Below are 144179 nucleotides of genomic sequence, written 5' to 3'. Positions count from 1 at the left end.
TAGGACAGGCGAAATAACCAATAACCCAATCAGGATAATCGCAGGGATGATTATAGAAGAAATAATCTCAATAGACAAAGTGCGAGGGTAAATAGCTCGAAAACCGGGCATTTAAACTCGCAGGATGTTCGACGCGATCCGCAATCGTCTGGCATAACAAAGCAATAAATGAAGAAATTTATGAGAGGAAGTTAGGAGTATTAGAGGAGGGTATGGATAATGACAAGCATAAGGTATCGGAGATTTATGCCACGACGTGTAAAAATTCTAAGGCTGAAGAAACAGATAAGCAGCAGCTATCTCGCACAGTGAAAATAAATTCATGGAAAATAGGATACACACCACCCACAGTAATTCTAAAAATCCCTTATATAAACGAAGGTGCGACATTTTATGCCGATACGGGCGCGGAAATTTCAATAATTAAAGAGTATTGTCTCGATTTTGGAGTAGCGGTAAATGGTAGGAAAAAACTAAAAATAAAAGGCGTAACGTACGGAGCTCGCCAAACTTTGTGATCTATAAGATTACCCCTACAAAACTTTATGTGTACCCTACACGTAGTCACCCATGACTTTCCCATAGAGGTGGAAGGAATCATAGGATGGGATATTTTTAAGTTGTATAACGGTCAGATAAATGCCGAAGACAAAACACTCAAGTTGAATGGAAGGAGAATTCCGCTACGAGAATCAGAAAGTTTTGAAATTGTGCCGAAAACGAGGCAAGTTATATATGCGAATATAAAAGAGTCACACAAGAAAATTAAAGTGGGGTGGGTTCCACTACAAAGGCTTACAGAGGGTATTTTGTTCGGTAATTTTATCGCAACGAACTATAATGGTAGGGTGTATGCCGAATGTCTAAATATATCAAATGAAATAATAAATGTACCAGTCCCAGTGTTGGACTTTTTAGAGTGTGAGACGACGAAGAAAGCTGACTCATCGGACGTCAATCGGGATGACGTAGAAGCATTAGAAAGAGCCTTTGTACGGATGTTTAGAGAAACTGAAAACCCTGAAGAGAATCAAAAACTAGGCAATGAGATAAAAAACGACGCCAGCTGCACGAGTTAGTCGACATATCGGGGTGCAACGAAGAAGAGAAAAAATATGTGCGAAGGCTTATAGAGGTTGACCCGTACGTTTTTGGACTCGACGGGGAACAACTGAAAGCGACAAATCTTTTAAAACATAAAATAAACACGACTACGGATAGACCGATAGTAACGAAGCAGTATAGATATCCGCCAGCTGTGAGAGAGCAAATGAAAGTTGAAATTAAGAAATTACTCGAACAAGGCATAATAAAACCTTCAGAGTCGCCGTACAGCTCAAACATGTGGATCGTACTAAAAAACGCCGGACCAGACGGCGAAAAGCGCTGGTGGGTAGTAACGGATTTCAGGCAACTCAACGAGATAACAGTGGGCAGTTGTCACCCACTTCCCTTCCAGAGTGATATACTGGAACATCTGGCGACGGCACGCTGTATTACAGTGGTAGACTTAAAGCAGGGATTTTTTCAAGTCGAAATACATGAAAATGATGCTCATAAAACAGCATTTTCGGGACCAGAGGGGCATTACCAGTACAAAAGAATGCCAATGGGTTGCATGGACTCTCCGAACACGTTTTTAAGAGCAATAACGCTTGCACTGGCAGGGCTGCAGGGCCATGAGGTAGAGGTATATTTAGACGATATAATGGTGTTCGCGTCGAATCTTAAAGAACATCGCAAACGCTTTATAAGATTGTTAGAGCGATTGTCGAGGGCAAATCTTAAAATTGAGCCAAAGAAGTGCCAATTCCTAAAACTTGAAGCAAAAGTGTTAGACCATATTGTAGGAAATGGTGAAATAAAAATGGATCCAAAGAAAATCGAGGCTGCAAGAAAATATCCAAGGCCTACAAATGCAAAGAAAATCAAACAATTTCTTGGATTTGTTGGATATTATAGGAGATTTATTATAGTACACGCAAAAATTGCTCAACCGCTGTCAAAGCTTCTGAAGAAAGGTACAGAGTTTAAATGGGAAGAGCAGCATGAACAAGCATTCAAAACGCTCGTAGATGCACTTTGCAGCGAGCCTACACTTAAAGCACCCGATCTAGAAAAACGATTTGTGGTGACAACGGATGCATCTACTATGCCATTGGGGCAATACTGAGTCAGGGAGAAATAGGAAAAGACTATCCGTGCGAGTATGCCTCTAGATGCCTAAAGGGCAGCGAAATTCGATACCCTACATACGATAAAGAATTGCTCGCAATAGTATATGCAAAAGAGCAGTTTCGACCCTATCTATTTGGCAGAAAGTTTACAGTGGTTACGGACCATTAGCCTCTTAAACATTTTCACTCATCAAAGAAGCCAGATATAAGATTTAATAGGCTTAAATCTGAATTAAGGGGCTATGAATTTGACGTTGTTTATAGATCAGGAATAGCCAATAAGGCACCGAACGCACTGTCCCGAAATCCGATTATAGAGGATGGAGAGAAAAATCCTGAACTACACAGAGAGTTGGTTTCCTGTAAGTATACAGTGAACGAAATTCGTACACCTACAGATGGCGTGCCGTCCTCACGAAATAGAGTGAATGTCCAGCGTACACTGAGATTTCTCGTGCATGCGCCCTACTACTGCGCGCTCGTCTGTGTTCACTGAGATTCCTCATGCATGCACCCTATACTACTGGGCTCTCGTCTGTGTTCACTCGAATTTTTCGTGCCAACGACTGTGTTCACTGAGATTTCTCGCACACGCAATGACGTAGTTAGTGAAGTAGTGAGCCCGAATAGTTATTCATGAGTTTAGTCGATTACAAAACAGAAAGATTATATATGAATTTTTTTGTTCAAGTATATGTTCAAGTTAACGTATAATTTTGTATTTTTAAATAAATTTTTGTGATTGAATTTTTATGAATTTTATTCGTAACAATAGCCCATAATTTTTTTATATTTTATAGTGCAAACGAATGAAAATACGAGATACGTAAGATTCACAAAAAACGATGATACGTGCCAACAGTATTTCACAGCGTTTACGAGAAATCTCAGTGAACACAGTCGTTGGCACGAAAAATCCGAGTGAACACAGACGAGAGCCCAGTAGTATAGGGTGCATGCATGAGGAATCTCAGTGAACACAGACGAGCGCGCAGTAGTAGGGCGCATGCACGAGAAATCTCAGTGTACGCTGGACATTCACTCTATTTCGTGAGGACGGCACGCCATCTGTAGGTGTACGAATTTCGTTCACTGTATACTTACAGGAAACCAACTCTCTGTGTACCGCGACGAGAGTTATATGAACTTGCTGAAGAGCAGGAGAGGGATGGTCATGGTGACATAAATGCGCCACTCGCACGAATATTCAAAATGCGGACAAGAAGAGAGAGAAACATAATAAGAAAGGATAAGAAATGGCAGATAGAAATATCCGATTCAGACGAGTCGAACAAAAAGGTAGAAAGGAAAAAGCCTCGCAAGACGAATAACTCAGATAAATTGACGGTCAATAAACACAGCGACGCAGATTCAGAATCAGAGTGGCCGGTGGCGAGTGAAAATATAGAGAGTAAAGGAACAGAACCACGTAAGAAACAAACGAAAAGAGGCAGGCCGCGTAAACAGATAGTACAGATCGCAAAAGAGAATAAGGGAAAAAATATTCAAATTGGATCCTCAAACAATGGTGAAGAACAAATCCTATCACAGGGTCCAACTGAGGAAAAATTAGCTTACATGTGCAAAGAAGAAAATTTGAAAAAAGGGGTGGAAATAACAAGCACACCGTATTTAGAACAAGAAATACAACCGAAGATGCAACGAAAAAATCGCAAAAGACAACTAGATACGTTGCATAGGCACCCACCAAATTTTTCAGTAACACCGCAAATAGAAACTGTGTCGAAGGAGATTATCATAGCGAACTGTGACTCACCGGTGGCTTTAAAAGGAAAATCCGAGCCGGTAAAACATTGAGGATTCCAACTAGCCACAGCTAGCCTAGCGAATGAGGAAGGTAAAGAGGAAGAAAAAACTTTAGGTACAGAGATCATAGTCATAAATGCGAATAATGATAAGCACGGGGGACACCAGCAGGCACAGGCAGGCCAGGTTACAGAGTTGATCGGAAAGAGAGAAAGAATGCTTGACCCTCTAGATACCATAGAGATGATGAGTTCGGACGCAGGTATGTCAAGCAGAAATGCGAATAAAGGAGAGAAGGAGAATGACCGATGGGCCCAAGCTCACGCGCAAAATGTGTTCCAAGAGAGTAACAAGCAGCAACAGAAAATACCGAATACGGTCGAAGGGGACCGACGAACGCCGAAGGAAGGGGCACAAAGCAGGCCGTCTAGTGAGAGTGTAAGCGAGAAGCAAATAAATGAATCACGACGGGGTACACGGACAAAAGAAAGTCCAGAAAAAGGGACGAAAGTAAACAAAAAGATCGGAGCGTTACTTAATGACTCAATAGATAACTTCCAAGCGAAAGTTAGACTAGATGTTAAGCGCCGAGACTTTAAAGGCAAGTCGGGAATCAGAATAGATGCTTGGGAATCCGATACTATCACCGATTCGACTTCTGAGCGATCCGACGGGAAGTACAGATAATGATACACACATATCTCAACAGCCCTCGAAGGAGAGAACGGGCTCAGGGGATAGAGAGAAATTCTTTATCGAGGAAGATACCCGACGTGAATCATCACAGATAAATGAAAATCCATCGGGGAATGAAAGAATAAGAGGGGTAACGGACGATTATACCGATGAAGGTAATAAGCTTGAAAGTAAAACAGGAGGCGGAAATGTAGCCAAATGGAAATTAGAACATAACTGCATGGAATCGAATAAAAATTTAAAACTTATCGAAGAACTTCCGGTAGAAATACGAGGTAATTGCTTATTCGACTCTCTTTTTTCCTGTGACTTGCAATTGACGGCGCGAGAACTCCGGGATGTACTACAATGTTCGAAGTGGAAAAATATATGTGTTGACCCGGAGGAGGTAGAAAAAATCCTGCAGTCCAATACAGAATACGGTAATGATGATTGCATATTTTTGTTCGCACAAGAGTTCAGGAAGAATATTTGTATACATCTACAGGGCACTAAAAGGGGAAAAAAGTGTGAAATTTTCGAAAGTTTCGCGATTAAGTCCAATGAGTAATATGTACACTTGCATCTCCTCAACAACCAATTCAGGCTATTCGTTGCCGCAACCAGGCATAGCGAGAGGCTCCATGAATGAGTACGTTTATGAAGATAGGGACACGCCTCCACCTGATCCACAACCACCCCCCGATTCTTCAAGTAGCTCAGACTTACTAAACAATGAGAGTGAAGAGGAGGCTGGTTCAAACAAGGTCAGACTGGAGTCGGAAAGCGAACCAGAGGAAGCAGACCTTCAAAAAAAGGTATTATCAAACCTTCCACAGCTAAAAAAAGTACAAAGTACGCAGGACACGGTTACCACATGAAAAACCACCGTGGCTACTGGGAAAAGAAACAGACATACAGCCATTCCAAAGAATGCATCGGGCAAAGGATCACCTATTTCATTATCTATATAACCTAGTATTCGCGACGGTAACAGAAAGCGTACCTGATACGGAAACAATAGACGCCCTATATGAGCGCGAATACACAGATCCAATAGCCTTAAATAATAATAAAAAAAGATGCTTGGTGACGTCATGAGATCAAATGTGAGAAAGGTCGCGGTAATGCGAATGTATATTAAATCGCATTTTGAAGATACGGCGCTAAAATCGGACATCAAGAAATGCATTACGACACTCAAGGCATTAGTAATGATAAATAAAATAAAGCCTATAGGCGTGATACGTGACTTGGCAATACTCAACATGAGCCAATGGATCTACTTCGTGGAACAATTTGAGGAAACTTTCAAGAACTTCAAGGTCACAGCGACCTTTTACATGAACACCTTAGTTATACCACCAGTGGATCAAAGATATAAGGTTATTAAGGAGTGTCACGAATCAACAATTGGGGGTCATAAAGGAATGAATAAAACCTACAATAAGATAGCAAGGGACTATTATTGGAGGAACATGAGGGCCGATGTAAGGCAATTTATACTTGGATGCAGGTCATATCAGACTAAGAAACTAGTGCGTGTAAAAACGAAGCAAGCTATGCTCGTTACAGATACGCCCAACAGACCGTTTGAAAAAATCTCGATTGACTATTACGGGCCAATTAATAAGCCTTCAACAAACGGCTATACATATATCCTGTCAATACAGGATTGGCTAACCAAGTTTATTGTATTAATACCGGTACAAAGAGCAACAGCTGAAGAAACGGTAAGAGCCTTAACGAAAAAATTTTTAGCATACTTTGGAGCGCCAGAAAAATTATTATCAGACCGAGGAACACATTTTATAAATAAAACGGACCAGGATGACGCCGATGATTGACCAGGATGGTGCCGTGGTAGCTACAGCCAACGGCTAGAGAATGGGAAGCCCCCTCTGCCAAGGTGTGGCAATGCAGCCACAACACCTTCCCAGTGAAGCTGGGGACGGGCGTCCTCTCCTCCTCTCACACAATCACGAGGAACGGAGACCCCGAAGGGCAACGCACCTCGCAGGACCCTAGCCCTCCTCGATAGGGGTAGTGCAACGTTGGCAGCGGCAACGCGCCGAAAGGTCACCCCGGTAACAGCAAAGGAACCGGAACACCGAAGAAGGCGTAAGGGTCGACTATTAGTCGCATCCCAAGCTAAATAAAAAAAAAAAAAAAAACTGTATTAGAAAGAATAAAGAGGTTATGTAAATACAGTGTAAACAAAGGGTACTTACTGGACCATGTTGCCCGCAATATATAGGCGCAAGCGCTGTCAGCCCACCGAGCACCACGATGCTCTACCTAGGAGGCCGTCCTGCAGCGGGGACTTGCTGACACGCATACAGCCACGTAATCTATAACCCAGAACCCGATTAACAAAAAAAGAAAAAGAAAAAAAAATTTTTTTTGTTACCCTTACGTTCTGGCAATCCGGTACGGCACACGCTATCTCCTCGTGGAGAACAGCAACCAACAGCAGCCCACATGCACTACCATCAGCGAGACGGAATCCCATGGGTCGCGAGCCGTCTAAGGGCAAGCGGACAAACCCAATGAGGCGATCCAAAAACTCGTTGAAACCAGCTATAGCTAACGATTATTTGGAGAGACCGTGCACGTAAGGAAGCGCAGAATATACTGATTTAGCAGCAACGTTGAGGAAAAGTAAACCCAAATTTGTACACCTACGTCTTTTCCCGCTCTAGGTGAGTCACTTGAAAGAAGGGGAAATAAGAAAGAAATAAGGAAATAACGTAGCATACGTCGTAGGGATACAGAGTTAACTGAATAAGTGAATGCGTGAAGCATAGCCTGGTATAAGCGAAGCTGTAATACATAAGAACGAAAAGGCATAAGAAAAAAAAAAAAAAAAAGATACAAAAATTGAGCATCATCTAAAGTCCTAAGCATATACATGAGTGGGCGCGTCAGTACGTATATATACTCACCAATGTGTAATAACCTTCTCCCTTAAATACCCTTCTTTCCTTTCGTTGAACAGAAATTAAGTTAACATATAAAAACGCATAGGAGAATTCACATGTAAGGGGAAAACCACACTCGCAGCTCACAGCAATAAGGCAAACGCGAATCATGAGAAAATCACCTAGGTGTATAGGCGCGTACGTAATGCAAAAAATGTATATACAGAGAAAGAACGTAAGAATCACGAAGAAAAGTATCCATTTTTGTTTTTGTTTTAGGGCGGAGGTCACACAGGGACATAAGCAACTAGGGGAGGTAGAGTTAATCAAGAAAAATCTGGGGATAATAGTAGAAAACCTGGGCCCAATCCAGTCAGCCACATCAACGTGGAAAGTTGTGTGGTATTTAGATTGGAGACAACTAACTAAAAAATCGAGACAGTTTTTACGGGCGCAGACGTAAGCAAGCTGGAAGTGCACAGTAACATTAAAAAAGAAAAGAGAATGCATGAGACGTATAAATCGAGCCACGCACGAGGTTCTATAAACGAAAGAAAAAGTGCAAGAGGCACACAGAGCAGTAGTGGGCCAGAAAATTCTTAGTCAAACTGCAGCCGCGCAAGTAATTCAAGGACAAATAACAGTAGCGGAAACGGAAAAAGTATTAGAATTGATAGTGTCAAAACCAACTACCACGATCGATACAAACAAATATTTAACGGAACAGATAACAGAAATAACGTTCGGGAATCACGAAAAAGAACTTAAAAATATTGAGAGATTTGAAGAAAAAGTGCGAAAGATAACGGAAGAAGGATTAAAAATATTTGCAGACTTAATAACAGGAGAAGACAGGGTATCAAATATGATAAAAGAATTTGAACAATGGCCAACGAACTCTCAACAAAATTAAGGAGAGCAGCAGATATAATATATCTAGCAAGTCGGAGCGTGACGCACCTACCTGAGGAAGCGTTAATATCCATTTCGGAAGCCAAAATCTTAGCAGGACAGCTAAGGCCAGATCTCAAATTCCCAGGAGAGAATAGTGCAACAACAGGGGAAGATATCGGGGAAATGTCGGATATAGCGACCGTAGCATTCAACGGTAAAATCATATACTATATAGAGATACCTCTGGTAACAAGGGAGGATTTTGATCTTCTTAGACTATCACCATTACCGGTAGAATTGGAAGGGTTTAATACAACGAACATCGTGGCATACCTACAGCCAACATACAAATACGTGACAGTCAGCACTAGCGCGAAGAGTTTTGCGCCAGTATCACAACAAACAGTTGAAAAATGCAAAAAAAATAGGACGAAGGCGCATTTGTACACTGATGGAACCGGCACATGAGATAGAAGAAGACAGTCCTTGCGAAATAAAATTAATCCTGGGGTATACAATAAAAAACCCAAAGGAATTCCCGATAATACTAGCCAAATTAAAAGGCACTTACTGGACGCGCTTGTACGCAAGAAACCAGCATTCTTTCAGTACCGCAGTGGAGGAGAAAGTACATATACAATGCGAGGATACAGAGCACGAAACAGTCAAAGTCATAGATGCAGGAGTAGTAAATTTAATAAAATATTGCACAGCACAAGCGTCAGAAACAAGATTGAGTCCGGGATTAGGGGAGGGCAAGAGTCAAATACTTAAATTCAAAGATTCAAACTTGAACGTGGAAAAAATAATACAGAGCATAAAAGGGATAAAAACGGACAAGTTACGGGAACTAATAAATATAATAATAAATAGGGACGGGTTCCAGAAACTCGGTAGTCAAGAGCACGGGCCTGAAGAAAACTTAAAAACAGGCACAAAGCTAATGGACCTAATCCAACGCGTGCGCGAACTCCTGCAAACACAGGGAGAATTATCCGATTGGAAAGAATACGCGTGGGTTGCAGCAGAAATATCTCTAGGCTTGGCAGCGGGATCGTTGGGTTTCCTAAAATGGGGGAGGGGCCCTTGATATTAAATCTGGCTATATTGTGAGGATAATAAGAACAATAATCATAATATTATGAAAAAGAGGATGAGCACCAGGAGTCGCTCGACTGTATCGGAGGGCGTAGTCCGTAGGACGAGACTAAAGAAAGAATTTTTTTTTCTTTTCAATACTGATGATAAGAAATTTTTACGAAATTTTTTTTGATAAATAACCACATGAGAAAGTTAAAATGGAAACCATATTGTAAAATGACTCTTAATGTAAAGTAGTCTTAAGCAGATGCCCACCCCGCGGCAATCTCGTATATAATTGTAATATAAGGCAAAGCACATACACAAACAATATTGTTATGCACTCGACACGAGATGAGAGAAACTAAATGATTAGAAAAGCGAAAATATTCATGTAAAAAGAACGGCGGGTCTTTACAGTTGAATGGAAGGATGAGTGTGAAAGATTAAGCTACATAAACAACACAAACAACAGAATACAATATATATACACACACGCACACACACACACACACACACACACACACACACACACATAAAGTTGCAAACAAGTATACAGACTCAGCGTCGTCGAGGTCAACGACGTCGCGGCCTCGGACGTGTAACGTACGGAAGTATAGGTGAGACTCTAAGCTCCGTCTCCTTAAATCTCGTGACAAGGGGCCCTAGAGCCAAGAGAAGGGAAGCGCGAGGGAGGAGAGAGTCTATCGGGGGAGTACACGACTAGCCTTCGAGGGGAACACACGCGCTACTTGCCTATGATCACGGTAACTTGAATAAAGGTCTTCGAAATAACAGTTGTTGGTCATTCTCGTGTCGCACCTCCTTACCAACATCTTCCCTACGTAACGATACAAAATTTACTGATTATAAGTCATAATTAACTTGTTTAACAAAAAAGTGCACGTGGTTAAATTCAATGTCGATTAGTCGTAGATTTTGCCAACCTCTACGAGTTGTCATACGTTAAGAAATAGACCTATTAATAATACAAAATACTAATTGCCTGAATTTGTACTCGAGAATAGAAAGTGACTGTCTCATTTGATGTATTTTTCACACTATTCGACGGAAAATGCATTAACACGATTGTAGGCAACAGAGTGACGAACAGATGTCTTTTTTGTATACACACAACTTCCCAGTTCAATAAGAAGTCAGTATCGAACTTCACCCTTATTAATGATGCTTTTCTTGAATTAGGACTATCCTTTTTACATGCCAAAATAAAAGTGTTTAAGTACCTACTTTATTTGTCTTACAAACAAACTTAAAAAATGGATATTAAAAGCCAAAATACAAGGTGTTTTTTATGTAAGTCTTCTTTGAATTTGCAATTTTTGTTTCACTATTTTTACATAAATGTGTTAAAACATTGTAATTATTATTAATAAAGCTACAATTTGTGTATTATTAATCAATAATTCATCACTAAAACATAAGCATATTTATATTCACGGGTCTCGCAGTACTAAGTAGACTATTGTTTAATAAGTATATACTCTATTACACCGTACAGTCACCTTACCTTTATCGTTCTATGTCATTCGAATCCAGTTATAGTCAGTCTTTAAGAATTACTGTGATATTTCATTATACTTTTACAAATTCTGTAATGATAACTGTACTACCTACACAGAGTTCAATTAAGTATTACCATAGTACATGTTGTTTTTACTGCTTATGCGACGAGAACAAGGTACTGCGTTTCATTACTTGATTCAGAAATTCTACTTTTGATATACGTTGTTGCTAACACAATATATATTATACTTGTATTGTTTACGTACTAGATTTAACACCCTAAAGTGTTTTATGAATGTCGACGAACACTATGTGCAATTTCTACAGTAATTTTAACCAACAAGGTAATGTTTATATCGACTGTTTCATAATAAAGACAATTTTGTAAACTTTGTTGTGTATGTATTTTATACTCAATAAATTATTTCAGACGCCTGATGAAGGTGGCAAACAGCCACCAAAACGTTGCGTATAGTTAATTATCAAAAACTATTGACTTGTATTATTGACTACCATTACACAATTACACATATACAAGTGATCACAACAACATTATTTTATGTAAAGTTAAAAAAATTCCAATAACTAACATGGTTTTTATTGTCCATCGATATTTGGGGTGGTTTTGAAGATATCAAGAAGATACATTGATAATGATTAGCAAATTTTTTATGACTCTATGTATTATCAGACGTTAATAATTTGTACATCTGGTATGTAGTTTTCGGTGTTTCAACACGAAATCGAGGTCCTATTACCACTGCTTTGTTTTTCAGGAAGTTTGTTGTAATATTTTGTGATTCAATTTGTGTAAAAAAGGAATTTGCAAATTATTCGTGAATCACTTCAATTCAAAAAGAAATAGATAATTCGAACTAGGAAAGATAGTGCTTTTTCTGTAGACATAATAACACTATTTCTGGTACATGTTTAGATTCATGTTGACAGGCTAGAAATTCATACAAAAAGTTTTTCAAAGTAATTGATGTAGAAAAAATACGATGAATAAAAGAGAAATAATTATTGTAGAAGTATTACGTACGATATGTTGGGTTGGGAGTTAAGAGAGTTGGTAGGTAGCCAGCAAGAGAGTCGGTAGGTAATTTAATCTTTCCTCACCAATATAAGTAACAAAGGATTGCTGAATATAAAATATTCTTGTTATGTTGCCTGCACTCAAGCCGCCGTTTCCCCACGTAACAGTTTGGTACTAAGTGTGGGGTTGGCTTTTGCCAGGAAAATAAAAATTTTTTATACGCATATAATATTACTTTAATGTTCAGAAATTAAAAGCGACTATCAGGAAGCACACATAGTGCAGTGCCGCAAGCATGTATATAACATTGGATACATTGGAAAAGAGTAAACAAGGGATAACCATTTCCACAAAATTACCGACACACTGGGGACAGGTCAAGTAGACGAAGAGAGGCCTATACAGATCACTTGGAGCTTACTGCGTTATCGGAACAAAGGCATACAGCTACCTAAAGGGGACTCACTATCACGAGTATGCAGATCATCATCGTAATAATGCTGTTTGTTTTATCTCTCGGTATAAAGTAAGTGTTTTAATTAGTATCCGGTTATATGTTTATCTATCCCAGTGGGTTTTTATTTCTTTTATAGAAAAGGTACACTTCAGCCAATATTATTTAGATGAATACCGATAAATTAGGGTATTATTTTAATAGCATTATTTTATTTTATATAATGAAAAAAGAATAATCTAACCGTTTTACACACCACAATAATTGATTTTGCTAGCACACTTCCCGAAACTTGATAAGAGTCCAAGCCAATGGCAATTTTTTTATAGCACGATCCCGAATCACATGCACTTTGAGAAAAAACAAATGAAGGAAACTCCCCCTATACGCATTGACTGCCAGCGGAAAGCCTATCCTTTTTAGGGACGAATTTTTATATTTTAACGTATCTGAACAATACCGTGAGTGGTGTACCACTGTATAATGGAGACCCTGTGCAGTTTTCTTCGTTCGAGTGAATGATTTGAATTATAAAATCAACAATACCTGCCTAATATGAGAAATATTTTATAGGCCTTTTAAGGAATAAATTATGATGGCACATGAGGCAAACCCGTAGTGGACATAGGCCGAGAAAGATGCGTCAAAAAAAAATCAGATGGCGAAGCAGTGAGGCAGTTCTTGTATGGCTTAAAGGCTCCATATAACTGTAATGTTGCAGGATTCAAGCCAAAGACATTAGGTGAGGCTATTGAAATATGTGAAATAACAATTTTGCAAAACCCTTTAACGACGATAACGGAAAAAAAGAACAAACATCAATTAACTGTCATGCCGTCTATATCTAGACCATTACATTCTAGATTAGAAAATAAACTACCACGATCAAAACATGTGACAAAGAGGAAGAAACACCTATTCTTTACTTCGTATGAGGAAAACCTAGAAATAAGAAAATCAATGTCCTAATAAAGAAATCCTTCAATGCTAGTTATCTGACAGAGATCTTCAAATACCCGTACAGTATTCAAGATAATTATTTATCTTATTATATAGCCTCAAGATAAGCAAGATACTCTACCTATTCATATTGAAGATAGCACGGAAGATGAAGCCAAAATAATGCGTGAGGTTATGCATTGCATATCAACACAACAAAAAAGGCAAAACACCAACACCACCACAACTACTACTACAACGAACGTGCCACGAGTTGTAGACACTTCAAGCGGTACGACCGGTAAAGTGCTAAGAACGTGAGCAACAGCATGAGCCTCCCCACCAAGTTGAGAACGCTTGCGCTGAGCAAAATATTGCCAACGAAGTATTGCCCGCCAGCACTAAAACACCTGGCAAGGGGGAGCAAGCAAAGAACGTCGGCAGTAAGGGGGATACCTGTTCTACAATCGGCGCCGGTTCTAGAACAGCCATTCCAAGAACGCCAGAGGGGAGAGGCTAGCTGTGCCAAAATCGGCGCCGGAACAGGAACAGCTGTTCCAGAACCGGCATAGCCTATCTACTAATACCAACTATATTGTTGAATTTTTCCAACATAAGTATCCAATGAAGGATTTTTATTTTTCAATTAAACGAAAAACACGGGAAGATGTTATTCCTGTTCATATAACATATAAAACTGATGAGCGGGTGGAAGACATACGCCGCACAATAGTATATTGTATAACCCAGCAGCCAAAAGATGTGAAAATTAAAAATACGGAAAACAAAAACACAACCGATGAAGAAAATGCTTATAAAGATCAAGACCCACTTCGATAGAAAGTAGTCTAAACTACTACCCGCTAGGTGCCATGCGCGATGATGGACGACAATTGTGTTTAAGTTTCGCTACTTAGTGTAACGAAGAATCGACAGCAAGAGTTCTCGAAGAACTTAAAATGTATGGGGAAAAATATTCATGTAAGGATAGTAAAAAAAAACTGTGACACAGTAACACATTCACCGTGTGGAAATTTAATAAACAAAAGTGGCCTCGAAGTGCAGAATTTTTTGTGCAAAACGCAAATAAATCTAAAAAAGACTTGCTTATCATGCCAAAAAGATATCAGCCTAGTAAAATACGACTGGCACTACAAGCTATGCTTTGAGACAGGCGTTATAGCAAACCTTGATGCCCTTAACAGATTAATCATTGAAAAAAAAAAAAAAAAAATCGAAGAACCAAGGAGAAAATAAAAGACATTAACCATAACTGATCATAATAAGTCCTATTATCCTTCCAATTTGCGTATTCCAAAACAAGTGTAATAACTCTGTAGAATAATTACCACTTACTTTAGTGTATAACGATATGTTTTTTTTTTCTCAGCAATAATTTGAAAAAAAAAAAAAAAAAAATAGAAAGAAGAAATATATATTTACTGTAATATTTTTTTTTTTTTATAATGCTAATACGTATATTTGAGAATATTGCGAAAAAATTTTTACTTAAACGTGGAAATTAAAAAAAAAAAATTTTTTTCAAGTATTCAGTTTACCACAATCCACTTCTTACCTTAATTCAGATTGCTTTAATATATTCACTGAGGACGGTGATAGTTTCAAGGAGAGGCCTTTAAGTGACGACTTGCTTACATAAATAAATTTTTTATTCTATTTTATACAATGTTTATTTCCTTTCTCAATGATAAAATTTGAAGACTCTTAATAGAGTCATACATAATGAAAGTCGTCACCTAACAAAGCTGACTGTGTATTTCATGGCTCTCGGAAGTGTCAAATGACAACGAAGTGAACCGCTAAGCCGAAGCACATGAAGTCAGCAAGTACCTGTCTCATAGCATGTAAGTTGAAGAAGTTTTAACCAAAGCTCCGCGCAAGGTGCATTTCTACGCACGGAGTTTTAGTTAGTAGCTTTCTACCACTCATAGAGTGTGGACCAATTGTTAATTAATTTTTTTCAGAGGTGCCACTAGCCAGTTCATTATACATGGCCTAATAGCATTTTCAATTATATCGATAAGTGTAATAAAATCTGAATAAATATATGTGTATAAAAAAGAAAGTTTAAATTTAATTAAATCATAACAGGATATAGTAACAATCTCATAACGAGAGATTAAAAAGGTACATAATCTCCACGGAAGAAAAAATAAGGTATGTCGATTTAACATTCCCAAAACCTCCACACATTGTTTCTCTTTCTCTCTCTTATATCTTCCTTAAATGCTAAATAAACAAATACTTGGACAGTCTTCTGGTCTCGAAGCCTGTGGAGGAGTGTAAGACTGCAATCCACAATCTTCAGTTTTAAATTGAAGGTAAGATTAAATGCCAGTAATAGTTATTCAACAAGATGGACATACTGCTAGCCCCACGTCCTCTCAGGGAGCGTAAAACCCAAGTGCACCAACATCCAGTTTTTACTAGACAATCAAAATAGTTAGTTATTATTAATCATTCAACAAAACGTATGAAAAGTCACGCTCCTTTAAATATAAATGTGCAAAAGATGAATGGAACGACCGGTATAGGGATTACAAACAGGAGTAATGAAGGTTAGCAAAAGTAAAGCGCTAATTATAAAGATAAATACTTGAAATTATTAATTTTTCTCTCAACAACTCAAGAATACATTCCATGATAAAAATTATTAGAGAAATTTCTCGCAAAATGATTAACTCAGTAGCCATTACCATACTTGATTTTCCTGAAAAATATCCAAGGATAAATTATTCAAAAAAGCTATTTGTCATACTTCAAAACAATGACATTGACTATAAGAAATTTGGGTATTTTTCGAGGCTCACAGTTTATAACCTCGTGTGTGGCTGTTGCTATTTCAGCAAGTTTTAGAAGAACATTTATAGTATATTAGAATATTGTAAAGAAAACTATCTTCAGTGAAAAACTAGGCAATTGAAATTTAAGTAAAATGCGGATATAATGAGGAAACAAAAGAATAATTCACCGTTGGATCTGCGAACGAGGTACGTGTTCAGAATCTTAAAGCAGCAGTGTTTATTTAAATTATGCGCACTTTTCCACGGTATATGTGATAACAGCACTGCACGGCTCACGATTTACAACCGTGATTAGCTTTCAATAATTTCTCGTTGGGCACCCTTTCCAGCCTTGCTGGTTTATTTGATTGGTAGGGTTTTTGATGTTCGCCTCTAGAACTCAGCAGTTAATGCTCAAGCCTTGTGGTAGCTAGCCCTCAAATAGATACTACTAAAACTTACTTTAGTATTTATTCAAGATAATTGATTATCAAGCACGGTTTTCTCTAGTTAAACTCAGTAGAGTAAATTCTTAGTTGTCTATATCAGTCCAGTATCATTAATATACTGTTTAAGTTAACATCATCTTGGAGTAAGTTTCATACAAGAGCTACTCATGAAACACACGTGTTGTAAGGTTAATACAACCTAGCAATCATATAAGAACTCATCATACGGAGGATAAGGCTCACTGCAAACAGTTGTATTTTATTTGTGCTTTGTCGCAACAGTGTTGTAATCAAGTGTTATATTGTGCTTGTAGTTTATTTTCAATGAAACTTTTTTCATAACAATGCCTATTTCAAACTCTCTCAAACAGATACACTCTCTACAGGGAGAAACACAGGCAATCAAGTGCACACAGAAACTTTCAATTGTATGTCTGCTCAAATGCACATAGACATACTCAGAGCTTATAAACTCAATAGTGTTACTCAGTGACAATAGACCTTTTTTTAAACTTTAAGTTCATTCAATCTTATTATTTCATGTAAGTTTAAATATTATTCATTACGTTATTATTTTGTGAAAAAGCTCACTGTAAGAATTGTATATACATATCAAGACTCTTAGCGATTTTATGACTTCATTAATAATTCAAGATTATTACCATATGATCGTTTTATTATTCATGTGTTTTTGCATGCTCAAACAAAATTCATCTCAAACCTAAAAAGTGCATAAACATCAGCACTTAATATAAAACGGTTCATGTTCAAACATTTTTAAAGTGGAATAAGAAGAGAGAATAATTCGTTAAGGAGATTTTTGTGCTGAATGCTTACACATCACTAAATTATCAGCTTAGTGTTTAATATACATCAAAATTAAACAGTAATTAATTGTTTTGATTAAACGTACATAAGTTCAGTGCCCTTCATTTCCTTACCGTCAGTTGTCTCTTGCTTTTCATAGGAGATGCTTGCTAATATGCGAAGTAGGCCAAACCAATCATGGAACACAACTCTCTAAGACAGTATCCCATTAGCTATACCACGGAAATACATTTCGTAGTAAAAATTGTTAAGGAAATTTCATACAAAATGATTGACTTAGAGGCTACTACCATACATGATATTTCTTTGAAATATAAAAAAAATTTTAAATTATACAAAAAAGCTGTTTGTAAATATCTGGAACGCTCGCATTCACTTGAAAAAATTTTAATACTTTTCAAGAGATCACAATACCTCACCCCATGTGTGGCTATTATTATTCCAGCAAATTATTACGGTACATATTTACAATGTATGCTAGCATCCTATAGAAACATATTTTTACTCTAACTAAGAAAAATATGGAAATGATAAAAAAATCAAGGAATGGTATGCCGTTGCATCTACAACCGAGGTACGAGAGCTGAGATTTAAAGAGTGAAGTATAAGGACAGTATTAACCATCGGAAAAATCCGATTTAAGTTCAAAAATGAAAACATCTAACAAGTGCCTTTATTACAATGAATGAAAAGGTAATAAGTAAGTTGAAAGAAATCCATCAGCTTATATCACAGAAACACATTTCGTAGTACTAGTTGTTAGGAAAATTTCTCGCGAGATAATTTATTCAGTGACTGTTACTATACACGATCATTCTATCTTTCTGCATAATGTCCAAAGATAAATTATTAAAAACAGCTTTTGTCGTATTCCAAAACACTGACATTAACTTTGAGAAGTTAAAGTTTTCTTCAAGGAATCACGACTCATCTCCCTATGTGTGGCTGTTGCTATTTTAGCAAGTTTTTAATGATCGGATTCATAAGGTTTGCCGATGCCCTAAAAAAACTATTTTCAGTTAAACTAGGCAAGTGAAGTCTTAATCAAATGTGGAAATAATATAAGAATTAAAGAATGTTTCACCGTTGGATCTCCAAACAACGTACAAGTTCAAAAATTTTTAGAGTGGGGTAAAAAGAGAGGACTAATCGTTAAGAAAATTTTTGTGCTTAATGTCTTACACGTTATAAAATTATCAGCCTAGTGTTAAACATACATCATAATTAAACAGTAATTAATTGTTTGGATTAAACAATTACTGAACGTACTTAAGTTCAGTGCCCTTCATTTCCTTACTGTCAGTTGTCTCTTGCTTTTCATAGGACGTGCTTGCCAATATGCGAAGTAGGCCAAACCTATCATGGAACACAATTCTCTAAGACAGTATCCCATTAGCTTATACCACGGAAATACATTTCGGCGTCAAAATTGTTAAGGAAATTTCATACAAAATGATTGACTTAGAGGCTACTACCATACATGATTTTTCTTTGGAATATAAAAAAAATTTTAAATAATACAGAAAAGCTGTTTGTGAATATCTGGAACGCTCGCATTCACTTGAAAAAATTTTGACACTTTTCGAAAGATCACAATACCTCACCTCATGTGTGGCTATTATTATTCCAGCCAACTATTACGGTACATATTAACAATGTTTGTTAGCATCCTATAGAAACATATAATTACTCTAAGTAGGTAGAATATGGAAATAATAAAAAAATTAAGGAATGGTACACCGTTGCGTCTACAACCGAGGTACAAGATCTAAGATTTTAAGAGTGAAGTATAAGGACAGTAATAACCATTGAAAAAATCCGATTTTATGTCAGAAATGGAAACATCTAACTAGTGCCTTTATTATAACGAATGAAAAGGTAATAAGTAAGTTGAAAGTAATCCATCAGCTTATATCACATAAACACATTCCGTAGTACTAGTTGTTAGGGAAATTTCTCGCAAGATAATTTATTCAGTAACTGTTACTATACACGATCATTCTATCTTTCTGCATAATGTCTAAAGATAGATTACTAAAAACAGGTTTTGTCGTGTTCCAAAACACTGACATTAACTTTGAGAAGTTAAAGTATTCTTCGAGGAATCATGACTCTCCCTATGTGTGGCTGTTGCTATTTTAGCAAGTTTTTAATGGACGGATTCCTAAGGTTTGCCGATACCCTAAAAAAAAACTATCTTCAGTTAAACTAGGCAAGTGAAGTCTTGATCAAATGTGAAAATAATATAAAAATTGAAGAATGGTTCACCGTTGGATCTCCGAACAACGTACAAGGTCAAAAATTTTTAGAGTGAAGTGAGAAGAGAGGACTAATCGTTAAGAAAATTTTTGTGTTTAATGTCTTACACGTTATAAAATTATCAGCCTAGTGTTTAACATACATCATAATTAAACAGTAAATGATTGTTTGGATTAATAAATTACTGAACGTACTTAAGTTCAGTGCCCTTCATTTCCTTACTGTCAGTTGTCTCTTGCTTTTCATAGGACGGGCTTGCTAATATGCGAAGTAGGCCAAACCAATCATGGAACACAACTCTCTAAGACGGTATCCCATTAGCTTATACCACGGAAATACATTTCGTAGTAACAATTGTTAAGGAAATTTCATACAAAATGATTGACTTAGAGGCTACTACCATACATGATATTTCTTTGAAATATAAAAAAAATTTTAAATTATACAAAAAAGCTGTTTGTAAATATCTGGAACGCTCGCATTCACTTGAAAAAATTTTGGTACTTTTCAAGAGATCACAATACCTCACCCCATGTGTGGCTATTATTATTCCAGCCAATTATTATGGTACATATTTACAATGTATGCTAGCATCCTATAGAAACATATTTTTACTCTAACTAAGAAAAATATGGAAATGATAAAAAAATCAAGGAATGGTATGCCGTTGCATCTACAACCGAGGTACGAGAGCTGAGATTTTAAGAGTGAAGTATAAGGACAGTATTAACCATCGGAAAAATCCGATTTAAGTTCAAAAATGAAAACATCTAACAAGTGCCTTTATTACAATGAATAAAAAGGTAATAAGTAAATTGAAAGTAATCCATCAGCTTATATCACATAAACACATTCCGTAGTACTAGTTGTTAGGAAAATTTCTCGCAAGATAATTTATTCAGTGACTGCAACTATACACGATCATTCTATCTTTCTGCATAATGTCCAAAGATAAATTATTAAAAACAGCTTTTGTCGTATTCCAAAACACTGACATTAACTTTGAGAAGTTAAAGTTTTCTTCGAGGAATCACGACTCATCTCTCTATGTGTGGCTGTTGCTATTTTAGCAAGTTTTTAATGATCGGATTCATAAGGTTTGCCGATGCCCTAAAAAAAACTATTTTCAGTTAAACTAGGCAAGTGAAGTCTTAATCAAATGTGGAAATAATATAAGAATTAAAGAATGTTTCACCGTTGGATCTCCGAACAACGTACAAGTTCAAAAATTTTTAGAGTGGGGTAAAAAGAGAGGACTAATCGTTAGGAAAATTTTTGTGCTTAATGTCTTACACGTTATAAAATTATCAGCCTAGTGTTTAACGTACATCATAATTAAACAGTAATTGATTGTTTGGATTAAACAATTACTGAACGGACTTAAGTTCAGTGCCCTTCATTTCCTTACTGTCAGTTGTCTCTTGCTTTTCATAGGACGTGCTTGCTAATATGCAAAGTAGGCCAAACCTATCATGGAACACAATTCTCTAAGACAGTATCCCATTAGCTTATACCACGGAAATACATTTCGTAGTAAAAATTGTTAAGGAAATTTCATACAAAATGATTGACTTAGAGGCTACTACCATACATGATTTTTCTTTGAAATATAAAAAAAATTTTAAATTATACAAAAAAGCTGTTTGTGAATATCTGGAACGCTCGCATTCACTTGAAAAAATTTTGACACTTTTCGAAAGATCACAATACCTCACCTCATGTGTGGCTATTATTATTCCAGCCAACTATTACGGTACATATCAACAATGTTTGTTAGCATCCTATAGAAACATATTATTACTCTAAGTAGGTAAAATATGGAAATGATAAAAAAATCAAGGAAAGGTACACCGTTGCATCTACAACCGAGGTACAAGATCTGAGATTTTAAGAGTGAAGTATAAGGACAGTAATAACCATTAAAAAAATCCGATTTTATGTCAGAAATGGAAACATCTAACTAGTGCCTTTATTATAATGAATGAAAAAGTAATAAGTAAGTTGAAAGTAATCCATCAGCTTATATCACATAGACACATTCCGTAGTACTAGTTGTTAGGGAAATTTCTCGCAAGATAATTCATTCAGTAACTGTTACTATACACGATCAGTCTATCTTTCTGCATAATGTCTAAAGATAGATTACTGAAAACAGGTTTTGTCGTGTTCCAAAACACTGACATTAACTTTGAGAAGTTAAAGTATTCTTCGAGGAATCATGACTCTCCCTATGTGTGGCTGTTGCTATTTTAGCAAGTTTTTGATGGACGGATTCATAAGGTTTGCCGATACCCTAAAAAAAAACTATCTTCAGTTAAACTAGGCAAGTGAAGTCTTGATCAAGTTGAAAATAATATAAAAATTGAAGAATGTTTCACCGTTGGATCTCAGAACAACGTACAAATTCAAAAATTTTTAGAGTGAAGTGAGAAGAGAGGACTAATCGTTAAGAAAATTTTTGTGCTTAATGTCTTACACGTTATAAAATTATCAGCCTAGTGTTTAACATACATCATAATTAAACAGTAATTGATTGTTTGGATTAATAAATTACTGAACGTACTTAAGTTCAGTGCCCTTCATTTCCTTACTGTCAGTTGTCTCTTGCTTTTCATAAGACGGGCTTGCTAATATGCAAAGTAGGCCAAACCAATCATGGAACACAACTCTCTAAGACAGTATCCCATTAGCTTATACCACGGAAATACATTTCGTAGTAAAAATTGTTAAGGAAATTTCATACAAAATGAATGACTTAGAGGCTACTACCATACATGATTTTTCTTTGAAATATAAAAAAAAATTTAAATTATACAAGAAAGATGTTTGTGAATATCTGGAACGCTCGCATTCACTTGAAAAAATTTTGGTACTTTTCGAAAGATCACAATACCTCACCTCATGTGTGGCTATTATTATTCCAGCCGACTATTACGGTACATATTTACAATGTATAATAGCATCCTATAGAAACATATTATTACTCTAAGTAGGTAAAATATGGAAATGATAAAAAAATCAAGGAATGGTACATCGTTGCATCTACAACCGAGGTACAAGATCTGAGATTTTAAGAGTGAAGTATAAGGACAGTATTAACCATTGAAAAAATCCGATTTTAGTTCAGAAATGGAAACATCTAACTAGTGTCTTTATTACAATGAATGAAAAGGTAATAGGTAAGTTGAAAGCAATCCATCAGCTTATATCACAGAAACACTTTTCGTAGTACTAGTTGTTAGGAAAATTTCTCGCAAGATAATTTATTCAGTGACTGGTACTATACACGATTATTCTATCTTTCTGCATAATGTCCAAAGATAAATTATTAAAAACAGCTTTTGTCATATTCCAAAACACTGACATTAACTTTGAGAAGTTAAAGTTTTCTTCGAGGAATCACGACTCATCTTCCTATGTGTGGCTGTCCTATTTTAGCAAGTTTTTAATGGACGGATTCATAAGGTTTGCCGATACCCTAAAAAAAAACTATCTTCAGTTAAACTAGGCAAGTAAAGTCTTGATCAAATGTGAAAATAATATAAAAATTGAAGAATGGTTCACCGTTGGATCTCCGAACAACGTACAAGTTCAAAAATTTTTAGAGTGAAGTGAGAAGAGAGGACTAATCGTTAAGAAAATTTTTGTGTTTAATGTCTTACACGTTATAAAATTATCAGCCTAGTGTTCAACATACATCATAATTAAACAGTAATTGATTGTTTGGATTAATAAATTACTGAACGTACTTAAGTTCAGTGCCCTTCATTTCCTTACTGTCAGTTGTCTCTTGCTTTTCATAGGACGGGCTTGCTAATATGCGAAGTAGGCCAAACCAATCATGGAACACAACTCTCTAAGACGGTATCCCATTAGCTTATACCACGGTAATACATTTCGTAGTAACAACTGTTAAGGAAATTTCATACGATATGATTGACTTAGAGGCTACTACCATACATGATTTTTCTTTGGAATATAAAAAAAATTTTAAATTATACAGAAAAGCTGTTTGTGAATATCTGGAACGCTCGCATTCACTTCAAAAAATTTTGGTACTTCTCAAGAGATCACAATACCTCACCTCATGTGTGGCTATTATTATTCCAGCCAACTATTACGGTACATATTTACAATGTATGCTAGCATCCTATAGAAACATATTTTTACTCTAACTAAGAGAAATATAGTAATGATAAAAAAATCAAGGAATAGTATGCCGTTGCATCTACAACCGAGGAACGAGATCTGAGATTTTAAGAGTGAAGTATAAAGACAGTATTAACCATTGAAAAAATCCGATTTTAGTTCAGAAATGAAAACATCTAACTAGTGCCTTTATTATAATGAATAAAAAGGTAATAAGTAAGTTGAAAGTAATCCATCAGCTTATATCACAGAAACACATTCCGTAGTACTAGTTGTTAGGGAAATTTCTCGCAAGATAATTTATTCAGTGACTGTTACTATACACGATCATTCTATCTTTCTGCATAATGTCCAAAGATAATTTATTAAAAACAGCTTTTGTCGTATTCCAAAACACTGACATTAATTTTGAGAAGTTAAAGTTTACTTCGAGGAATCACGACTCATCTTCCTATGTGCGGCTGTTGCTATTTTAGCAAGTTTTTAATGGACGGATTCATAAGGTTTGCCGATACCCTAAAAAAAAACTATCTTCAGTTGAACTAGGCAAGTGAAATTTTAATCAAATGTTAAAATAATATAAGAATTAAAGAATGTTTCACCGTTGGATCTCCGAACAACGTAAAAGTTCAAAAATTTTTAGAGTGAAGTTAGAAGAGAGGACTAATCGTTAAGAAAATTTTTGTACTTAATGTCTTACACGTTATAAAATTATCAGCCTAGTGTTTAACATACATCATAATTAAAAAGTAATTGATTGTTTGAATTAAACAATTACTGAACGTACTTAAGTTCAGTTCCCTTGATTTCCTTACTGTCAGTTGTCTCTTGCTTTTCATAGGACGTGCTTGCTAATATGCGAAGTAGGCCAAACCAATCATGGAACACAATTCTCTAAGACAGTATCCCATTAGCTTATACCACGGAAATACATTTTGGAGTCAAAATTGTTAAGAAAATTTCATACAAAGTGATTGACTTAGAGGCTACTACCATACATGATATTTCTTTGAAATATAAAAAAAATTTTAAATTATACAAAAAAGATGTTTGTGAATATCTGGAACGCTCGCATTCACTTGAAAAAATTTTGGTACTTTTCGAAAGATCACAATACCTCACCTCATGTGTGGCTATTATTATTCCAGCCGACTATTACGGTACATATTTACAATGTATGTTAGCATCCTATAGAAACATATTATTACTCTAAGTAGGTAAAATATGGAAATGATAAAAAAATCAAGGAATGGTACACCGTTGCATCTACAACCGAGGTACAAGATCTGAGATTTTAAGAGTGAAGTATAAGGACAGTATTAACCATTAAAAAAATCCAATTCTAGTTCAGAGAAGGAAACATCTAACTAGTGCCTTTATTATAATGAATGAAAAGGTAATAAGTAAGTTGAAAGTAATCCATCAGCTTATATCACAGAAACACTATCCGTAGTTCTAGTTGTTAAGGAAATTTCTCGCAAAATAATTTATTTAGTGACTGTTACTATACACGATCATTCTATCTTTCTGCATTATGTCCAAAGATAAATTATTAAAAACAGCTTTTGTCGTATTCCAAAACACTGACATTAACTTTGAGAAGTTAAAGTATTCTTCGAGGAATTATGACTCTCCCTATGTGTGGCTGTTGCTATTTTAGCAAGTTTTTAATGGACGGATTCATAAGGTTTGCCGATACCCTAAAAAAAAACTATCTTCAGTTAAACTAGGCAAGTGAAGTCTTGATCAAATGTGAAAATAATATAAAAATTGAAGAATGGTTCACCGTTGGATCTCCGAACAACGTACAAGTTCAAAAATTTTTAGAGTGAAGTGAGAAGAGAGGACTAATCGTTAAGAAAATTTTTGTGTTTAATGTCTTACACGTTATAAAATTATCAGCCTAGTGTTTAACATACATCATAATTAAACAGTAATTGATTGTTTGGATTAATAAATTACTGAACGTACTTAAGTTCAGTGCCCTTCATTTCCTTACTGTCAGTTGTCTCTTGCTTTTCATAGGACGGGCTTGCTAATATGCGAAGTAGGCCAAACCAATCATGGAACACAACTCTCTAAGACGGTATCCCATTAGCTTATACCACGGTAATACATTTCGTAGTAACAACTGTTAAGGAAATTTCATACGATATGATTGACTTAGAGGCTACTACCATACATGATTTTTCTTTGGAATATGAAAAAAATTTTAAATTATACAGAAAAGCTGTTTGTGAATATCTGGAACGCTCGCATTCACTTGAAAAAATTTTGGTACTTCTCAAGAGATCACAATACCTCACCTCATGTGTGGCTATTATTATTCCAGCCAACTATTACGGTACATATTTACAATGTATGTTAGCATCCTATATAAACATATTTTTACTCTAAGTAGGTAAAATATGGAAATGATAAAAAAATCAAGGAATGGTACACCGTTGCATCTACAACCGAGGAACGAGATCTGAGATTTTAAGAGTGAAGTATAAAGACAGTATTAACCATTGAAAAAATCCGATTTTAGTTCAGAAATGGAAACATCTAACTAGTGCCTTTATTATAATGAATAAAAAGGTAATAAGTAAGTTGAAAGTAATCCATCAGCTTATATCACAGAAAGCAATTACGTAGTACTAGTTGTTAGGGAAATTTCTCGCAAGATAATTTATTCAGTGACTGTTACTATACACGATCATTCTATCTTTCTGCATAATGTCCAAAGATAATTTATTAAATACAGCTTTTGTCGTATTCCAAAACACTGACATTAACTTTGAGAAGTTAAAGTTTACTTCGAGGAATCACGACTCATCTTCCTATGTGCGGCTGTTGCTATTTTAGCAAGTTTTTAATGGACGGATTCATAAGGTTTGCCGATACCCTAAAAAAAAACTATCTTCAGTTGAACTAGGCAAGTGAAATTTTAATCAAATGTTAAAATAATATAAGAATTAAAGAATGTTTCACCGTTGGATCTCCGAACAACGTAAAAGTTCAAAAATTTTTAGAGTGAAGTGAAAAGAGAGGACTAATCGTTAAGAAAATTTTTGTACTTAATGTCTTACACGTTATAAAATTATCAGCCTAGTGTTTAACATACATCATAATTAAACAGTAAATGATTGTTTGGATTAATAAATTACTGAACGTACTTAAGTCCTGTGCCCTTCATTTCCTTACTGTCAGTTGTCTCTTGCTTTTTATAGGACGGGCTTGCTAATATGCGAAGTAGGCCAAACCAATCATGGAACACAACTCTCTAAGACGGTATCCCATTAGCTTATACCACGATAATACATTTCGTAGTAACAACTGTTAAGGAAATTTCATACGATATGATTGACTAAGAGGCTACTACCATACATGATTTTTCTTTGGAATATAAAAAAAATTTTAAATTATACAGAAAAGCTGTTTGTGAATATCTGGAACGCTCGCATTCACTTGAAAAAATTTTGGTACTTTTCAAGAGATCACAATACCTCACCTTATGTGTGGCTATTACTATTCCAGCCAACTATTACGGTACATATTTACAATGTATGTTAGCATCCTATAGAAACATATTTTTACTCTAAGTAGGTAAAATATGGAAATGATAAAAAAATCAAGGAATGGTACATCGTTGCATCTACAACCGAGGTACAAGATCTGAGATTTAAAAAGTGAAGTATAAGAACAGCATTAACCATTGAAAAAATCCGATTATAGTTCAGAAATGGAAACATCTAACTAGTGCCTTTATTATAATGAATGAAAAGGTAATAAGTAAGTTGAAAGTAATCCATCAGCTTATATCACATAAACACATTCCGTAGTACTAGTTGTTAGGGAAATTTCTCGCAAGATAATTTGTTCAGTGACTGTTACTATACACGATTATTCTATCTTTCTGCATAATGTCTAAAGATAAATTATTAAAAACAGCTTTTGTCGTATTCCAAAACACTGACATTAACTTTGAAAAGTTAAAGTTTTCATCGAGGAATCACAACTCATCTCCCTATGTGTGGCTGTTGCTATTTTAGCAAGTTTTTAATGATCGGATTCATAAGGTTTGCCGATGCCCTAAGAAAAACTATCTTCAGTTTAACTAGGCAAGTGAAGTCTTAATCAAATGTGAAAATAATATAAGAATTAAAGAATGTTTCACCGTTGGATCTCTGAACAACCCACAAGTTCAAAAATTTTTAGAGTGGAGTGAGAAAGGAGGACTAATCGTTAAGAAAATTTTTGTACTTAATGTCTTACACGTTATAAAATTACCAGCCTAGTGTTTAACATACAACATAATTGAACAGTAATTGATTGTTTGGATTAAACAATTACTAAACGTACTTAAGTTAAGTGCCCTTGATTTTCTTACTGTCAGTTGTCTCTTGCTTTTCATAGGACGTGCTTGCTAATATGCGAAGTAGGCCAAACCAATCATGGAACACAATTCTCTAAGACAGTATCCCATTAGCTTATACCACGGAAATACATTTCAGAGTCAAAATTCTTAAGAAAATTTCATACAAAGTGATTGACTTAGAGGCTACTACCATACATGATATTTCTTTGAAATATAAAAAAAATTTTAAATTATACAAAAAAGATGTTTGTGAATATCTGGAACGCTCGCATTCACTTGAAAAAATTTTGGTACTTTTCGAAAGATCACAATACCTCACCTCATGTGTGGCTATTATTATTCCAGCCGACTATTACGGTACATATTTACAATGTATGTTAGCATCCTATAGAAACATATTATTACTCTAAGTAGGTAAAATATGGAAATGATAAAAAAATCAAGGAATGGTACATCGTTGCATCTACAACCGAGGTACAAGATCTGAGATTTTAAGAGTGAAGTATAAAGACAGTATTAACCATTGAAAAAATCCGATTTTAGTTCAGAAATGGAAACATCTAACTAGTGCCTTTATTATAATGAATAAAAAGGTAATAAGTAAGTTGAAAGTAATCCATCAGCTTATATCACAGAAACACTATCCGTAGTTGTAGTTGTTAAGGAAATTTCTCGCAAAATAATTTATTTAGTGACTGTTACTATACACGATCATTCTATCTTTCTGCATTATGTCCAAAGATAAATTATTAAAAACAGCTTTTGTTGTATTCCAAAACACTGACATTAACTTTGAGAAGTTAAAGTATTTTTCGAGGAATTATGACTCTCCCTATGTGTGGCTGTTGCTATTTTAGCAAGTTTTTAATGGACGGATTCCTAAGGTTTGCCGATACCCTAAAAAAAAACTATCTTCAGTTCAACTAGGCAAGTGAAGTCTTGATCAAATGTGAAAATAATATAAAAATTGAAGAATGGTTCACCGTTGGATCTCCGAACAACGTACAAGTTCAAAAATTTTTAGAGTGAAGTGAGAAGAGAGGACTAATCGTTAAGAAAATTTTTGTGTTTAATGTCTTACACGTTATAAAATTATCAGCCTAGTGTTTAACATACATCATAATTAAACAGTAAATGATTGTTTGGATTAATAAATTACTGAACGTACTTAAGTTCAGTGCTTTTCATTTCCTTACTGTCAGTTGTCTCTTGCTTTTCATAGGACGGGCTTGCTAATATGCGAAGTAGGCCAAACCAATCATGGAACACAACTCTTTAAGACGGTATCCCATTAGCTTATACCACGATAATACATTTCGTAGTAACAACTGTTAAGGAAATTTCATACGATATGATTGACTTAGAGGCTACTACCATACATGATTTTTCTTTGGAATATAAAAAAAATTTTAAATTATACAGAAAAGCTGTTTGTGAATATCTGGAACGCTCGCATTCACTTGAAAAAATTTTGGTACTTTTCAAGAGATCACAATACCTCACCTTATGTGTGGCTATTACTATTCCAGCCAACTATTACGGTACATATTTACAATGTATGTTAGCATCCTATAGAAACATATTTTTACTCTAAGTAGGTAAAATATGGAAATGATAAAAAAATCAAGGAATGGTATACCGTTGCATCTACAACCGAGGTACAAGATCTGAGATTTAAAAAGTGAAGTATAAGAACAGCATTAACCATTGAAAAAATCCGATTTTAGTTCAGAAATGGAAACATCTAACTAGTGTCTTTATTACAATGAATGAAAAGGTAATAGGTAAGTTGAAAGCAATCCATCAGCTTATATCACAGAAACACTTTTCGTAGTACTAGTTGTTAGGAAAATTTCTCGCAAGATAATTTATTCAGTGACTGTTACTATACACGATTATTCTATCTTTCTGCATAATGTCCAAAGATAAATTATTAAAAACAGCTTTTGTCATATTCCAAAACACTGACATTAACTTTGAGAAGTTAAAGTTTTCTTCGAGGAATCACGACTCATCTTCCTATGTGTGGCTGTTGCTATTTTAGCAAGTTTTTAATGGACGGATTCATAAGGTTTGCAGATACCCTAAAAAAAAACTATCTTCAGTTAAACTAGGCAAGTGAAGTCTTGATCAAATGTGAAAATAATATAAAAATTGAAGAATGGTTCACCGTTGGATCTCCGAACAACGTACAAGTTCAAAAATTTTTAGAGTGAAGTGAGAAGAGAGGACTAATCGTTAAGAAAATTTTTGTGTTTAATGTCTTACACGTTATAAAATTATCAGCCTAGTGTTTAACATACATCATAATTAAAAAGTAATTGATTGTTTGAATTAAACAATTACTGAACGTACTTAAGTTCAGTTCCCTTGATTTCCTTACTGTCAGTTGTCTCTTGCTTTTCATAGGACGTGCTTGCTAATATGCGAAGTAGGCCAAACCAATCATGGAACACAATTCTCTAAGACAGTATCCCATTAGCTTATACCACGGAAATACATTTCGGAGTCAAAATTGTTAAGAAAATTTCATACAAAGTGATTGACTTAGAGGCTACTACCATACATGATATTTCTTTGAAATATAAAAAAAATTTTAAATTATACAAAAAAGATGTTTGTGAATATCTGGAACGCTCGCATTCACTTGAAAAAATTTTGGTACTTTTCGAAAGATCACAATACCTCACCTCATGTGTGGCTATTATTATTCCAGCCGACTATTACGGTACATATTTACAATGTATGTTAGCATCCTATAGAAACATATTATTACTCTAAGTAGGTAAAATATGGAAATGATAAAAAAATCAAGGAATGGTACACCGTTGCATCTACAACCGAGGTACAAGATCTGAGATTTTAAGAGTGAAGTATAAGGACAGTATTAACCATTGAAAAATTCAATTCTAGTTCAGAGAAGGAAACATCTAACTAGTGCCTTTATTATAATGAATGAAAAGGTAATAAGTAAGTTGAAAGTAATCCATCAGCTTATATCACAGAAACACTATCCGTAGTTCTAGTTGTTAAGGAAATTTCTCGCAAAATAATTTATTTAGTGACTGTTACTATACACGATCATTCTATCTTTCCGCATTATGTCCAAAGATAAATTATTAAAAACAGCTTTTGTCGTATTCCAAAACACTGACATTAACTTTGAGAAGTTAAAGTATTCTTCGAGGAATTATGACTCTCCCTATGTGTGGCTGTTGCTATTTTAGCAAGTTTTTAATGGACGGATTCATAAGGTTTGCCGATACCCTAAAAAAAAACTATCTTCAGTTAAACTAGGCAAGTGAAGTCTTGATCAAATGTGAAAATAATATAAAAATTGAAGAATGGTTCACCGTTGGATCTCCGAACAACGTACAAGTTCAAAAATTTTTAGAGTGAAGTGAGAAGAGAGGACTAATCGTTAAGAAAATTTTTGTGTTTAATGTCTTACACGTTATAAAATTATCAGCCTAGTGTTCAACATACATCATAATTAAACAGTAATTGATTGTTTGGATTAATAAATTACTGAACGTACTTAAGTTCAGTGCCCTTCATTTCCTTACTGTCAGTTGTCTCTTGCTTTTCATAGGACGGGCTTGCTAATATGCGAAGTAGGCCAAACCAATCATGGAACACAACTCTCTAAGACGGTATCCCATTAGCTTATACTACGGTAATACATTTCGTAGTAACAACTGTTAAGGAAATTTCATACGATATGATTGACTTAGAGGCTACTACCATACATGATTTTTCTTTGGAATATAAAAAAAATTTTAAATTATACAGAAAAGCTGTTTGTGAATATCTGGAACGCTCGCATTCACTTGAAAAAATTTTGGTACTTCTCAAGAGATCACAATACCTCACCTCATGTGTGGCTATTATTATTCCAGCCAACTATTACGGTACATATTTACAATGTATGTTAGCATCCTATATAAACATATTTTTACTCTAAGTAGGTAAAATATGGAAATGATAAAAAAATCAAGGAATGGTACACCGTTGCATCTACAACCGAGGAACGAGATCTGAGATTTTAAGAGTGAAGTATAAAGACAGTATTAACTATTGAAAAAATCCGATTTTAGTTCAGAAATGGAAACATCTAACTAGTGCCTTTATTATAATGAATAAAAAGGTAATAAGTAAGTTGAAAGTAATCCATCAGCTTATATCACAGAAAGCAATTACGTAGTACTAGTTGTTAGGGAAATTTCTCGCAAGATAATTTATTCAGTGACTGTTACTATACACGATCATTCTATCTTTCTGCATAATGTCCAAAGATAATTTATTAAAAACAGCTTTTGTCGTATTCCAAAACACTGACATTAACTTTGAGAAGTTAAAGTTTACTTCGAGGAATCACGACTCATCTTCCTATGTGCGGCTGTTGCTATTTTAGCAAGTTTTTAATGGACGGATTCATAAGGTTTGCCGATACCCTAAAAAAAAACTATCTTCAGTTGAACTAGGCAAGTGAAATTTTAATCAAATGTTAAAATAATATAAGAATTAAAGAATGTTTCACCGTTGGATCTCCGAACAACGTAAAAGTTCAAAAATTTTTAGAGTGAAGTGAGAAGAGAGGACTAATCGTTAAGAAAATTTTTGTACTTAATGTCTTACACGTTATAAAATTATCAGCCTAGTGTTTAACATACATCATAATTAAAAAGTAATTGATTGTTTGAATTAAACAATTACTGAACGTACTTAAGTTCAGTTCCCTTGATTTCCTTACTGTCAGTTGTCTCTTGCTTTTCATAGGACGTGCTTGCTAATATGCGAAGTAGGCCAAACCAATCATGGAACACAATTCTCTAAGACAGTATCCCATTAGCTTATACCACGGAGATACATTTCGTAGTAACAATTGTTAAAGAAATTTCATACAAAATGATTGACTTAGAGGCTACTACCATACATGATTTTCCTTTGAAATATAAAAAAAATTTTAAATTATACAAAAAAGCTGTTTGTGAATATCTGGAACGCTCGCATTCACTTGAAAAAATTTTGGTACTTTTCAAGAGATCACAATACCTCACCTTATGTGTGGCTATTACTATTCCAGCCAACTATTACGGTACATATTTACAATGTATGTTAGCATCCTATAGAAACATATTATTACTCTAAGTAGGTAAAATATGGAAATGATAAAAAAATCAAGGAATGGTATACCGTTGCATCTACAACCGAGGTACGAGATCTGAGATTTAAAAAGTGAAGTATAAGAACAGCATTAACCATTGAAAAAATCCGATTTTAGTTCAGAGAAGGAAACATCTAACTAGTGCCTTTATTATAATGAATGAAAAGGTAATAAGTAAGTTGAAAGTAATCCATCAGCTTATATCACAGAAACACTATCCGTAGTTCTAGTTGTTAAGGAAATTTCTTGCAAAATAATTTATTTAGTGACTGTTACTATACACGATCATTCTATCTTTCTGCATTATGTCCAAAGATAAATGATTAAAAACAGCTTTTGTCGTATTCCAAAACACTGACATTAACTTTGAGAAGTTAAAGTTTTCTTCGAGGAATCACGACTCATCTCCCTATGTGTGGCTGTTGCTGTTTCAGCCTATTGGCCTACAATATACTTTATCTTCGGAATGAGAAATCTTTTTTCGCACAAATACATGAACGGTGTGTTTATGATAGGGCTTACAGATTGGACCTAGTATCATAAATTTGTATTTAGTGCAAGTAGAATTTTTGCAACTCGCCTTAGCTTGAAAGTATATATTATTGGACTTAAAATTATTACTACATTTATGCCAATGATATTTCAGCACGCATAGAGGGTATTTTTTCTTTATTCAGAGTTAAAGTCGTCTTTTCACAATTTTTTTAATTTTTGTCGCTCTCTCTCTAATTTCTTTCAAAAAAGCTGGCAGGAAGAGTAAAATTTTCACCGATCAATGTATATTTATTTTCTGGCAATATTTTCAATTTATTTTTTAGCGGGAAGTCGTCTGGTTTTTTCTCATTAGGTTTATCAATGTGATCAAAATTTTCAGCTTCACAAATACTTGTACCATTCCATATCGGAGTCTCGCAATTATTACTTAAAATATGACTACAGTTGTCAGTCTTATTAGCTGCAGCATCATCATTACAAAATGCAAAGTTACAATCTTCGTCTACTGTTTCTGATCCATTATTACTTCTTTTCAAGTCAGTGCGTTTGATTATGCATCTTACTTTGTCGATATTGTAGACAAAATTATTTTTACACCTCTTTTGTTGCACTAAAAGTGACCGCGTATCTGATATATTTAATATATAACTGCAAATTTTGTACCAAGAATTGTGACTGTGCGATACAGTGGCTAGCCAGTTAATGTATTCATTCACATCTTTGGAAAATGGTCTATATGTACTGAGTATTGCTTCACAAAGATGATTTGGTGCTTAACCATTTTGTGGATAATTTATTATAGCACAATTTTCTCACTAAAGTAATTTTTTTTTCATATCTTGTTTTTCTAATGACATCTTGACGTTCATACTAAAACAATAATATTAATACAAATATTTTATTCGAAAATAAAAATACAGTAGAAGTATAAAATAATGAATAACAAATGTGATTGCGTACGGATTGAGCACAAAATTTTTGAATCGGGAGCTCCCTAACACCGAACATCTTTCCGTCATCATGAAGTAGCAAGGTCAGTAATAACATGGTCAAATAAATCTTGAAAATCAGTTTCCTTCCCAAGTAACCTTTGGAGATATCACTGCCATAATAATTTGTAATGTTACTTGTTGATGTTTTATAAGTAATATTTATTGTAAGTAGTACTCGCATGGAGAGAAGAATAACTAGAATTTCCTTTGGCCGCAGGTGCTTCACCCAAACCTGCATCATCGTTGTCTAGGGTGCAAATAAGCTGAAACTAGCCCCACGCCGAAGTAGCCTCACCACGGACAAATCGGGCCTGAGGGCCCGGGGTTTTAGGTTTTTTTTTTTATTGGCTTATACTTATCATATTTATTAAATATTATAGATTTTATTAATTTTCCGTCGATAAATATATTGATACGTACATGCGCGTAAACATAAAAATCGAAATAAATTTATAACTTGTATGTATAATAAGTATTTGCGTATTGGAGGAGAGAGAGTCCGCACTCTTGCCCCCAACACGGGTAACGGAATTCCCGATTCCCCAGGGCACCCTGAGCCAACTTCCTCTCCTACGACAAGCAGAGAAAACCATAGTTGACAAAATGCTACTAACATTTCGAAATACATTTACAACTAACAACGAATGGAAACTATCGGTAAACCTAAGTAAGTTAACAATATAATAGTTCACTAATAAAAAAACAATAATGTTTTAACCAATACACACACAATAGTGTTTTAACCACAGAAACCGCTGTTGTTAATTAATCAGTCACAATTATTTATTAATCCGTTCAATGCTCACATGTACAGGTGTAACTATCGGAAAATCTAGCAATTATTATAGTTATTAATATCTAAAGTTAACTTCTACTAAGACTATTATTAATACCACGAGATACTGAACATCTATTCAACCAAGCCTAAATATTAAGCGATTTTTACCGCTCTTTTTGCATTGGGCTCGATTGAATGGATGAACAATGTTTACTATTCGTTAATAATGATAATACCACATCTTAACGTTAATATTAAGTTATGATAAAATCTTGTAACTTTTGGATGTAAAAGAGAAAGGAAGGTGTTCGGTTTTGAGTTCACTGAATACTAAAATTTATTTATTTTGAATGTACTTAAAATATATGTATTCTGAACATGTAGTATACTATAGCTTACGTATCAGTATGCATCCTTATGTATTTAACGTTATATATAAGTAGGCGAATGCAGGAGAGAAAGAGATGGTATGTATGCTTGTACAGTTAGCTTTTTGTGTTATAGGAGTCGCTGGCGCGCGACTATAGATGCGTGTCTCGTGTGTAGTGAGCTGCTATAGCAGTTCTCCTTCAACTCTCGCAACGAGCTGGCCGTACTCTACTTACCAGTCTTGTTGCTTTCTTTTACTATGGAACTTTTCTTTTGTCGTAATATTACGAATTGTTAAACTTAAGTTCAACCCTTTTTTTCAGCTAATTAAACGACGTTGTAACCATTTACGATTAAGTCTCATTAACGAGCGATTTATCGTTAATTAACTTCAGTATTTAAGACTATATCTATGTTTCTCGATTTTTCGATGGTATCAAGTGTATCGTTACGAACAAAATAAATCTTTATATTTTGTTGATTAATAATTAAAAGTGCTGTGTAAAACCAAGTCTTTTCATAAAGCCCGTATCATTTCCAAAGGGCTAAGTGATTCACCCTTTCAGATTTCGTTCCTTCCTCAAGGTAGAGTGTCCCAAAAATAATTATCTCCAGATCTCTCGGGCTCATATGCAGTCCTTTATTTAAGATCAATTCAGAAGGGCATGAGTAAGTGAATCACCTTCCCTTCTCTTGACGCATAGAGGAGAACAAGCCGGATGTGGGATATGCCAACTTCTGAGTGGCTAAACTAAAGCAGTTCTAGCCAATTAGATTTTCGGCTATTGTCTTTTTAGACTCGGCTCGACGATAGCCCTTCAAAGTAGACTGAGTAGTAAGAGTCCACCTCTGCTACAACCCAGTCTACTGCGAAGCGAGGTACAGTCATAGTTTAATTTTCACCCTCGAACGGTTGACTTAGTAGCTAGAGTCCGCCTCTGCTATCTCACAGTCCTCCACAAGTGCGGTTTTCAATCTTCGATCTCGGACACCCCACGCTGGTTCGCTCCGCTGTATACTTCAAACCAGAAATAAAAGTAAGTCAAATTGTAATACTAAAGTGAAAGTTTTTTTTTCCTTTTTCTCTCGATTTCACATGCGAACGTGTTTCTGTTAGAGTTTGAAATTCGGTATCGGTAAATATCACGTTACGAAATTAAATAGACGAATTACTCCTCACGTAAAGTCTAGAGCAATCACATTTACTCCGAATGGTACAGGTGGATCATAAACCGGTCGCGAACTTAAACGATTTTACCCCCTTGCGTAACCTCTAGAGTGTAACTACCTTTGCTCGTTACGGTACTGGTAACCTCTAGATCGCGAACGGGATACGTATCGACACATCACACCAGGCATGCTCGATAAATCCAAGGCACGCCACGAACGAGTGCATCGCATTATTGCTCGACAACCGCGTCGATTTAATCAAAACGGTCGTCCTGGCCCCCTTTCAAATACTCAGACAAGAAAAATAACTACTCTTTAGCCCCGCGTCTCAACTATGCGCTCAGTGCGAGTCCCGAGTTATTAAGCGAAAGCTCCTCAAGAACAAGCCGGACGAGGGCAAGTACAACTTTCTTAAAGCAGCTTTGTTGAAACGATTGGCCGAGTCAAAGAAGGTTGCGCTCAAGCGTCTCCTAACGAACCTCGAGCTCAGAGACAGCACGCCCTCGCAGCTCTGGAGGAGGATGAAGACCCTGGCCAAGGGGGCTGATGAGGCGCTGGTGAAGGCGCTGTGGCTTTCCAAGCTGCCATGCCACGCGCAGACACTGCTGCAGGCCTTCAAATCGTCGACCACTCCCATGGAGGAACTGATGGAAGCCACGGACAGCCTGCTTGTTAGAATAAGAGTTTGTATAAAGCGCCATCTCTGCTAGTATATGTGTACTATGCATACGCGAGCCCCGATGCTGCGCATCAGGCCAGTTCAGTTGATCGCTAGTCCCTAGCCAGTAAAGACTTGATTGTAACAATAGCTTGTAAAGACGGTATTACGACAGTTTATTTTAAATAATAATAATTCTGATTTCTCTGCAAAGTGTTTAGTGCTTTCCCCTTCTTATTATCCTTCCTGGCTTTTTCCCGAATCCTGAGAGCCTCGCGCAGTGGACTTAAAAGTCAACACTGCTCAACTCCACCATGCACGTCAGTGCCGTCATGCCCAACGATGCCATCATTCGCCAGCTGGTGGAAAATAACACCCTGATGGCCCAGATGCTGTCGACCTTCAAGGCTTGCATAGGGGTTCGGCAGGACAAGAGCAACAGCAGAGGTGCCCAGCGGCGCAGCCGCTCTCGCAGCAAGAGCCGCCAGCGAGGCAATTCTTCGGCACCCAACCAGAAACTCTGCTGGTATCACAACAGGTTTGGAAACAAGGCGCGCAGCTGTCAGCCGCCCTGCACTTTCTCGCAGAAAAACTAGCGGCGCCGACCTCGATGCAGGCGTCCGAGATCGATGACAGCCTGCCAGAACGCCACCTGCACATGATGGACTCTCGCTCAAGGACTCGTTTCCTCATCGACACGGGCTCAGTCGTCTCACTAGTACCCAAGGCTCACGCTAAAGGTAAGCTAGTGCAGCAAATACTCACTCTGTCTGCTGCCAACTAGACAGAAATCAACACCTACGGCTCACGGTAAATGGTGCTGAACCTTGACCTGCGTCGGGACCTTCCCTGCATCATCATCATCGCGGTCGTGCCTTACGCCATCCTCGGAGCCGACTTTTTGGCCAGATACGGACTCCTACCGGACCTTAAGAACAGCTGCCTCATCGACCAAGTCACGGGCCTGTCGGCACGCGGCCACCTAGCCAAGGCGGAGGTGTTCTCGGTCTCCACCATCCTACCGGCCTGAGGGAAGGACAGCCCATTTGCCCAGCAGTATGCAGAGCTGCTCAAGGAATACCAGGACGTGTTTGAGCCTGGCTCCACGTCCATCTACGTGCCTGACCTACCTGTCAGTCACACCATCAACACCAAGGGACCATCCGTCTGGGAGCGCCCGCGCAGACTGGCAGGCGACAAGCTGGCTGCCGCGAAGCAGGCCTTTGCGGAGCTCTTGAAGAGGGGCATCATACGACCCTACAGCAGTCAGTGGGCAAGCCCGCTGCACATGGTGCCCAAAAAGGACGGCTCATGGCGCGTCACGGGGGATTATAGGCGACTCAATGCCTGCACCATCCTGGACCGCTACCCACTGCCCATGATCGAGGATCTGCTGCAGGAGAGTCGGGGTAACGTCTTCTCGGCGATTAACCTCCAGAAAGCCTTCTACCAGATCCCTATTGCTCCTGAGGACGTTGAGAAGACAGCCGTTACGACACCCTTTGGTCTGTATGAATTTTTAGGCACCTCACTGGGTCTCCGAAACGCCACGCAGTCGGCACAGCGCACTATCAACCACATCTTGCGTGACCTGCCGTTCGTCAAGGCCTATGTGGATAATCTGCTGATCGTCTCTCAGAGCCACGAGGAACATCTGAGGCACCTGCAGAAACTGCTGGACACTGCGCGCTGCCAAGCTCAGGGTCAACGCAACCAAGAATGCCATCGGCCAACGCCAGGTGCTCTTCCTGGGCTACCTGGTCTATGGGAACGGTTTCCAACCTCCACCAGCGAAGGTCGAGGCGATCAAAAATTTCGCCAGGCCCAACACAGCCACGGAGTTGCGCCGTTTCCTAGAGATGGCGAACTACTACCGGCGATGCATGCCGCATGCAGCTGAAGCCCAGGCCCCACTGCACGAGCTTCTAAAGGGTCTTCCCAAGAGAGCACAGCTCGTCTGGACCCTTGAAGCGGAACAGGACTTCCGGCGATGTCGAAACAGCATTGCGGAGGCGGCATGCACAGTCTTCCTGCGTCCGGGTGCACCGTTGGCCCTCAGAGCCGACGCCTCGGACTATGCCATCGGAGCGACGCTGGAGCAGCAGCGCCAGGACGGATTTTGGGAACCGCTGGGTTTCTTCTCCCAGAAGCTAACAGACACCCAACGTAAGTACAGCACTTATGACAGAGAGCTGCTATCCATCCATGAAGCCATCTATGACGGAGTCATTTTTCTCTTACCTATAGCATTAAGCGCCGAAACGCGTCATCAAGGTGGAATCTATTTTCATTTATAAGAAGCTAATAAAGGTTCGGGTCTGTGTGTTTCATGTTCTACGTGAGAGTAATCGGGTACAAGGAGTAGCGCCAAGGAGAGAAGAGAAGACATAGCGCCGAAGAAAAGCCCAAGAATGTGTAGTTCTGCATATTATAGAATATTTGTAATTACTGCGCCATTGTGCTAATCCAGTACTGCTTTATCGACGAAGATTGTATGTATACCTATGTATCCGTATTAAGAGTATGTACTGTAAATTGCGTCGCGTTCGAGTGCGTGTGAATAATGTCCTGGCGGTAAGATTCAGAAGTATGTATGTAGATATAGTGCGGTAATGCGCGAGGCTGCACTAATTGGTGGGCCTAACGCGACACTCTTGTAGTAGCATCCAAGCGAACCAGAGCTTCCAGGTTTTTCGCATTTTTCGGGAGGAATCGAGAGAATCGAGAGAGAAAGAGACGAGCGGAATCAGCTTTTCAAGCCAACCGGGAACGACCTTGCGACCGACGACTGAGGAGACGAGAACTACCGCCACCCCCAGCTGCCATCTGCGAGACCAGGTCATCGGTGGGCCCGATAGTTGATTCGACCCAGAACATGGTGAACCCAGAGGTAAGGGTAAAGTAGAGTGTGCGAGCGTGTGTGTATTTATGTGTGTGTCGGGGGATCGGGTAGTGCGGGACGCCCCCAGGAAGCGTGGAGTGCGAGAACGGGAGAGTCCGGGGGAAAGCGTGATTGTCACGGATTGTTACGATTGCGCCAAGATTCGGGCCTAAAAACCCACGTGTAAAAGTTCACCAAAAATAAAGTGGAGTGTTCTTAAAATCATCAACTCGTCTATTGTCGTGCGTGTGTTTTTCCTCCCTTCCAAATTTACAGGTCACACCTCGTTTCTCCTTGGGAGAGTAGTCTGATCCCGACGGACTACCGCCGGCAGGACCTCCTCAGAGACGAGTCTCCTGGGCCAAGCAGTGGACATCGTGAGCGTGGGGACAGGGGTTGTTTTTCGCGTTTCAGGATACGGCGGACTTTGGCGAGAGGATCTGCGATAGTGTCTTTGGAAGTTGTCTCGGGACCGCCCTGGCTGTGACACCCTATAGTGTCTCAGGGCGCGAAAGTGCAACGTCACACATCAAGCACTTCGAGCGCATGCTTGTAGGACGGACATTCACCATCTTCACCGACTACAAGCCGCTCATTTACGCGGCTCAGCAGCGATCGGACAGGGCGTCACCTCGGCAGGCGCAGCAGCTGGAATTCATCCTGCGTTTCAATGCAAAATTTCAGCACACGCGGGGCCAGGACAACTAGGTCGCTGATGCCCTTTCCAGAGCGCCCTGCGGCGAAACATCCATGGAGCCTATGCCAGCCGGCGCGGACTCCTCCACCAGCTCAACAGACCAGCACACCACCGGGACGATGAAGGCGCACACCACGGGCATGCAGAGCAGTGCAGCAGTTGACGCACCCAAGGTCGACACTGCCACCATCACGATGCCTTCCATCTTGGACACTCAGGCAATCGCGGAGGCTCAGGCTGCTGACGAGCAGTTACAGCAACTCCTCGAGAACCAGGGTTCACTACAGCTTGTCCAGTTGGAGGTATCCGGACACTCCATCTACTGTGACATCTCTACGGGAGAGATCCAACCCTACCTGCCGGCCTCTCTACGTCGACAGGCTTTCGATGTCGTTCACGGTGTTGCTCATCCCGGCGCCAAGGCCACAGCCAGGGCGCTCACCAGGCAGTACACATGGCCAGGAGCTCGCAGGGATGCAACGCTCTGGGCCAAGCATTGTGAGGCCTGCGCTCCAAGGTGTCGCGCCACAACAGGGACGCTCTGGGGCGTTTCAAGGAGCCGGACAACCGTTTTGAGCACATTCACGTGGACTTGATCAAGATGACATTGGTTCGGAGCATGCAATACTGCTTGACGATCATTGATCGTTTCTCCCGCTGGCCCATGGCAGTCCCACTTCCAAACATCCAGGCTTTGACGGTTGCCAGGGCGCTATACGACAACTGGGTCAGCCTCTTCGGCACGCCGCTGCTGATCACTTCAGACAGAGGTGCCCAGTTTGAGTCGGCCTTGTTCGTTGAGCTGGTGCGCACCCTTGGAGCCAAACACTGTCACACAACATCATACCACCCCCTGGCAAATGGCATGGTAAAGAAGCTTCATCGCACCCTCAAGGCGGCGCTCACATGCTGCCCACAGGCTTGGATCAATGCCCTGCCCATGGTGCTGCTGGGGCTGCGCTTTGCTGTGAAGCAGGATCTAGAGGCATCGCCCGCGGAGATGGTGTTCGGTACCACGCTCCATCTTCCGGGCCAATTCTTCGTCACATCCTCTCAACAGGCGGACCACATCAACTTCAAAAATTCCGCCGAGATACACACATAGTGCAGTGCCACGAAAATCGAACTTGAGTGCCAGAACGGACCCAAACAGGACAAAGGTAAACGGGTACACTGAGAAAGATTTGGTGCTGCAGTTGTCCCTCCCCCTACAGCAGCTATACCAAATCACTATTAGTCTGCTGTCTCTGACTACTGGGATAGCAGGTATCCCAGTCGGAACAGCGTACGTACGAGTCCAAGTATAGTAGCGTTACCTATAGTGTGGTTCGACGTATGTATCATAGGTTAGGTGCATCGCATATACAGGTCTTGTGCAGCTCTCGTCTCAACTGGCTAATGCAATAAACTTCCGAACTAGCACTGTACTACCGATGGTACTCTAACGGCGCCAAATCTTTCTCAGTGTAGCTGTTCATACGAGCGATTCTCCACATCAACGATCGGGAAGTCTACAAACAGAAGGTCAAAGCAACTTCGGGAAAGACCAGCAAGAAGGTAGCAGTTTATTGCAGTCACATCCGTAATCCTAACGCTCAACGCCAAAAAGGGGAGTTGTAACCAGGGAAGGATGATATACAGCACAATCATTCTGGCAGTGGGGGTACTGTTGACTTGGTAAGTGAGTTGTTTAAATTTTTATATCGTTTTTATTTTCCCTGACCCCGGGACAAAATATATAAAACTTTGCATAACAAACATAAAACAAACGGATCTTATTAGTGGGCTTGCACAGATATAGGAAATATTCGAAAATAATTATATAATAATAATAACCCACACCTATATAGATCACTAATTTCATTACTATAATTTTTATTAACAAAAACAGACTACAGATATTCCCAGAAAAATATTTCGTCCTATTTATCACTAAACAAAGAAAGAGCACAAAATTAAAAGAAACCGAGTAAAAGACACACGCCACTCCTTTGCTTTTTTGTCTCGCCTCTTACTATTCTTTTCGCACGATTATTATTAAGCCACTCTATACTTAATTTAACGTCGCCCCGTAATTAGGAAAATACATAAGCTTTGTAATAATCAAAAAAAAAATACGTTTCGCGACACGTACACTCAAAAAGGAGGGAAAAAGTAGGAAAAAAAATGATTCATCTTGGCGGCATTACCCGTGAGTCAGAAAGCGAGAACGAAGGCCTAGATAACACGATAATCGACACGTGCAAGCAAAACCCTAGTAATAAAAAGCAAAAGAAAAATATGGCGGAACAGATGTTAGAATTAGAACTCGAACCAAAAGGGTGCGAGAAACTAGACGCCCTCGATGAAAGAACGAAGGCAATAGTAATGGGCCTGTTTTCAAAAATTAGTGCAAAGCTAAAGAAGACAGAGGAAGTGGGCGTGCCATTCACAGCGACCGCAAGGTCCATCCGAAATTTGTCACCGGCAAATAGGGACTTCGACTACATACAACGCGACGTAGGAGTAAGCATAGGACCCGCAAACAAAGAAGTGAGTCTTATCTCCGGCGAACGGACCATTGGGGGAAATATAAGAGGGGCCGAAGAAAAACGCGGAGCCCGAACGGATAGAGTAGACACCCTACCGATACAATGGGGCTTGCCGGGGAAACCAGAATTGCCGATTTCCGGTGCATCACAGTACAAAAGCGATGAGTCGAGAAAAATCGGGGCAAGCGACTTACACAACCAACAGCTATGGAATAGAATAAAGGATACGAGCGAAGAACTCGAAAAAATGATGAAAGCCGCGTTTATGGCAACGGCACCACCACCAACTAATTATCATACAGATCGGGTCGATTTTAACGCGAATAAGCATAGACGACGGAGTGATATAATACCGACCATGACCCCATATATAGAAAAGGAACAAGAGACACGCAATTACGACCACCTACGCAGACCGCAGTATGCGCAACACAACATTATGCCCATGCTCAGCAATATGACAAACAACATCCCGTTTTTCGATGGTGACCCGATCAACCTACCGCTGTTCGAAATAATGGTGCGTATGGTTGCACGTACAATAGGCCCGGAAAACGAACAATTTTTTTGGCCACCCTCGCAAATAGGCTAAAAGGGAAAGCAGCAGAGCATTTTGCCCCGAGACTGACGCAGTTTACTACAGTCGAAGAGTTCATCGAAGAGCTCTCAAACAGATACTGCAGTATTAATAATGCAGACTCGCTCATGGCAAAATTGAAAATAATAACCCAGCAAGAAAGGGAAGCAATAGATGACTACGGGGGACGAGTACAACAATTATACAATAGATTAACAATGTTGTACGATTCAAACCCATACTTTCCCCCAATTCAAAAACAGGCAATGAAGGCAAACCTAGAATCCGAGGCGGTAAAACAGTTTATTTACGGATTACTTCCAACTTTTAGTTGGAGGATGGCAAGGTCCAACCCAAAAACTCTAGGGGAAGCAATAATACAGGCGTTGAAAATTGGAAATGACCTTAGTTAACGGCATGCAATACCGGTAAGCGCACTGCCCACATGCAATAAGACAACAACAGAGTGGGGACCACTCGTAAACCTAGCAAGAAAAGAAGACAAAACAGCAGAAAACACTAAGGGATTACAAGGAACAGCAGCAGTAAAAGAAAAACGCTGTATATACTGCGACGGCCGAACCGGGCATTCAGTTGAGGAATGCCGAAAGCTACTAGCGGTGATAAGTGATAGAAAAGCTTCGAAAGAAAACAGAAGGGAACTAAGGGGAAATTGTAATTATTGTCAAAAACCGAGACACTATGCGAGAGACTGCCGCTCGCGCAAACAAGATAGGGAGGAAGAGGAGAGGCAGCGTAACGAGAGGCGTAACCAACCCGCAAATAATACTCCTACTGACAGGAATGCCTATAGCTACAGGGGTAGGAATGATAACTATAATAATAATAATTATAATAATTACGACAGGGGTAATAACGGTGGCCCAACGGAGCCATACAATAGTAACAACAATCACAATTACAGGTATAATGATTACAACTCCAGAGGTTATAATTATTACGACAACCGTGGCAACGGTGACGCGTACAATAATTATAGCAGGGGCACATTCAACCGCTATGGTAACGGCTACAGAAATCAGGATAGCAGGGATGGCTATAATAGGGATCTAGTTAGGCATGGGCCGCCACAGGAGAGGGGCCCACAGCAGCGAGAAAGCGGCGTATACGCTCCGGATAACAGGAGAGACCCTCTCGTAGATTTAAACTCGCAAGATGTTTGGCGTGATCCCCAAGCGTCGAGCATCAACTACAGAAAGAGATAGAGAAAAGTGTGTCCGGTGAGGAAGAATGTATGAGAGAGAGGCCGCAAAAGGCGGAGAAAAAGATAGTAGAGAAGAAGACGCACAACAACAGTCCGAGTACTTACACAGTGCAAGAAAAAATAGAAAGTAATACGGCAGAGCAGGATGACACTCCGATACAACGGAGCGGTAAACGCACAAGAAAAGGCAGGAGAGCCCGCAAGAAGAGTAATCAGACAAAGGCGCTGGACACACATGTAGATAATGATGAACCCAAGCTTTCAGAGCACGACGAAAAAAAAAGCAGCTTCCCAAGATAACTATAAAACTCGCGAGAACAGGGCATATGCCACCATCGGTCCAGTTACAGGGACCACAGTTACAGAATGGGAAGGACGATTGAATATGAAAATGTACAGAGAACGGCGGTTTTCTAAAAGAATGAAAGGATGAGTGAACCACCGTATATATGAGAAAAACAATACAAACAACATAACACACGCATCACACACACAATCATAGGTACAACGGCCACCAGACACAATTCAGCGTCGTCGAGGACGAACGACGTCGCGGCCTCGGACGTGTTACGTACGATATGCTGGGCATATCATACTGACTCACCCTAGTAACGACAAGCCTACGCTAGTAAAGGACACCAATAGGGGGAACGGGCTTATATAAGGCCCTGCAAGACACGAATCGGGGCACTCGAGCGTCTTTTAGGCAAGAGACCGAACGATAAGTAGAAAACACCGCGAGAAACACACACACGCCTCTGCCTTCAAGAAGCTAATAAATAATTGACCAACGATTGAGTTCTTTTCGTGACGCACCTCCTTACCAGCTTCTTAATCCTACGTAACATTATCTTGCGTGCAGTGGTACTATCAGAACACCAAGTAATAATCGGATTAACGCGAGCAAGTGCATCAGGATATTGCTTAGTAGACGCTTCAAAATGTGTTAAAACAGTCGTAGCTCTTTGGAACTACCGTATTTAGATTAAACTGTCCTTTAACCCCGCGTTCTATCTACACACCCAGCGTGTGTTCCGAGTCATTAAGTGAAAGCTTAGGCTCAAATAAATCATCGCACCGACGTAGCACTATCTTAAAAATAACCAGCCACAATCAGTCAGTTATGAAAAGAATTTGCAAATGTTTACAAATATCTTTGCTAAAAATAACAGAAAATGAACAGCTTATGAGAAAGAAAAAGAAGCATTTACAGGGATAAAGTACTTCAAGTTTTTAATGAACAGATTTTTAATATATGCTAACACCCTCATAAAAACGATTGTCGCTTAAACAAGGCAAGTAAAGTTTTAATAAAATGTTAATATAATAAGGAAATTCAAGAATGGTTTGCCGTTGCATCTCCGAACAACGTACAAGTTCAAAAATTTTTAGAGTGGAGTAAGAAGAGAGGATTAATCGTTAAGAAGATTTTTGTGCTAAATGTCTTACACATCACTAAATTATCAGCTTAGCGTTTAACATACATCATAATTAAACAGTAATTAATTGTTTAGGATTAAACAATTATTGAACGTACTTAAATTTAGTGCCCTAAATTTTTTTGCTGTCAGTAGTCTCTTGTTTTTTATAGACAGCACTTGCTAATAGACGAAGTAAACCAAACCAATCATGGAACACAACTCTCTAAGACAGTATCCCATTAGCTTATACCACTTCGTAGTAATACATTTCGTAGTAAAAATTGTTAGGGAAATTTCTCACAAAATGATTGACTTAGAGGCCACAACCATACATGATTTTTCTTTGACATATAGAAAAAATTTTAAATTTTACGAAAACGCTGTTAATGATTTTCTGGAACACTGACATTCGATTGAAAAAATTCTCGTACTTCTCAAGAGATCACAATATATTACCCCATGTGTGGCTATTGCTACTTCAGCCAGTTATTACGGTATATATTTACAATGTATGCTAGTATCCTATAGAAACACGCTGTTAATGATTTTCTGGAACACTGACATTCGATTGAAAAAATTCTCGCACTTCTCAAGAGATCACAATATATTACCCCATGTGTGGCTATTGCTACTTCAGCCAGTTATTACGGTATATATTTACAATGTATGCTAGTATCCTATAGAAACACGCTGTTAATGATTTTCTGGAACACTGACATTCGATTGAAAAAATTCTCGCACTTCTCAAGAGATCACAATATATTACCCCATGTGTGGCTATTGCTACTTCAGCCAGTTATTACGGTATATATTTACAATGTATGCTAGTATCCTATAGAAACACGCTGTTAATGATTTTCTGGAACACTGACATTCGATTGAAAAAATTCTCGCACTTCTCAAGCGATCACAATATATTACCCCATGTGTGGCTATTGCTACTTCAGCCAGTTTTTACGGTATATATTTACAATGTATGCAAGTATCCTATAGAAACACGCTGTTAATGATTTTCTGGAACACTGACATTCGATTGAAAAAATTCTCGCACTTCTCAAGAGATCACAATATATTACCCCATGTGTGGCTATTGCTACTTCAGCCAGTTATTACGGTATATATTTACAATGTATGCTAGTATCCTATAGAAACATATTTTTACTTTAACTAAGAAAAATATGGAAATGATAAAGAAATTAAGGAATGGTATGCCGTTGCATCTACAACCGAGGTACAAGATCCGAAATGTTAAGACTGGAGTATAAAGACAGGATTAACCATCAAAAAATCCAATTTTAGTTTAAAAATGAAAGCATCTAACTAGTGCCTTCATTACAATGAATAAAAAGGTAATAAGTATGTTGAAAGTAATCCGTCAGCTTATATCACAGAAATTTATTCCGTAGTACTAATTGTTAGATAAATTTCTCGCAAGATAATTTACTCAGTGACTGTGACTATACCTGATCTTTTTATCTTCCTGCAAAATGTCCAAAGATAAATTATTAAAAAGCTTTTTGTCGTATTCCAAAACACTGACATTGACTTTAAAAAGTTATCTTCAGTTAAACTAGGCAAGTGAAGTTTTAGTAAAATGTGGATACAATAAGAAAATTAAAGAATGGTTTGCTGTTGGATCTCTGAACGAGGTACAAGTTTAGAAATTTCTAGAGGGGAGTGAAAAAATCAATCCTGAAAGATAATCCAGTTTAATAAGGTCCAACAATTTCCTTGTTTGGGAATTATAAATTTCAAGTGTTATGTCGCAAAAATGACTGAAAAATACGGAAATTTGGGGAAAGTTCATAATCACAGGCTTGCACGCCACTGATAATGCCTCAACTTATAGTGATATTATTAGTTACATATAAGAGTAATAAGTTCCAACAATTTTCGTTTTCCGGAATTATTAATTTCAAGTGTTATGTCGCAAAAATGACCGAAAAACATGGAAATTTGGGGTAAATCTATTATCACTGGATATACGCCACTGATTGTGTATAGATATTGATTAATATTACTGAAGTAATATCATAGTAATAACTTCTATTAATTTTCGTCTTCCGGAATTCTTTGTTCTAATTGTTACATGGCGAAAATGACCGAAAAATCCGGATATTCAGGGCAAACTTATTACAAGCCGCACGCTATTGATAATTCCTACACAATTATTTTTATTTTTTAGTTTATACAGTAGGAATAAGTTCTAACAACTGTCATTTTTCGGAATTTCGAATTTTGAGTGTTAAATTGCAAAAATTACCGAAAAATACTTAATTGATTATTCAATACGTATTCCTCAAAAAATTTTGTTTACCAAGTGTTATCTGACACGGTTGACGTATGGGGGTATATTTTACGCCTTATTGACTTCGGTACTAAAGGTTGAGCTAAATTTCTTTTGAATTAAGTCTTTACTATGACACTTTTTAATCCTTCCTCTAGGTTGTGGGTGACCTAAAGCGTTGACCTTTCGGCGCTGATTAAATTCTTACTCAAGTTTTTACTAGCATGAAACGTACTAAAAACATTTCTAATCTTAACGAATCTGTGAGTTATTTGAATCATGGCAGAGTTTTGGCTGATTTCGATTTTTGGTCCCGCTTAACGTTGCTGTACATGGGAGACTTCAGGTTGGAGGCTGATGTCCATGTGTGGCGTCCCAGCCTTGCGCACAAGCAGCGCGTTCGAGGCGCAAACAGACGCTTGTCATGCGCGCTGTGTTTTAACCGCGAGCTCTGCTGATTTCGTCCAATCAGCGAGCCTTGCGCCCCTTTCGAGCCTACCAATCCACGAGCTGCCAGAGCTGTAGCGGGACGACAAGGAGAAGAAGCTAGAGTCTCTTAAGTACTGCCGAGTCAGGCAGTTATGTTTTGCCTCTTGTAATTAATAAAACTAAAATGTGCAGTTCATGCGTTGAGCATCATTTCTCGCTCCCGTGCTCCGTGTCCTTGTCCTGTCGTTGAGGCGCTTTGTTGTTTCGCCGAGCCTCACCCTCGCGATCCCCAAAGTGGTGACCCCGAACTAAAAATTTTGTAGGGACGTGAACAAACAGTAAGCACACGGTAAGCACGTGGTGCAGTACACAGCACTCACGCTAACGGCCATCTTGGGCCGGACATGTTCAACTGGCAAAAGACAAGCCGAGGTCGCTCAACGTCGAGAAGTGACGAACATCGGAGACAATCTGAAAGGCTCCAAGGTATACCCGGGCGCTCTTTCGAGGACAGTGCAGCCATTCTCGCAGCAGCTTCATCTCTGCAACATCCCTTCTCTGCACCTACATAGAACGTCGGTTTCTTCACGCCGACATCAACATCGTCCTCTGGCTTTTCTCTCGACTCAGAGCAGCCCGAACATAACAACACAACCTCGCCGGACGACTCCGACCTCGAGGCCGACAAAACAATCGTGAGTACAAACCACGACACTTCTATCGACACATCTGCCCCACCTACAAGCATGAACAACACACAATGCGATTTGCCGCGTTTTTGGTGAAATGCAGCCAAAGCGTGGTTCACTCAGGCAGAGTGTCTAATGGCAACGAGCAACCTCGCCGACGACAATGCAAAATTCAACGTGCTTGTCAGCGCGCTCGATCAAACGACGGCCATGGAGGTGATGGACGTCATCGACCCGCCTCCTGCTAACGATAAATATAAAACGCTTAAGGAAGCCATTTTGAGTCGCACTACAGACTCAACGGAGAAAATGCTACATACGCTGCTTACAGGTATTTCTCTTGGAGACGACAAACCGTCGACCTTATGGCGTAGAATGAAGGCTCTAGCAGGCAATCAAGTCACTGAGGACGCACTCAAGGTCAAGTGGCTCGATACCTTACCCCAAGCCGCGGCAATGTTTTTAAGCATCCTAAAAACAGCCTCCATGAACGAGCTCACCGAGGCAGCCGACAAGCTTGTCGAAACAAGCGGCTCAGTGATGGCTGTTTCCAAGCCGTACACCCCTCCGCCTGCAGCCGTGCATCAGGATCTCGTCCAAGAGTTGGCAGCTCTCAGAGCAGCCATAACCCAGCTCACGACGCAGCAACCACCAGCCGCTCAAAATCAACAAAGAGGCCGCAGCCGAGGGCGCGGCAGAGCCAACAACCGCCAGCGCAGCCGCTCAGCCACCCCTACCGCCCCAGGCATCTGCTGGTATCATAGGAAATACGGCGCTGAAGCTGAGCACTGCACATCCCCGTGCAATTTCGTCCCACAACAACAGGGAAACCGCTAACCCCCCCTCTGGAGCAGGCGCCAGAGGCCCGGCTGGGTTTGGATGCACGCCTGCATATTTACGATACGCGCTCCCGTATCAAATTTTTAATTGACTCTGGTTCCTCAGTCTCTTTGCTGCCCAAGGCCAACTCCACGGAGCCGCTCACGCTGCATGCCGCAAACCACGCTCCTATCGCCACCTTCGGCAAACGCCAGATGACCCTCAACCTCGGACTTCGTCGGGACCTACCATGCGACTTCATCCTGGCTGAAGTACCTCTCGCCATCCTAGGCGCCGATTTTCTCGCACGGCACGGACTCCTTCCCGACTGCAGGCACCATCGAATCATCGACTCGCTTACCGGCCTATCCTCCAATGGTTTCAAGGAGAAGGCGCTGCTGCACTCGGTGTCCACCCTATCGCCTCTGCAGATCCCAGGCCTGCCAGTGAGGCACAGCATAATAACCACTGGCCCACCAGTCGCAAAACGCCCTCGAAGGTTAACCGGCGATCGCCTTGCAGCAGCTAAACAAGCATTTGATGACCTCCTAGACAAGGGCATCATTCGACCGTCCAACAGTCAGTGGGCAAGCCCTTTGCATCTTGTGCCCAAGAAGGACGGCGCTTGGAGAGTCACAGGGGATTACAGGCGACTAAACGCATGCACTACGCCCGATATGTATCCCTTACCGCTCATCGAAGATTTGTTACAGGAGAGCCCAGGCAATGTTTTCTCAACTGTAGATCTACAAAAGGCCTTTTATCAAATTCCTGTGGCGAAAAAAGACGTCGAAAAAACGGCAGTCACTACTCCTTTTGGTCTCTTTGAGTTTCTTGGCACATCTTTAGGACTCAGAAACTCAGCCCAATCAATGCAACGAACGATGAACCACCTACTTCGAAAACTTCCGTTTGCCAAGGCAAATATAGACGACATTTTCGTCGCTTCATCGAACCATGAAGAACATCTGGCACACTTAAGGCAACTTTTCTCAACCCTCAGAAAAGCCAACCTCAAAATCAACAGGAAAAAGTGCACCTTTGGTAAACCGCAGGTCCTATATTTAGGCTACGAAGTTTCTAGCGAAGGTTTTAGGCCTCCAGAAACCAAAAGCACCGCTATTAAAGAGTTTCCAACGCCGACCAACGTCACGGAATTACGCCGTTTCCTCGGCATGCTAAACTACTACCGGCCCTGCATTCCGCGAGCAGCTGACATCCAGGCGCCGCTTCACGAGTTGCTTCGAGGCCAACCAAAGAAAAAGAAAAAACTCGTCTGGACGCCAACGGCCAACGAAACTTTCCAACGCTGCAAAAACTTAATCATCGAAGCAGTCAGTGCCACCTTCCTCAAGCCAAACGCTCCACTTGCGCTTCGAACAGACGCATCGAACGAGGCCATTGGCGCGGCTTTAGAGCAACAGGAACCGGACGGCACCTGGCGCCCGCTAGGTTTTTTCTCACAAAAGCTCAGCCTTACCCAACGTCGCTACAGCACGTACGACCGAGAGCTCTTGGCCATTAGCTCTGCAATCAAGCACTTTCAAAGGATCCTAGAGGGGCGCAGCTTCACAACGTACACAGATCATCGCCCGCTCATTTTCGCCTCACGTCAACGATCGGATAAAGCCTCTCCTAGGCAAGTCCGCTGCCTGGAGTTCATGGCTCGTTTCAACACGACACTCAAGCATTCCCGAGGCAAGAAAAACGTCGTCGCTGACGCCCTCTCGCGCACGGACACTAAAGATGAGGACCTTCCAGAGCCCAACACGCAAAACGATGCCACACCAGCTCACAATGACCTTTCTTCTCCAGACGTGTCCACAATCACGATGCCATGTAAGCTCAATGCAGCTGCAATCGCCGCAGCGCAAACACTTGACGAACAGCTACCGGATGTACTCAACCACCCAAGCCTCGATCTACAACACCTAGTGCTCGACGGCCATGCAATTTGGTGTGACGTGTCACACAACGTCGTGCGGCCATACCTTCCGGCACAGCTGCGCAGAACAGCCTTCGAAGCAGCACACAATCTGTCGCACCCAAGCATCAAAACGACCACTCGCTCAGTCGCCCAAAAATACGTCTGGCCCGGTATGCGAAAGGAAGTCGCCTCTTGGTCCAAGTGCTGCGCACCGTGCCAAACAGCAAAGGTCAGCAGGCACAACAGGTCAGCTCTCGGTCGTTTCACCGAACCTGACAACAGATTCGAGCACATACACATCGATCTCATCAAACTACCACTTGTACAAGGGACTTGATCAAGATGACATTGGTTCGGAGCATGCAATACTGCCTCACAATCATCGACCGTTTCTCTCGCTGGCCAATGGCAGTCCCTTTACCCAACATACAAGCCAACACAGTCGCCAAGGCGATGCTTCACTGGATCAGCGCTCATGGCACTCCAATTTTCATCACTTCAGACAGAGGTGCACAGTTCGAATCTGCACTGTTTCAAGAACTGGCTAAGATGTTCGGAGTGACCCACGTCAAAACTACGTCGTACCACCCGCAATCTAACGGTATGGTCGAACGCCTCCACCGAACGCTAAAAGCCGCACTCAAGTGCACTCCTCAGCCTTGGGTAGACGCTTTGCCCTCAGTCTTACTTGGACTCAGGACAACTTTTAAGGACGACCTCAAAGCTTCACCAGCCGAAATGGTATACGGCACCACACTCGGTATCCCAGGAAAATTCTTCACGTCGTCAACGCCTGTAGCCGACAAATCGACCTTCATCAGAAGCCTCCGTCACCTGTTCAAAGCTCTTCAATCAGTGCCAGCCTCCCGTCATACCACGCAACGACCTTTCGTTTTCAAGGATCTGTCAACATGCACACATGTTTTCAAGCGGGTAGACAGCATCAAAAAACCGCTGGAACCTCCTTACACGGGACCACACCGAGTGCTCAACAGGAACGACCCAAGGACCTTCACAATCGAAGTCGAAGGAGAAGCAAAAGTTGTTTCAACCGATGAACTAAAACCAGCACACCTGGAGGAATTGGAGACGGTCCAGGAATTTTCCCAGCAACTATCTTCCAGGGCACCTCCAACCAAATCCGATTCAGCAACTCCTCCTCGAGCTCAACCAACGCCTCCACCGGTAAGCCGAGCTCGCCACGTCACGTTCGCAGATTCCCCCAAGCTGCTCACTGGCGGGGGAGTGGATGTGGCGTCCCAGCCTTGCGCACAAGCAGCGCGTTCGAGGCGCAAACAGACGCTTGTCATGCGCGCTGTGTTTTAACCGCGAGCTCTGCTGATTTCGTCCAATCAGCGAGCCTTGCGCCCCTTTCGAGCCTACCAATCCACGAGCTGCCAGAGCTGTAGCGGGACGACAAGGAGAAGAAGCTAGAGTCTCTTAAGTACTGCCGAGTCAGGCAGTTATGTTTTGCCTCTTGTAATTAATAAAACTAAAATGTACAGTTCATGCGTTGAGCATCATTTCTCGCTCCCGTGCCCCGTGTCCTTGTCCTGTCGTTGAGGCGCCTTGTTGTTTCGCCGAGCCTCACCCTCGCGATCCCTAAACATGTGCCTAAGCGAGTGGGAAAGAGAGACCATATATTATTGCATTTCGCTAGCATTTGCAAACGCTCAGGTTATCTGTCTTGAAACTATACGTGCAAGTCTTTTATATACAGGCTTGCGTTATGTTTCCTTAGTATTTGGATGATCTAGCTTTGGTATGTAAACCAAGAGCTGAGGCCCGAGTGTGTATGTAAATCGAAGCCAGCAGAAACTCTTACGAGAATTAGGAATTTTTATTATTTGTGGATCGCCGAAATACTTCTTCTTGTCATATTTTATACTAGTGAGTTATTTGATTCTCGACGTAGTGCAATGCGGTCGATTCAATCAACTAGCCGCAACTTAGTCCACCAGACAATAAATAAAAGTTGTCATTTGCAATCGCTATTTTAAAGTTGTCAATTTTAACAGTCCCATTGATATGATAAGCATTAGATTAGCGGTGCGGAAAAGTAATTTTACCCTCTTTGTTCAGTTTTGAGTTCACTGAATACTAAAATGTATTTATTTTGAATGTACTTAAAATATATGTATTCTGAACATGTAGTATACTATAGCTTACGTATCAGTATGCATCCTTATGTATTTGACGTTATATATTAGTAGGCGAATTCAGGAGAGAAAGAGATGGTATGTATGCTTGTACAGTTAGCTTTTTGTGTTATAGGAGTCGCTGGCGCACGACTGTAGATGCGTGTCTTGTGTGTAGTGAGCTGCTATAGCCAGTTCTCCTTCAACTCTCGTAACGAGCTGGTCGTACTCTACTTACCAGTCTCGTTGCTTTCTTTTACTATTGAACTTTCCTTTTGTCGTAATATTACGAATTGTTAAACTTAAGTTCAATCTTTTTGTTCAGCTAATTAAACGACGTTGTAACCATTTACGATTTAGTCTCATTAACGAGCGATTTATCGTCAATTAACTTAAGTATTTAAGACTACATCTATATTTCTCGATTTTTCGATAGTATTAAGTGTATCGTTACGAAGAAAATAAATCTTTGTATTTTGTTGATTAATAATTAAAAGTGCTGTGTGAAATCAAGTCTTTTCATAAAGCCCGTATCATTCCCAAAGGGCTAAGTGATTCACCCTTTCCGGTTTTGTTCCTTCCTCAAGGTAGAGTGTCCCAAAAATAATTATCCCTAAATCTCTCGGGCTCATATACAGTCCTTTATTTAAAATCAATTCACTCATTAATGAATCTTAAAATGGCCACAACTTTGATTTTGTATACTATTTATTCTTAAAAAAAACAACTGGCTAAGTTGTGGTTTGGTTTTGCTTCTGCGAGGGATACATTTTTTTGAAGGTCCCTTTTTTTAGTAGAAGCTAAATTTTTATCCAGCCCCAAATGACATTACGGTTGACAACTTGATATTTAAAACTGTTGGTTGTACCTAGTTGCGGCTGGTTCATAGAATCAAATATAAGGCACAATTTTAATGATTACATGGCCCTTCTTTAGAATAAAAACTATCTTTAAAATATTTAGGACTTATGTGATTTATGAGGTTGTTCTATGTTTGTGCGAGGCGCTGCTGGTTTACATTTTCAACCTCTTCAACCTCCCGGGTGACAGTTCTTGGTCTTGTACGTTTACTGTTTTACCGACATAATACCCCACAACGCTTAAGTCCACGCAAGTTGCATATCGATTCTTTCCTAATCGACTTGACATGGTAGCGAAGTATCGCTCAGTAATCAATGACAAATTACCGCACGGGCTTGCTTGCCAACAGTGCCGACAAGCGGAGTATCTGCATATCCTGATAATTCTCGCCTGAAGCCGTAGTAGCTTTAGGTTATATTGTTTCTGTCAGTCATGTCTGGTGAGTGATTTTTTTTATTTTAATTGTTGTTTTACATTATTTATATTTATATTTTCTCCACCATGCAGTTGTAATAGGCACAGAAAAACTTACTTGTATTTACTTTATTCGCTGCATATTGAGACATGAGTTATTACAGTGATGAAATCACGTAGTTTGGTTTTATTTTTATAGAAATGGAGGATTTGACGATGGAGGTAAACCGTTTGAACACTCAACTCAACATCAGTTTGTCAAACATTGTCACGCAAAGTTTGAACAAAGTTAAGAAGCCTTTTTATAATCGAGTATACAGCAATAGTTCAAGTGATGATAACAATTCCAATACCTCTCAGTGTCGCGCTAAGGTGGTAAAAAATATTAATTCTCTTGAAGCTGACAACAAAATCATTAGAGTCAATAAATCATTAAAAGTACTTAACACGACTAATACAAATAGTGATCGCGCTAATAAACTCCTCACACGTAGGAACGATACATGTTCTGATATTGAGGACGTATCAGATATTGAGTCTGACCCCAGTATAAACAATGTTATCACGAGAAGCTTACGAAAAATAAAGAGGCCATTTAAATTTTACAATGAAATGTACAGTGATAGTTCAAATGACAGTGAGGATTCAAATAGCTCTGAGTACCGCCCTAAGCTAAAAAAAATGATGATTCCCTTACAACAGATGATAAAGTAAAAAAATTGCAAGAAGCAGTTAACCCATCTCCCAGGAAAAAAAGAGTGGATAAATTTTGTGTTGACTTAGGAGAAGTGGTATTTCCATCGCATTGGTTGAGAGAAGCTATTGGATTCACAAGGAAAGATAAAATACGTACAGTAGTGAAAAATTTAATGCGGAAGAAAGTGGAGTGTGCTTGTTTTTTAAGTTTGTATAGAACAGTTTGTGAACACAGGCGAAACGATAACGTACTGTATGCCAGATGCTCACGCCAGTCATTACATAAACAAGATATAAATGATATAAATTCAAGCTTAGAGGTGAATGTTATCACAGATGAATTAACTGTCACTCATGAAGTTATACAGCATGAACCATTGAGAGGACAAAAACGCGATATATATGCAGAAAAATTGAAAAATCATGATGTTCAAGATTTCCTCGATCAACGAATTCTAAATGCTGATTCTGAAAAGATTGCTGACATACACGCGCAAGATTTACGAAGAGCAACAGTTCTTTACAAGGTCAAGTCTGAAAAGAACACGTCTAGACGTTTAAAATTAGATTCCAATGACTTATCAGAACTTTTTGAGTTATGCGTGCAAGATTAGAAGGAAAAGGATCATTTTTTGCGGTTCACGGGATTTCCGCTAGAGGCAATCATGTTCTCACAATAGGCCCTTGAAACGGCAGTCAGCTAAAAAATGTTATTATACATATCGATGCTACGGGGTCAATCGTTCGTAAGCCAAAACATATTACATGTAAAAAAAATTTGGTATACATGGGGGTAGTTAGACATTATGAAGTTATTTTACCATTAATCCTGTGACGTGGCAAATTGGATATACATCCTAACACGTCACGGAATTCTTGTCACCGACAATAAATGGTGAGAGTCTCATAGGTAGCTCTTTCTCTCCTGCATGTGGCTTGCTGTAGCGTATGAAATTCCAGTATCAGACCAGTATGCCGTAGCATTAGGAGTAACTATAGAGCTCGGTCTGACTCTCCTTCCGTTCGCCCTATACCCGTACCTTGGAGATGTGTGTGTGCATTACTAAAGGAATGAATCTGTGAATGGCAGCTATCGGTGTATTGGTGTTCCGGGAGCAGGAATGTAGTAGGGGTGGCCAATGTGTGGTGCTCTGTTGGCTGATAGTGTGTGCTGGGCCGCATAGCATACGGTGCGCCTGCGCGGCGAGACAAGGACAGACACTTGAGCTCGTTGCGAGGCTAGCACCGGAGCAGCACGGCACGACATCAGCAAACTCTCGCCTGCCGAATTGCCGTAACGTTGCGAAGCCAAGACCTCAGTGCCACATACACACACACACACACACACGAGAGCCAGCCCTCACACGGTCACCCAGGTTCCCCGGTGCCCTCGACGCTCGTAGCATCGCCAGGAGCATCACCAAGTACTCTACTGGAGCAGTAGCCTAGTAGGTAAACGTATATAGTGTTGGTGTTGTGTATTGCGTGCGTGAAAGTAGTCATCCCTAGTTACCCTTCCCTTATGTCATATAGAGTCAGCCCGAATCCCCTATCGCTAGTTACTAGGTGAACGAAACCTCGATATACTAATTAGTGGCAACAGCAAGCCACAACACAGAAATCGTCACCGTTGTGGTGTGCCGTGCCATAAGTGTAATCTCAATGACCGTTATTACTTAACATCAATAAATAAGCAGTTAACTATTAAGTGTGTCTTGTTGTCGTGTCTCGTCTTGAGCAGCGCCAAGTGCAGCTGTGACAGAGTGGTGCCTCAGTGTTCGGTTAGTAAGTGCTTCCGAATAAAGGAAAAGGCTATTCAATTGCGATTGCTGCACGTCGCTACCTGTTGCTGCAAACGGTGCTGCATAATACTGGTGGTACCCAGTCCTTTCCCAATTCCTTTAACAGAAAAGTTGCAGCGCATAGCATAAGTCAAAATATTAAAGGTAAAGTTTCAAGTATACACACACGTTAGTCGGAATCCCCGGCTAACGTGTTACAACCTATATGATTACATCTGAGCACAATATACTATCTATATCAGCATGGTGGTCGGAATACAAAAACTTAACCTTTCGTTTAGATATAAAGTGGCCAATAGCTCAAGCTGTAGTAATTGATTGATCTTGGGCAACTCTTCACGCAGTATTGCAGGTGCGGAACGTAGTCACTATTAAAGCTTATTTGCATAATATGTACAAGTATTGCGAAAAAATACCACGCCACCAACAGGGATGGTTATATTAAAGCTATGCCTTACCCATGTTATGAAAATGGTTTCCAGATCTATAGAAAATAATTTTTCAGATTATGTACCAACCATTATAGAAACAAAAAAATCACGGGAAGAAATAAAAAAATTTCTTTTGGAGTGCATGGGCCGGTTGTTACTATGTCGAACGACGAAAGAGCTTGATGAAGTTTTTAGGCATATTTGTAATATTTTATTTAAAAAATCTGAAAAAAGTTCCAACGATAGTATGCTTGTAATGGGATCTCATTTTACGAAACATGCTGAAAAGTTAAACAATTTATCAAACGAAGTCAAATTGCGGGAAGAAAACGAAGATGAATATGATCACAATTAATTTAAAATAATGTCGAAAAAAGAAAATGAACCTATCTATAAAACGTCTAAATTTTACTTGAGGTATAATGAAATACTGACATTGATTACACTGAGACTAAAAGATATCAATGAAAATGTACGAGAAGAAGATGAAAATCTATTTTATGCTCCAGGATTCGTACAGTATGTGTTATATTCTTTGATGCTATACGTTGTTATGTGGAGTGCGTTGGATTTAAATCTCGTAGATCCAAAGATATCACGATTAAGCAATGCCTAAATTGAATGTCACCAAAAAACGTGAAGCATAGACTATTTAAAAACAAGCGCAATTCTTCTATCGCAGATGCAGTACGAAAATTTGATAAAGACAGTAAATAGCTGTCGGTATTATAAACATGGGTGTACTTGTCAAAGGTTCTAAAAGTAAGGATAAACCATTGTACCCTGAAACTATCGCTACTCCAACATTAGTAGAAGAGTGGAACAAAAAAGGAAAAAGCAAAAAGAGGAAAGGGCACTTTGACGTGCCATTAACGCGACATAAAATTAAAAAATTGCAAGATAGTACATATGAAAATTGTGAGGAAACGGTAACTGACAGGGGAAAAAAACACATTGATGATGGAAAAAAACCTGATCATACGAAAAAGGATACTAATCAAGTGGCAAGTAGTAATATCGATGTTGAATTGACGAGACTAAAAAAATCATGCAAATGTCATTGACTCAAACAAAAGTACTGAAAAAATAGATGTAAAAAAATTGGTAAACATCAGTAATTGTTCTATCGATAACGAAACTGACAAAATTTTAAGCGACGTTACTAAAGACGAAATCATGATAACAGACAAAATTTAAAAAATGGATATTGACACAGTAACAGATAACGTGGAAATTAACATTTTATTAAACGAGAAAGATAGCATTGCAGAACCATCGAAGTATTTTAAAAAATTATTTAATGGGCTAATGAAAGATCCAAATTATTATTATTTGTCACAATATTCTTATGTTGCGGTTGGGATTTATCGATCGGAAAATTGCGTGACTGGAAAAACATATGAATCAACAGCTAGACAGTTTTGCACATTAAAAGATGCCGTATGGACTAATGGACTTGTTTTAGATGCATATGTAGCTGCATTTATTAATCAATGGAAGGATGTGACTTATATCTCCACAGATGATAGTTAATTTATAGTAGGCGAGTGGAGCAGTAAACGAATGAGTAAAGATCGAAAAATTCACACAATCAACTGTAATATAAGAAAAAATATATTCATACCATATTCTTACGCTGGTCATTGGCGGCTTTTGATACTAAATACAGAAACACAAATAATAATAATTATAGATCCATAAGGATGTGAAGAAGATAAAGAACGAGCTCTGGAGGCACTCGCACGTTTCCTTGAGTTTACGGAATCATCGTTCAAAATATTACGGACTATGAAGAAGTGGGAATGTGTGGATCCATCTTCAAGACCCACTCAAGCACTTGTAGATGGGCATAGCTGTAGAGCTTTCCTACTCTTATACATGGATGTGTTAGCGTCAAAGAAATTTTTCCAAATGAGTTTTGATCCAATCGGATATCGTAGGTATGTTGCACAAACTTACCAATCGGATATCGTAGGCATGTCGCACAAACCATCAGCGCCACCGCCGGCCGAGCTGTGAACTATCGCTAATTTATACATATTTATATACGTATGGTATATATATATATATATATATATATATATATAAACTAGTGAAGCTGACGCTTCCCTGCGCGCTCCGCGCGCCAACCCCCCACTAACAGATTGAGTAGACAAAATAACGACATTAATCGTGTATTTTTCAATGCAGGCTAATAATTAGTTCACAACAGCAGAATACGTCACTCAAAAAGGAGTTGATAAAACATATGATAGCATAAATATTAATTTTCCAATAGAGTTTTTAAATGATATCAGAGGTCTTCCACCACACGAATTAAAATTAAAAATAAATGCTATAGTAATGTTAATGAGAACTTTAAGTATATCAGACGGTCTCTGTAGAGGCACAAGATTAAAAATAACAAAATTATTTACGTATAATATAGAAGCAGAAATAATAACAGGAGAAAAAAAAAAAGCAAAGTTTATATTCCTAGAATAACATTGAATACTGGCACCTCATTATCATCACCTTTTTTCTTACATAAAAAACAGTCTTCCTTTGTATCAGCATTTTCTATGACTATCAACAAATCATAAGGACAGAGTTTTGATTCCTTAGAATTGTATGTTAAAAAACTTTTATTCTCTCACGGACAATTATACGTTGCTTTATCAAGATGTAAGAATCCAAAAAGAATTTTTACTCAAATTGATTCCAAGGATAAATCAGAAATTGAAAATATTGTTGAGCAAGAAATTTTTTAGTAATTCAAAAATATGTAATTTTGAATATCGGAAATGGGGAAAACTAAGGGCATTTTTTATTTTAAGAATTATTACAGTCACACTAATAATAAACCATGGTTCTATAATATGCTACTCCCAAGAAGAATCGTCGCGACAATAAATAGACTTAGAAGCAATCACACATCATCAAAGAGTTTCCTGTATCGACAAAAGATAGTTGATTCACCAAATTGTACATGTGGTAGGGACATTGAAACAGCTGATTACATTTTCTGGCAGTGTACCAATTATTCAAAGGAAAGAAAAATACTTATAGCAAAATTAAACAAACTTAAGCTGTTCGGTCCATACACCATTTTTTCTTTGATTCTTAAACCAAATATCGATGTACTTTATATTATAAGCGAATTCTTAGAGGCAGCTAAAATAAACATGTAGCAGTATAAAATAATCAAGTATATAAAATTGTATACCATTATGTACGTTATCAAATGTTAAATGTTAAACAATACAATATTTTATAAGTATGCTCTATACCAGGTGATATGTTAAAAAGGAGGGAGGAGGAATGAAAGGAAGAAAGGGAGAGGAGGGAAAAAGAAAGGAAAAAGACAAAGGCCAAAAAGTTTGAATGGAGCTATTCACATAGATATTTTTTGCTTATTTCATTGTGAACGTTCATATTGAAAAGGGGGTTCCACTGTTCCGCTAAACTCAAAGTGAGTGAACAGACTGAACAGACCTATACCTCTTTTTCCATCAGGCAACAAAGCCTATGGTCGCAACTATGTTGACTGACAGAGAACACGGTATAGGTATGTTCAGTCTGTTCACTCACTTTGAGTTTAGCGGAACAATGGAACCCCCTTTTCAATATGAACGTTCACAATGAAATAAGCAAAAAATATCTATGTGAATAGCTCTAATTACACTGATAAGAAATCTGTATGTGTGCGAAATGGAATGAAAGGGAATGCGAGTTTAAATGCGGAACAGCCGGTACGATAATAGGCCGAGAACATATGATTGTAGCTTGGAGATTACTGGATGAGTGGGAATGCGAGGTTGAATCGTGGGCGCCGTTATAATACGCAGTGCAATCATACAATATGGGGTGTAAATAACCAAATTTTGTATTTTAATAATGTAAACTATAATTTATGTTATCAAATGTTGAAAGAAGTGATATTTTATATGCCTTGTACATGGCGATATGTTAAAATTACAAAAGCCAATAAAATATATTTAAACTAATTAAACCTGTAGTTGGGAGAGTCCCGACTGGGCTTTGGTCGGAGTATGATTGTGCTCCTGCAAATTGTTTGCTAATTGTGTGGTTCTCTGTTCTGCTCGAGATCCTTTTTTGCCAAGTAGTGGGAGTGCCGCATTTCCAACATATACTGCTTTCTACTAGTGCGTGAGTGCGTGCTCTATTTGATCTCTGGGACCCTTCCAGGGTCAGGCTCCCGCCTTGCGGGCAGCCCCTCTGCTCAAACATGGCCTTGGACCAGGCTGGCGAGAATGTCAAAAAGAAAGTACTCCAAGAAAGTGAACCCATGGACTACATAGAAAATAGTAACAAAAGAGTGATAAAAAGCCTCGAAGTCTCTGAAGAATCTAACAACGAACTAGACACTGAATGGGAATTGTCTGACTTTGCCTTCCAAGAGATTGTACACCAGTTCGGCCAACCTGATATAGATCTGTTCGCTTCCAGAATCAACGCTAAGTGCCCCAGGTACTGTGCCTGGGATAGGGACCCCGAAGCATGGGCCATTAACGCTTTTACAATCCCTTGGTCAGCCCTTTATTGGTACGCCTTCCCCCCCTTTTTATGTATCACTCGGTTCCTCAAAAAGGTAAGGGAGAAAGGATCATCCGGAATTTTAGTGGTCCCTCTCAAGCCTTTGCAACCGTGGTTTCCTGAGTTCAAACGCCTCCTAGTTGAGGAGGCCATCATCTGGAAACCTAATGACAACATCCTTTTATCTTCTTGCAGGAAACTCGTCCACCCGCTGGCCTCGTCACTTTCCCTGGTGGCAGGGCGTTTATCAGGCAGGCCTTGCTGCGGCGAGGTCTAAGTGCAGACACGGTGGACCTTATGGTCACTTCAGTGGCGGAGAATACACTCAAACAGTATAGCTCAGCGCTCAAGGTGTGGTGGAATTTCTGCAGAGACCATTCAGCGGACCCTTATTTGCCCAAGATCCAAACACTGTTGGACTGTCTCACCAAAAAATTCAAAGAAAGAGCGGCTTATAGTACCCTCTCTTCCATGAGGACAGCGGTTGCTCTTATAATGCCTCCAGACCCCCAGGGCGCGGACCTTTTAAATAGATTTTTTAAGGGCGTCTTTAGAAATAGGCCTACGACCCCAAAATACAATACAACTTGGGATGTAGACATAGTATTGGCAAAACTTGAGGCCTGGTATCCTCTCGAATCCTTAGATCTGCGCACCCTGACCCTGAAATTAACAATGTTGTTAGCATTGGGTTCGGTCTTCAGAGTTCAGTCTCTGTCCCTTATTAAGCTGGAAGGAATTAAGTCTAGGGAGGACTCAGTAGAAATTAGAATCCCTGACTTAATCAAGACATCCAAACCGGGAGTAAAGCAGCCTTTCGCGTGTTTCTTACCGTTCGACAAAAAGGCGCTTTGCATAGCTTCCACCATTATTTTTTATATAGAAAAGACCAGTCTTATTCGCGGTTCATCCAGCCAGCTGCTGATTTCTTTCCACCCCCCCTATAAACCGACATCCACAAATACAATTAGTCGATGGTTGAAGACGGTACTTAAGGATGCAGGAGTAGATAAATCTTTCTCTGCTCACTCCACTAGACATGCTTCTACCTCAAAGGCTGGTGCCAAGGGGATTAGCATTGAGATTATCAAACAGGATGCGGGATGGTCGGACAATTCAAATACCTTTAATAGATTTTATAACAGACCTCTAGATTTGACACGAGGAGTTTTTGCTACGTCGGTTTTAGACAATCACACTAGAACTCGATCTACTTAAGAATGTGTTCCTTCTTTTTTACGTTTGCTCTCTAAGGCTTTATCTAGACTTTAAATACTTGATAATGAATCAAAGAAATTGGAAAAGATTGTCGAAAAAAAAAAAAAAAAAAAATTTATTAAAGTCTATAACTTAGACATTCATAGTCATTACATAATAATACTAAAGTTTTTTGTCGAAGATGGACCACAAAGTGGTTCCTGTTATTACCAAATAAAAATATATTTTTATAATTAAATATGGTGTTTTTTGATTTACATACTCTTAACATCTACACATTTTATATTCTCGAACAAGACAATGAAGTATAATGGATGATTAAACGAACTTCAGTGAAGTTCAATCATTATTATAGGATGTCTTTTTCGAGAATATATTCCCACCCTCAAGCTTCCTATGCTTTTCTTTCTTTTCCTTTACCTACCCTCTTATACATCTTATCTAAACGAAATAAAGTAAATAGGGGCGGGGAGAGTGCCGAGGGCTGCCCAGGCAGCCCTCTCGATTTTTGCGCTCTACTATCTGTAGGGACCCCACCGTATGCGAGCGGAGTGGGGAGAGCGAAGAGTAAAGGCGCTGCGGAGAGCAGTCGAGCAGCAGTCGTCCCGCTAGAGTTGAGCTATCAGCCACGCTATTATATCAAGAACTATACTTACTGAATAAAGGCATTGTTATCGTTTTACTTAAATAGTTCTCTTCTGTTCTTAGCCACTCTCTACCCCGCCTGTTCCTACATTGGAGACCCCGACGAACAGCTGCACCGGAGGGAAGTGTGCAGCCCAGCAGCAATTGTTCACCACCGACATTGTTTTCAGCCCGAGCAGCGGGAAGTTTTGCGGTGCTGAGGCGGATCATCGTCGACGCTTAAACTGGAGCAGTATTCAACGCAGTCCTCGGAAACGTTTCTGCTGCCGTCGACGACGCATCATCATCGCCATCGCCACTGTTGCCGTGCTGCCGGGAAGTCGAGGTGACTACAGGTACAGTCAAGGACTCCCTTCTTACCAGGTTCGCTGCTGGTGTTTTTGTTTTATGTCGGATAAAAATTTTAAGGGGAGAGAGCGTGTTAGCGTAAACGGCGACCTATTTTTTTTTTTTTTTTTTAAGGAAAAAGAAACACCACGCTAATTATATTCATTGCAGCGCGCCAAAATATATTTTCCTTTCTCCACTTATTAACAAGGAAGTACGTAAACGCGCGTTAGCTAGCTGCAACCTTTTTGACCTTGCCGTCATAGGCATCATTTCGGCTTGTTCAGCCGACACCTTATAGCGTGGTTTGTTTGTTTATTTTCTGCGCCCCAGAACTTTCTAATACATGTAATTCTTGGAGCGACAACTAAACCTTTATGTTTGTATCGCATCACCTTGTATTGCGCACATTTCTCGGAATTACAACCTCTGTATTTACACTGTTAGCTTAGCCGTTTTATTATTGTGAAGGAAACACGCAACATTATTTCCTACACGCATTTTCCCTTGTGTATTATCCGTAGCTACATTATAATACTTACGAAAATACTATTTCATTTTATTTTTGATTTTAAAGGTTTTAAACTACCACTTCCATTTGCACATTCAATAGAATCATCGCACGTTTTGGCCCACATATTTTTAATTGTTGCGTGTTTTCTAATTGGATTTTGCGGCGTTGCGGCGATTGTTTCCCGAGCGGTATTCCGGAGCTTTTTGGAGTTACTGAGCTTTTGAACGCTGCCTGCTTGGCCGCTCCCGAACCCTCCGTCAGTTTCTACCTGGCAAGTTATAAGCAATGTCCGAGACGGACGAACTCGCGACACTTCGGGAGAGTGTCTCTCAACTATCAACTCAACTGCGAGAACTTTGCGCTGAACGAGATGTAAACCCCGCACCGGTTTCGGCATTTTACAAAGTCTCGAAAATACCGAATTTTTTCCGTGAAGATCTGCAAACTTGGGAAGTCTTTTCAACCCTCGACCTCAGTCGCGCATACCATCAAATACCCGTCGCCCCGGAAGACGTGCCCAAAACCGCGGTAACCACCCCGTTTGGGTTATTCGAATATATCGGCATGCCGTTCGGTTTGAGGAACGCCTGCCAAACCTTCCAAAGATATATTAATCGCGCTCTCTCTGGTCTTCATTTTGTGTATGTTTACCTGGATGATATTCTTATTTTTTCACATGGACACGAAGAGCACCAAGAGCACTTGAGGCTGGTTTTCGACAGGCTCAAACGTTATAGTTTGTACCTCAATTTAAAAAAATGTAGATTCGCAAAACAGGAAATCGTCTTCCTTGGGTACATTATTAACAAGAATGGCTCCCAGCCTTCGCTTGGCGCGGTAAAATCAGTTACCGAGTATCCTAAACCGTCCACGGTATCGCAAATGCGCCGTTTTCTCGGCCTCATCAATACGTACCGCCGAAGCATCCCGCGTGCCGCTGAAACCCTGGCCCCGTTGAACGCATTTATCTCCGGGGTGGTCAAAAAGAATGACACGAGAGTAATCAAGTGGACTCCACAAGCAGAAGTTGCTTTCGCCAAAGCTAAGCAAGACCTTGCCAGCGTTTCGTTACTTTGCCACCCGGATAACGATGCTGAAACTCGTCTTGTGACTGACGCTTCAGATTTCGCCATTGGGGCCGTGGTAGAGCAGTACCAAGAAGGTTCATGGAAACCCCTAGCTTTCTTTTCACGTAAGTTTACCCCAACCCAGGCAAAGTACAGCGCGTACGACCGCGAGCTAACGGCAATTTTCGAGTCGATACGGCACTTCCGCCACCTTCTGGAAGGCCGCGATTTTCACGTGTTGACGGACCAAAAACCCCTTGTTTATGCCTTCACACAACGTTCCGACAAGGCATCACCTAGGCAATGCAGGCAGCTCACTTTCATTTCGCAATTTACTACATCAATTCGCCATGTCTCTGGCAAAAATAATCAAGTCGCCGACGCCTTATCTCGAATTGACCTCATTCGCTTGCCCGTAGAGTTTAATCTGCTGGAGCTCTCTCAACTTCAAAAAGACGATGAGGAGCTCCAGTATTTGCTTGACCATCCCGACAAGCACTCCTTATGCTTGAAGGGCGTCGAGTGGGGCCAGGAGCATCGTCGGGTGCACTGCGACCTTTCGGGCAAAATTCTACGACCATACGTGCCCAAGCTACTCCGCCGCCGGGTTTTCGAACTGTTCCATTTGCCGGCGCACCCTGGAGCCCGCGTCACCGATTCAATCATCAGGCAGCGCTACGTATGGCCCCGCATGCATGTCGACATCAAATTATGGTGCAGGAGTTGCCTCGCATGCCAAGCATCCAAGATCTCACGCCACGTTAAAAACGCGCCCAATGAGATAGTAGCCCCAGAGTCCAGATTCGACCACGTCCACATGGACATCGTTGGACCCCTGCCAACATGCGATGGGTACTCATACCTACTCACAATGATTGACCGATTTTCTCGTTGGCCCGAGGCTATTCCGCTCAGAGACATCTCCGCTGATTCCGTCGTTCGCGCATTTATACATCACTGGGTTTCCCGCTTCGGAACACCCTCGCTTATAACAACAGACCAAGGGTCACAATTCGAGTCCCAGGTTTTCGCCGCGCTCCTTAAAAGTCTCGGCACACAGCGCATTCGAACCGCGGCCTACCACCCAGCGGCCAACGGTCTTATAGAGAGGTGGTACCGCGACCTAAAAAATGCACTCAGATGCCACGATGGCTCTAATTGGCTTCATCAACTGCCGATCGTGCTTCTGGGTTTGCGAACCGCTGTGCGTTCGGAAACCGGTGGCTCTCCTGCCGAATTTCTTTACGGCACGGTTTTACGTGTCCCAGGCGAGTTCTGTCTACCTAACAACTTCGAGTCCGAACCACAGTTCTTTCTTGAAGAATTTCGCGAGCAAATGAGGCAGGTCGGTCCGGTACCCGTGGCGCAGAAGTACAAGAAGCGTGCTTTCTTCTTCAAAGACCTATATTCATGCGAATATGTATTCTTGCGAGCGCCGCCCAATAAAAAATCCCTTGACAGGCCATACTCCGGCCCACACAAGATTCTCGAGCGCGTTTCTAATCTTAATTACAAAATTGACGTAAACGGAGTGCCGAAAATTGTATCTACTGAACTGCTCAAGCCGGCGCATTTTGTGCCGCCGAATGAGGGAGCCCCGCAACTGTCGGAAACTATTTGTAAGAAAAAAAGCGACCCCATTGTACGGCCGATACTAAAAACCTACTCAGGGAAATGTCCTGCGAGGTTTAAAAAAAACGTGGCCTTCGCCAAACAATTACCTCTTAAGAGTTGATTGTTTTAATTTCCAACTCGTGCCATAAGCACCTATGTATATATTTTCGTAATTAAGCGATGATCAGGTCCTGCGGCGACCACTCGATTTCACATGATCTCATATGTTCAAATTTTTTCGCGATTAAGCGATGTTTAGCCTGCGTCGACTGCTCTATTTCATGTAAATGTTTTCGCAATAAAGCATTCTCATTACGTCGATCAACTGCTCTGATCACGGTTGTCATGTTCGTCTAGTCTTTTTAAACAAAAAAGGAGGAAAGAGAAAGAAAAACGCGTTATTAAAAATTGTAACGTTTTAAAAAATACGCATTTGTGTAAAGGATCACCTGAAGTTTTTCGTTTCTCTCTTAGTCATTTTAAATGTCGCCAATCCTAAAATTAAACAGCGACGGTCATACGTTCAGTTGACTATTTTTATTGGAGTTAAACGCATTTATGTTAGCGATTAACAGGTTCATTTGTCAATAATGGGCGCCGTGATATACTTTAAAAGCAACCCCCTGCGTATTTCAAGCAATCAATCGAAATTGTTTTTTTTTTTTTTTTTTTTTTTTTTTTTTTTTTGTGTACATGTAATTGTTGTAAGTTTTAACAGAATTAAAACTTGAGGGGAGTAGTGTAGGGACCCCACCGTATGTGAGCGGAGTGGGGAGAGCGAAGAGTAAAGGCGCTGCGGAGAGCAGTCGAGCAGCAGTCGTCCCGCTAGAGCTGAGCTATCAGCCACGCTATTATATCAAGAACTATACTTACTGAATAAAGGCATTGTTATCGTTTTACTTAAATAGTTCTCTTCTGTTCTTAGCCACTCTCTACCCCGCCTGTTCCTACATATCTCTGAACGGTGGCGTCATCTGGCGGTGAGGAGGGGTACTACACATTTTATATTCTCGAACAAGACACTCGTATAATAATGATTGAACTTCACTGAAGTTCGTTTAATCATCCAATATTGCACTTGAAAGTCTGAAATTTTAACTGTACTTTATTATTCTGGAGTCTTAGGGTGAGATTACTGGCAGACTAACTTCCATTACAGCATTACTCGAGTGAGAGAGTCCGATCACGTGACCACATACAACTCTCTCAGCTTCGGACCTCTCGGTCACGTGATCGGACCTCTCTCTCACTCTAGTAGGCTGTAATGAATTTTTTTTTTTAATACGAAAAATAAAGCTTTATTAAGATCTTAAGGGGCTTTTGTAGCTGTAGGCTGTAATGGAAGAGAGTCTGCAGACTGCCAGACTTCATGTAATCTCTCCCTTATGGTCTAATAAATTGGGTAATAAATCTAACCATGGTGCTACAAAAATTGTAATCGTGCCAAGAAAAAATAGAAAATTATTTTTTGATATCACACATAGATGCTGGTTTTTCTTTCGCTGTAAGCAAATAAATGTGTCCTATTCTGAATAATATGACTACGAGATTTTGCTTTGATTTTACCTTAAAATATTTAATCATACCGTCACATGATTTTCAAGTAAACTAAAATAATTTTTTTAATCTAATACTTTCATATACAAATGCAATTTTATACTTTTCTCCCAAAGGCTACAAATAAATGTTTATAACTGCATTCATTTAGGGACCCTAAAAAAGTACAATAATCTAAAACTTTATTATTCCCTACTAAAATTTCTCAGGTGATTTCTCATCTCAAAATCTCACCTGAGTAATAAAATTTCATGCTTCGATTTTTTCACATTATCAACATACTGAGATTTTGAGATGAGAAATCACATGAGATCTCACCTGAGAAATTTTAGTATAAGGTTAGCATTAGATTCATTATTAATGCCATTTGTTAATTATTTAAGCAAATCTATAGTTGAGAGTAGTCTTCAAGTTTGATTTGAATTGAATCTTTTTTAGAGCTTCATCAAAAAACTTCATCTTAAAACTTATAACTAATATTATTCTAAGTAGTTAATACTATACTAAGCTGAGTATCCTTTAGTTGTAGTGTGTACTTGGTATTTGTAAATTATAAAATTAACTTAATAATCAAATTTAAGTTACTTGGAGTTAAACATCAATGTAATAGTAGTTAAGAACTTCATGTCCACAAGAACATTTGCTGTGTACTTGTAGAAGTTCTCAGCCAACTTCCAAAAAATTCAAAATCTGCTAACAGCTTGGTGTAGACTGAACTATTTACTACATTCATAAGTAATCTTTTGTATGCATGCCTGGCTGAGGATGGGTGATATTTCCAACAGAATTTTGTATTTTCTGCAATTTATGAATAAAAATTATGAATTATGAATTTTAAGTTAACACAAAATTATTTTGTGAGCACTAAGATTACCTGTCATCAATGCACTACAACATTTTTTAATATTGCGATCAACAATAAATATTGTATATTTAATACTTTGTTGTTCAATAACATCATCTTCAGTGAGTTGTGGCATAAAGTGCAAATTTAGCCCATTTGGAAGTAATAGTGGGATTTACATTAAGCAATCGTATACCTTGGAAGTAATTTGTGATGATCTGACAACATGATAAATTAATTACGTGACTGTTACTCTGCAGAAAGATGGAATTTTATTAGGTTTTGTGAATTTAAGAAATATATCTTTTTAAGCCCAGAAAAAAATATTATGGACTTAAAAAGTTATTTTTCAAATTTAAAAATTTCTTTGACTTAAAATATGAACTAAAATAGTCGCTGTTACTTACTTTCACTTTTTCACTAATATTATCAATCGTTTCCTCTTCTGCCACCAGGTCTCATTAATTTATTTATTAATTAATTTGCATCCCAACGTTCAAAAAGGAACTTAGAATTAAATTTATTGCTTCAAGCAAAGATGATTTACTGAAGTGGTTTTCCTGCTCTGGTACATGTTACAATAGTTTTTCTTGAAATCTCTTTAACATGCTGTTTCGATACAAATTTTGTTTTGGACATTGTAAAAACTTGTATTACGTTGAATTAACCTTTGAGAAAATTGTTGTTTACCTAGAATTACATATTCTTTTAAACTTAAGTATACAAGTGTAAAAGTACAAAGCTGAGCAAAAGTTTGTGCAGTCATGTACTCACGGTTAATCAGGTTGTAATTCCGATCGCATCTCCATTATTTTGATTATGTGAAAAAAACTGTTACAAAGCTTCTCAGCACAAAAAGAAGCACACATTTTCTGCATTCACAGTTATTTGGATAGCTGTTTTTATTGCTTTTAGGTGTGCTTTGGTTAATAAACTCAAAATTTTTTAATACCGCTGCAAAAACACAATTACACCCAAACTTCAATTGGTGGGCAGAATACTGTAGAATCTAGGATCACAAATATGTAACAACCGGTAACAACACTCAAGTATATCGTATGTATAGATCCCGAATAAAAAGATCTTAAATGATTTTGATGGTTACTTAGACCCAGAATAAATTTATTTTAGTACATGCATCCAGCCTGAATCCATTATGTTCGTACGTTCACTGTTTTGGATCCATAATTCTCAAGCGACACGTGACTTTCGTACAATGCCATGCCACCAAGCCTGCACACACGCCAACGGCCGACTGACGGTTTACCTACTTCAGTACTACCGCTGCTCATATAAAACGCCACGCGCCACGTCACAGCTTGACCCGACTTGACGCGTGACCGGTGACGTGGTCTCACGCACGTGTACTTACCAACGTGTACCTTTGGTATTGACTATTTTGCTGCTTGCTGCTCACGGACAGTTCTGTATTTTCGATTTGTATCGTCGGTTTTCATAATGTAAATACTTGGTAATGCATCGCCCCTTACTTACTCTCTCTTTTCTTTAATTAATTATTTAAATCTTTTTCTGCAATTAATTGTTATTAACGAATTATACAAACAAACAGAAACATTTTACAATTTTGGAAAAAAAAAAATTTATTCTGTCCGCACTTTCTGAGCAAAAAATCAATTAGGATGTATAAACCTTAACCCCACAGATTTTTAGGAAAAAATTCCTCTAGTTTGAGAAAACGCGTTGTTGTTTACGATTTTCGAACTCGTGTTACTCAGCCGTCACTGCATTGCTTTCAATTCACTTGGGCTGAAATTTTACCTTAAGATGTGCACTTCGAGATAAAAAAAAAATGTATAACAATTTGTAGCTTGCCAACCGTGATATAGTTTATTAACGCCGAGTAATGCGTAGTCGAAAATCGCAAAAAACACATTTTCTCAAACTTGAGGAATTTTTTACTAAGAATCTGTGGAGTTTACAAAACCGTATTCATTTTTTGTTCAAAATGTGTCAAAGAATCAAGATAAAATTTTTTTTTTCATCAAAATTATAAAAACTTTCTCTTTGTTTATATACATAATTCATTAATAACAATTAATTGCAGAAAAATAAAGACAAATTAACCCCATGCTTTATCGTTTTCAGAAGGTCAAAATACATCGAATACATAAAAAAATTCCGTGGACTCGAATCTTTCACTTATCAGCAAAACCTAACTACCTATTTTGGAGTTATTATCCGAATGGTAACACTAATTGTTGACAATAAATAACGCATGAATTACTGCCATAAATGACTGCAGTAAAGACAGTATTATTCTGCTGTTATTTCGAGATGAAACATTTTTTTTATTTTTCCAATATGTAGTTCTATGTGTTTTTCCAAATGGAATTACGTACGGCATCAAACCAAAAATCTTTATGTAATGCCATATGGCTTTCCTGAAATTATTACAGAAGAATTTCCGCATAGAATTCCGTCATCCTTTTTTAGGTAGGATACCTCATGGGTTATCTGGTGATAGGCGCCTTGCGTTAATAATCGATTTTTTATTAGTTAATGAAGTAACCAGTAAGCGCCATGAAATAACTGACGATAGAGGTGCTTGTGTTATTAATCAATGTTTTATTAGTTAATAAAGTGACGGCCAGTAAGTGTCCCAGGTTATCTGGTGATACTCGCTTGTCTTCATAATTAATCATTTTTTAGTCGTTTTTTATAATTATTTATTTGATAGAGTGGCCAGTAAGCGCCCTGGGTCATCGGGTGATAGGCGCTTGTGTTATTTATTAATAATTATTTATTTGATAGAGTGTCCACTAAGCGCTCCGGGTCATTGGGTGATAGGCGCTTGTGTTATTAATAATTATTTATTTAACAGAGTGGCCAGTAAGCGCCCCGGGTTATCGGGTGATAGGCGCTTGTGTTATTAATAATTATTTATTTAACAGAGTGGCCAGTAAGCACCCCAAGTCACTGAGTTATAGGTGCTTGTGTTATTTATTAATAATTATTTATTTAACAGAGCGGCCAGTAAGCGCCCTGGGTCATCGGGTGATAGGCGCTTGTGTTATTTATTAATAATTATTTATTTGATAGAGTGGCCACTAAGCGCTCCGGGTCATTGGGTGATAGGCGCTTGTGTTATTAATAATTATTTATTTAACAGAGTGGCCAGTAAGCACCCCAAGTCACTGAGTTATAGGTGCTTGTGTTATTTATCAATAATTATTTATTTAACAGAGCGGCCAGTAAGCGCCCTGGGTCATCGGGTGATAGGCGCTTGTGTTATTTATTAATAATTATTTATTTGATAGAGTGGCCACTAAGCGCTCCAGGTCATTGGGTGATAGGCGCTTGTGTTATTTACTAATAATTATTTATTTAACATAGTGGCCAGTAAGCACCCCGGATCATCGGGTGATAGGTGCTTGTATTATTAGACCTTATTTGAATTTCGCGCCTCATGTTTGGTACTATTTTTTCGCTGAGTCGCTGATCTAGTGACTTCCTACGTCATAGAGGTTGGGTCCTAGAGAATTTCCAAGTCTGGCCGTAACTCATGTATCCCAACGCTGCATATTAAGTACCTACATTAAATTGTTGTGAACATTTTGTCACTTCCGCTTTCTCGCACCAGGTGTCACATAGGAACCGAACACCGAGCAGACATAGTAGAAAAACTGTACATAGTGGTGTTCGCCAACACTATTGTATAACTTTATATGGTGGTATTCACTAACACTAGTAATATAACTACATATGGTATTTGACTCTCATTTGTCATCTGCTGGAACTTGAATGAAACAGCACAAATATTTCACAAATATTATGCCTACATGGGTCCTATATTGCCTAATACAATAAATTTTTGTGAACATTTTTTGTCTCTTCCAGTTTCTTGCACCAGGCGTTTCATGGGAAACGAACACCGAGCAGACGCAGTAGTGTAACTATATACGGTGGCATTCGCTAACACTGTATACCAGTGACTGGTATAATCGTATGATATATAACTACATATACTGTCCTCGTTTCCCATTTCGCCATCTGCTGGATCTTTAATAAAACAGTACAAATATTTCACAAAAAATACGCCTACATGGGACGATGGGACCACCTGTATATCTCTTACATCGTGACGTTACATTAATACAATCATGATGTAAAAATAAATAAATAAATAAAAATACAAGGTGTGGCATTGCGCATCCCTTTTGATTGACCAATCAGGAACGCTTCCATCATGTCGCCATGTCTGTCTGCGAATTTCGAAAGCTTTTAAAATACCAAGCGTATTAACATCAAGAAACTCGTGAAACAATATATATTTTTTATTTCAATATTTTCATTCCAGTTGTTTTAGTGACCAAACGCACAATTCATGAATATGTACACAGACAAAACCGACTAATTAGGTAAACATTCATCAATTGACGTAGGTATGTGTATATATATATGTATATATATATATATTTCACTTTGAGGTGGTTGCGGGGGATAGGTCTTAGTTTCAACTTTGGCCACTTTATTTCATTGTATAGGCACTTCAGCGCTGTAGTAGTTACATCTTCCTCAAATATGGCGTCGCGATGGAAGATGCAGAACGGCACGAAAATGAGACCTCGGAACGCCAGATAGTGTCTATTCGGACACGTTCCGTGTATATTCCGTGCGTTCCGTGTATACTCCGTAAAATAGTCCGTATACACTCCGTGTAGACAACATCTAGATGGCGTGCCTTTCCGTTATCTTCCGTAATCTTTCCGTAAAAATCGTTGTCTACAATACCTCACGTAGTTTCTAGTGGAAACAAAACTCCGTATACTTCCGTGAGGAAAAAAAAAGTTGTCCCTATCAATCCGTGAAGGCAATACCAAGTCCGTAACGATCCGTAAGAGAAAAAACAAAGTTCGTAACGGTCCGTGAGGACAAAGCCAAGTTCGTAATGGTCCGTGAGGACAAAGGCAAGTCCGTAACGGACCGTTACGTACTTAATTTTATACTCACGGACCATTACGTACTTGGCTTTGTCCTCACGGACCACTACGAACTTTGTTTTTTCTCTCACGGACCATTACGGACTTGGCTTTGTCCTCACGGACCACTACGAACTTTGTTTTTTCTCTCACGGACCATTACGGACTTGGCTTTGTCCTCACGGACCACTACGAACTTTGTTTTTTTTTTTTTTTTTTTTTTTTTTTTTTGAGCGCGCGGTGGCTCGGTCGGCTAGGTCGTGGATTGGCACGCGGGAGACCGTGGTTCAATTCCCGGCCAGTGCGACTTTTACGGGCAAAGTACCTCTGTGTCTTTCACATGTGCTTTTTCACCACGCAATGCTCCTCGAGGAGGGTTTAGGCGACCTTCTCGCAGCAAATTTGCCTAATTCCCCCTACCCCCCTCCCAGTGATGGGAGGCCTCCCATCCCTTTCCTTGTCCCTTTCCCAAGTGCTAAGTGCCCATAGTAGTGCCCTTATTAAAAAGGAGCCGGACGTAGAGCACTATAATATAAAAAAAAAAAAAAAAAAAAAAAAACTTTGTTTTTTCTCTCACGGACCGTTACGAACTTGGCTTTGTCTTCACGGACCGTTACGTACTTAGCTTTGTCCTCACGGACCGTTACGAACTTTGTTTTTTCTCTTACGGATCGTTACGGACTTGGTATTGCCTTCACGGATTGATAGGGACAACTTTTTTTTTCCTCACGGAAGTATACGGAGCTTTGTTTCCACTAGAAACTACGTGAGGTATTGTAGACAACGATTTTTACGGAAAGATTACGGAAGATAACGGAAAGGCACGCCATCTAGATGTTGTCTACACGGAGTGTACACGAACTATTTCACGGAATATACACGGAACGTGTCCGAATAGACACTGTCCGGAACGCCACACCTTGTATATTTTTTCATCATGAATACAATTACAGTCGGAGCTGTCGGCCTAATATCTTCAAAAAAGTATAGTACATCAATGCGTTATTCCTACTGTTGTTCCTCTTTTTTCCGTTTGCTTCCTCATTCCTGTTGTTTCCTTATCCCTCTCTCTTATCGCATTTGCGTGCAAAGGCCCTTAGAGAAGCAGCTGCTGCTGCCACCGCCGCTGATGTCGTGATGCGCGCTGTCCGCTGTCGCCGCCGCCGCCGCCAATTGCTATGTACGTACCTAACTACAATCATACGTCTATGGATAGTGAGAAACTGTGCACTTGTGCAGTCTGCAGCAGTAGTATATGATCTGATCTGTGTATGACTGTATGTGGGACGGGTATATGCAATCGACCATGTACCCAAGTGTAGTATTGTAGTCTGTTGTGCGTGGAGTCCGTGAACGGAGCTCTTCGCGGTACGCGTCTTCTTGTCTGCCGTCAGTCTGACCTGAAGGACCCTGGAATGTAAAAGAGCCGCATTGGTGCAGGTTAAGAACTCTACGGTTCTCAGGAATCGCGAGAAACCGGCGAACCAAGAGAGAGAGAGAAAGAGAGAGAAAGATTGCCGAGTGGAGTGCGTCCCCATCTTCAACGGTTGTCCTCACCCAGAGGAGTGCGAGTTCTGGAATTCCTACGCGTATTTAATGTAATCCTGGTATCGTTTTTGAGAAGAATGAGCGGAGTAACTTCGGCCTACGTTATACTAATAAGGTACCTGTACTCCTGTACCAAGCAACATGCGCGCGCCAGAGCCTTGCTGATGTCTCGCTGAGTCGAGCAAATTGATAGCACGGCACTCACGATAGCCACGATAGCTGCAGTGATAGCCCAACACAACCACTTATACGGCACTTACCCAGTTACCCACTACTACTCTACACGCACACACATATGCCTATATATATATATTAGCAATCAGCATTCTATCTCGGAACTCGGAACACACACAAAAATGGCGGTGTCGCTGCGCTGCCGCCGCCAGCGCGCCGACTCCGCTTCTGCTGCTGTTGCAATTGCTGCCGACGTCGCCGTCACCACAAAGTGAGTGCTTCGGTTTTTGAACAACTCGAGTACATTAGGCTATTTTTCGGTACTCATATCAGTGGTTGGAGTCGCCGGAGTGCATTTTAGTGCGTGAGTGTGTGCGTGTGAGCTACTCCTGTTGGTGCATTTTAGCAAGAGAACGCCGCTTCCGTAGTGAGAAAACGAAAGAGAGGGAGAAAAAGTGTCCAGAGGGTTGCTGCTGCCGGCAATAACGCGCTGTGAAAGGGTAGTGAGGGACGCGCAGACGAGGATGAGTTTCGGTGATCGAGCAACGACGCCGGGAGCACGTGCTGCTGCCGCATTGGACAAGAGTAATCCGGGCAAAGAGGCAGCGCGCGAATACCTCCACCAGCCTCGGTTCCTTCACTGCCATCAGGTGAATTTATCTTTTTTTTGGTTCTTGGTTGTTGTGCAATTTTTTTTTTTTTTTACTATTATGGGTGGCGTTCGCTTAGGTATAGCGAACAGCTGCGGTCAGGTCAGTATCCTGTGTTCTATTACACACACGCTCACACATGTTCACATACAGATATACACTGTCTAGCACGTTTTTGGAGCAATCGCAATGTGCATGCTAAACCATTCAAGTTATTGGTTAGGTTTGTTGTGTTGCTTTTATTTTATTTCATTACACTTAAAGCACCGTGAGCATACAGTGTATTTATTGTTTATGATTACATTGCAAACAATAATGTGATAATTTAACCAAAATGAACAATGCATCGGAAACGTTTTTTAAGTCATGAAACATACAATTATTAAAAACAAACACATCGATTAAATTATTTTCAATAAAACATCTTAAACTTGTATCGTAATTATTTAAAATAACAAATTGATTTTTAAATATCACTATTAGTGTACGTAATTATTTTACACCATCAATTTTTGTTATACTAGTTGTAACCCACATTCTCTCTATTTTGTGTTTCAGACTCAATAGTACGCTTAAATTGGTCAACCTAGCTTACTAGTAAGAGGGTTTGAAAACTAATGCTTACTCTAGTTTGTCCTGTAAACTTTGAAAGACTGCTGATAATCAAAAAGCACTGCGATGTCAAAAAGTAATATTTTAATGGAAGTCAATTTAATAGGCTGTGTTGAGAGTATTTAGACTTTCAACCGAAACCAAATATAAGAAGAAAAGCTTAGTTGTATTTTGTACTGTGTACATGTGAAAAAAAATCCAAAAGGCTCATTTTCCTTAATGCCGATGCCGGCCGAATACCACGAAAACGCCAACTTTGCTCTGGGGGCCTATCAGGACACCAGCAACATGACGGCCAATATGTATAGGGTAGGAGGTAAGTTCACACACATATTTTCATATTAAATACACTTAAGCAAATAGAATATGATAAAAACACCAAAACATATTGCACATATTTCTCTATGATATTTATACTAATTCAAACCATGTTAAGAACTCTGATGCTCTTGATTTTAACACGTACCTGTTGATTATTAGTTCAGACAATGAGTGACGGGTTCATGTTATACACGATATACACTATAAAAACTTGATGAATTAAGTTACGTACACTCTTGTCATCTTCAAAAGTTTGCACAAGCATTATTTATTAATTCAGTATAGAATAGAGAAGTAAAGAATTTTAAAAACCAGCCCAAAGCTTTGGACATCCTCCATTCATACCAAATATACCTTGAAACTGTTTGTCTAAGAACAAAAAAAATAAACAAAATACAAATCATCAGATTGTATGTACATAAAAGAGGTTTGAGGCATCAGTTGGGCATCGGGATGACTAGCAAAGAGTGGTGTGTTCACAGGTTTAAACAAAAAGCATCACCATGATTATCTAGCCATCGTTTCGCTCCGCTTCATCTTCGTCCTTGCGTGTCTCGTATATATAATATACATTATACTATATAACAACACGCATGGGTAATGTGTACGTGAATCGTAACATTCGTAACGCCGTTACTGCTCGGCTGTCTGAGCCCTGAGCTAGCCCAGCAGCATGAGTGTATATATCTCACCTCCCCCCGTTCCATTAGCCGGGCGCGCTTGCATTCCCTCCTTTTCCTCCTTTTCATCTGTTATACATTTTCCCTCTCTTTCTCGCTCCATATAGCTGGACGACCCTATACTGCTGCTCCTCCCTGCGATCCCCCGTTGCCGGTGTGGTGATGCTGCTCTTCCCCCTCGATCGCCGCGCACCCCGACTCGACGAGCAAATGAAAGGTATGAGCCAGCCAACCAGGCGACCATCCGTCCATCCGCTTGCTCTATGCTCTTTCGCCGGTCCGTATGTCCGCACACCGCGTTCTTTCTCTCTCTCTCTCTCTCTCTTTTGCTTCCTTGCTATCTTTCTCTCTGTATACACCTTGTGCCAATGCCGCTGCTACCGCTGCTGTAGCTTTCGCTACTGCTCCTCTTCCTCCTCCTTCTTTATACTCAACGGCCGGTGTTGCAGTTGCACACCTTAAGTATATACTTACTTACCTGGCTTATATTTATGTACTTCTCTCTCTCTCTCTCTCTCAGTGATGTGCATACACTGCACCATAAGTTGTACTTACCGTTGACTTGCCCCGATTCCGCGTGGGTGTATGGATGATGTGCGTGAATTTGTACTCGAGCGTTCATTATTTCAAAAATCGAGCTTTACCAACTCCCACCCCTGCAAGTAAAATTCTTGCATTAGTCACGTCATCTTCAAATTTGACAAATGTCTCAACAAAAGTAGTGAAAAATATAAAGTTGCAGCAAAGGTACAATCAATCCAAAAATTATAGTAAAGAAGGAAATTCAAAATTATTCGAAATTGTAATAGAGAAGTAGCCAAGTGTAATTGAAACTTCTAAAAATATGTTTAGTAGCTATATCGATATTATGTTTATCCCCAAAATAAAGAACATTAGACTGTAAATCAACTGTTGAAATCCGTTAAGTTCAAAAAGCAAACAAAAATTGTTGTTATACCTACTCAAACGCAAAAAACAAAAAGTAAATTTTGTCTTATAGCTTTAATCAAACTAATAATAAAAAAACTAAGTCATGTACCTAGAACATTCTAAAAAAAATTTTATGATATGAATCTCTCAACGTAGAAAAAATTTTAGTGAATTTACAATTTAACTTCACTCGCGGCTCTTCATTGAAACATTTAAGATAAATGAGTATAATATTATACGTATTCTGCTGCTGGTTGTACTTAATAGCTTGTATTAATAAGCGGCAGAGGATGAATTTTCTTAAAATCATGTGCAGAAATCAATGTACCTATAATTATGTATAATTATGATTTCGAATTTGATATGACCCTTTATACTTAACTATCCACCATTAAAATTCTTATACTTTCAAAAATTCATAACAAATTGTAATCGAAAGACACATTAATGTTCACTCGAATATTTTTTATCTCGAAAGGAAAAAAGTATTTACACTATATTTGAATATTACAATAAAACACTCTGTTCCATACTATACTTTCAAAGTTAATTTTGCTATTGATTTTTTCGGAGCATATAATTTCAACGAGTACTGCCAAGCTGAATACGAACGCACTTTTCGGAATTGAGAAATCGAACATTTTCATGGTATCTCTATATATATTCTTTGACCATCAGCCCTCACAGGCGCCTCATCAATGTTTTTAAAGCTGCAAATAATTACCCAAAATTTGAAACATCACTAACCGTTTTCCACATGCTCTGCATTTATTATCCACAAAGTTTTGATACACATGTATTTTTGGATAATCTAATATGTATGCACTGTGGAGTTCTTGGTGAAGTTGTAAGTTCTTATCCAGAGCCAAAGTTGGCAGGAATGACTTAAAGATCTGACTAGGATCGAACTGACGATTCCTTGAGCAGCGATGTTTCCGAGGCTATAGTACTCTGAGCCAACGACTGCTCCATATGTATGATTAATCATACTTATGTTGGTCGAATATATAGATGTACTGATAATACGCTCAGGCCAGGGGCGATGGAGCAGCATTCGCTTGAGTGGTGGTCTGGAAATCCAGTAAGACGCCGTGTTAAAAAGAACATATCAAAAACGCCCAGCCATTTCTGTTACGAAAAATGTAGTTGTATTCGACGTGATAGTTTTTATAGTGGACGCGCAAAATTATAGCAGTTTTGACTATTAAACGCCTTCTTATTGATACGTTTAATATCCCACATCAACAAAAAATGTTGTATATCTCATTATAATTACCCTACTTCTTCAAGGATTTTTGATTACCTATACATAAATTCAACGACTGTCCAGAGTACTCAATTTTTTTATCCTTAGTTGGCAACTCAATTAGATTTTCGTATGTCTCCCCGGTCCTCGCCCCCCCTGTCCCCCCGCTGATATTATCGAACATTCTCAAAGTAGCTAGTTTTTATAGACAATAATAACTTGGAAACATGGTATCAGATGAAACGTTACCTTATGAAAAAAAATTTTTCATTGAAAAAAGTGTTTTATAAATTTTCAAAAACGTAAAGATTGTTTGTACTGCATTAGAGTTCCGGATTTTGAGGAAAGCTGTGCCGAATTCAGATTATGGTTTTCAGTTAAACAAGCTTTAGATGCGATTTTGTAGGAAAGTTTCGCACCGCGTGAAAGAGAGGTAACACTCGCTGCCGTGCATTCAGCATAAGAGCGTCTTGCGACTTTGTTTACGTTCGACTTGATATTTTTTTTTATACGATTATCTTCTTCGCGAGTTAAGTTGAGCTATCGAAATGGATGTTTTTTGTTTTTTTTTTGTCTTGAAGCATATTTCCATCACACAATACTGACCATTGAAGAATGTAAAATTATCTCTCCCGTAAATGAATAATACGATTTCAGAAATATTTTTCTCGAAAGTTCGCCTACAAAGTTCATGTACACGTGTTATGTGCTCAAGAACACGATGTAATTTTTAGAAATTAGTAACACATTTCAGACACAATTACCCAAACTCCTAAATGTCATTATATCAAATGTAATGTGATCATTATATAACTGATGAATAGCAATAACTTTTTAAAAATCTAATGAATATGAAATGTGAGGACTGAAGGCAGTCTTAAAGTCATCTGTATAAAAATGTATAATGAAAATTCAGGGACCTGAATTTAGACTTATATAATACCGCGCTACTTGATCTAGTAGTCGAAATTTTTTATCAATACATGAAAAAATGTCTACTGCGCCGGGGAAATTTTGATGGTGCATAATGAATTTCTTCTCGAACTTCTTCTCATAATTATGTGTTTGAAATCCTAAAATCCTAACTATTGGTGCATTTATTGAAAATATATCGCAAATTACTTAAAAGTGGATTGTTTCTGAGATAATAAATTATAAAAATACATTTTGACACTTTACTACCGGTTCTTAGCAAGCATGATGGAACGTGTATTGTCGACTTTAAAATTTTACATGTTCAACATAAAGTTGTTGACGACATTACATTTGAATTTTACGTAGTCCATGATTAACGAATTCTGTAGGTCATTGTCCATTTATATCAATTAGGTAGCCGTATTATGTAAAAATTTACTTATAAATACTTTTGTATGAATATTATTTCATTGAGAAAATATAGGGCATGGTCATGTCCTCGCGTAAAATTTAGAATACTTGTGTATTCCACTAATAAGATAGTTAAACTCGTTATCTTATAAAATTAAAGCGAAAAATTAAATATTGAGATTTCGAAACCAGTGGCTATTTGTACGATACAGAAAATTTTTATCTAAAAGAGGAGTAGATTTATTTTTAGTAAGTCCATTTTTATGAAATGCTTGAAGCCAATAGTTTCCGTCGTCCATGATGACGAGCATGGTGACGCGATGCCAAAACAACAGCTGTCAGATACTGGAACTTGCTTCCAACGTCCATTTCCGAAAGTATCCCGGTTTTGCTCCTATGGATCCATGGCTGATTGAAGTTTGTAGATGCACCTTTTTTGTTTGATACATTTTGATTCCTGATGACAATAGACAAAGGTGTTTCTTGAATCGTTTGTCAATCACTTTTGTTAATAACAGTTTTATTCAATATTGCGTTGATGTTTTTTTTTGGCTGAAAACAGATTCCATGCCATTCTTTGGCAGATTTTGGACAAAAAAACAAAACTGCATGCACCCTTTAGTTTTGAAATAAAACATTCCTAAAAGTTACTGTATTTTTTTACGGATTTCGCCAGTGTTTTACTCAGTTGTCACCCCATTATTTTCAACCCACCAGGACTCAAATTTTATCTTACAGTGTGTAGGTACTTTTAGATAGAAAAAAAAAAAATAATTATGATCACTCATTGCCGGAAGACTACAGGTGCGGTCGACAATTACCATTCGTCACCTGGATTGTTCATTCCAAAATAGTAAAAAAAATTTACTGGTTATGGATCGGGTAGTAAGTTGTTTCCATAACCCATCAAACCTTTTGTATACATTTTTGGAACGAACGATCCAGGTAACAAACAGTAATCTTCGAACGCGCCCTACGATATTGTTGATTAACGCATGATCGTTTTTACACCTACTAGTTATATTTACTGTACAAAAAGTTAATAAAAATTACTACCTACCTGTTGATTAAAAGTAGTGTAGTTGTTGCTCGGGATGCAATGAACGATCATTAATTTTTTTTTTTTTTTTTTTTTCATTGTTCTAAAATATACACTCTAGTGAAATTTGAGATTTAGTGGATTAAAAATAATAACTGACAACTGACAAAAACTCTATAAAAATTGGTAAAATACATATTTCTTTAAACTTCAGGAATTTTTTTTACCAGAGAGCAATTATTTTAATGTGATAGTCGTGGAAGGTAGAAGTTACCTTTCAACATTCCATAGAAATATTGATCTTCAGTAACAAATTTGTAAAAAATCGTAAAAATAAGACGTGTATCAGTATTAAACTATTATGTATACAAGTTTTAGAAAGATAAACAAGATTAATAAAAAACATCAAATTTTCGTCTACTCTCCAGCATGACGTGCTGTAAAAATCTTCTTTCCAAAAAAACGGTGTAGGGAAAAACGGGTAAAAAGGGTACTATTATCTGTGATGCGTTTTTTACCGTTATTTTAAATCTTAACAGTAATTAGCCGTCTAAACGCAACACTGACTCGATACAGTAGATAATGGAACTCCTAATCGCCATAATCGCAAAAGGGGAAGAATATAGATATACATTTACTATGGCGAACCTGAGCCTGTAGATTCAACTCAACCGCAATCACTCCGCAAATCGTATAATTGTATCCCGAATAGAATCTAGCGAATCGTACCACTACTACTACACTTGAATATATAAAATTAATATCTCTTCTTCCAATATATTATGCGCGAGCACAAATATCGGTAATACACTTACCCGTGTAGCTTTTTTTATATTAATAGTAGTGTGTTGACCACCATCTAGGGTATTTTTGCACTCTACTTACAGCTATTAAAGTACGTATGAGTGTATACAAAAAAAATTCAGTAAATATATTTCGATTTTGGATTCACTACTTTTTAGAAATCCGATGAAAAGAGGGCAATACTTTCTCTTACATTCTTTGTTAAAAAAACAAGAAACTCGTCACGAAAAATGACCTACACCGTTAATAAAAAAAAACTTAGACGTAACAGAGGCTTAAAAAAAATACCAGTAAAAACTTGAATATTCAGTAGTCTATTAAGGTAGCTCCCTTGTCTACTGCTCTAGTCAAGTAGGAGAGTTTCACTTGTATATGTATACGTATATACGTACATCAGTGTTGATATTCTGCTACCGTTTGTCATTTTTAACCATAAAGCTGATTTTCACGTCTTTCTTGGGAAATATCTTTGGAAAATGCCCCATTACCAGGATTTTACATGACAGTATTGAGAAGATGAAGCTAAAACTAGCAGACAAATTGCAGCAGTGATACCGTCAAATAACAAATTCTACCACGAGGACCCTTGAAACTATGACAGGTACTCCTTTATTATACTAAATTAGGAAAGTACGTAGTCTAGTTTTAAGGGTATCCAAGTAGAATTTGTTATTTGACGGTATCGCTGCTGAAATTTGTCTGCTAGTTTCAGCTTCATATTGAGAAGAACAGAGATTTTTCTACAAGTACATCATAATATGTCTGCTAAGGTTTTTTATCGTGAGTTGGGAAATGCCTGTGAAGCTGATATTTTGATGCTCTGCCATTTGAGCTCGTGTTAAACAATTCAACTTTGAGCTGAGATATCCCGAGATTTTGCTCCACTTGGGGTATAAACAAAGACACCGTTAGATTCAGTAGATCAAAATCTATTGAATGAAACATATTTCATTCCGTAGGTTTTCGCAAGGGAGCTACATTCAATTACCATTTTTTTTATCTACCAGTGATAGACGTACTTATATTTTTCGACGGAATTTGAAACCACAAAACTTTAACTTTTTTTGTTTGATTAACCAATTATTGAATGTTCTCAAGTTATTTCAAAGTATCTCACTTTTGTTACTTTTAGTTTTAAAAAAACGTTCTATTTTAAAAAAACTTTTTTAAATATTCATACAATCAGGGGACCAAGTTACCCTCAAAGTTAGCCGGGTGACTACATTATATTAAGTATAAGCGCACACACTCCTATACGTATGTCCCATGCGTCTACCAGCGTCTACCGTGTAGGGAAACTAGTTCATTTTTTGGCCATTTCTTTGTTATTTATTTCGGCTTTGTTTTGTTGATTTTTTTTGTTATTTATTTATTTTTCATTGTTCTTATACCGTATTTCTCCTCTACCTTGATGTTTTTCTGCTTTCATGTGTATAACCTAAATACGTGTATATACGTATACCTTTTATATGCGCATTTTTAAATGCAATGATCGCGATCCTGCTGTTTTTGCAAATTCGTGATCGGTACATTGCTCCTTCCACGTCTTTAACATTTTATTGCTCTCTCACGTCGACGTCGACGTCCACCTCTTCTTTACCCCCCCCCCTTTTTTTTTGTTCACTGCACCATTTGCGCTTCTTCGTTTCCTTTTTCTTCTCCCCAAACGGTTGCCTCTCTCTCTCTCTCTCTCTCTCGTTTGCGCGTTCATTTGTACTGCTGCTCCCTGCCTATTTCTCCAAAGTCTGTGCGCACAAAATATCCGTTAGATGCGCAGTACCACGCGCAGTACCATATCTCAACATATATAGCCATGGAACAGGCGACGAACATGCTCGCACAGACTGTATATGTGTATACTTGATAAACACTCTTATTGTATATTTATTTTCTCTCGCACCACAAGTACTTTTTTCTCTTGATCCTTTTTGCTTTCTTGATTCATGTGCTTTAGTAGCCAAACATTTGCAATTCTCTCAATCTAAGAATGTCCTAAAAACGGTATGATTAAAACGATCCAAAGTTGAGTAAGCAGGGCAGAGACCCCGTTTGAGCTCGTTCTAAAGAGCAAGTCCTGGTGAAGTAAGATGATTAAGTCTATTTCGCAAAATTTCGCGTCTTGAAAAATTAAAGCATAATGTGTCGTAACTAACAATTGATTGTTAAATGATGCTGAGTAGTTTTATAGTACGTTGAAAGTTGTATCATTTATTTTTTTCATTTTGGAGAGACTTAACAAGCACATAAACATAAACTGTATGGTAATGATTTCGTAGTCACGTGACTTTGTCACTTATTTAAATTTGCGTGTCCAAACGACGCCGTGGAATACCATTCAACACAGGCACCTGCAGAGAGTCAAGCGTGTCTATAGAATGTATACTATGGTTCCCCCCTTTGCACAGCCTTTTGTACCCTTGGGACAACCTAACCTCTATCCCTACACAGCTGTCGGTTAGCGGTGTCCAACGTGCCCTTTTAACGCTACATATGTCTCTATGTCAATTTTTCTTTACAAATTTTCATGTTACTGCAAAATCATAGTGTTGTGACATAATATACAATCTGTCTTTGTATGGCCTTACAGGCCCAATTTATAATAGCGTGTTTTGCAAAATATGGTACCGTTTTAGATATTATAAATTTCAACCCACAATTTCACTGTCTCGATTACAAAATGTAAAACGAAATATTTCTAACAGGTTGATTTCATTCAAAAATATGTTTGATCATACCATAACCAAATATGGTAAATGAAAATTTTTCACGAATACTATTGTAAGATGGCCTTAAACCGGAATATTATGCGTGTTCGAGTGCATGTTTATGTATAGATGCGGGTATGTGATTTTCAAACAAAAGAAGATATTCTTAATCGTTTTCAATATCCCCAAAGACCATAATACATAGACGAAAAATTCCTTTCTACGTATACAATACGTTATATATATCATACTCGCCAAGTATCTGCATTTTGAGGAAGAAAAGATTAAGAATAAAAAGACATACACATATATACACTTGCGCACTGAATCAGTTGAGCTCGGACACTCTTTGCTATCTCTCTTTTATTACGTTCATTCGGTTTCAATGTATCCTCTTTTTTTATCTCTCTGCCACTGCCGTATGCGTGCACGTACGGCGCGACGCTATTTCGATTTTCCTTTTCCAACCTTTTATCAGCTACATAACCATGAGTAGGACATTTTTATCAAAAATGCTACGTTCTCGTTTCAAAGTTTATTTTTACTCGTTGACGAATTTTCAAAAGTATTAAAAACGATTAATTCACTTCTCACCAAAACGTAATATCGATACTGCGTGGTCAGGCAATGACAAAGCTACAGTAAAAAAAAGGTACCGCCGGAAATGTTATTAAGTACTATAGGGAATGGCGTTGACTTAGTAGGTATCGTGCTGGTCACAGAGGAAACACTGCCCTAATGGTCAAGGTTGTTAGTGAATGCATTTTCGGATTTTTTTTTTTTTTTTTAACCTGCTTATTCAACTAAAAGAGTATCCTGGATATACCAAAAGTTTTGTAAATGGTTTTTTCCCGGAATTGTCGTTCAGCGTAGTTAGAAGCTAATCCCTGAAGGGGACTAAGTAAAGCCAACCGTAGTCAACATTGACCTGATGCTTACTTCTGCTAGAGTCAAAAGTACGGGTCGTTTCCAAATATTCCTTTTTTAGCCGAATTCGATTTTTTTAATCGTCAAAGAATATTCATTTACTTCTTTGTAATCTTCCACCACTCAAACTTCTCTCGCGAATCTACAATAGCAGTCGATAATAGTTGATAATAATTTTATCGCCTGAAGTCATTACTTTGCGTGCGAGCGTTCGCCTTTTGATGCACAAGCAAGCATCAGAAGTTGATATTTTACAGATGATTGTCCAAAAATAGCCTATGCATGGCTTTCGTGTGTTATTTCACTCTTGATGTGATGATTATCATCCGAGCGAGACGAGATTATTTCACTGGCTTCACGCATTCGTTTCATAGTAATGAAATAGTATCTCGCATTTCAGCGCACTAGTCTATCTGATTGTTTTATATACCTTATATTTTTATTAATTTCGATGCGGAGTCCTGTAATCGATTCAGAAAAAGTTTTGTATTCAACAAACATAATTCGAAAAAAGAGTACCACCACACCTGCATACTATACTTCCCTCTCGAGCGTATAAGCCACAGTGTGTTGTACTTATTGTCAGTGGGAGAGAGTGGTCAAGTATCGTAAGTGTAGCGTATCACGTCGCATATATATATATATATATATAGAAACTGTACCCAGCACTCGGCTACCTCAGATCCTACAGTCCTACTACACCCGCCTGCTCTCTAAAGCACACACGTACCGTACCACTCATACACGTCATCAGTTGCCACCGCCACTACTGTTACATACAGCACACTTGGCTGCTTCCGCCTTCACAATTACGCTAAATGCGTGTATGGATATATTATGTCATATTATTTACCGACTTTCGATTTTCTATTTTGTAAAAAAAATGCTATGGTTATTTATTTAAATTCATTAATCTTAATACTCTTCAAAAAATTTAAAGAAGGAACTTTGTATATTTATTAAATATAAATGAATTTTGTTAATAAAGAAGCAGACACCTTTGATACTTGTATAGGTTATTGTCGTTTTTTTGCAAATAAACAAAAATTTCGTGAAGTGTAGAATTTTTATCAATACCGAAAAAAGTGTCCCTGACTACTTACTTGTCAGAATCCTGTCTCTTCAAGACAACTAACCAAGTTTTTCAATGGTTTCTGGAACTATGATCTCATATACTTACTATGCCTCTATCAGATACAAACACGAATTTTCGGTTTTTTGGCATAACTCTAAATGGTGACCACTTGCTAGGCCCAAAATTTTCAGCATAACTGTTCAGGATTACATCCATCGAAAAACTGAACCAGCAGACGGTTTCATAAACCATCTCTCATTGTATTTCAAAAACATTATGTCCCAGAAATTTGTTTTATCTCTATGGGGTGATTGTAAATAAAAAATGTCTCGGAATATTTCTCTGAAATTTTAAGTTTCTGATAAATATATCATTTTTTAATTCGAAAAACTTATAAAATGGAAGGTTTCAATCCTGGAAAACCATATGAAAAACGAACAATTTAAATATTACCAAATTTCTTGAATATTCTTCAAACATCCGTTAACAAAGTTACTTAGCGGTTTAGGTTATTATTCTATTCCAACCCCCCCCCCTCTATTTATCAAACCTCATTCTAGGCATTCTGAGGCTACTGAAATGTATTTACGAGAACCACGGATAGATGTCGTGTATTGCAGACTTACACAACGCTCATCGAACTGTTGGCAGAGCTTTATTTATTGTGTAAAAATATAACAACTGATATTTTTATATGCACTAATGCTCTGCAACTATGACAACACTATTCAATTCATTGAAGCGCATTCATAGGAAGAAGGTAGTACAAAATGATCACTGCAGATTCAGCGATTCTACCAACTTTATAGAGTTAAAAGTGCATGCAATATATAGAAATCACTGGAGTTTAGTGCTGACAGTAACAACTAACTGTTTTTGTTCTCGCAGAAATATTGATTTTGGCCAACAAAAATAGCATATATATTATATATGCATATATGTATATGTAAAGTAGTTACACGCACAATTCTATAGAATAGCTGTAAAATAAAAAAAAAAATTATAGTTGGATGCGTGTTGCTTAAGGTTAAATTGTTATAAAAATGTATATAAATACAATCGGAAAAAAATTATCTTTAGTGGCTTGTACTGAATAATTCATGGTCGTTTTGCCCCATCATATTTTTTGAACTTTTGTGACATATTTTTGAAGTTCAAACAAAAAACAGAACACCAGAGTTGTTTATTTCTTAATTTGTTTATTTATCTATAAAACATGCAAAAGTAATTACATCTAGTCGTTATAGTAAAAAATTCGCTAATAAAAATTAAGATAAGAGTTTCTTTAACATACATTATTATTGGGAAACGAAATTCATTTTTCATATGATTTTTTTCGTTCTGTTACAGACTATGTCTATTTTGAGACATCCTCGTCGTCTCCGTACCAAATACGAAGGATAGAGGAACTAAACAAGGTATGTTAATATTAAAATTTATACAATAAATTGGAATATCGTTTAAATGGAGTAACCAAAGTGCTTTAGGGGAGGGGATCTTTGGTTCCATAGTTAACGTAATAGACACGAAAACAAGTTTGAATGCTGGACATCACTTCGAGTTCAACTATCAAATTCATTTTTTTATCGTCACCCCTTAAACCTAATGTAAACTCTCGTTAGTAATAAATAAGAAAAACAGACTTGATGATTCATGTGCTGAAACAAAGTCACACGTTTGGACATTAATAACGTTTAGTCCAGAATTATACTTTACATCATGAAATACTTCATAGTTTAAATAAACTTTAAACGAATCCAACTCATAAAGCTTCGAGGTCGTTTGCAGTAATTAGATCTGGGCTTTAATATGAAAACCTTATGGGAAATATCCGTGTAGTAATTGGGTGTGTAGTAACTAATGCTGATTTCATAAATATGCGCAGTAATAAAATCAAATAATATCAACACTAAAATGATTATTTGAAGTAAAAAAATAAGTAATATGACAGAAAAATATTATTTGTTTTTATAGCACAAGATGCTGCATTTAATAATAAAATTAAGCTACTTCGATTTATATCGAAAAACAGAAAAATAAACAATTTAGCACAGTCGAAAATTTCAAGTAATTGGGTGAATTATCCCTATCAGTGAGAATTAGAAGAATAGCTTGATATGTACTGTTCTTTTTTAAAAATATCAGTTGGACATGCCTGACATCCCGACTGATGTTTTCAAAAAATTGTATCGTAAGGTAAATGTCCCTACCACGGAACGAATTTTGGTATCGATTTACCTTTATTACAGATAAAAAATTTTTTTTAACGTTTAATCATAAAATTTCGATCAATAATGGTGGGTTATCTGTTTTTGAACGTAGGTTGCTTTTTTGTATCAAAATTTAAGCAGAATTAAAAAATTTATGTGATAAATAAGAAGGTGATCAAAATGTACATTAAACGGAACGTCTGCAGTAGTTAGGCAGCACTGTTCCGCAGTCATTGTCCCCATCACGGAACATGATTTGAAATGAATATATATAGAACTTTCAAATTATTTATGTATAATTTAAGGGTAATAATAACTGAGAGGGGGTCAGCCAAGGTGAAATATATATAATTTACTTTTTATTTTATAAATTTCGTATTTATTTCATTTTATTACTTAAAATTATTGTTTATTCTTATTTCCTTTTCATATTAGTTAAATTTTTTTTTTATCAAAATATTTCTAGTTTGAGTACATTTCAATATAAAATCTTAGATTCAAATAAATTATAATAAACTATCTACAGTTTTTCTTGTTTGATATTTAATAAAATAGCTTTAATTTGCAAGTCTAACTCGTTCTTTGTATCATTCTAAGACTTTTTTTCTTCTTGCAATTTTTTTTTCCATCACCTGTTTTTTTTAATATTTTGATTTCGATCTCCTTGATTTCTATATCTGTTTTTTTTAACAACTAAATCATTCTTCTTTTCTTGCATCTTTTTTATTCAGCTTCCTTATCTTCCTTTTGTTTATAGATGTTATACCATGGATCAAATTTGCATGCAGCGACAAATTTTACTTTTCCTTTAATTTTTTCCTTTTTTTTTGGCAAACACTTTTCAGGCAGTGTAAAAATGTTGTTAAGCATTTCCAAAGATTTATTGCTTTCGTGTATGTTGGATTATTTTGAAGTGTTTGAAACAAAGTAAGAGAAAAAGAGAGAAAGATATTTTTTGAAATTCTTGTGTGATTATTTAAAATAATTTGTAGGGGTCTAAAATACCAAGTTAAGGTGCAATATTACATTGACGCTTTGCACGAAGATCAGTACAGTTCAGATTTTCCCGTTTAAAATAACATTGCAAAATCTAAACTGTGCTGGTCTTCGTACGAAGCGTCGAAATGCAACTGTATCTCACGAGAGTTTTAATTTAAAGGCTCTGCTAATTTTTTTTTTGTTTTTTTGGCACCCATGTTTGCCATTTTTGTATATTTGAATCTAAAATAAATAAGTGATACTTTATGTTGAATAGAGTTTTAAGGTTAAGTTTTATGTTTTCAAGTTATTGTGATTTAACATTACTTACCAATTAATTTAAGATGAGCAATGACAAATCTGATCTTATTAAACAAACAAATAGTACTTTTAACACTGCAAAATTGTTCAATACGTTATAATAACGACCAGTAAAGTGTGCTTCACGATGGGGACAAGATGTCTTGTTCACGCAGGTAATGAGGAACGCGTTATTTTGGCTGTTCCTTTTAATGTACATTTCGACCGACAATGAACATGGAACGGAACATGCGAAAATTAATAAAAATATTTAGTTTTTCATCAAACTATACATATAAATCGAAAGTATAGCTTCCATACATGCAAAAAAATTTAACTCCGAGCTCATATAATGCTTTATAATTATTACAGCATGGGTAAAGAAATCCTCTCTCTTCATAGTAGGGGAGACCAGGGTAATCGTGGCAGTCTGGGTCTGCGTGGCATTTAAATAAAAAGAAAACTAATGATAATTTTCAGGTTTTTTTTTTTTTTGAACACCTATACTGATGTCCCTTGAATTCCCTTAAATATTTTTAGGCATTATAATAAGTATTTATTCATTTAAAAAAAAGTTTTATATTTGTAGTATTTACATTGATCGGATGATCATTTTCAACGGCTGTTTAAATATAGCCTATTACAGCAACATTTTTACAATTGGGCTTAATTGAAAGCTGGACTCGTTAGCTACAATTTCCTTTTTTTAATTTTTTTAGAAAATAAGTAACAACAAAATTATAACAAAAACAAGCAAGCGTGTCATATGGGGCACAGCGTAGCATCTGGCTGGGGCAGAGCGTAGCCTGGCCGCGGCAGTGCGAGCGCTGGCGCGAGCGTTACACAGCTGATTTTTAGGTTAAGTTTTTTGTAGAACAATGTAAACATTAGGTAGTTTACCTGTTAAGACTACAAAAAACACGCGAAGAAATTGACTGAAAGCTTTAAATATTAACAAAATAGTACAATTAAATGAACATCAGAGTGCGAATTCTACTATTTGCAATCGGAATAATATATCGATTCTAGACTGCCCAATCCTTTTTGCTACTGATTTTCCAGAGGAACAGAATTTATTTAATAATTTACTTTGATTTAATGCAGTGAATAACATATTCAAAAGCCAAAAAATTTTATTACAGAAATTTAATGTGTTCATGATTTAGTGTTATGAGTTCACTTACAATGTAAAGAAAGATTCGAAAATAAATAAATAAATTACCTAACTTTTTTTTCTATAGCACACACCTTTTAACTATTATGTATCCTTCACGCTACGAATGCCCCAGCCCGTACCACACCGTACCCCACCCCTGGGGCATAGTAGAGCTTTTTGAGAACGAGCAATTTTTTTTATTTTAAATTTTAAATGTTGTACAATAATTTTTTAACTTGTAGGCTAGGTCCACAAGTATCATACTTTTACAACACAATTTTTTAGCTACTTTAATCCTCATTCCTTTAAGAAATACAGCTCAATAAAGTTAGAGTGCTCTGCGTGCCCTGGTCTCCCCTAAGTGTCACTTATCCTCATAAATTTTAGATGCAGAAAGTGCACATTCTTAAATTATTTTTTATTTACTTCTCATATCGGTGAATTCAGATAAAATTTTTAAAAAAGTTTTAAAGATATTTTAAGCTATTTATTGTAATTTTTGTAAACTTATAAATAAGCAATAAAAATTTTGGTACAAAAAATAAGAAATCGTTCCGCCATAGGGACAATATTCCTTGATAGGGACATTTACCTTAACATTATTCTGCTTATTCCTACGACGGCTGATATTCCTTCCATTCTGTTGTTTACTTATTCTTTACTCTTATCGCAGTTATCGCATTTGAGTGTGTAACGTTCGATATCTTACCTTTGAACGCACACACTAGGATTATTAAACAAAAAGGGGCATGAGAGGACAACACCGAGGAATGGTGAAGGTCGCTGGTCACTATTAACTCGATTTAACAGATCAAGCGAACCCGGAAGGGTGAAGAAACAACCCAAATAATTATAAATCGAAATTGGGGATAAAAAAAGACCATTGAGTTATACGTTTAATTTATATATTATCATTAAACTCGTTTTCTAAAGACCATAACAGTAATCCAAATTGAACGTCGGTTATACAAAATTACTCCGTTTTGCCAATAAGGACGCTAAAGGATTATAATTATGACAAACAATTTCTTTATGAAACATTTTCGTTTCAAGTATTTCCGAAGATTATGAAATAGTTAATAATGATATTAATCAACGCATGAATTAAAAGGAAGAAAGAGATTTATACAAAGTGTTGTAAGGCGCGCAACAAATGACTGCTAACAAAAACTCGATTGGAAAGAGAGGCCTCGTAGCCTTCCAAGCAAGGGAGTCAAAGTTAGAGTGTCAGGTCTCTCTTCTAGCTGCAACATGAGACCTCGGTTTTAGGGCGGCATATGAATCTTCGCTGTCCTTGTTTATGATACCGATGTGCCAGAGAAAGAGACAGGTAGTCGCTTCAAGTCACATATTGTGATTCTTCCATGTAGTGCTAGCGTTAGGCTCGGTGACTGCGGCGCGGGCGACGGTACGGGATGTGCTGCGTAACAAGCTCCCAGAAAATTACCTACTTGATGCGCGAGTGCGCTTGATATTTATGAGCGCCTAATTTTAAACTTACATCGTAACAAAAAAAAATGTATACATTTTTATGTAGTTACATGACCGATGGTTACAAGTGTAAGGACCCAAAATATAACATACTGCCAAAGAAATAGTAATTGGTATGTTGAATAGTTACCTGTACAATTTATCTTCTAGTTGCGCCCTGGTAGAAATTTACTACAATTTCTGGCCAGCATTACGATATTATGGCCAATCGACGAGTTTATCGACTACACCTAATTATGGCCTATTTTACTACATTATATTCCGATATGCTGACGATAAACTCGACAACAGGCTTGGCAAGGTACGGTGCCGTCTTCTGCTCGTGTAGTCTCTCTGTTTGTCTCACTCTTTCCTTCAACCAACAGCTCTACAGCTGCAACAGTGCAGTAATAACTAACAATCAGAGTACACATTTTCAATAATTTTGTAAACTGAATGTTTAATTACTTTTGAGAATCACTATTGCTTAATCAACTGTGTAAATAATTTTTTTTTTTACGTTCATTTAACATTCAGTGTGAGGTTAAGTCACGCTATACATATTCACTACTGAGGTATTGCCCAGTTGTTACCAAGTTTATCGTCTAATCGCCGGCTAGATCGCCGATTAGGGCAGTAAGAGCTGGCCAACTTAAGTTGGTAAGAACTACTCAGTTTACTAGAAAAAAAGCTCAAATTTATACTAAGGTGGGCAAATTGTTAATTACAACCAAAAAATCAGAGCCGTCGCGAGTCTTCCCTCACTTGTTTGTTTATGTGGTGTAAGTAAAGAGCTGGTTGGGCTGTCTCTTATTACTTGCGAAACACCGAATTTTCGCGTATTTACATATCCTTTAAATTAAAACAAGTGAAATATCACTGAAACCTAGTTAATATCCGGCCACTGTCAATGCAGTAATTAAATGTACACTGTATTTTAGTGGACACCGATAGATGTCCGAAAAATTTCACTGGTTTTTAATTGCCATAGTAAGTCAAGTGAAAAGTATGTTGTGAATGTTGTCACTTCATTACCCCTCACCCCTCTTTCTTTTGGCTGTGGTTACTAAAAATATCATTCAAAAAATGTTACTCTTAAACAAAAAAAAAAAAAAAAAAAAAAAAAAGTACTTTGTATTGATTTTACAGACGGCCAGCGGAAACGTCGAAGCAAAAGTCATGTGCTTCTTCAGGCGGAGGGACTTGCCAGCGCCTCTCATCGTCCTTGCCGATAAGCACCAATGTGAGTTTTTTTAATATCTTGTATCATTTTTAATAATGTTGAGTTTTATTTTTTGCTTTTCTCTTCCGTCTAAATTGGATACGTGTCGTTTTTGTATTATCTCGGTTGGTGAGAAGTACTTAGTCCAGAACTAAATGAAGAATTGTTATTTGGCACGACTGCTTCACTAAAGTGCCTTATACTCGCTTGTATTTTAATCAGAGCAAAAAGTGTAACGATGTCTAAATCGTATATTTTTGGTGTGAAACAAGTTTTGAACATAATATGAGGTGATATGGGATTATCCAAGTGATGCCCATAAAGTACCTAAATATATGTATAAACTTGAGAAGACATGTAAATCGACTATCTTTTAAAGTTTACCCCCAATAGATCTTAAATTTGGTTTGCAGCTTCGTTTTCACGTTACAAGCTGACAGTACTATTTTGCATGTAACTTAGACTAAGATTATAAATCCATATCCAGTCGAAAAAAATGTAGATCTCAATAAAACACAATTTTCAACAACTTTTAAAGACCCAAAAAAAATTTTTTTTAATGTCGCTATAGCCAAAAAGCAAATTTTCAAAAGCTGAGTGTTTTTTTGAATATAACTGAAAGTCAGTCATACACGCTTGACCTTAAAATAAAAATTCTATATCTCTGAAAAATACAAATTTTTATTTATTTTCGAGAACCGTATTTATGCTTGAAAAATTGATGAAAACCTAAAAAAATACAAAAATAATTACTATTTGACTATAACTTTGACATCTTACATTTTACATACATGAATGGTTGAGAAAATTTGTAGATCTTATTAAAGCAAAATTTTTTTGTTCAATACATTTTTACAATACAATCCTAATGACGTAAAAAGAAAAAAATATAATAACAAAAAAGTAGTTTTCAGCCGATTTCGATACAAAGTTGACATTTAAAACCTTGTTTAAAAATAAATTTTGAAATCGAAAAGTTTTAGATCATCAAAAAATATACTAATACCATGATTTGTTAGAACACTGTTGTAGCCTAATTATTTAGATTTGTGTTAAAGCTACACTTTTTACTCTGACGATAAATTTATCAAGCCGTGCCTATCACGTAAAAGCTCAGCCTTTTACATAAATTTAAACACTTGCTTTTAATTGAAAAACAACTCTGCTGTTCGGTATCTTTGAAAATTATAAAAAAGGTCGAAGGCTTGTTTTTCACCGTGAAGTAAAAAAGTACAAGCTCGTAGTACAGCTTTCGCTGTATCATCATAAAGTAATTCTAAGAAACTTGTTCTGATAGTGATGAAATTATTTAAAAGTAGCATGAGTTGTGACGTGATTTTTCACTCGATTGAAACTTTTTGTTTTCCTTAAACGCAAAAAAAAAAAAAAGAAAACAGCAATTACGAAGTAAACCAAAATATTTAACAAAATATGAGAAAACGAATACTTGTTTGCTTTTACTATATTGTTTTCTGCTTTTGTATTAAACTTATTTGGTTAGCTGTAGCGCATTTTTATGATTAAAAAGCTTATTTGAGTTTAGCTTGCTTGCTGTTAAATTTTATTTACTCAATACTCAATGTATCAATTTACACAAGGATACTCCCTAAGTACGGTATGTGATCATCAATTTGTTGTATTCATGCGTGACTGCATATTCGTGTCGATTTAATTGCTACGAGAGTGACATTGAAGTAAAAATATATGCGTGTAATCAAAATTGTTATCAACCAAATCATGCATAAACGTTTATTTAGTCATAAGTAGCTTATACTGCAATATCCGAATCGCGTATCGTAAAAAAACTGTACAATTTTTGAGTAAAGACCGTACAGCAACGCATGCTGTGGAAAATACCCCCTTGTAATTTTCCAACAATACAATTATACACAAAAAAAAATCCTGCGCTGCTGCTGCATTGTAAGCACGCCACGCCGCGTCAGTGTGGCGGTGTTCATCGATTTTCCTCCGGTGGAATTCGACATACACATAAAGACCTTCGTTGCTCCACTCAGAAATTATACTACATAACGCCGGACATGTATAGGGGTTGCACTTGCACCACACACATGTAACCCTCTCCCTGGCCCTCTCTCACACATTCACAGCCACACATACTTGCGCGCCAAAAAGACCACAATGATGACTATCGTGTTTTTTTAGATGTTCCTTTTTTCACTGGAATGATAGACTGCTGCTAGACTATACTATTTATTTTATTCGTGAAAAACATTGATTATCACATAGGCTGGTTTAACTAAAAATAAATAGCTGCTTTAATTCGCCAATTGAACCTGTATTAACTTGTCCTCAAACCTATCTGTATGACATGCGTCATAATTTATGGTAGCTTAACTTGTTGTAATGAGTATTTGAATAAATGAATAATTATTATTTATTTTTAATTACATAAAATTTTTTTTAAACAATAAATATGTTATTTTAACAAGTATTATAAGTATTTTCAAAGCATCAGAATTCGAGAAAATTTTTTCATCTGGTAAAATAATATTTTGTTAAATAGTTTTTTTTTCTAACATAGTTTGAATAAATAAAAATTTAAATAATCTCATGATACATTTCAGATACTTTTGCCGAACATATCAAATTGTTAAAAATATATTTTCAAATTTGAACGTAGTTTAGAAATTTTTTAAATTACAAGTTTGTAGTATCGCGATCGAATATATGCGTTATAGTAGTGCCATACCATGCGTCGTTTGCTTATGTTTTTTAATTTATGTTATTTATAATCAAAGTATGCGCAACGTATGATGTTTAATGTATGTCGGTGTGTACATGTGCAAAGACGAACAGTATTAGCAAAATTGTGTTGTCTTTGTGTAGTGTGGTATATTTATGAAATAATAAAGTATTTAAAAAATGTCAAAGTGACTGTAAAAGTAGACACTGTAATTTAAATCGCGTAAAACATGTCTGGGACACTTTGACTAATTGCTGTAAAGTTATGGTAGAATTTGTTCTGAAAAAAACTATAGCTGTACAGTTGCGAGGGCTAGGGAGGAAAACAGACCAGATTCTTTGCAGTTACCCTATATTTTGAAAATTAAGATATACCATCCTAAAGTAATTAGTGTAATGACTGCAAGTGTAAGCCAAAAAGAAAATTTTGCGTTCGAACGATCCATGCATATATATTTACCTTTATTAATTAGTTGTACAGTACAATGAATTTTGGACTGCATACTGTTCACTTGTAGATAAACCAGTATTGTGACGTATAGTAAGATTTTTAGAGACTATGATGCATATATGTATGTATATACGGTTTTATTGATTAGCCGCCCTCACCTCACCTGTTAGTATTAGACTAAAAAAAAGTCTACTGATGTTGCCCCAACAAACCTCACTCGGGTAAAAGCAACAAACTTGCTCTTAAGTTGGCCTACCATACATCACTTTGGTAGATCAAAATAAACTTGCAACTCTATGCCAATACACAAGCCAATACATATATTCAATGATGATTGTACCATTTGTTGTTATTTATCATTATTGATTGAAATCTTTTTTCTGTGAGCTAAGCTGCGTTGAATTCCTCAACTTTAGTGTAACCTTAATATACACGAAATAATAAAGTAAGAGACAACATTTTTTACGATTTTTTAACATCAATTTGCAGTGTGTATTACCCATTTCATCAACTTTGTCAAATTTAATGCTGTCAAGTAAACGTCACAACAACGCCACTGCCAAAGTCATACATAGTAATTACTTCCGGAGGTTTTAGGAGACTCAACATTTTTTCCTTGCCGCTCGCGTATTATCTAGCTCACTCACGATATTTATTGGTTGTGGCGTCATCGCTTGTAAAGCAAATTTTACCTAAATTGCTACGCTTGGAACCCATAAACAGGCAAATTTTCTACTTTTTGATATGTATCTATAATTTTGTTTAAATCCCCGCGACAATGACAAAAGATGCAAAAAAGTGTTCATCGGAAAACATGGTGGTCCCCAACTTCCCAAGAAACGACTCGTCATCGTGGTGCATCAAAACAGCACTTGTCAAAAAGTAAAACCCGTAGGAACCCACCCTCGAAAAATGAGTTTTCCAATACAGCAAATCGCACCGAACAAGGCGAACATGATGCGGGGGAGAAAGAGGTAAAGGAGTCTCGCGCGCGGTTTTTCGGCGCCACGCGAGTGTAGGGATCCCCCATCCCAATTTTCGCGTTCGGCCATTAGTGGCACGTACACACGCAGCCCAGAAAAAGCAAAGAGAGCGCGTATAGGGTGTACACAGCGTAGCGAGCTAGACCGAGTAGTGTGGAAGCAGCAGATGAAAAGGAGGAGGAGGAGGAAGATGTGGAAGGACTAGCGAGCGCCGCGCGCTACTGTACTCGGGAAATGCGGGATCTTATCGATTTCCCGAGTCGCGCGCGTGGCTAGCCGCGAGTGAGCGAGGGGGATGGCGAAGGAAAGCGAGAGAGAAAGAGAGACGACTAGGAGATGCTCGGACGAGTGTATACGTGTACACACGGCAGCGAGTCGCGTTGCCGGCTGTCTAGAGCTCGGTTGTGCAGCTGCCGGAGAGAGGAGGCTCTCCTCGGGCAAATGAGAGCCGACGCCGTGCGTTCGCGGGAAGGCTATGCGGTGCATGTATACTGTGCGCCCCGTATAATGGGGCCGAGGGGGTGTGGATGTGCTCCGGCGCCGAAAGGGAGCAGAAGCCCGAAACTCGTACCAAACCGGCACAATATACGCAGCTACGGCTCCCGATGCTTTTTCCTCTCCTCCCTGGTCTTACATACATATATATGTCATGTATACTTCCACTGGCTTTCTTGTTTTTTTTTTTTTTTTTTTTTTTTCTTTTTTTTTTTCCAGCTATATACGTGACCCTTATGGGTCTGTCTCCCTTTCTCGCCTCCGATTCTCCATCAATTTTGGCTTGGGGTACTTTTCTCTTGATTAGTCTGTACATCTCTGGGGCTAAGGTATAGCTATCGGCTTATGACTTGCTGATCAAAACACAGCTCTGCCCCTACTGGAATACTCATACGTTTTTGCGTGTTTTGGACACTAATGTGATCAAATTTATTTATTTATTTTCTTATTTGGTACCCGTCAGGTGTAGACAAATGTAAGCAGTAACCTGAAAAACGGAAATTAATCGAGGGATTTTCAAATGACGACCGACTTCAGTGTAATTTATTGTCGGAAAACTTTTCGAATCAAATATTTACTCTGACAAAATTATGTTACGTGTAATGAAAATTAATGTATCATTAGAGAGAATGGGGATGTATTCGTCTAAAAAATTAAACGCGTACATAAAAAAAAAAAAAAATGCTTGAAATGCGATTACAATCCGACTTTCCTGAAAAACATAATAACTATTATTGGTAAAGTAAAAATTATCTTACAGACTCTCAGGAGGTGCCACTAACTTGGAATGCAAAGTTTAGTACTAATTAATATAGTTGTAACAAATGAGCCATATTTGGTTCAAGCAATTATTGATCAAGCTTCTTCCGTATTGGAAGTGAAATCTGTAAGTTTTTACTTAAAAATAATAAAGTATACATTTGTACAGATACAACTGGTATAGATATACTTACTGCCGATTTTGTACCCATGAGACGCTTGGGCCAACGTAAACTCTTACTTCAGGATTTCGGATACAAGCGCAATAATTTACATTAAAATATATTTGATGTACGAACGAAAATTATTGATGTTACATTTAATAACATTAAATTTTGGCTCGTGTATAGCGAGTTTCGTGTCGTGGTTTTTAGAAGTAAACTTTTATCCGTGTAGTAAAATTAACAAAAATGTGTGTAACATGTGTAATGTAATCTTAGTTCAGTCATTATAATAAATGATTTTTAAGACTTGAAAAGATTTTACAATTTATTGTTTTAATTGAACAGTTATCAGGAGTAATTTTTTTCCACTCGATTCTGCAATCTGTCTACAGAATCACGTAATCGCATCCGAATTAAGATTAATGTATTTTGACCCAAAAGTTTAAGCCTGTTTTTGATACTTAATCATTCAAAACAACTCAATACCAATAATAAGATTGTAGGCCAAGTATTCCTCCTCATTTCAAAATCAAATAATCTGGAATTCTTACGTTTCATTCTTTTAAATTACTAGCAATCAGTGTCAACAAATAAAATCTGAAAACTATTACCAGGATAGAAGTTACAGTCTCCTCTTTACGCGAAATTGGATTTTAATCTGTGTGAATACAGATTCCAAGCGTGTCATGTTAATATTTACTTTTTATTATATTTAATTATCCATATTCGTAAAATGTGTTACTCAGTAGATTTTGGTACGATGCATAATTGACTACGATCACATCTCAAGTGGCGCCGCCAATGCCGGAGTTCAGTAACAAATTTTCCAGCATGAAAGCATTGGATGTTATGGGAACGGTTCTATTTTAATTAACTACAAATCTGTTTTCCAGTGGTAATTTATGTAATTTGTATTTTTTACACAGTATTGGTATACTTTATCAAACAAAAATTATTTTGGAGTCTCTTCGTTACATAGTCGGAATTAATTCCAATACTATAGCCAGTCAAGGTTAGTCACCTTATCAGATGTGTCATATATATAGGTATAGCCGATACGTGCTGTTTACCTGAAGAGCCGAGTCACCCTTGTTTTCTTGTTCTTCTGCTGATTTGTTTGCTCTTGAATAATTTTTTTTTTCGATTAACTATTCCCATGAGCTCCAATGCTTTCATGCTGACTAATTTGGTACTGAACTTCGGCATTGACGGCGCCACCTAAGGTGTGCTCGTAGTCAACATTCCACTGTCATATTTGTTACTGCACTTTTTGGTCTTCAGTTATTTAGGATGCTAAGGGTCAAAAAAAGTTTCTTCATGGTTATGATATGTTTAAACCCAGATGTAATAGGACAGTGACAATGTCAGATTTACCTTTAGTCCAAAAAATTACTTCATTGCACTCTTTATCTCGCTCTTTATCGTGAAAGAAAGAATGCATATATAGACTTGCGTAGTCTTTGTTGCACACACTGAAAATGAAATTGTGCATCCTCCGCCACAGCACGTGCAAAAATCACACAAAATACCCTAATACTTTTTATCTCAGTCACTTGTGCAGCAGTCGCACAAGTCAGGGGAGCTCACATTCCAGATTTGTACGTCAGTGGCACTCGCATCTTTAGGTGTCTGCTACTCATGCCTTCTATGCATCAGATGCTTCTTGTCTCTTGTGAGCAGTGCAATCAAAGCGTGAACCTTGTTATTTATCTAGGCTGATCAATCAATTATCTGTTAAATTGTGCGTTACACCACGCACTATACTTTTATGCGTAAGCGTGTTATGAATTTATACCGATTTTTCTTAATGCGTAAGGTAAAGTACACTATATTCGGACAAAAGTTTTGTACAGACCTATATCCAGACAGCAGCGATTATTACATAACCTCATTTTCTCAATGTTCACGACTGTCCGGATTATGGTCCCTACGTCGTAACGGGACCTATATTCGGACTATTTAGAAATGCATTGTCCGAATATAGGGGTTTTGAGACTGAATCTTTATAACTATTTTAAACAATGATCACACGGTCACAAAGAACTTTTTTTTTTCAAGTGACAGAAAAATTACTTTATTATCTATATGTCAACCGTCTTTTTCGTAAAAACAGCTAATTTCTTTGTGAAGTTAGAAATAGTGGATTACCTAAAATTATGTGTCCGAATAGAGGGTACTTTACCTTATATTGTTATGTAGCTTTCTTTAAATACCCCATGACTAGCGTTGCTGCTGCACCATGCAGTTTGCTCAACACGTACACCATACGACTTGTGCAGCTGCTGCCCAAGTCTCGCGCAGCAACAGCACTAGTCTTGGGCCTCTTCTGCTTTAGTGTGAGCGAGGTAACAACTGCCCTGCCTCTAGTTGAGCAGGTACACTATTTCATTTTCAGTGCACTAGTGTTGAATATCTCGACGTAATCATAACTCTTTTGAAAAATGCCACAATGCATTTTAATGATTTTGACGTGATTTAGATGAAATTTTTATTGTTGTTCTTTATTTTATACGATGTATCCGTATTTCATATTTTTTTATGTTTAGATACGTACTTATAAATATTGAATATCACAAAATTTTTAGTTTTTGCCTTGTATCGATTTTGCATCACAAGGGCGTAGTACACAGGGGTGTTGTTACAAGGTGTGGGTAGTTGGATTTTATAAATTTAAATAAAATTTTTTTTTAATGCACACTCGGCTTGTAAGTCTCGCCTTCGTATCTAGGTATCTATCAATTAGTCGTAATATTATTACTACATCGTAATCTATTGTTATTTGTATTTCCTGTTTATAATAATAGCATTAAGAAATTATTTCCATTGAGGTCAACTATTATATTAATAAAAACATTAAGAAAGTGTTCTTAGCCTTAATTACGAAAAAAAAAAAAAAAATTAGTTTTAGTACCTAACTCGCATACAAATATAGTCAATAGCATCATTTTTAACGAATATACGAAATTATCTCTTTAGTTTGGCTGTTTACAGTACACCCATTTTTCTTTATCACAATCTACTGCTGCAATTATATAACTCTCTTTTTTTGTGAGACTGACAAAAATAATATTTATCATCAAAGAATGACTATCGTCATTAACCGAATGTCTATATTAATAACCTTTTCAGTATCATTTATTTTTAGTCATTGATGGTTGATATTGAAATTGGCATGTGTTGTTACATTATTCTCGACATCATTCAAAAGCCTGCAACCACGAATGAGTAGAGTTCCACGAAAAATTGTCAAAAATTTGTTCGCACTTAATCTCCCTTTAACCTGCAAAGCAAAAACTTGAGCAAAAAACAAGAGTGATCCAACGCAATGCCCTTCTTTTGGAATCATTTATCTCTGTATTTGACTGATGGCTGTATTGTGAGATATCTCGCTTCTACGATGCATTGGCAAATATATTTTTCGATGCGCGTACATATTAATTTCACTTAGCAGATACGGCGTAGCAAAGCAGCGTAGTTTTCGACGGACAAGCGGTACAGTCGAAAGCCTCCCGACAAACGTGCGAGTGCGTATGTGGACGGGGGTGGGTGTATAGGTATTTTTTCGCTGTGACTCGGCAAAAGATAATGAGACGACGTATAGGGACGGCAGCGACACAGCAGCGACGAAGGGATACAGAGGGAGGCTAGGAGGCCCGGGCGGGAGGGGGTGGTAAAGGGAATAGAGAGAGAAAGAGAGTCGGCACTGGTGCGAGAGCAAGGGGGCGGGAGGCATCGGTGGGCGGCTGGGGGCCAAATGGGAATGTATAATAAGTAAAGTTAGGAGGGGAGTGAGTTTGGTGGATGGGTATGGTGGGCCGGGGGTGTTCAGAGGGAGGCTGCCGGCAGGAGGGTGAGGAGAGAGAGGGATAGGTCGGAGGGACGTGCGGGGGCTTGTATCGATCTTCCATGGGGGCAAGGGGAGGGATGCTGCTGTCGGTGCCGCTGGCCAGGCTAGGAGACAGAGACAAAAAGAGAAAGGGAGGAAGAGAAGAGGGTAGTTGTGGGTGGCAGTGGGTGGCTACCACCGACCACCTTCCGAACCACCCGGCTAAATGAATGACTGACGCAAGGAGGGAGAGGAAGTCAACATTGTGTGTATACCCATACGCATACGTATACATAAATAGACATATATACATACATAAATATCTGGATAGGCTTACATGTGTTGGCTTATGTTTGTATGCATCAGATTTACTGCACACGTGTAGGTGAAACTATTCATGAAATGCTGTACATAATATAGATTACTTGGGCAATAAAATCATATCATTGTGCTTCAACCTGCAAGTTATATATATATATATATATATATATATATATATATATATATATATATATATAATATCAGGATTTAGTCTAAATAAACTTCTGTTTGCGTGTATTGGGTTTTCCTCGGGGTTTTCTATATACTTATTGGATCTCTAATGTTTATTGCAGAAATATTTAATCTCCCAAAAGTTCACAAAAGTTCATATTATAAAATCGCGTTTTCATATTGATTTATTAAAAACCATGTACTTGTGTTATTGTGTCACAAACATTTTTGTCATGAAAAAATTTTTAGCGCTCGTGTTATTGTTTGAATATCGTGATGCAACACTAATGACGGTAAGGTCCAAGTAAGGTGTAGAATACTTATGATGAGACACATACATTCATGCATGTTGAGTGCACTGAGAAAAGTGGTGTTAGAAAAAGTGTTACAACTATAATAAAAATTACTATATTTTATAGGAAAGCTGAGACATACTCGCCATATTATAAAAATTGCTATGCTACATAGTAAAACCAGATCATATTAGAATTTGCTATTCAACATAGTAATTTTCGCTTTGTTCAGAAATAAGAAAAAAAAAATATATATATATATATATTTATTATATATATACACAGGGACTGTACATGTAACTATCAGAAAATTGAAATATATATATAAGTTATATGTACATAGATATTTTTTCACAGAGTACAAATTGATATTGATGTCATATACAATTTTATTATTTTAAAAGAAGATCTGCAGCGACTGGGATTAGAATCTTCATCCTTCGGCTTCTGAATCAAGCTCCGCAACCACTAGACCACGGGACATTATGTTCACTTGCGTATGGATAAAGTACATGTGGGAACGTGTACTGTTTATCATACACACAATAAAGTTGAAAATCAAAGGGTTTCCTGTGGACCACAGTGTTGATAACGAATAATTAGTCGGTTCAATATTGATTGTCTGCACGTATCAATTTTTTAACCTTATAAATCAAAAAATTTGATTTTCTTAATATTTACATTCGTATAACCTCAAATTTGAACCACTCAATAGGTGTGTATACCTATAGACACCATACAACATTACTTTCGAACATAGTAATTTTTACTATACTGAATAGCAATTCAGTGGAGTGAGAAATTTTACTATGTCACATAACAAATTCTACTTCTGAATGTGGGACATTTTAAAACGATTAAAATAAAATTTACTATGTTTTATAGCAAAAACTATACCATCACAATTTTTACTATGTTAGACATAGTAATTTTTATTATTCTGTAGAATAATTTGTGTAGAGCTACTACATAATAAAAATTGTTTGAAACATAATAAAAATTATTTTAAACGTAATAATTTGCGTTTTCAGGTGAGTACGTCGAAGCTTTCCTGAAAAATATAGTAATTTTTAGTATAGTTATAATACTTTTTTTAACACCACTTTTCTCAGTGTGTAAATAAGCAATGTGCAATCAAAAAGAATTTAAAAACAATTATGGAACCTCTGACATCCGTCAAGTATTATTTCATCATTAGATCATCGAAAAACAAGCTGACTATCCCCTAGTACACACATATTGAGTACATTGCCATATTTCACAAATTTTTTTACCCAAAATATCATTTACAAACTAACAATTAACGACCAAGAAATGTTTTATTTACATTTTTTTTTGTACACAATATTTGTAAATTATTAATCAGTACAGAATCGTTCTCGGAAGAAATTCAATTTTAATTAGAGATGTGCACACTTTTACCTTATCTCTCATGAGACAATACGATACGTTATAGCAATTCTTGAATTTAAGATTGGCAACAATGCACACACACATTTGTAGTCGGATCAAAATAAATTCTTCTACCTTATTTAATACGCCACCCATGTTATTCGATATAGCTAATATGTTCAACTCCCTAAAGTTTATAATTGTCATTTTTAAGTAAGATATTCCGAAAAATGTATCGTATTTAAAAGTTTTCAAAAAGTCGTTGTTTAATTCACATAACAAAAATCCTTCACCACTTTAAAAAAACTAAAAATAATTTGATATAGTGTCTAAGACCTAATTCATTGAATATGATTGAAAATACATGTATTAATAAAATATGGATCTTAAAATAGTGTTGGTCTAATTATGTATTGCTTTTTCTAAAAATATAATGCAAATGCCTGGTAATAACCTCTAAATTTATCTCTTTATAGGGGTATGTGTGTTATGAGTGGCATCTTGATTTTATAATTTAATTGTTAAAAAACTACTAGAAAATAAATCTTTATAAAAATGCGCTTGGTTTGTCAAAACATGATTCCAACTTGAAAAGAAAAAAAAATATTTACAACACCTTAAGGAAGTAGTGTCACAAAATTCAAAAATTTAGGAACGCCTTGAAAAAATTTGTATAAACTAACAATTATGCGTAGAATAACATATTAAATTTTCAGACATCCTAGCTTCACCGTTCTCGAGAAATAAATTACCCATTTAACACGTACTCTTATGAGAGAAAGAGTGTTTTACTGATTACGACAAAAAAAAATTTAAGACTTTGCTGAAATTAAAATATAATGTAAAATAGTATGTTTTAAACATCGTATTATACAAACAGCATCCGAAGCTTCACCGTTCTTTAGTTATAACGAATTAAAAGTGTGTACTTAAAGATCCGTGAAGATGTTGCAACGTCTTGTTATAGTGTCGAAGGGAATCTGCATTATCGGCATTTTGTATACGTATGTGCATACGTGCATCCAGTAGATGATCACATTTTTTGCACTTCAAATTTCTTGCCAAATCAGTGACATTTACAAGTCGAAAACCTATGTCTTGTGTATTTGTTCTGTTTGGCTCCTGAAGAAACGCCTTACTCATTGATGCCTTTTTTTTCGACCATCTGTCATAGCCGCGATAGCCTTCATTCTTTTCTCTTTGACACTTTTTTTGACAAGTCTCCCATTTGGTAAACGAAAACGTTCAGACATTTTTTACGGATATTTCACCACCAACTCAATGTTTACGTACAACATAACCTCCGAATGTATTTATACTTATACGTATATATAGATATACAGAGGGTTTTCGCCTCATGCGGCGTTGCCATATTTATTGTCACTTGTCTGTTTCGGAACGCATAATGTATTTCGGAGCACGCATTGATTATATATTGTGACACTACCCCCTTAATACTACCAAAAGCGGCTATTCGAAGTATTCCAATTTTGTCTTCGTATCTCACAAATGAGGTACTTAATTGGTGACGAAATATTATGACATTGTTATTATTAATTGTTTCAAAACATGCTTGTGTTTTGAAACAATTAATAAAAACTTGCCTTTTAAACAGTAAGCAGATGAAAAAAACTTCAAAATGAAGTAAAATAAAAAATAATCATTTATATTTTACAACTTAATGCATATGAATTTAATAATGCATTGTGTCGAAAAATTTTTATAAACTTATTTAAAACAATTATATAAAAATACCGTAAATATTGAGTCTTATACTTTTAGACTTAAACGCCTTATACTGCTTGGAATTTTTATAATATTAAATAATATAAAAAAATTTTTTCAACGTGAAATTACATAAGTAGGAACTTTTTCGCCTAATAGTACTTTTTTGTAAAAGCATTACTATATTCTTTTATTTCTTCATCTTGAACAAAAACAATCAAAAAGTTTACAAATTTGCTTATACCTTTTAGACTCATTGTTTTAATTAATATGCAAGGCAATAGAGTCGACTACATGATGTAACCTATACTTGCAAAACTTGTAATGATTGTGGGTTTTTGTCTTTAGACCTTACATTGGACCTTATTGTACTTACTAGTTTCTCTACTTTTGTTTCCAACATTTTTTTTCTTTTTCTTATTCTTTGATTTTATGACAACCACGTCCTAAGCGTAATCAAATACAGTCCTAGTAACTTAATCTGTTGTTAGTTTCTTTCTGATGCCATTTTTACTTTTACCACACTACCTGAAATATTAAATTTGATGCTGTAAATGCAGGGCAATGAAGTTATTATCTGTACCATTGTGCAGTGCTGAAAAAATATTAGTGGATGTAACATAATCATATAGTCATAATCAACAGACTTCTTCTGGGATTCTAATCAAAGTTCATTTGTAGTATTATTCATGACACAAAACATAAACAAAGTCCTAATATCTTTGGCTTTTCATTAGTGGATAGTCATATTTTATAGGTACATACTTGTGCTGAAACTTTTTTCAGTAACACACTGCATTAATTTAAAGTGCTGTGTCCAATTTTAATTCGATGCAGTACCCAAACGTATAAATGCAATGCATGTGCACTCATACATACACCTTCAAGTAACAATTTACAATAAGAATTGTTTTGTGATTTGTCATTGTTACATAAGTATTTGGGCTGAGGTGTGTGTGTGTGTATGTGTGCTTACGTGCACTTCATGATTGTGTGTCTTACTTAATTTTCATTGCAAAGCACACGCATGTGTATTATATTTTTTAATTTATTTTATTTGTAATTTATTCACGTACATACACTTATAAAGTAGAGGGAGGAAGAGAGAAAGTGATACAGCGGAGAAGAAACGAAACACTCGCGCCAGTTTGTCTCTTTTTGTCGTTGTCCATCTCTTTTTGCCCCGGCCGGCGTGTGCAACAGTAGTAGAAGTGAGCGCATGCGTCCGTGTGTACCTTATACATGTTCGACTCTCATTTGCTCTCGTGGCTACCTTTATCTCTCATCTCTTCTCTCCTCCCCTTGGCCACCCTCCTATCCCTCTCTCCCCCTCACTCACCCCTTCATTACCTGTCTTTATCCGTTCGTGCATCTACGAGTGTGTGTGTGTGCGCGTGCGTGTATGTGCGTATATATATATATTTCTCGTATAAATTTGTAAGTATATATTTCTCGCATTCTCGTGTGCGACCGTCGAAACACACACGACGACAGAAGCACCTGCAACTTGCTTATATGTGAGCTCACATGCGAACACACACACACACATACACCCGCGGCTGGATCGACAAGGCTGTTTCTCTTGCTCTTTCCAATTTTCTGGTTGTCGCCCTCCTCCCTAGCCCCTCCGCACGCCCTTTTTACTCTCTCTCTCTCTCTCTCTCTCTCTCTCTCTCTCTCTCTCTCTCTATTTTCTCTTTCCAGGCAAACGCGGGAATAGTCGCGTCAGCTAAATAGAAGAAAAGTCTCTCTCTTTCCCGCGTGAAAGCTATAGCCCTATCTTCATTTTAAACATTTTTCCTGCCTCCGTCCCTTCTCCCTCACTTCCTTCCTTCCTTCCTATACAGTCAAGCTTGTTCTCTCTCTCTCTCTCTCTCTATAAGAGTTTCTCCGTCTCGTTCTTCCCGATGATGCTCTCTTCTAAGCCACTACCCCTGCTCCCTTTTTCCCATTGTTGATCTTTTTCTTCAAATTTTACGTACCTCGTCTCTGTCCTCTTCGCACTCGATATGGTACTGCTTTATTACCCTCCCTCATCTCTTCGGTCTCTTGTTTCTTTCCTTTTTTTTGTCTACTTTCTACTATTGCTGATATTCCGTCTTTACGTACAGGTTTTTTTTCCATTTTCTCTACCTTTTTTTTTTTTTTTTTTTTTTGTTGTGATTTTTAAAAAAATGTTCATGCTCAGGCCAAAAAAAATTTTGTACGCCGAGTACGAATTGTTCTCAACAAGTACGTGAGCATCGATCGACCGATGTTTCCGCGGTCCGACTTTTTTTTGGCCCTCATTGAAACGAGTCTTTACCCTTTTTCTCTACTTACCAACTCACGTAACTGTAGTTTATTGTAAAAGATACTTCATTTCTAAGCTAACACAATACCATGCCATTACTCGAAAATGATTTCTAAACATTCACTCGGAGCCACATATAAGCGCATGCACACATCATCGCATCATAGTACAAGAGCAGAGAGTCTAATTTCGGTCGGCATCGCCCCACCCTCCCCTTCGTTCTTTATCTACAATCTCGTATCTCGCGTCGCCTCTCTCGCGTTTTCTGCGCTCGTGTTCTTTTTTCGATTTGCCATTTATACATTCGACACTCGCCAACCTTGTCTCCCCCCCCTTCCCCCCGCTCCTTGCCCAAGTGTGTGCGTCCCTGTCGTCGGCCACTCGTAATCGGACTCTTTCCCGCGCCGAAAAAAAAAACCACGCGCACTTATATATGTGCATCCCCGTGTTTTTCTGCGTAACTTTGGCCTCAAAAAACCAAAACGGCCGAACACGAACACGTTTTCTATTGCCTCTTTCTTTCTTGACAACGCTAGTTAAGGACTTTGCTGGACTACCGAAACTGAACCAATATCAATCTTGCTAATATGCATATCGTCATTAGTGACTGATTGCCTTCAATTTTTCGCAATCCATGAAACGTACTCTCTTAAAGTTGAATAAATAAAATCTCGAAAAGATTTTTTTTTTTTTTTACACGCCAATCGCCTTGTTTGAAAATCGGTTTCGTGATTCCGAAAAATCACTATAAATTAGTCCCTGGCGTACTTTATCCGTACGTACGGATGGAGAAACCGGTTTCCTTGCCGTTAAAAATTATTGAGAAACAAAAACTTGACTCTTTTTTTCGGGGAGCGCCTTCTGCATACTTTGCTCGCGACAACGTATATACGCATGCGTTCGCTCGCTACACACTCGACATTCTTCTTCAGTACTTATTACCTGTATCGTGCATTACACGCATGTACAATGATACTGACCAAGGAATCGTCCTAATTATTTATTACTTTGTTGTTTTGTTGATTAACCTCACTATCGCTATTTACACTAAGAAAAGCGAGAAGAAAAGCGTTGTTTAATACAAATTATGAGTCTCTCAGAAAATGTACTCATACTATATAGCTGAAACACAATAATACATGTAGGGTTAGAATCGTGTTTGAATGGTAAATTTTACCAGTGTAATTCTTAACGGGCATCCTGTATCACTTTGTTAGCTCCGATCCCCTCCTATTCACTCCGAGAGTTAACATAGATATGAAGAAATCCACTAAAAATATATCCTGTTTTTGTCCCCCATTTTACTCGCAATGTCATGTACTATGAAGAAAAAAATTTGAACACGGGGTTCAGTGGGGGTTTTTCCGCAATTTGCATCTTAAAATATGTGTACATATATAAGCCCGGTTTCAAGGATCTTCCTTAAAAAACATTTTTTTAATAAAATGGGGGCAAAAACGGGATATTTTTTGTAGATTTTCTCATATAGATAGGTCACGTAGTACTCCCTTTAAAGTGAGGATGCTTCAGCATTGTAATGTATAGAGATGCGACAGATACTTGATATATATTTTTATTGACAAAAGCTTCCCTATGTTTTACATGAACTTGTAATCATTAAAGTTTTATGTAATATCTTTGTTTTTATCACCAAAATTATATTTTAATTATAAGAAAGTTACTATGAGTTTTTAAAATTAAGGTTCTGTGACTAATGTGTAACTCTGATCTGGTTGTAGAAAATTTACTACGTGCTAGGCAAATTTAAGAACGAAATTTAAAAAAATTTATTATTAATTGAAAATTCGGAAACGTGCTAATGCAGAATGATTTTTTTTTTTTTACTTCATACGTATTTTATATGTCTGTAGCAAAATCAGTTTTTTCTTTATTTATAATTAATTTATGTCATGAAATGTTCTTTCTCTTGATCTTAAGTGCTGACATTGTAAAATTAGACCACCAAATCGTATTTCTCATTAAAGCATTTTTTTTATTTTACTACATATAAATTCATCGTACTCTACCTCCGTGTTTAACATCTGTATTACGTCTAATATAAGATAATTCAGAATATGACAATTATGGTTATGTCCACAAAATTTATGTTTCAAATTCGTAGTCTATTTTGTCTTTTGTGTATTAGTATTATTATACTTAAAAGTTAGTTAAAATATTTAATGATTTTCGTTTGAGTTTATAACACTATTCCATGAGTTGTTGAGTGTATAAATCAATACTCTAAGATTTTTTAATTCACGCTACCGTGTGTACATAAAAAATAACACTAAAAAAATACAAATTAAGGATACAGATCTCTATTCTTCGACGCAATTTTTTAAAATATATTTCAAGGATGGTGCGCATTAGTTTCGTCAAAAAATTTAAAAAAAATGAACTTCCAGCCATTCATCCAGTGGTCGACAATACTTTTCTTCAGCCTGCTTTCACGAATCGATCCAGCCGAAATCCAATTGCACATATGTATATACAATCGGCGCCAGTGCTCCACTATGCAATTTCCGTAGGCCGTGTATTTCTCTTTTTTTCAGAAAATGATTTTGATAACTGCAAATAAGTCCTAAAAATACTAGAATTATTTGGTAGTACTAAAAAATTAATAATAGTCATGGAATACCGATTATTTGAATTTTCATTTTTTTACAACCAAATATATACCATGTTTGCAGATTAATCATCATAATTTTTTGTATTATCTCACGGTAAAATAAAAATCGGTACATATCGTATTGTACGTCGATCGTTATGATATATTGCCTTAGAAAATTAATTGCTATTAGTTATTTATTGAAACACTTTTCTTGTTGTTTTTTCTACGAAAAATTTAAAAAATTATTCATTGAAATTTTTAGTAAATAATAAATAACTTTTTATTTTTAGTTTTCCAACAAAGATAAAAATTTTTAATAATAGAACTCCAACAACGTGTCACGGAAACTGAAGTTTGCTAAATAAAACGCATCGATTTATCGATTTCAAGCTCTTGTATACTGATGCATGGAAATTGAAATATAAAAAACTGAAGGGTAGATTTTTTTATTTACGTTCACTCACTATTTTGTTCCTTTGACTAAGCATAATTTTTCCTCGTTGAGAAAAAAAAATGATACCTTTAAAAACTTTTTTACTGTAATGGTAGCGCGTGTTTATTTTTAAAAACGTTTGAGTCTATGAAATTTTCTCTTGCAAATTAGTTAGTTCCAGTTACATAATTAACAATGCAAAACTCGAGGCAAAATCAAAATATTCTAAATTAACAATGAACTATTTTTTGTGGTGTAGCTTGATACTGCAAGGCTATATTATATGATTTTTCTGAGAAATTTTTTTTTTTTTTTAACTTCATATTTACCTTTTATATACATTAAAATGTTTAGAAATGTTTGAAAATCGAACAGATGAAAAAATTTATTAGATTATACATTTTTTAGTTTGTAATTAACTATTTGTTGACAGGAGATTGTAAAAAAATTTCTATTTTTTATTTTTACTTTTCGTTTTTATTCATTTATTTATTTTTTTTTTTATAAACTGCATTCTATTTTTGTAAATACTTTATAAAGGTAAAAATAACAAACATTTTGCAACATTTGACTATTTTTCGCTCAAGAAGTAGTAACGTTGAGGAAATTGTTTCCATACGCTTCCTTATTTCATTTTAAAATTAAAATAAGAAAAAATTTTAAAACATCATAATCAATAATCTGAGTTGATTATAATAAATTTGTTTGGATAAAACGTGACCAAGTTTCAGAGTGGTAACCTGATCCATTATAATGTTCAGCATCCCCTTAGCAATATCGTAATTTTGCCCAGTAGGTAGTCACTACCTTCGTGAAATCAAAATAAAACTCTTAGCAACCGTTCAGCTAGTCACGGTATCTGTATGTGTGTTATGAGCAAACCCCTGACTCGCTCTGAGAATAAACCTGGAAGGGATAAAACGATAGGCGCCAGCACCCATGGTGCCAATTGAGTGAAACACAGGGGGCTACCAGGGCGTCAAATGCACGTAATTTGTAGGCGTCTTTAAATATCTAAGAAAGTAAACATTTTATGATGATACATGAAGCGTAAAACATGCAGTAAATTTAATTATTAGTAAATACCTTTTCATCCCATGTAAATCAGTGCTGGCATTCTGGCATTACAGTCGTTACACAAGTTCTATAAACTCAAGCATAATCTAAGCGTTGCGTCTGCTTTACCATATCTAGGGTATCTGTCCCAATTATAGACCCTGTCCCTATCGTGGACCTATTATCACATTATTAATGATAAGTTAAGCGAGTGTTTCAATAGCACAATGAATTATTTTTTAAGTTGTTATTTTCTCTCTAATTCACCGTAATAATGACAAATAATAGCATTTAAATAATGTTATATCATTAAAATAATATATTAAAAAGTTACACAACGATTTTGACTATTTTCTTCATCATGCCTTGTTAAAAACCGTAAGATACTCATATTTTTGAAATGCTGTATGAAAAATTAGGAGTATTATTTGAACTCAAAAAATTGTTGAATATATCAATAAGAGTTTCAGAAAAATAATAACAAATTATACTCCTAAAAAGTATATTTATATACATTATTAGAGGGTCCACAATACAGCTATGATTATCGGCTCTATCTCTATTATGGACCCTTTATTCCGCCAGTATTGAGTGCATACATAACCTTCAACTTCATAACTTCGAGCTGTTGCTTTCATTCTAAAAGTAAAGAAAGAACAACAAAAAATGCCTCTTAAAAAACGCAGCAAGAAGACTAAACAACCATAACAAAGTCATAAAAAATATAAGATTATTATCATTAAAAAAAGTAATAGTAATTATCACAACATTAGTTTTATATAAAAATTTGTTCTGAAAAACTTATCTCAAAAAGTGCCTAGTCATATATTTTGTTAAAAGTGTGAGAAGTACTTATAAATAACTCTCAAATGTTTATTTAATTACAAACAAATATTTTTTTACATTATGGGCAGGGTCCGTAATAGGGGGGTCTACGATAGGATCAAAGTCCATCGAGGGGGTCCGTAGTACGGACAAAATTTTTTTTTCTTGTTTCATCATTAAAATAAAAATAACAAAACTTTTTGATAAAAAAAAATTTGATGTTGTTAAAAAAGAATCAAACGACTTATACGTTATTATACAAGGTGTAGTTCTATTGACCGTTAGACACAAAATAAAGTTGAGCTCGAAATTTTTCTTAAAGGGTCCATAATTGGGACAGATACCCCTATATAGAGATCGAGAGGTCATCTATAAGAGAGAAAAAAAGGTGTTTCGTCCCGAGAGCACGCCAGGACTCATCAGTAAGGCTGATCCCTGCCTTAGACACAGCAGAGGTGTGGGCTTAGACTGACTCGATCGCGCTTATATAGTAATTGTGCAGGTATTTCGCCGCTTGACGGGAGAGAGTTATTAGGGGCTTGGCCACCTAGCGAGTAGAGCCTGAAGCGCGAGAGATGTGAGACGCCACATACCTATTCGCTCCGAACCGATGCAGAGGTTGCGCCCCCTCTAGCCAAAATCAGGCAAAATTTCTTGCATGTAAACAAACGGTTTAGAACATATATACATACGTACAGCTGCTTGTGATTGGCACTTGGCAAGCTAGAGAGAGAACGACGATCCTCTCCTGCTGTTTTATTCAGCCAATCACAAGCAGCTATACGCATGTATATATGTTCTAAACCGTTTGTTTACATGCAAGAAATTTTGCCTGATTTTGGCTAGAGGGGGCGCAACCTCTGTACCGGCTCGGAGCGAATACAGCAACCCTGAGAGCGAAACACCGAGTAGACGCACCGTTTGGATAAACTATATACTATATATACATCATACTTTCACAGGCTCTTTGTACTTAATATAAAAATGCCTGCTTTAATTTACATGAAATAAAAAGGCACTTGTGATTGAAGTATTTATGACTTTTACGCTTCATGTCTTACCGTGAAATGCTTAACTTAATAGATATTCAAAGATATCTATGAACTACATGGATTTGATGTCACTGCCCCCCTCCCCCCCCGTTTCCAAATTTTGCCACGGGTTAGGGCGCCACATATCATTGTCAGTTCCAATACACCCAAAAGACGTCACAACGATAAAATCCCAAAAAAAAAATAAAAATTAGCCACGCATTAATGTTGCATGCTTTTATACACCCATTCGTTAAAAAACAGACATATGCACACAAAAAACACGCCCACGCGCGCAAACCCTTGCATACGTAAATATTGTGTACTACACTACCTTGGCGAGAGCGAGCCGTGTGTATGTGCTGATGTAAATTTGCAGTGGCAAGCGCGGCGGAACTGCAGCAGAGGTCGGAGTCACCCGGCTACCCGTCCGTAGGCCACCAGCAGCCGGGCTTGGGCTTGCAGCAGCACCCGAGCCCAGAAAACTGCGTTGCCAAGGACATGAGCGCATCATCAGCAGCAGCACCGTCGGCAACACTAGTCGGCAACCTAGCCCCCAGATTCGCCCTTAACAAGGCCGCCAGCAGCGGCAAGGGACCCTGGCTCAAGGCCACCTTAGCTCAGGCCCACGAGCCCTACGGTGAGTCCCAACAGGCCCGACATCACCATCTATAACAAAACGTCCTTTTTATTCCCCCTCGAAATTTTTTACTCTGAAATCACCCCTGTAGGCACATATGTAAGAATATAAACTTAGGTTGCACATGACACTCTACATTGTATGCATTTCTACACTCATACTTACACGTTACACGTATGAATGCATAACATGATACGTTATACAGAAAAGTTCCACCCATTTTGAGGGACCCGTTTTTTAATTAAAGTACGCGTGATTCTTCCGTTCATTTTTCTTAACTATAATTTTTACGGTAATTTTTTTATAGCAAAAAAATCCGTCTCAGTAAGCTTTACTTTTTAGTGTGAAGCTACGGTAATTTTTCCCTTGTTTGAGGAAAAACATGACGGCAGACGTCGATAATGAGACGGTAACAGAGATAACATTATTTATCAATTAAGGTTATGAATAAAATAAGTATCTATATTATCGACCTGTTTTAGACGTCTAATATGATGTTTTTCCTTAATCAGGAAAAAAAATTACCATAGATTCCGGTAAAATATATAGCTGATTAAGATCAATTTTTCTGTTGACCAACAATTACTGTTAAGCTAAGATAAAAATTATAGTTAAAATTCGTTGCTCTTAAGTATATCGTTGCTTTTACAGTAAAAATTTATGTAACTTTTTCCTCTGTGTACGTACATCCAACGGAAAGTAATTGTTTCTAGACAAGAAACAACTATCACACTAACAACTAATAAATAAAGTTAAAACTATTTTACATGTTTATTTTTTGTGAAACAATTTTAAATTAAAAATTTAAATTTCATGGTTTGCGAATTAAGCCACGGTCAGGGTTTACCAGTGTACCAGTATACCAGTGTACTGGAGCCAAAAGTTAGATATAAAATGATAAATTCATCTATCCATTCAGATAAACTTTAGACACAAAAAAGTATTTTCAAATGACGTTTGTATTTAATTATCATCTTCATATATATTTTGTATTTTATTATTATCATCATAATATATTTGGATGTAGTGTAGCCAACTCGGTATACAAAGAAAAAATAACTTGTTTAGATAGTAATCTTGCTAATGCATGAATGATGTGAAAATTTTTTTTTGTTCCGAACTAATGATACGTCCTTGCAGTTCATAAAACATAATACTTTAGATTTTTGATAATTTTTTTTTCTTTTTTTTTTTTTTTTTCTTTTTTTTTTTTTTTTTTTTTAATTTGAAAATCATCTAAAACAACCAAAAATTATTACAAGATTAAATGAAACCAAGGCACATTTACCAAAAACTAATATCATATGTTTTGTTATGACAATTTCTTGCCTGTCATTAATAAATATACACCAGTCGTGCTCTATATTATAAAATCTAATATTGTTTGCACTTTGTCACCTTCACAGCTTTGAGTAAAAATAGGAACGTTATGGTCTCTTAGAAAATCGATGTTCTAATGTATACTAAGTGAAAATTAAACTTCGCCCTTGCGCTCATAACATGTACGTATATACCAATTACATTTTTACCCTCCACCATCCAAGTCGAATAATTCAACACTTCACGAAGATATACTAGCCTACTTTACAAAAATCGTTATTTTGGGGAAACTGACTCTACGAATTAGTATGCTTGTGGTACTAGCTGATGTTGATGAAAAAATTGAAAAAAATTTCTGCAATAAAATAAATCTTCTTAGAATAATAAAAACGTTCGAATTTGAGTACCCACATACATTTTCATGCATTTTCGAGAGCATTTTCGTGAAAAATTTCAATTTTAACAATTTTGGGGCCACCACTGCAACATCATCCAAAAGCTGGAAAAATTTTTTTTTTAGTTTTCTTGAATGTCTGGAAGCAATACTAATTATTTAAGACTTTCAGATCAAATATGTTGCGAAAAAAATTGAAAATCCGTACTTACTTTTGTCTCCAAATGTCTTTAAAAGTGAAAACTTCTAAATGAGACACGAACACACTCCGCCAATTTAACCATTTTTTTTTTTTTTTTTTGAAACAAAGGCAATCTTGTTTTTATAATCTAATTACTGTTGCAAACTTTAGCAGAAAAATAATTTTCAATACATTTTAAAAAAGGTTTCAAAACCAAATCCTTGTAAATGACGTTTTAATCGATTGGGACATAAAATAAACTGTTTTCTGGTGAAATGGCTCGTATAAACTGACAACTTGACCAAAAAAAAGCTCTAACTCAAACATGCTTTCTTTGACCAAAGCATCAACGTATTCTCCTTGCCAAGAACTAACAGTTCATTATCGGGCAGCCAAATTTAGTTGAACTTTTTTTTTATTCTCAAAAACAATACATTCAAAAGATCACAAAATGACTTTTGCATGATCTGGTGCGTACACACTATGCAGTATGTATATGGTGGCACTGGTTATTAACGTATTATTCATAATACTATAAATAATTGATTCAGTTCATTGATATCCCAAAGCCCCAACAATCGATTAGCTTCCCACTTCCAACAATAGACATCACGAAATCTGTTGATATTTTTATGCCAATCAAATATTCAGTACTGTAAATTAAAATGTTGATAAGCAAGCACGCACGCTTATCGGTAATTAACAACATATATGAGCTGTAAAGATAAGTTTACCGCATGTTTCAACGATAAATATTGACAACATGAAATAATTTATGACGGATAATAAAAATCGTATACTACAAATCACAAAACGTTTCAACGCTATTATGCACAACAGTGTCCATGAAAGTGATGCAAAATAAAAGTAGCCAATGATGATAAGCGGCGACTGAGCAGCAACCAGCCGCGGGAGTAGCCTCAATTAAAACGAGCCCCCTTTGAAAATTCTTTGTAATCTTGGCGGATGTCGCGAGACCAAGGCACTTCGCTGTAAGGCCAAAGAGACAAGAAATCGCTCGGTTCGCGTCGCGCGGGAGACACCGGAGGAAGAGAAGGTGGAGAAAGGGAGCGAAAGGGTTTTCGGCGAGGAGGGGGAACCCGGCAAATGAGGGGTGGGGTGCCACTCCGGCCTGGAAGCTTAACGGCCGAGGGGCTCGAGGAGCCCCTCTCGCACGCGCCGATTTCTCCTCCTCGGCTCTTTGCGTTCTCCCCCTCTCCTCCCACTCCAGCCTCCCTTGTTCTCTCGATCGCGGCTGAAGGAGCGAGCGTACACGTTCTTTTTCTCCCTTCTCGCCCTTTCTTTGTCTCTCCTCCCTTCTGGCTCGTGTGGGCTGTGATGCTCGAGTTCTTCACTTTTCTCTCTCTCTCGAGGCCTCTCAAGGCCTGCTCTTCGGAAGGAAGCGCCGAATAATCGGACGCGGGTCTCGCGGTTCGGCGAGGGGCTGCGAAATAGAGGCCCCTGCGGCTGCGGGTCTCGCACCGATCTCGGTTGGGGCATCCGTGGCGGAAAACTGGTTTTTCGCCGCTGCTGGTCTGGCTTCCGCGAAGACGGCCTAAGAGACACAGGAGAACGCAAGTGAGGTGCTCGATCAGCCGGCTCTTTCACGCGTCTGTCCCCCTGTTTTCCTCTCTCTCTTTTTTATACGTCCTCTGAAGACTCCTGCGAGCTGTGATGATACTTTAGTAATCTGAGGCTCCCGCAACACTAAAAATAAACACTGTCTACATAGTGCACGACTTTTAATGACTTTTTTTTACGTGTATCCTTCTTTTTTTATGTTTATTTGCGCTTACAATGACAATAGCCCTTTTTTTATCATAAATACGCGTTTTCAAATTGTTACTTTGGCATAAAAAATGTATCAACAGTATTTCAGTGAATTGCATTTATATTTGCATTAGCAGACGATGCTCGGTTCTGTCCCATACACTTAGCAAAAGACCTGCTTGCAACTTTGTTCACGTTTGCTCAGATATTTCTTCCAAATGCCTGATAAGGTGCACATTTTTTAATACGAGAGTCTTACTTAAAAGTTTAGCTATCCGAACAGAAATCTATTGAGGATACCTCCTTAGTTCGTGAGGACCTCTATAGGTATCCTACAGCGGACCTACTGAGGCAAAGTAACGCGGCGTACAGTTGGTCCTCTTTAGGTATCCTAAATAACCGTGTACATAACCAAACTTAAAGCATTTTTCCAGTCAATAAATATATGTATGAATTCAATAAAAGCGAGGGACAGAAATAAAGTTAATTTGTCAGAGTAAAAGAGCTGCTAGATTCAGTAAACAGATTATGATAACAATCGTTTAATAAATGAAAAACAATCTAACCTATATATATGTGTAAATTATTGATTAAATGAGATATTTTGTGTCTCAAAAGTACTTAAACTGCTTATACTTGTAATACTTAATGTAGTTATTTAACATATAAGAATATATTATGTATTGAAAGTATAAGCAATGTCAGTACGTTTGAGATGCAATATCTCAAAACTATTCGCTATGCGCCTATGTCAGGTGGCGCCATTGAGTGAGAGAAATTGTCCCTCGCTAAGATCGCCAGAATGCATGGAGTCTTATAGGAAAATTTTTTAATAAATTAAAAAGAAGGTCATTAAGAGTGAATTGACCAAATGAATCAGTGATTTGAGTGTGTCTTATGTTAGTGTACAGTAATAAATTTTGTTTGGTGTTGCCATGTGTACTACAAGATTGGAAAAAATGAAAATATGGTTTGCGACTATGAGAACACAGCATAATATGCATTATTTGAGTGCATATACGTGCTTACACTTGTGTAAAGCTAAAAAAACACAAGTAATCCATGGAAACGTAGTATAAAGGTGTAAAAGTTAACCTAACCTGTCATTAGTATTAATTTTTATTGAACACTGTGTTGTGAGAAATAGATGAATGTAAGCAGTACTTGTGTTTCTCAAGCTTCATACAAGTGCAAGTATGTGTATACACATATATATGTTGTGTTAGCACAGTCGCAATCCATGTTTTTATTTTTTCCAATCTTGTAGTACATATGACAACATCAACCAAAACTTATTACTGTACATTAACATAATACACACTTAAATCACTGATTAATTTGGTCAATCCATTCTTAATAAACTTTTTTTAAACTTATTAAAAAGTTTTCCTGTAAGGCTCCATGCATTCTGGCAATTTTAGCGAGGGACAATTTCTCTCACTCGACGGCGCCACCTGACATAGGCGCATAGCGAATACACAATAGGCTTAAGTATAATGTTACAAGTTTACATTTTTCGTCACTCTGCTTATTTCCGTTAAATAATGATTATGATTGCGGCGTTAAAGTAGTCGTAATTTCTTTAATTATTGTACAGCACGTAAAAGTCATTTAAAAAAGTATACATTATTTGCACCAATCTATTTTTTATTCTATAATAAAACACCTGTAGGTATAATAGTGTATTTCATCATTATTCTATCTCACTCTCTCACACTGAATTTATACATATATTTTAACTCTAGAGACTCTTCAAGTTTGGTTAGATACACAGTTCTTTAGGATACCTAAAGAGGAACAACTGTACGCCGCGTTACTTTGCCTCAGTAGGTCCTCCATAGGCTATTTAGGTATCCTCTAGAGGGCCTCTTGTTCGCCTCAATAAGATTTCTGTTCGAGTATCCATTTAAACTTTTTTCTTACTTATCATGAATAAATCTCTAGCCTCGAAATTCGTGAAACAAAGGCTGAATAATTGCTCTCGTCCATAAGAGCAATGTTAAATCATGCAATTTTGGGAATTTTTTTCTTGAAAATTCGGCTGATAAAAAATATTGAAAAAATTCATATGTACTTCAAGCATATTAAAGTACAGCATTTATTTTTTTCAGCGAGTAAATAAATCTCCTCAAAAACGACCGAACCTCCTTAAATTAAAGTTACCAAACATAACAAGACATCATGAAAAATTTCACTACCATCATAACCTTATGCTACACTGCATTAAGCAACTATTTGGCGAGAATAAGACTTTCCTATCCTCTAGAAATTCTTGAATCGACTTAAGAAATGGATCATTTACTTTAGAATCAATGAATTTTATAATAACTTTATTCTTCGAGTTCAAGTTTGGCTCTTGAAAATTCTTCTCAACCTGCTTGGAGCTATTACAGTCGATAAAACGATAAGTACGTGCTCTCTTCTTGCTCTACCAAAATAAATTTTTCCATCGGAAATTGCAGTTTTGTTTGAAATATTTATTAACCACAAATTTAACTGCGACGTCTGATCACATAGCCGAGTAGGCCAATAAATAATAAATGCTTTTATAATCTTTGTAACTTCTGTAGCAAGTAAATCATCAAATCCATTACTAAATTTTGTACAAAAACAATATGCAGTACACAACTGATTGGCTACGGTCTTTAGATTTTTAATCGAATAAAATTCATCGTCCGTATGTATAAAAACCTTGACCTGTGGAACCTGTCTTTTTATGATAAAATAAGATGTAGGATTAATGTCAACTCTTAGCTTATCTCTTTAGTACATACTTTTTTCCAAGATAATAGCAGTGGTTTGGAAGTAGTACTGTGTTAATAAGACTGCATCATTTATGCTAGACAGTGGATTGTCATAAATGGTTGAAATTCCCACTTGCGACTGTTGTTATGAATGGAGTAATGAATACTTGGTCCATCTCCTGTGAGATGCTTTAATCTCTCACACAAGTATTTACTATTAAACAGGTCTTCTTTTAACTCGCCATGACATCTTAAGTACCGTTGTAAAGAATTATTTGATTCTTTTTTTTAGGTATTCAATAGTTGTTGGATCATACTGAATATTATCTCCTATAAACGAGATACACTTTTGCTGCGTTATAGAAACAGCAGTATAAGTAGATCCCTTGCTGGAGCATACCTTACTGATTCCACAACGATTTTTTAGCAACTCTAGATCTAATCCTATACTTTTTTCTATGTAATCTTCCCAGCTTTTTACCTAGACAATAGCACTGTTGAGTTTTAAAACAGAAACAACTTTATCAAGGTGACAAAAAGTTTGACGATGCCTTCTAGATAGATCTCAGCATTGAGCTCTTTTATTGGATCAGCGAACGACTGTACTACTTCTATCCTTAAATCAGCGTTAAACGCCATGTTTTATACGTATGTTTGTTATTCTGTTATAAGATTAAGAACCTTGTTTCTACATCTCCGGACTTAAATATATTTTCTAATGTAACCATTAAACATGACGTAGTTCATTATAATTGCATCTTCAGTTTTATCTGTAATATTGTGTGATATATATCACTGAAAACAAGGTATGTTTGTATCATAAATGTTCCATCTATACGAATATCCAAATGTTTCCAGGAAAAAAGATTTTTTTTTTGTTAATTTACTGTACTTGATCGATCATTCCATTTTACTCAAGTCTAGCAAGAGAATTGCATTAAAAATTTGGGGTGGGCGCGCGAAGCGCTCAGGGGGCGAAGCTCTCCAATCACGTTTGAAAATAAGAAAAATGATATCATGGCAGAGTTAGTGCACAAGTCAAAATCAAAACTTTTACTACTTGAGCTTATAACAGTAAATAACAAAAAACTAAAGAAAAAAGCTCCAGAAAATGATCATAATACTGGAAATTACCTTAATAAACTCTTGAACGCTTCTGACGATGTGTATATTGTAGTAACTATACAGTCGTACGCTTTTGACCATATTTCAAGGGTCTGGGATCATGCTGGGCCAAGTTGTAGCTGATATTTTTACCAAAAGATGTTTTATTAATATATTGTATTTAAATTATTTTTATCTAATCGTCAAGATGTCTTTTGAACTTTATCTCGTGTAAATTTCTTTCCTAGGCATCAAAATACATGGCAGAAATTAAAATTATTGACAATCAACTGAAACTGAGTCGAGCATATAATATATATTGATTGATCCCATTTTATTTTTTCACCACGAGACGACCAATTGCCTTGGGTATACTATAAAATGTGTTGTACAATATTAGCAATGAGATTATCTTAAAAAATAGGCAAGCAATAAATAACGACTATATCATTTTTCGTATTCCAATTACGTATTTAGTGTGTGATTAGCGAACATTAATCTTTTTTTTTTCACACTCACCGTGGTCTAAGAAAACTCGCCTTATAAATGAGGTGCAAGCTAATTTCTGAAAAGAAAAAAAAAACCATACCACCCAAGCTCATCTACGAGGCGAAGCCTCTATAAATAAATAAATAAGTAAACAAAGGTATTGTTCGTTTGTCCCCAGGGATGGAGGATGGCACGAGCGTGCTAAGCGGTGGGGGCATGGCCATAAGCGGCGGTGGTGGAGGAGGAGGAGGATGCACGGGGGCCGTTGGTGGCGGGAACGGTAGCGGCCCGATTCCAAACCTCGGGCCCGGGATCGGCGGCGTATCCGAGCTGACGACGAAGCAACGCCACCAGATGAAGCACCGTGAGCTCTTTCTGTCCCGGCAAGTCGAGACCATGCCCGCCACCCACATCAGAGGCAAGTGCTGCGTCACCCTACTCAACGAGACAGAATCGTTGCTCAGCTATCTCAACAAGGACGACTCGTTCTTTTACTGTCTCGTCTTCGACCCCACCCAGCGAACTCTGCTCGCTGATAAAGGTGAGTGTGATTAAGAGTACTCATACGAATCAAAAGGAAAAAAAATTTTGATGTAAGCACTGTAAACTAGTGGCATTTCTCAACATAGGGACTTGAATCTTTTTGCAACCCAATTTTCACGGTACTAAGTACATGTACAATACTACTGAGCAGATACTTATGATTATTGAAGATTCTGTTCTGAAGAGTGAAAACCAGTATGTGAATGATAAAAAAATTTTTTAAATCCCTCGACGACGGAATGTTACTAGTTTACGGTGCAAGCACGGCAATATATTTATATCCGAATAAAAAGTTACCGACCTCAAAAGGGTCACGTGAATCAAAAAATATTTTAATTACCTTCAATAAGTATACATTTTAATAACTCTGGCATAAGTAATAGATGTAAAATTATTTTTAATTCCACGATATCGCTGCGTATTCGTGTATATATAAACATATAAGTGCATGTATACGTATACATATTCTTAGATCTATAGACCATATTTTTACCATCGTGAATTGTGCCATCTAGCCAATACGTTTGCCCCGTGCAGGTGGTGGTTCGAAGGCAATCAGGCGCGGCTTTATATTGTAAGCAGCTTGATAAAATTTTTGCTCCGATGGTAATGCATAAACGTGCGATATGGTGCCCATCTTACCGTTACCAACTGCGTGTAAATAAACTCACAAGTGAACAGACTTGTATGGCTGCATATACTTATAAGTATATCCTCGTATGGGTAAAATAACTTTTTTTTACAAACTAATTGTCAATGGCGATATTAATTTTGAAATAAACGTAAAAAAAACTCGCTCTTTCGATTGAACTGAACTGTAATAAAATCGTCTTTGGCCCTGATTGCGAAAAGAAGCAAAATAAGTTGCGAAATTGTATAACCTCCAAATAAAGACCCATATAGTAAAATAATTGATGTACAAACTCGCGAAGTAAAAAAACAAATAGAATGCCCTTTTTTAATTCGAATTTGATGCTGTAATTATTTAAAAATTAATAATTATGTTAATTGGCAGTTTATTACCAGTAGAGTCAAGGTCGTAGCGTCTGCTCGACTCGAAAGCATTGCTCAAATGAAAGTAGACGCGACGACTTAAGTATGCCAGTAGTTGAATGCAAATAATTATAATTATTGATTTTGTAATAACTACAGCATCAAAGTCGATCGAACAAGGGTCATTCTCTTCATTTCTGAATTTCCGAAGTTTGTACATCAATATTATGTTACTGTATGGGTTGTTATTTGGAGGTTATATAATTTCGCAACTTATTTTGCTTTGTTTTGGAGTTGGAGCCAAAAAAGATGTTATTACATTTTAGTTTAATAGAAAGAACAATTTTTTTTACGTTTAATACAATAATAAAATCACTGGTAATGAGTTTGAAAATCACTGTGATTTTCGAATAGTTTACCCGTATTACACGCTAGTTAAGTAGCCCAAAATCGTGCGGCCAAAATGTGCAAAAGTGGTGGTGCAGAAACTATTATATGCACTATCACAACTAAATAAAAAGTAAATTCGGTTTATTTAATCACGACAAACCCGCGTTTATTATTATTATTTACAAAAAATGTTTTAATTTTTTAATATTCATGAAAAAAAAATCGCGATTGAACCACCAAAAGTGGCACTGTTAGCGGTGCTTTACTAGCGTATAAAGCACGAAATGTTAGAGAGGTAAAACCAATCAACAGCTAACCCACGTATAAATTGTGTGTAGTGCTTATTAAAGCTAATTATAGGCTAAATATCCTTACCAAGCTAATGTTTTGCTTTAAACGTTTAAAGAAGTCAAGCTGCGACCTAAAATTAACAGATTGTCAATAAAGTGCAGTATTTTGCGAAAGTATTTCATGAGCTGTAACAACGTTTTTATTCGGTTAATATATATATCTATCCGTATTTTGTGGATTAGTGGATTTGTTTCGCTTTCCTTATAGTTCGTGCTGCAATCCACGAGACGACGCTACCTGTGCTATGGAAAGTGCAAGTACTCCAACACTGGGGAATCCCTTTGCTTTTCCGTTACAAGCCGTGATCACACATCTGCGGAAAAGAATCGCGAATTACAAGGAACGCGTTCGAGAAAATTTCCTTGGATCCGACTCTTGTAAGAAAAGACTGCAGATTAGCCTGCGTCAAAAAATTGTATTTGTTAAGCTGATGGTCAAACTTAATTCACTACCGCGCCGTTTCAATAAATTTAACGACGAGACAACTTTTTGAAAAGATAAAGATGGTACAAAACGTAGACAAAACAATATACAACATCTATATTCCATCAACAATGTTAACTTTTGGTACCGAATCCTGTTCTTCATCTGATTAGCTGTTTAGTTATTTGCTTCGTGCAGCAATTTGAAACAACGCCACCTGCAGGGGAAAAGTTTTCGATAATTCGATTACGAGTTGCTTTTGGAGTTATTCGGTTAGGCCAGAAACACAGAACTGGTTCGATTATTCAAATTTACGAATATTCAACAAAAGATTGTATTTAACCACCAGGATATATGCCATACCTGCTTACTAATTAGCTGTTACAGAGTAGTACATTTTTATTACTTAAACATGTCACTGTAGTACTTTGAAGTATAGTAAAATGACATTGAAAATTTTGAATCTGGTTACTATTCGTCGGAAACACGGCTTGGACTGCAATTGCAGGGATTTTAACTAATGTGGAGCGCCCATATTTAAAGTAAATTCACGTTAGGTGATGAATTTTGGCACCTGCGAGAGGAGTAGGCTTTTCTACGGCATAACTCTGACATCAGCGCCCATTTACCCCTACAGTAAAATTTTGTAAATATGTGGCTGTTGCTCTATTGAAATCCAATAATGAATTATTCTTATCCTTGTAATATACTGCAGTAAAAATTTGATGTTACTCTCTTATAATAGTTGTAAGTGTAACACGAGACTCATATACCGTACGTTCGCATTATATACGAGAAATTTGAGTAATTAATTGTAAAAGCCACATACTTGCGGTGAAAATTACTAAATGCAATATTCTTTCATGATTTCCGCATCTTAAAATCATCAATTTTCGATGCAGCGACGATTTTCTTACATCACTTATTCGATTGGGTCGGGACAAGAGTTACCTAATCGGTTAGACCCAGAAAATGGCCGTTAATCGCTTAGGTCTTGTGCCGATTATAGGAAATCGGTAACTCGAATTATTTCAAAATTTTGTTTGGTCAAAAGTACACTAAAAAAAAGATATGCTTTTCAGTCCTAACTCAATTTTGGAAAAAATGGAGGGAATCGGTTTGTCCGGGAAGCCACAAACACATATACATATGTATACACAAGTGTATGAGTAACTCGAGCCCCCAACATGACCCATGAGTCTCGATCGGCGGCCGACCAATCACGAGCGGTCTCGAGATCGTCTCCGCGCACCCCCGAATCTCAACGAGTAGTTTCACCAGTTACAGTCCCAATTAAGTACTCAAAGTGCAAAGTCCATCTTGACGCGCGCTGCGTAGCTGAATATTTGTGTACTTCATCTCGGGCCCACAGTTTTTGAGCTCAAGTGCGCCATTAAGCTGGAGACAGCCGTGGGTACCACTCCAAGTCTACCTGCACGCATACTAGAGCTTCAAAAACTTGGATAACATACATTTACACCTACAGTGCGGCTACTTTAATTCAAAAGTAACAGTGCGGGGCTATCGGCATTCAAACAACTGCGTGGAGTCAAAAAGTTTTCGCTATCAATTAGAACTGAGGCCGTGTTGTAGTTTTTTTTGTTTTTTTTTTCTCTTGGTGCAGTACGATAAACGAAATGGTGCGTCGTCGTAGACGCACATCGAGTGATAAAAATGACATTACAGGCGAGATACGAGTGGGCACCAAGTACCAAGCGGACAACATAGCGCCCGTGCCCCTGACGCCTGCGGAGCGCGACAGCGATCCTCGGCGACTCGAGGAGCTCGAGCAGCTCGTCTGGAAGCCCCAGCACAAGCTCACGGATCGGCAGATCGACCAGTTCCTCGTCATCAGTCGCTCGGTCGGCACCTTCGCCCGGGCCCTCGACTGCTCGTCCTCGGTTAAGCAGCCCTCGCTCCACATGTCGGCTGCCGCGGCATCCAGGGACGTCACTCTGGTAGGCTTCAAGTCGACCGAATTTTTCTCTTCCCTTTTAGTTTCCCGTTTCACACCAAACGTTGTCGCTTTCTAGTTTCACGCCATGGACACTTTGCACAAGCACGACTACGACCTGGAAAAGGCAATGTCCTCTCTGGTGCCCGGCTCCGGGCCAGTCCTCTGCAGGGACGAGATGGAGGAGTGGAGTGCCTCCGAAGCGAATCTCTTCGAAGAGGCCCTCGAAAAATATGGAAAAGACTTTTCAGACATTCGTCATGATTTTGTAAGTCGATGTTATTGCCTTTTTTTTGTTTTCTTCTAACTTTTGCATGTGTGGTATGGATGCATTTTCAAAACGTATTTTACATCATTATACATGCTGGTGCACCTTGAACCAGATTGATTTTTGCTTAGAGTTGATTGATACATTGCATAAATGAAAAAACGACGTTTTGAATGTGTATCCATGGATGTAGTATTTATAAATTATTCATATAAAAATATTACTCTTATTCGACATGAAAAGTATAGTATCAGTGTTGAGCGACTAGTAGGGCTACACACCATTGTGGATGAAAATTTTAACCTGACGTACGTACATATCATACATATACCACACATCCTCGTGTTAAAACTACATGGCAAAGTAAACGATAAAATACTTACTCCTAATCTTTATTTTATTAACCTGGTATTACACAATCTAATTAATTCACAAGATAAATGTCACTCAAATACAATAGTAAATGGATTATTATTAACTTTGAATGGTCAACGTTATGAATATATTAATTAATTGAAACATTTTACTGCAAAGTTTAGGGATTTGTTCGGGTGACCAAGTAAATTTAACTTGGGACGCGTTCGAAAATTACCTTCCATTCCAAAAATTTGATAAGTTGGAAGTGACAGAGAACCCGATCCATAACCAAAAAAAATTTCTTTGCTATTTTGGAACAAACGATTTAACCCCCCCCCTCCTCCTCCTTTTGTTCGGTTTGGTTCATACTTACATAGATATACTTACTTTTTCCCTCAAAACATACTTATAGGTAGGTTTGGGGGAAAAGTATATCTGTATAGTGCAGAACTGGGACCGAACCAAAGAAAGGTTTGAACAAATCTAGTAATTTCCTAACGCGCCCATTGAATTTGAACGAACGAGAAATATGGTACCTGTGGTTTTCGTCACATGAGCATTGAGCGCCATCGCTGTCGAGGCTGCATATAGGCTCGAGAGGAACTGTTGTATGGCGCTTGTGTGGCGAACATTATTTTTCTTTTTCCCAATGTGAACGCCTGAGGGGATGAAAAAGTATCTTTTCGTCCTGCAGTAGTGAAGTACTAGAATATTCCACGTGATTATAAAAAAAATACTGTTTTTTTAAAATGTCAAGACAACTTGATGGTGTCAGTAGTACCACTTAACAGTTGGTAGTGACAAAATAAAAATAAAAATTATTATTACAAATTATTGATGCAGTAGAGGAATTACTAATTGGTACATACTCTATGATGCTTAAAATTAATGAATTCATCAGAAATTCTATGTATGTATGTAATACATCCATTTCTAGGATTTCAGAAAGTTAACTGATGTTTAATGTTGGTTAGATTAAAGTACCGTTGTCACAAAATAGATTGAGCTAAAACAGGTAGCCTCCACATCCTCTTTAAAGGACGTTAAAAGGACAAATTATATTCACAAAACTACTCAACCATTTCCTATTACTCCTCTTTGAAATGTATTTACAATCCATCGCAGAAAAGTGCTCAACTTAGTACTGAACCATCGAACAAAAGCTAAAGAATATTTTTTTTTACTTTTTACAATCAATAGTACAGAAAAAAACAAAAAAAGTTAATCTTAATGCTAGTTAACTCTTATAAATCGTTGTATAATGAAGATGACCGTTTAAAGTGTCGTTCAGCACCCACAGTTGTTCTCAACCATGATAGTTAAATTCGTTTAATATTTAAATTGATTTTTGCACTAACTACCCTAAAGTTATCAACTAGATACTTTAATTAAAAAGTTTTTAAGTATCTAATGAGTAATATCTTATGGCTTCTCCTTGACTTGCAGTAACTGAAATAATCCAACAGTTAGACTAATCAAAGCCTCTATACTTTACTTTTTACTCATCATCTTTACCGCCAGCTAATTATCACGCACTAATACTTTTGTGCATTTTCAGTTGCCATGGAAGTCCCTGAAGAACGTGATCGAGTACTACTACATGTGGAAGACGACCGACCGCTACGTGCAACAAAAACGTGTCAAAGCCGTTGAAGCTGAGAGCAAGCTCAAGCAGGTTTACATACCAAACTATAGTAAAAATGCGGGCCCAGCGGGGCCGGGAGCAGCACCTGTGGGTCTCATCGCCGGCCAGGCAAGCATTATCCCCCTCGGGACGCCCAACAACGCGAGCAACGGTGCCAAGGCCGGCGCGGCCGTTAGCATACTCAACGGCAGCAGCAACGGCGCTGAGGCTGCTGCCATGCTCATGGCCTCGACGATCGGCAAGCCCTGCGAAAGTTGCCAAACGATGCAAAGTCCCCAGTGGTACCCTTGGGGCCCGCTCAACGCGCAGTGCCGGCTCTGCCAAAGTTGCTGGAATTATTGGAAAAAGTACGGTGGCTTGAAGGTGCCCTCGCGAATCGACGAGGTCGACGCCGATCGCAAGCGCAACAGCGCCGGCTCCGATGAGGAGAGCAAAGGAGCTAGTGGGTCCCATAAACCGTACCGCTGCAACGTTGCCTCCTGTGGCAAGGACTTTAAACTCAAGGCGCACCTGACTCGTCATTACGTCGGCACTCATGGGCTCGAAGTCCGAAGCAATACCGGTCCAGCCGGTGCCGCAGCTGGAGTAGGAGTTGGCGTTGGTTTGGGTAAGCTAATTCAAGATAGACCTACCTTACGGAGAGGTGATGACGATGTTAGTGGTCGAGTTTGAAGATTCAATCGTGATTTTTTTGTTGCAGGTTCGCCAAGACCCGTGATGAAGACGCGCTCAGCCTTTTACTTGCGTACTTCGACGATAGCCAGAGCAGCTAGGCGCTTGTGCGCTGCCCAGCTGCGTACTCGACACGCGGCACGCGCTCCCCATCAGCTGATGAACGTCGCGCCACTTCGAATGCTCATCAACTCGCCTCAGTTGTCGTCCAAGTCACAAGCAGAGCTGCGCATTTTGTCGCGGGCCTCACGCCCCAGGCCTCGGCCTCGCGTCACCGATATCGCCACTCGTCTTGGCAATCTATCCCAGCCCCGCCAGCCCGGTGATTGGGACTGGCTCCTGCTCACCGCGCCAGCCATGCGCAAACAACCGGATCGCGTGTCTTTTCCCCGGCCACCCAAGGCTCCAGGTGATTGTCTTGTTTTTTTACGTCCTACTTATCGCTTATTACGTTTATTTAATGCTCCATATTTTTTTTTTTTTTTTTTATATATTTATTTATTTATTTGTAGATGGCAGTTTGTTGTACGAGCGAGTTCCCAACAAGTCGGATGTCGAGAGACTTCCTGCAACTCCACCTGTCCAGCCTACGTTGCAGCCGCAACAAAATCTATTGAAGCGCACAAGGCCACTGTTTGACGAAGTTAACGGTGCTGATGGTCAGTCTCGTGTCATACTTATCGAGTTCGATTGAATTTCGACCACCCTCACTTCTTTTGCTGTCCATGCATGCTCTCCTTTGTGGCTGTTGTGCTAGTTTTTGCATGCTTACACCTCGATGAGACCTGATCATGTTCTTTATGAACTTTTAGGTTTCATAACTTTTATGCCCTGTTTTATTTAAGTGATTTAAATAGCTTCTCTGTATGGCTAACCTAAACAATTAATACTTGCCTTTCTGGAGTCTTGGAAGTTTTTTTAGTTACACTACTTTTTCGTTCCTGCAGGAGTAAAGTGGCGATAAAGTCATTTTTTTTCTCCGGTGCAGACACGAAAAATCATGTGTAACCCAGGAGAGATAACACAAAGTTCTTTAGATCGCATGCTTATCTGTCAAATTGTGATCTGGCTCAGTTATTACTTTTCTTTCCACTATCAGTAATGTACTATTTACATTTTTCTCGTGTTGACTCACTCTATCGTTCTTAACTTTGTTTTACTTTTCTATTAGCATGATTAACAAATAATGTCTATTAGCAAAATTTCATGTTAGATCTTTTCTGAAAATAGCGGAAATTCTTTGCATATATATATGTATAAATAAATAAAAAAACTGAAAATAGTGGGATGATGTTCAATGTTGAAAAATCTAATTTTTAAGTTCTTTTTTGTAACATAAAATAGTGGGGTCTGATAGTTGTGATGTCATTATAAAAGTGAAATCACGGAGAAATGGTAATTTATCAATGTCAAATGAGAAAATAAATAGAAGAAAAAAAATATATCTACGTCGAAATAAGGTCATGGTATTTACCGGAAGAATAAGTTGAAACAGAAATCTCCAAGAGTAGTCTTGAACCTGTCGGTATTCGTACCTGTATATTATGGCTGAATAAAAATTTCTCTCACATCAGAACAATTGACATGAAGATACATTATTTTATGATTAAAATTATCCTCAACCATGTCACCAAGTATTTATCTTGTCGTTCTAGGTGTTGGACTAAATGCGATAGCTAGCGGCCAGCCGCCGTTAAAACGAGCCCAGCACGGAGCCCAGTCAGCTACTCTACATGGGAACGCTCGCACTCCTGGTCTGGATCACGTGGCTTCGGTGGCCAGTCCAGCAGTCGCCGCAGCGGCAGTCGCGGCCTCCGTGCTTCCGCCCCACGTCGCCCCTCTCAACGGGCGCGCATCTCTGCCTCACGCGTTGTCCGCCCAGGGCCCCATGTCCAGGAGCAACGCGCGCAAACAACTGATGTCGTGGATGGACGCACCCGACGACGTGTACTTCCGCTCCACAGAGCACATCAAGTATGTAAACAAAACAATGACATCTCCTTTGCACTCGAACAACTTAAACTGAACATCAAGAATCACATCAGAACTTAATAGCGTTTCTCACCGTTTTTTCGAGTAATCAACCATTAAACTGTTTTTATTATTCATGGAGTAGCATTGCTTTTTTATAATTAAAATGAAAAATATGTATGTAATCGAAGAAGTTTTGAAAACGATGACGTTCAACTGTATTTTGTGGTATCAAAGCAACCCGTTAAATTAGTAGTATTTTCATTTTGTTGGAGTGGCCGTTGATAATATTATCGGTTGAGACTTAGACTTGAACAAAATAAAGAAATACTTATTGAACGTTTGATTTTAGGAGGATGAGGAAAACTATGCCAAGTCTAGACCTACGCAGAGCGGCGCGCAAACCTTGGCGCAGACTTAGCATACCTCCACGAGTGGCAGCCGCAGCAGCGGCAGCGGCCGTGGCGCAACGAGCCGAGGACATGGTTGTCATTCTGGACTGAACGCGTTGACGCGCAACACTCAAGATCTGGAAATCTTCGCTGCGCGACAGTATGTACACAAATAGGCCAGAGAGGAGGAGGAGTACTAGCCAGTATATAGTATAAACGTACTATGTAAAACGAAAGCTAAAGATATCCAGTAGGTATCCCAGACCAAGATCCGCCCATCGATGTGGGATCTGAATTCTTATCATGTATGACACGGTGAAGATCAAACAGAGAAAGACTGCAACGGAAGATTTAAAAAAATGCATCTTTTCGTAGGAAGAAAAAAGAAAAAGAGTGAGTGAGCGGGTGCCGAATTGACGAAACTGAAGTGAAAATTTCTTTTTTAACTACAATGCAAGCATTTGAATTTTTCAAGACTATAAATGTTGAGCCCTAAATTTTACGCAAATGTGAGTGTGAGAAATAAGTTGGAAAAAAGAAGGAAAAAAAAAAAAAAAAAAAAAAAAAAAAAAAAAAAACGATAAATTGAGTCATTCGTGGTGAATCATGATTTTCTATTTGTATCAATTAAACATTGTTGTTATTATTAATAATAATTATTATTAATTAAATGTAAATATGCATCCAAGCGATACACGGCACACAAGCATACAAAAACTCAGCCTCGGGCACGCATACATACGTAAAAAAAAAATTTTTTTTAAGTGTAATAATAATAACAGCAGCAGGGCCCGGCTGATCTACTCGAAATCGTTGGCACAGGAGCAGCTTGATTGTTTTTTTCATCAACTCGATTTCTACTTCTCAATTTTATTCATTATTTTATACGTCATCATTATTACTATTAAGTATACAATTTTCAAGTGACTCTCATTGATTTGTAAAAATTTAATTTTTCTTCGCTGTGTGTGTGATAAAATCTAAATGAATTAATTTACGCATGTGCACATGCGTAAAAGTTTGTTTACTAAATATAGTGAGCAAATCGTCTTAGTGTAGTGTTTTGTTTAAGTATTTATAAAAATTGTCCAACAGGCGGTTATAATGATTATTTTTTTTGTTTAATGCGAGAGAAAAAATATACCTCAAATGTAAAAATGTTTTTTTATAACCGCGGATGTGCACCGGTTACTCCTGTAACTGTTTTGAGTAAGAGTCAGGTTCTGTACAAAGCGATATACATACATGCATACATAGTAATGATTAAAAAACAAAAAAAAAAAAAAAAAAAAAACAAGGATTAAATGAAATCGAAGTAGCACGAACTTTGGCGATGTCGAAACGTCCGTATAGTGAACGCTAGAAATGACTACTCGGAACAAAATGACATTGCGAGTTGTATCTCCAAGTGAAACGTATAAAAAGGAGAATCAATGAAATTAAAAATAACGATTTTTGAATGAATTGTATTGTCAAGCTCGCTGATCCGTATTTAATAAAAATGCGCGCGACTGCGGTTAAGCGAGGATTGAGCGCGAGAGAACAAGACAGAATGCTCATTGTGAATATTTTTATTAAATTTTCAAGTTTGATGACTTCCGTCGCAACAATTAATAAATAAACTAAATATAAATGGGAATGACGATTGTGATTATTCCTTCACTATTTCCTTAACATCCATCCGCATACTTAGGAATACTTTTAATTTACGATGTAAAAACTTTTCGACGAATTGTTTCACCTTAGAATGATGAAATGGAAAATTTGTAATTAAATAAATTTTTACCCAACATTTCAGTTTGAACTTTTATTTCACTGTAATCTAAACTAAAAAACGAAAACAAGATTTCTATTACCTAAGGAAACAAAAAAGGTTATAATTCGAAATTGAGTGCAAAAGAATTTTTCAGAGAGAATTTTTTTAAATTGTATATTAATTTTATTCAAAAAGTTATAGTGAGATACAATATTTTTGAACTGTTTTGCTGATAACTGAAAAAAAGTTTCTTACTCAATATTGTAGAAAGACTCGATTCAAGTACGAAATCATTTATACAAAAAAAAATACATCAGTATCGAACAGAAAATAATTTTGATGGAATTAAGTTATTTTTTGTAACTATGCCACATAAGGTCAATGGTTATACACAGAATACGCGATTGTAATTTGTATATTTTATTGTAGTCTTAAATCTAGTTATCATCAAATATATACAAATATTAGAAAATAAAAATGTTTAAAATTTAAACTCTTTATATTTTTTGGATGATTTACTATCCTGGTTCTGTTGACGTTTTCTTTTGCTCTGAAAAGTAAATAAAAAAATACAAAATTAGCAAAGCGTTAAAAACTAACATATACTGTGGTATACACAATTAAAAAAATAATGTATTACCTTTTGTCGCTGTACATGATCCTGCAACATATCAGACAGATCTTCTCGTCGCAAAGCCTGCCTGTTGCGCATAGTTTCCTCGTAGCGGGTTGCCATCGCTTCTGAGTCCAAATCCAATTCACTCGGATCAAGAGCCAACTCGACAGCTCCTTCCCTTTCTGTCGCCCTAACTTCAGAGGTTGATACGGTACCTCGCCGAGCAGCAATGACCACTGGCGGTGCTTGACCTCCTGCGCCTGTCATATCGTACACATGAGTGCTACCCATCATACTAGAGCCCAATCCCTCGGTTCTGCGCTCTTGCAGCACTGTGTACAAAGCCGGAGTATCGCCGCCTTCCATCTCACTTTCAATCTTTTTCTTTCTCAACTCAATTGTTTCTGGCGTTTCCAGACCAGCAGGTATAGAAGTGATACCACTCGGAGTAATAAGACCCTCTGCTCCAGGTGTAACCAATCCAGTTGCATCTTCTTTCCCTGAAAAACAAAATATTTCCGAGATTATTATGATCATTCGAAGCTTGGAAAAAGAAAATCACTAAAACACAACGACGACAATTATAATTGTTACCTTCTTCGGCTTTGTCCTCGTCTTCCTCTTCTTCCTCCTCTTCTCCCGATGACTCAGACTCTGGTTCTCCCCACATTCCTCTATCAATGTCTTCATCCATGTTGTCTTCACCAGGGGCTCTGGACATGCCAAAGACATCGCCGTACAAGGGCCGACCAGTCTCGTCCACAGGTGGCTTACCCCAGCCACCAGCATGATAACCAAAAGCACAACCCTCAGGTATGGGCGCGTTGAGCCCTGGGATCTTCAAGTTGGGGTAGCTCGGGGGTGGCCCGTAACGCTGCATGGCAATGAGCCACGGGGGAGGCACCTTCTGACAATTCGGGCCAATCGGCATGCCTAGGGCAGTGCGCAGTTCATCCGTCAGTTCACCAGGCTTCTTCTCCTTGAGACGCGTCTCAAACTCCTTGCCCTCGTAGTAGAGATCCCCGTGAATGGACATTCGTGGCTTAGTCTGCCACTTGAAGAACGCATCGTGAAGCTTCTGGTAATCGATGTCGATCTTGCCGAGCTTGGGCCTAGCTCGTTCCCTCATCTTGGCCTTGAGGGTCTTGGACTCATCCTTCTCCTGGAGACTGGCGCGCATCTCGGTGATGCCAGTGCGCTTGATGAAAGCCGGCAAGTCGAAGGGCGGCTTCTCGATACCTCGCTTGCCCTGGAGGTACTTGCGCTTGAAGCACCAGTGCCTGGGCACGGGCACTGTGTTCCGGTGGGCTTTGAGCTGTACTAGAAGCTTGGGATCACGGGCCGTAACGTCGTGCATCTCGACGACGTCGGGTCGGGCGACGAGCTGCTTGAGCTCGGCCACGCTCAGCCTCGTGAGCTTCTTGAGCTTGCGTTTGGAGAGCTTCTGGGAATCTCCGTCTCCACCGGCTTGCTGCTGCTGCAATTGGAGCTGCTGCTGGGCGTCTTCCTCGTACTCGTCGCTGAGGGCACCGAGCTTCATGGCTACGGCTGCAGCAGCTGCTGCTGCAGCAGCACCGGAGTTGGGAGGGTACTGACTGATGGCCTCACCGTCGATGGGCTTCTCGGGCTCAACGATCTTGAAGGCCTCAAAAACCTTGGCGAACTGCCGGTACATGGGCTCAAGCTCGTTGACGGTCGGAATCTCCTGGACGTACTCGATCTCGGGCCCGCGGTCGGCCGAGGCCGCCGCCAGGGCATCGTTCTTTTTTTTTCTTTCCTGGGCTGCATCGGGTTGTTGCTGTCTTTTCTTCTTCTTCTTCTTTTTCTTCTTCTTCGGCCTAGAATTTTTATCCGACCTGTTGACAGACTTTGGGTACTCGCTGTCGTCATCGTCGCCATCATCGTCATCAGAGAATTGCTGCTGGGAGTACGAGTTGTGCCCGTTGTTCAACTGATGGACGAATGAATGATGCTCCATGCCAGGAGGCAGCAGTAGATCCTCCATTTCTCTTGCGCTTTCTTACGATGTGATGATAATACCTAACAGGGCACACTCGCTAATTAAGTGGTCAGAGGTTACGTTGTTTTTAGTACTAGCAGCAGTAGTGGTGCGACTGCATTATGTAGTATAGCTAGTATATTTACACGATCCCGTTACTCCCCTGTACCCTCACCCCTCCTCTGATGTTCGGATGACCGGTCAACAGTAACGTCAGTAACACAAAAATAAACGCAATCAAATTATCACGAACATCGATGAATCGATGACATCAACAGTGCATGGTGATATTAGTGATTGGTGACGATAAGTGAGGCGAGATAAATTTGGAGATTTGTAATTTGTAACTAAGTTTGTTGAACTTATTTTTATACAAACCACTAAACACTGGAGACAAGTTATAAAAATTTTTGCTACAAACTGTTGGTAGCATAGAGATATTAGAATTCTAATATCTCTATGGTTGGTAGACAACTAATTTCAGAGTTACTCTAAGCAAACTCGCTTGTACTTATGTAGGTATTGTGTCCGTCTGATTGAGTTCTTCGATATACGCAACAGCTTTCGAGATTTCAAAAAGTTAACTTTCTATTACGTTTTCGTCGGAAAGTTGGTGGTGTGACGATAAATCTCGAACCGTCTCGCTTAAGGGCTTAAGTAAGCAGTTATTGTTATTTCGATAATCCCTAAACTACGCATGCGCATTATCGTTATTTTTGGTTATTTTATAGGGATTATCGAAAAAACTGCTTGTGTTACTAAAGCGAGATATCGAATGCCCCGATCAGACCCCTGTTAGATATGTCCCGAAACTGGCGCACTAATTTTGGTTCGTTCTAGTGGTCCTGTACGGATGCGTAACGCATCATGCGTTCCGTATATAAACTACGGAAGCTCCTATCCGCCATCTATAGGCAAGCTGCTTGCTTTCCTCAAAATAGGCAATGCAACTACTTGCGTTGCCCAAAAAGCATAATCAAAACAAAGCGTAGTAACCTGTTTTCGGATCTTTCAGCAAATATTTTTAGTGTTTATTAATTTTGAAAGTACATACACAAATTTTAGTAAACGGGTAACTATTAGGATCATCCATTTATCATTAAAAAGTCAACTGTGCACATCTGAGCACAGAATCTGATTGACAGTTTGTAAAAATCACCACCGAACAATTAGCATATAAACAAAGCTCCTTTCAAATACGATTTAAGAAACCCGCACTCTGTAAACCCATAACTAAACTGTAAATTCGAAGCATGTTACTCCACGTATG

At 37.8% G+C, this 144179-nt stretch overlaps 3 protein-coding genes across 6 annotated transcripts; 2 read left to right on the top strand and 1 right to left on the bottom strand.

Moving 5' to 3' along the window:
- Positions 1-63998: 63998 nt before the first annotated feature.
- Positions 63999-65524, top strand: LOC106643829 (uncharacterized). The gene is made up of 2 exons (XM_014359107.3): positions 63999-64361; positions 64502-65524. Exons 1-2 carry the CDS (start codon positions 63999-64001, stop codon positions 65522-65524), a joined length of 1386 nt encoding a protein of 461 aa, XP_014214593.3.
- A 12724-nt stretch (positions 65525-78248) lies between these two features.
- MTA1-like (metastasis associated 1-like) lies at positions 78249-139835 on the top strand. 2 transcript variants are annotated; one of them, XM_089592928.1, is made up of 13 exons: positions 78249-79404; positions 79963-80332; positions 92420-92487; positions 98333-98426; positions 120317-120577; positions 128758-129120; positions 132966-133237; positions 133313-133501; positions 135417-136110; positions 136204-136584; positions 136688-136834; positions 137831-138149; positions 138499-139835. In XM_089592928.1, the coding sequence occupies exons 2-13, from the start codon at positions 80236-80238 to the stop codon at positions 138647-138649; spliced, it is 3036 nt and encodes a 1011-aa protein (XP_089449054.1). In that variant the 5' UTR covers positions 78249-79404; positions 79963-80235; the 3' UTR covers positions 138650-139835. The 2 variants fall into 2 exon arrangements, with proteins under 2 accessions (XP_089449054.1, XP_089449058.1); XM_089592932.1 differs by lacking the exon at positions 120317-120577.
- A 765-nt stretch (positions 139836-140600) lies between these two features.
- Positions 140601-143398, bottom strand: Sf3b2 (splicing factor 3B subunit 2). 3 transcript variants are annotated; one of them, XM_089592941.1, is made up of 4 exons: positions 142842-143398; positions 141505-142790; positions 140935-141410; positions 140601-140844 (listed from the first exon to the last, which is right to left on the bottom strand). In XM_089592941.1, the coding sequence occupies exons 1-4, from the start codon at positions 142913-142915 to the stop codon at positions 140776-140778; spliced, it is 1905 nt and encodes a 634-aa protein (XP_089449067.1). In that variant the 5' UTR covers positions 142916-143398; the 3' UTR covers positions 140601-140775. The 3 variants fall into 3 exon arrangements, with proteins under 3 accessions (XP_089449067.1, XP_023244910.1, XP_014219930.2); XM_023389142.2 differs by having other exon boundaries at positions 141505-142967; positions 143056-143397; XM_014364444.3 differs by having other exon boundaries at positions 141505-143396.
- Positions 143399-144179: the final 781 nt, after the last annotated feature.

Source organism: Copidosoma floridanum, unplaced genomic scaffold, assembly GCF_036245765.1.
Source record: "Copidosoma floridanum isolate Cflo_tuat_1 unplaced genomic scaffold, Cflo_Japanese_pri ptg000001l, whole genome shotgun sequence".
Classification (NCBI taxonomy): Eukaryota; Metazoa; Arthropoda; class Insecta; order Hymenoptera; family Encyrtidae; genus Copidosoma; species Copidosoma floridanum.
Note: the sequence above shows the minus strand (reverse complement) of the source record. Positions and strands in the feature narration are given on the sequence as shown.

Coding starts and splice junctions, on each gene's coding strand:
- LOC106643829 (XM_014359107.3), top strand. CDS start 63,999: ATGGCCTTGGACCAGGCTGGCGAGAATGTCAAAAAGAAAGTACTCCAA. Junction 64,362..64,501: donor TCACTCGGTTCCTCAAAAAG/GTAAGGGAGAAA, acceptor ATCTTCTTGCAG/GAAACTCGTCCACCCGCTGG.
- MTA1-like (XM_089592928.1), top strand. CDS start 80,236: ATGCCGATGCCGGCCGAATACCACGAAAACGCCAACTTTGCTCTGGGG. Junction 136,111..136,203: donor AGGAGTTGGCGTTGGTTTGG/GTAAGCTAATTC, acceptor TTTTTGTTGCAG/GTTCGCCAAGACCCGTGATG. Junction 136,835..137,830: donor CGAAGTTAACGGTGCTGATG/GTCAGTCTCGTG, acceptor TTGTCGTTCTAG/GTGTTGGACTAAATGCGATA.
- Sf3b2 (XM_023389142.2), bottom strand. CDS start 142,915: ATGGAGGATCTACTGCTGCCTCCTGGCATGGAGCATCATTCATTCGTC. Junction 141,411..141,504: donor CGAGGACAAAGCCGAAGAAG/GTAACAATTATA, acceptor TTTGTTTTTCAG/GGAAAGAAGATGCAACTGGA. Junction 140,845..140,934: donor ATCATGTACAGCGACAAAAG/GTAATACATTAT, acceptor TTTACTTTTCAG/AGCAAAAGAAAACGTCAACA.